Genomic DNA, 114,798 nt, shown 5'->3' with positions numbered 1-114,798 from the left:
CAAACAAGTCTTTTAAAAGAGACGGGGCTTTTTTAGGAAATCACTCTCTCCGCCACAGTTTTTGTGGAATTATTCGCTCATTTCGGCTGGATCCACGTTTCTGGCTCCTGCCCATCATGCAGTGCATTCCTTTCTCATTCCACGTTTCTTCCTCACTCTTGTCATCCTTCTAAGGAGCTAAGAGGAATGTGATGTCCAGACACGGACCAAGATGACACTGTCTAGTATACAACAAACCAAGCCCTTACAGGCTGTAACTTGCAAACTTCCTGAATCCGATGAAAAACAGGCTCAATAGATATCACACACAGATAAAAAAAACTTGAAGTCAATATAGTACAAATATCTGCCTATGAAATAAAAATACGGAAGAAAAAAAAATCTGAAATTTTATTGATTAAATAAATTTTTAAAAATGTTGATTTATCAGTAATTAAATTGACTTTGGGTTTCAGCCCTACTTGAAATTTAACTTGCTTAAATACTTAAATATTTTGAGTTTTAATTATTGGTAGAAAAGTAAATCAATTACCATTTTCCTGAATGAAATGTTAATCTTGTACAAATGTTACACAAAACTAAACACATACAGAAGATGCTGTTTTGAAACTGACATGACAATAGCTTGATGGATTAAATCAAGATGACAGAATATTAATCAGCAACGATTTTGGTAATTTTTTTGGTTCCACCTTCACAAATCTGAGAAATTGCTTCTTTCTGTCTGTTATATCTTTGTAAAAATAATATATTTGTGCCCTAGGATGTTGAACAGACAAACAAATTAAAGTAATACCTGAAAAACTGCGACAGATTTTTTCCCCCCCCAGTATTTAGTGACGTTTTTATTGGCTAAACTATTTATTGATTATTGGAGAAAATAAGTAATAGATTGACTGAGAATAAAAAAAAAGAGAATCATTGGTTGAAGCCACACACTGTTTCCTCCAAAGAAAAGAATTTACAGAACCTGAAAATAAAGGTTGAATGTTATACAGAATAACATTGCTGATACTCATGAAAGAGTTTCCATGACGTGCTGTAAATGTTTATTATATTAAGCCTTCAGCTAGAGTTTTGCCAACAACGTCTGTAGATCTGTGAGGAACTGGCAGTGATCCGCTGAGCTGCACTGATCACAATTTCACTCCGTTTCCCCTTACAAAGGCTTCAAAAATAAACTGCTCAGCTCATCTGCTTGGACAACGATGAAAGATCATATCTGCACCCTGAGCATTTGGTTGTTTTTTTTTGGTGCATCAATAAATCCGGTCATATCTTGTGCAGACAGTCTGTGCCCCTGATAACCAATGTTTACACAAAGCATTCCATATTTTTCCATAGGCTCTTGGAAAAAGAAACAGAAACTAACTTTGTAGTGTGGTAGAGTCACGGCTGACTCTCTTGGTTTTCACCTCTCGGATCACGAAAATCACACCTTCGTACGGCCATTCGGTAAAGCTGCAACCTGATGCATCAAGGTCAAAGTGACGTTGTGCACCAAATAACTTCAGGCTCTTATTCCCGTAACCTTAGACATTTAACAGCTGTTTCTAACATCTAAATTTTAACTTGCAGGATTTCTTCAATTAAAAAACACCTTTGAAATAAGGACGGCTCATTCACATGCTGCATCTTGCACATACAGCAAAAGATAATATGCATGTACAACATGAATCCCTGAACACCCAGCACAATTTCTCAGAGCCCCAGGACACATCTTCAAATTGGTCATTTTGTTCAATCAAGAGTCCCAAATCCAAAAATGGTTCGTATACCGTGATGTGAAACAGAAAAAAGCAGCAAATTCTTACGGAAGCTGGAGCAAGGAACCTAGCATTTTTGTTTCCCGTCACAAATGATAAATAATTTACCTGATTATTAAAAATGTTATTTAAGTTGTTGCCAATTAACTATTGGAGTAACTGTTTCAGCACTAAAACGCAACATTTATTGTAAATGGTTAAGAACATTTGTCTGAAAAAAAATCTCTCCTTTAAGGAAGATCTTTTTAAAAAACCAGCAACAAAGCTTCTCCTAAGAGAAAAAACTCCTTAAAACTGTCTCTCCCAATGTATTTTATAAAATCAGGGAGTGTGAAAATAGATAAAGATGCCTGTGACCAACAGTCCAAAACCCAAGGCTGGAACCATCAAATGTGGCCTCTTCGCTTACAACGTGACTCAGACGATTATTCCTTTATCAAATTAGTCGCTTAATTTTCAATCAGTTTTCAACTAATCAATCAACGGACTAATCTTTGCAGTGGAACCCGATATAAACGTGGGTATTATTACCATGCAAGCCTGAGCCACATGCCAAACTAGAAATCTAAGAAATGACCTCATCTGCTACGTGAAGCTTTACAATCGATACCAAAGCATGTGAACAAAACACACAGGAGCATTATAAAGCAAACTCAGCAACCAGAGACATCAAATATATACTAGCAAGCAAGAGAAAAACAGCAACCCAACAATGCCAAATACAACTTAAAACTCAAGCATACTGTATGCGACAGGTATTCAGATCCTTTGCTTAAGTAAAACTGCTCTTACCACACCGTAAAGATAATCTGTTACAAGAAACAGTCCTGCATTAAAAAGTTAAATAGTATAATCGGGGAAATGTACTTAAAGTATGAATGCTTTGCAGAAAAACGTCCCCTGTGAGTGTTACACTACTATAGATTTAGATAGTTTTTGCTGATGCATCAACGTGTGAGCAGCATTTCACGGTTGCATATGGTCGAGGTGGAGCTATTTTATATAGGGCTGAAAGTAATGATTGTTTTCATTATGGATTAAACCCGCCGATTATTCGGTCAATTCGTTTATTCATTGTCGTGGTTGGTAAAAGTGAGAAATGCCGATCATGACGATTACCCAGAGCCCAGAGCGACGCCTTCACAACGCGTGTTTGTCCAAACCTCATAATTATCCGAAAAAATTAAATAAGAACAAAATTAATCACAGAATTTTTTTTTTTTTTTTTAAACTTGAAAATGATTACATTTGAGAAACTGCAACCATGAAATAAATACTGAACATTTTTCATAATTTTTTTCAGCTTTACTTGTATATGTTGTTGGGTAGTTTAATTTACAATAAAGCATCATAATTTGTAGAGTAACTAAAGCTGACGAATGAATTCAGTGGAGTAAAAAGGCCCGTTACAACATTTCTCTCTGAAATGTGGTGGAGTAAATGTATAGTATATTATATTATAGTATAGTAAGGATAATACCCAGAAAAAGTACATGTACCTCAGATTTGTACTTAAGTACAGTACGTGAGTACCTGTACTTAAGAAGCTACCAAGCTGCAACCGGATTGAAAAGGTCACCACCACCAACAGCAGAAGCAGCCTAACGCTGGCCGTTTTCTCTCTAAATCTGACGCACAAAAACCGGCTGTATGACTGAGCCAGTACAGTGAAACTGTAGGCAGAAGCAGCGAGCACTTCAGCGGCAAATTAGCGATTGGAAACCGGGAGGGGGGGGCGCTCGAAGTGGCCGCTGTCGGACAGAAGAACTGGGAGGAAAACACGCCGGAGAAGTCCGTTTGGCCCGACAGCTAACGGTCGACCGCGCGTTAGCAAGTTTGTGGAGGTCAACTTTTCCAAAATAGACATCGCTAGCAATCGTCCATAAACATCCAAATGTCGTGAAACCACACTTACCCCCTGCCCCCCGCTCGGGTTGTACACTTCTGTCCTTCGGGACCGCGAGTTACTCCGTCCGCCGAACAACGAAAAACATGTTTAGCCCGTTTTAAAAGTTACGGCTACGACGATGCGCTACTCCGTGATCCGAACAAAGATGGCGGCCGGACGTGACATTTTCCAAATGCGTGTAAATTTAAAATGAAAAATAACGGCGTTACTATAGATACATCTCCCTGATAATCGGATTATTTAAAAAAGTATAAAGAAACAATTACCCATATAATCTTACACGACGTTGTACTTGCCAGCTGGTAGCCAATCAGATACAAGCTGGCTCCATTAATGGTACATTGTGGTAATTTTTTTACTGCGAAATTTGTTTATTTATTATTTTTTATTAATACTTGGTGGCAAACTCGTAGGACTTCACTTGGGTTGCGAAAGCAGAAGTAACCCGCTACATCACAAGAATTTTTCAACTTTAAAAATTCCCATTACAATGTTTAATATCCTCAATGTTCTGAGAAGATTAATATGGTGACTCATGTAACGATAGTACAGCTTTGTGTTATGCCCATAATGATTTCAACTTTGCTTCTGAGATTTTTTTTTTTTTAAACCACAAATGGTTAAAATCAGGTGTATAATAAATGCTTCACTGACACGATAGATAGACAATTCATTCAAAATTTAATAATAATTTTTCTGTTTCCCCACATTTTTTTTAACTCAGTGGTTGGATGTGTAATGATGAAATGCACCTTGGGAGTTGTAGTTAATGTTTCTCCTTACTTTGTGCTTGCTTGTACCTTTGAGATTGATCAAAGAACCAAATGTTCTCTAAGACAGTTGTTTATCTTTTGTGCTGAGGATCCAAACAGACGATTTTCATGTCCATCCAAACCCTTCCGAAGAGCCCAAACTGACAGTCACCTGACATTGTATACGCAGAAAAATACGTAGACTTTTATTTCCGGAACCCTGGACGATCAAACAAACTCCTGCCAATTTGTAAGCCTATTTATTTCATTTAACATTAGACAAATACTGTACATAGAGCAGCATTATTTAGCTTTATGGGTCCATTATGTCGTCAATCATCCTGAGTCCTCTGGATGATTACAGCCTATTTCCCTGTCATCTCCACAATGCGGCTTTTAAGGCACACGGTGGTTCAGCTACTTGTCTGGAGTCTCAGCAACAATGAGGAAATCCTCAGGGAAGATGAAGTCGACAATTCAGACGTCAATCCTTGTCATCTTGCAAATTACACGTCTACATTTTAACGGTCGCGTAGCTCTACCATTGACTCGGGGCTGGTGCTAATTATTCCACACCAGCGAGTTGAAACCATGAGTACCATGAGTTGGGATAATAACTCCATCACTGAAGCGATCTGTCCAGCGCGCCATCAGTCGTGGGCGTTTTCTGCTTTGTGGCTCCAGACTGGCTTGCGTTTCTCCAGGAAGGCCCGGATCCCCTCCTGTCCGTCTCTCAGAGCCAGGTTGTCGACCATCACTTTGGAGGCGGTGGCGTAAGCTGCGTCTCGGCCTTGAGCCATTTGTCTTTGGAGGAAACGAAATAGGGTTTGAACACAACAATTTTTCACAAGGAATCCTGATTATTATGGTACGTTGATAGTTCTGGATAACATTTTATCTGTCACTGCCCCACATTTAAAGTCAGTTATCGATTTAGTATAAAATTTGACAGCGGTAACACTTACAATATCTGCCCTAAAACGGTCTCTAATGATTCCAGCCAAATGAAGATGCATAATTCAGCGTTTCTAAACACCCCGTTATCAATTTTAACGATTTTTGATTTTTTGAAAACTCTAACCTTTGGAAAGTGGCTTTGCCGAGGGCGACGACAGGCCGGCTAGCCTGACACACCCGCCGGGCAATGGCCAATGTCTCCTCCTCCAGTCGCTCTTCTGGCACCACCTTACTGACCAAACCGTGAAGCAGAGCCTCATGGGCTGAGATGGGAGTTCCTGTGAACAGCATCTCCATGGCAACCTTGTAAAAAGGGAGGCGAAAAGGTGCGTGTCAATTAGAGCTTGGTACTTGATTTTTTTAGGCTGTTGCCAACATCACCAAAAAATAAACTTGACAGTATGTCAGCTTTGTAACATATTGTATTCATCTACAATTAATAAACATTTTCAGCAAGGCTCACTCGAGTTTGGTTATTATTTGGCAGGTTATTTTACATTTGAACAATTAACTTTATTATCAAAGTTAAGAGGAACAGTAAACACAAGATAACTGGGTCTGTAACTAACAATTATTTCAATTTTTGCTTAATCTAGCTTTATTTGATTATTTTTTGACTACTGATTTAGTTTATAAAATGCCAATCACAGGTTCCCGGAGCAAAAGGTGATGTCTTAAGGTTCCTTCTTTTGTCCAACCAACATTTCAAAACTCAAAGATGTTCAATTTATAACAAATAAATACACAAAAACATAAAAATACGCAAATTCTCACATTTGAGAAGCTGGAACGTAATATTTGGCATTTTTGCTTTATAAAAGATACCAAAGAGGAATCAAAATTGTTGCTGATTAATTTTTCTGTCAATCGACTAATCAATGAATCGATCAATGTTGAAGCTCTAAAGATAACGCATTTTTAATTTTGAACAGTACCAGGAAATTAAGTTATTATATAGAATAATTAAAAACAAGAATATAAAAAACGTACATTACAAGACTTACATAACATAACCTTCAAATTAAAAGGTAAAATGCAGCAAAAAATGATTAATGTGATTCAATTTTTCTTGCATATTCGCCAACATACAATAATTGCCAATACTAGTATTTGTAAGTAGCCACCACTGGCTGATGATATCAGGACCAAATTAAACGCCAGTTCAAATTCCGCCAGAAGAAAGACGAGTGTCCTTGAAGCCCCGAAGCCTTCGGCCCTCACCTTCCTCGGCACAGCTCTGCCGATGGCCACCGCCGGCGTCGAGCAGAACAGACCCACGTTGACACCCGGAGTGGCGAAGGTGGACTTCTCCGTCGCCACGGCAATGTCACAGCTGGCGACGAGCTGGCAACCGGCCGCCGTGGCGACACCGTTCACCATGGCGATCACCGGAACGGGCACGTCCTGTATCAGAGTCATGACCTGAGGCACATGAGCCACTGAGTCACTTGTGTGTGTGGTTAAGCAGCACGGACTGTGTGGGATTTAACTAGCTTGATTAGTTCAGCAGTTCAAATGGATAAATAACAAACAGAAATAAACAAAGTGAAAGAAAATGGCAGTTCTGCCACATGATCAGGCTAGGATCTATGTTTGGTGTTTGTTAACGCAAGCACTATTTGTTTTTGTATGCTCATAGCAACTGATGATGTAATAATTACAATATCACACAGTGATTTGTCAAATGAAGAATAATTTAAATTACCCCTCTAATGACCAGATAAAGTAATAACAATGTAGTAGCATCACCTTATTAAAAATAATTACCGATTATTTATTCATTTATCTATTTTTCATGGGGCATGTAATAACACTGACAGTGCTGAAACAATGGATCGATCCCTCAGTCCAACAGCAGATCACACTTGATAATTGTTTAATTATCTAAGTAATTTATGTATCCAGTGTAAATGATCAAACGTTTCTTTGTTAGAGTTTCTCAAATGTGAGGATTGTTTTTGTTTGATCCACGTCATTTTAAACTGAACGCATTTAGCTTGGACGTCGTTGTTGTGATAGGCTGGTGTCATGTATATAATTCTTTACACTTTACGTTCTAACTGATGAATTGATTAATAAAAATAAAAAAAAGTAGTAACATTAATCAACAATCAAAATAATAGTTGCAGCTGTAAATGATTGTGACTTGTTGTCAGTCAAAATGCATTATATCAGAGGTGAACGGCAGTGGATCAGATCCAGTTTTTGAATAAAAAAAGAGGCTGATATTATGATATGATCAGGCTGCTGGAGGAAAAGAAAGACAGAAGGGGAAGCAGGAGGGCGAAGAGAGGGACAAACTGACCTCTGCACAGGTGTGAAACACCTTTGTGTGATATTCTCTGCCCTGAGCCGACGTCAGCTCCTTCAGGTCGTGTCCGGAGGAAAACACTGGACCTTCGGCTGAAACACACGCGGTAAGACCAACATCTTTCTCCCTCTCTCTCACGCACACATTAAAAAAAAATACCTACCTGATATGATGATAACTCTGAGATCTTCGCTGGCTACATCAGTCACGATGTTCTCTCTGAGGGACTCCAGCATGGACAAGGACAGAGCATTCCTCTTCTTGGGATTGTTCAGTATTATCCTCCTGAAAACAGAGAGGAAGACCTTTCATTCATATATTTCACCTACTGGCAGCGTCTTGCCTTCGGTTCTCGATGATGCAGTGTTTCATGTGATTTTTCATCACAGGCTTTTTGTGTATTTGAGTGACAGTTTCGCTTCGGTTTGTTACAGACATTTCTCCGTTGAACTGCACAGGGGTTGGCAGCCATATTCGCGGTCTGTTCCTCTTGCACTTCCCCGTAAACGCGTCAAACTTACCATTGAATGCTACGGGTGCCGTTTAGGCCCCACGCCTGAGGAATACTATGCATTCATTACCGCAAAGTTTTTGTCAAAAAGATTGAACACGACTTTACAGTTTATCTTGTTTAACCTCTGTCTGGACAGGTCACTTCCTAGCGTGTACTGTATCTCTGATTTAAAACAAAAAACATACAGATGTAGGTGCTGGTCCGTTACCTGATTATTTTCACTTTGGAGGACTTCATTGTTTTAACTCTCCAACACAGATATTATACATTTTGTTTAGAGGTTTATCCAATGGCTGAATTTACTAGATCACATACTCTGCGCACAAAGATTTGATACTTAGCGAAATAAGATCATAAATTAGGACACATTTCCATAGATTAAAACCCTCGACGGGACTTTATATGAAGTAGTACAGGGCACCAACAGCAAATGTTCAGAGGGCCTTGTGGCTCCTGGCTCCTGGCGCTTTGCACCACCCTGTCTCACGCTGTCACTCAGCCGAAAACAACCTTGAGCCTGCCGAGGGCGACGGCGGGAGGTGGCATCCGGTCTGTGACCCCTTTATTACAAAGCCGTGCCTCTCGCTGGAGCAACATTTATGCCGAAATTGACTCTAAGATGCTGAACTTCTGCGTCGGGTGCAACTCAACATGCGAGACGCGTCGTTTGTCGCTCAACGTTTAAGCTAGTTCGCCCTCCGAGGGCTAAATAGCGGCTACGGATGGCAGACCTTACGCCGCCGTGTTGCTGCCTCACTGTGGGCGGCTCCGGCTCGGTGCGAGAGTAAGAACGGGTCCCGGTCAGCGGTGTCGTCGTCCCGCTGAGCCGAAATACACCCACAGCTCTGCCGAGTAAACAACGAGCCATGTTTTCTTTTAAGTTACTGCCCGGTTCAGCCTTCCGGGTCACTCACCGGTCAGACCTACGCAGAGCGTACGCTCGCATCCGGGTGCCAAACGTCACTACGCAGCGACGTTTAGTTCAACGTTGTTTATTATTATCATTATCATTATCATCATTATTATATGGGTAACAGATATTAAAGCTCACTAAACAGACACTGTATCGTTTATTAGTTATTATATTATGAAATCGTTATCATTCGTTAGTTAATTGTTTAATGTGTAAAATCTTATTTTATAAATGAATCCTAATATTTTTATGATCTCAGACAAACGTTGTGCAATAAAAACTACAGTATTCCCGTTCTGAAATGTAATGGAGTAGAAGTATCAAGCTGTTTAACTTGGGAGTGATTAAGCAAAGCTCGTCATACTTTCCACCACTTCTTAATTAATTTTAATTAATTAATTAATTTAATTAATTTTTTTTATTTATTCATGGCATAATTCTCTTTGTTCATACTGTGCGACTATATCAAATTTTGGAAAATTAGTGGTAAAAAAAAAGGAAAAAAAACAGTCCACAACTTTCTATTATATAAATGGATTTATGGGGGAAATCTTTGAGACTGACAAATGAGAATTTACAGACACCAAAATTCTGAAAACCTGCTCGGCAAACTTACGCAATTTTCCTATTTATTCATATTTTCATGTACATACGTGTTCTAGTAATGTAGGTAATCGGGTATGAAAGAAAAACAACAACAACAACAACTTGGGACCAGTCGCTGACTTATTAGAAGAATCTGCTCTTTATTCAGTCGACGCATTTTGACACTGGGCATCCAGGTTCTGAAAGCACGTTGAAATATAGTGAGTGCTTTTATTCTCTAACAACAAAACTGAAAAACACAAGTGAAAAAAAAAAAAGAAAAAAGTACAGTACAGTATTTGATTGATCGCCACCAGAGGACGCTATCACCACTATAAACTACAATGTGCCTTTATTCTATAATACAATTAAGCTTTTTCCCAAAAAATGGTAAAAAAAAAAAAGGCATAATGTTTGTAATAACTATTTTTAAGAAAAGTCTGATCAGACATTCATATATTTGTTAATTCTGTCTCCTCTACACAGTACATAGACTACAATAAACCTACGTTAGGGCTAAAAGTAATATTTTGGTAATTTTTTGATTAATCCATTACTGTGAAAAATGTCTATCACAAGATCCCAGAGCCGAAGGTGACGTCTTCAGATTGCTGTTCCCGCACTGCTGCACTTCCTGGGGTTATGATGACGACGGCTGATTAATCTTTCTAAATGTTGTCACACTACTCAAACGGTGTAACCGTCTCATCGTTTGAGTAGTGGGACTCAAACCGGCACCTGGAGCACACCGGACGTACTGTACGGACCAAGGGAGCAATGCAGTGAATAGGATTTTTTTTTTTTTTTCTTTTAAAAACAAAACTTTCTGCTTTTCTGAGGAGTTAACGAGCCTCAGTGCCTGGAAACGTAGAAAACAAAGGGCGTCACACGCTACAGGTGCGTGTTGCCCTTTGACTGATTGGTGAAAGGGGGAAAAAATGCCCATCACGGTTTCTCAGAGCCTCAGGAGACATTTTCAAAAAGAAATTCTTGTTTTTGTTCCGTCCAAAACGGAAAAAATATTCAAGTTACAGAAGAAGAAAAGCAGCAACTCCTCACACTTTAGAAGCTGGAACCAGTGAATGTTTAATTTAATGTCAGTTTCAGATTTAATGTCAGTTAGTTCTCTGGCTTTTAAATGAGCAATTCATTCCCGACTCACATTAAAGTTAGCCAAGCAATTTCAAAAATCTTTGACAGCAAATTAGTGCTGTACGCCGTACAGGCCGTAAAGCCCTTGTAAGGGAAGTTTGTGATTGGTTGTACAGCTAATAATCATTCACTGGACTTGACTTTGCTTCGAGAAAATATCACCTACGTGTGTTTGTGGGGGACTTTGTTTGGGAGGCTCTATCAGCAAAGAGGAGCATTTACTGGTCCGAGAGTGAGACCGAACTGCAGGGTATCGGCGTTTTCAACAGTTTAATGGGGAAAAGAACCCGATCACGCCGTGCGCGTAACCGTGGAGTAACGGGAGACGAGTCTAGATAAGGCTGGGAACAGAAAGAGAATCAGTCCCGTCAGGGCAGGAGACACACCAACGCCCACAATCCTCCTCCCCACCAGGAGGAGCAGGGCAGCCAGCATGGGGCAGGCCTCATGTCAGGTGACGGCATTCAGGTTCTGGACTCCGTCGGTTGGGGTGAAGAACTGGACTTTAGGCGTGACGAGCCCCGAGTTGTTCCTGCGCAGGCTCCCGCTGCTTCCCGCGCCTTTGCGCATGGAGTTGTTGCGTCTCATGGAGTTGCGCTTCCTCAGCGAGTTCTGGTGCGACAGTTCGCTCTTCTGGAGGGTCTGGATTAAGATGGACGGCTTCTCGTCCAGCTCTCTGGCGCTGTACAGCGGCGTCGCTACCTTCAAAGAACAAAAACGGGAAATGTGTCTGTCCCCTGGCAAATGATGCTTACTTTTTCTAAATGAGTGGGAACGTGCCGCACATTTAGCGTCAGATGAAACAGCAGTCGAAACCAGATAACCACAGAAGCCCAGAAATAATGGGCCCAAAATGAAAAGGTTACGATCTTCAGTCCTTTTGATGCACAAGAGATACTGAGCCAAAGTTACAGGGGCACAAACATGGCAGACTATTTTTTTGGCATGAAAAAGGGAATGTGAAGCCCGTAGCGGGACCTTCTGTGTGGAAAAGACTTTGGAGCCGTAGCTGCAAGCCTGAACCAATTTTATGTCGACAGCTGTCGCAGTGATATGAGGATCCTAAAGTGCTTTGCACAGATTGAATCAGGAGACTCGGAGCTTTCAAACAATGTGTAATTTTGTCAAGGCCGTGTGACGACCGAGTCCGGCACAGGCCGCAGGGCACCGGAGGTAGCGCTAGCATAAGCCAACTCATCCCACGGGCGGGGACGGTGTGTTTTAAAAAGGTTCAGCTGAGTTCAGACAGACACAGAGCTTTCCTGGGCGGAGACAAACCCAGACCAGAGAGTCTGCAGCCATGTTGGCGGCTCTGTGAGCATGTGCTCTGGGCTAAATGCTAACATCAGCACAGCGACGATGCTAACACGCTGATTGTGTAGCAGGATTCATGTTTACTATCTGAAACTGCCATTTTCTTGTTTCTTTTTTTTGTCAACCATCTTAAATTATGCTAATCAGATAAGATATGGAGAGATTTCAGTCTGGACCCGAGTGGTAACAACAGGGGAGGAAAAAGAAAAAGAAAAAAATCAGCGATAGAAGGAAGCATCAGTCCGATTTTATGTAAATATTACCAAGGCTTCAGATCAGATCAGCTGCTTAACCTTTACCTTGACTGTGTTGCCAAACTTGGAGTAGTCCACGGAGTAGACGCCCTCCTCCTCCGTCACAATGGGCACGAAGCGGTGACCCCACTGGATCTCGTCCGACACGTAGGAGGTCCGGGCCTGTGTGGTGATCCCCGTCGTCTCCACCACCCCCTCCAAGATGACGATCACCTCCAGGTCGCTGCACTGCAGCTCCATGGCTGACAGGTCGTACAGCGGGCTGAGAGCGGAGACGGCACGCGTCAGGTAAGGAATCTGTGTGCGCTCGAGTCTTTTTTTTTTTTTTTACAGGTACGGACTACGCATTGTTGCTTATTGCCTTGAGGTGTATGCTCATATGTGTAGAATTGAAACCATGTGTTGAAAGTAGAGGCATGGCTCAGAGGCCCTAGGTCAAAGGTCCTCAGAAGGGGCCTTGCAGTTTGAAAAGAAAGTTTATGCTTTGTGATTGAAATCATATGCGAGTGACAGTTTTTAGGAAAACACCTGCCCTATTTAAGAGTCGGTGACCAAGGCTGGTTTTCAGAGCGGTTCATCGGCTTCACGCCCTCTCACGAGCAGATCTGCAGACGCTCGACTTGACGCCGTGCTTCTTTGTAATAAACCTTTATGTGCGATCAAGACGGTGTCAGCGGAGTCTCCTTCACCCTCCTCACATCATCATCACCATCTAATAAACTACAGCCTCAAGAATACTGAGCAGAAAATCGTCGGACATTCCCACGAGTCACCTCAGATCACAGGGTTTTTATTTTCCCTGTTTTACAGTTGCACTGTTGAGTTGCTCCCTTGTTTCGTTTTTTTTCTTCCTCATGAGCAATAAAAACGCCGGTTGCTGCTTAAAGCTGGCGTCTTGGCTTCATACTGCGTATTTTCAATCCATAGCTTCTGCTTTCTGTTGCCTGATCTACTGTACTCTCTCTGCCCGCCTCTGTCAAACTGCATCTGAGCGGGTACAGAGCATGCGGCGTATTCGTGCTGGAAAAGTGACAGAGTTAAGTAGTGCCTGATTTTCGAGTAGATTTACGCTATTGTCCAGCAGATGGACCTAGTGACACGCTACCCTGCCTGACGTCCAAGCGTCCATTTATTAAAAACACTGTGCTCAGTGGTTTCCAACCTCTCTGGCTTGTGGTCCGATTGCATCCCCTCCAACACAAGCTGTGAGCAGTTAAAAAAAAAAAAAAAAAATCTGAGGAAACCCCTCACCGTTCGGCCTCGGGTTAGACTAGCGAAACCAGATCCACGTCGGAGCAGACCCTGAGCCCCTGTACCTGTTTTTGTCAATGACGTGGCAGATGATGAGCGGAGCCAGGAGGAACAGGCTGTTGCTGGCCACAGCGCTCTCCGTCTGGACGTCGATCTGGTGGATGGGTATCACCTCCCCCTCCGGCGTGGTTGTCTTCCTCACCACCTGCGGCACCAACAACGCTATGTCATTTCACGAGCGACCAATAATGGCGGGAGGGGGGAGGGGACCAATAGTAACTCCCCCTACTTTAACGTTGAACTACGACATAGAAGTGTGTCCCTTGGTTAAAAAACAGGTTTTCAAGCTGTGAGGCGACGCCTTATGGGCGGGGGGTAACAGGGATAGGTGTGTGCAGGTGTTCTAAAAACGACGGGAGGTCAGTTATTGTAACTCCCCCCCACCGACCTGGCCCAGTCAATCCCCGCGGCCACCAGAGGCGCAGCCCACGGCGGCAATTAAGGTGCTTTTCGGAGCCATAGCTCGGCCAGGTCTGGACACGCGGGCATGAAACCCATAGCTTTAGATTCAGTGCGACTCGCACTTCCCTAGGATATCGTTCTCTCCCATGTCCGCTGTGAATAAATACCCATCAATCCGCTTGGAAATCATAGGTCAAAAAAAAAGAAAAAAAGAAAAGGCGCTTCAGAACTTGCCTGAGAATTATCACATTTTTAAGTTTTCTTCACTACCACGTTAGTCCAGTGACGGATGTCTGGACTTCCGTGGGTGCACTGCAAACAGGAGCTGCTAACGGCTAATTCGGCTGCTCTTAATGGCGCCGGATATAGGGTCAAAAAATAAATAAATAAAAAGGACTCAAGTTGTAGTCCACTGTGAAACCTGCTGATTCCATGGCAACATCATACCCCCTTTTTACACCCCCAGAGAGTTATGGGAACTGTAGTCCCCAAACTTAGAAGTAAGGCAAAGAGCAATACCAGTCTTTACAGAAAACGCTAATGCTGCACTATCTGGGTTTTTTGTCGTTACGAAGGCTCAGGATGTCCCACCGACCCGGGGGGGGGCTAGACGGAACTTCCTGAGCCTGAGGATCAGACCTCTGGGCCAGGAGCGAAGTGGTTTAAACACCTGCAGCCTGACGGTGGCGCCTATGATCATGCTCTTCCTGAGATCCCCGATGCGAATCATGAAACACAGGTGGTTGTTCCGGACGGCGATCACGGCGTGACGGCTGAAGATCAACGTCTCCGCCCGGCGGTTCGACTGGGCCGTCTTCATGAAGATGCAGCCTGGAAGGGGGGGAGAAAGACGCATCGGTCACCAAAATGGCAGCCACCGGTGATGGGGATGTTTTCTGTGACTAAGGGCAACTGACACTTTTCATTGAATCATTGAATCATTGAATCTAGTAAAATCCAAAGGGGGGGGGGCTTCATAATCCCCGGGCTCGTTTAAAGGGCGGTTTCGGCGACACTTCCGGGTCTGCGAGTAGGGCAACGGCTGCACGCGTGGACCGGAAGAGTGTCTCACGGGGTCGCTCGGGTCAAACGGCAGGGATGCGAGCGGCAAAGGCGCCAATTCATGGTCACCATCACATCCAGACCATACGGGACAGAATTAACAAATATATGAATGTCTGATCAGACTTTTCTTAAAAATAGTTATTACAAACATTATGCCTTTTTTTTTTACCATTTTTTGGGAAAAAGCTTAATTGTATTATAGAATAAAGGCACATTGTAGTTTATAGTGGTGATAGCGTCCTCTGGTGGCGATCAATCAAATACTGTACTGTACTTTTTCTTTTTTTTTTTTTTCACTTGTGTTTTTCAGTTTTGTTGTATGAGAATAAAAGCACTCACTATATTTCAACGTGCTTTCAGAACCTGGATGCCCAGTGTCAAAACGCGTCGACTGAATAAAGAGCAGATCCTTCTAATAAGTCGGCGACTGATTGTTTTTCTTTCATACCCGATTACCTACATTACCAGAACACGCATGCACATGGGAATGCGTTCACCATCACATCCAGACCAAAAGCCACCGTGTCCTATCTGCCCCCCCCCGCCCCCCCTCTGAGGGAAGCGCAGGCTGAAACTCACCCAGCATGACGGCGTTGATGATCAGTCCCACTATGTTCTGCAGGATGAGGACGGTGATGGCGGTCGGACACTGCTCCGTTATCATGCGCCCCCCGAAGCCGATGGTCACCTGGACCTCGATGGAGAACAGGAAGGCCGAGGTGAACGACCTGGAGGGAGAGAGATTGCGGAGGAGTCAGACGGCCCCCTTGGCTCGTGGCTCGGGTTTAGGGGGGTTTAGGGGGACCCTTCCGAGTTTCCTCCCACCAGTTTCACTCCGCAAGGCAGAGTCTTTGGGATTTTGGCAGATAGGATGGGTTTATTTTTAGAATACGAGAAAAAAAAAAAATCTCCTGCAGTTTGAAATGTTTCTGATGTTTAGCAAATTTCTCTTTAAATCAGTTCATCCCTTTTTTTTTTTTTTCTGGAGGACATTTGCTCCCATTTAAGGCATCGCTTTGTTTGTTTGCTCAGCTCGTCAGTTATGAGAAGAAGCAGAACCGTTTTGCGAAGCGACAAAAAATATAAAAAAATAAAATAAAAACCACCGCAGTTTTACACCGAGCGCACACACACACACACACACACACACACACACACACACACACACACACACACACACACACACACACACACACAGCTCAATCCCATCTCCGATTGTTTGACCTGTTGCATCAGCGCATCTTACTGCGCCTCCAGGTGGAGCTAGTTTCAACCACTTACTATTTGGGGGGGGGGGCTCACCCTGGTGATGTGCAAGTGCCCTGAAACCGTGCTCAAGCCCGGTCAGCTGAGTCAGCGTACCGGTCACTTGCACCCAGTGCTGAGGGAGGGGGGCGCAAAAATGAGGGACGCAAACGCGTGGTTAAGGGTTTCCGAAGGGGAAACCCCCAGCAGGTCCGTGACCGTCTGGACACAGGTCCCGGGGCCACGGAGTCGTCGTTCTCCCCCTACGGACACTGGGCCGTAGCGGATGGAGGGAAGCCCGGCCCAGGTCCGCCGCCGCAGGGCTCTGTGGCAACCGGGCAAAGTAGCCTGGAGGGAGGACTGATTTTTCCCTACGGGGAAAAAAAACCGAAAACTTCCTCTCATAATTAACGCGTGTCGCTCCCTTCCCTCCTCTTCCTCTATCGAGTTTAAAAATGGGGAATGAGGAAGAAGAGGAGGAGGTGGGGTGGGGGGGGGCTGGGAGGTCTGGATCAAGTGAGGATGGATGGAGAGAGGAGAGAGAAAGAATTTTAGTGGCATCAAATCATCGTTAAACACACGGTAACAAATCCGAGCGGCACCCGAAACGCTCCCCCTTTACAGCACGGACCGGGGTCTGGGTCTCCCTTACTTGACTTGGGTGACGCAGTGGGTCCCGTTCCGCTGCTGGTCCAGGTCTCCGTGCGCGAACGCCACCAGCCACCAGCTCATGGCGAACAGCAGCCAACTGCTGACGAACGTGGTGGTGAAGATGACCAGCGTGAAGCGCCATTTCAGGTCGACCAGCGTGGTGAAGACGTCCTGCAGGAATCTGCCCTGCTCGCGGATGTTCTTGTGCGCCAGGTTGCACGCGCCGTTCTTGGCGATGAAGCGCGCCTTGTTCACGCGGTCGCGGAAGACCGGCTTGCGCGGCAAGCGGGACGCGAGCCCCGGCAGACCGAACTCCTCCGGGATGATGCTTTTCCTCGCCAACATCTTCTGCTGCTGCCGCCGCTGCTCCCGGTGGTCAAGGGCGGGGAGAGAGGGGGGGGGGGCGTCAAAGCGACTTCTCACGGTCCCTCTTCAGTGCGTCTTTACGCGCGGGCACAGCATGTCCACCTGCGGGAGAGACGCACACGCTCCTCCGCTGCCGTCGGCGCTCGGGGGGACGGACGGGTCTCGTGAGTTATCACAGCGCGCCGCCTCTGCTCAGCTCCTCCTGGGGCTGGGACGGGCTCCTCTCCCCCCGTTTGACGTAGACCAGCTTACGGAGTCCAGAACCCGGTCAGACCAGGGGGTGCTGCTGCCTTCACGGGCCGTTCGGGGACCGTCGGAAATCGCGGAAGCACACGTCGATCGCGCGCAGCCGAATCAAAGCGACCCGCAAAAGTCCTCGAAATACACGAGTCGCGTCTCAGCCAATGCGCGTCCCTTTCGAGCACCGTCCCCCCTGCGCTCACCCACTGGTTAACCCGTTACGCTTCTCCATCCTCCGCCGTCCCTCGAAGATTTCAAAGAGGTTTTCCAGGCAGGAACAGGTAGAGGCTCCTTCTCCCGACCGGGGCCAAGAGGGAAAAATCTGGATTATTGCGGTTTATTGGGCTGTTGTGTCACTCGAGTTGGGGGAAAAAAAAAAGAAAAGAAAAAACGGAAGTCCATCATCGCCCGGTCCTCATTTCCGAGTTTCAACAGGACGCGTGTAGTCCTTCACCAATGGTCCCGTGGCGGAGCCAGCAAACAGCAGCTTTTTGCTTTTCAATCCGCGGCAGGAAAAAACTGCAGCCAGGACGAAAACCGGACTAGAAGGACTGGAGCTGTGATGATTAGTCTGCCCCCCCCCACCCCCCATCCCCTCTCTCTCAGGGACCGACAGTTTTATAAGTTAGACCAGATAAGCTACAGGAATGGACTCCAGGCAGGATGAATGTCCATAAGCTTCAATATTAACGGTTTTCAACAAATTAACGATAATTAGAGGGAAGGAAGGAAAAAACAGAGCAGAGGTGAAATGAAGAACAGCTTCCAATTTTAATGTTTTAGAACAAAAATAAATCCCATCTTTAAAAAAGTAAACGTTACGACACATTTTCACGTTTACGCGTATGATGGAATATTCATCCGAAACTTTCTAAAAAAAAAAAAAAAAAAAGGTTTTCTCTTACACGTGGACTTGATAGAAAAGCGACGTGTCATAAACCCTTTCGATTCTCCATCGGGTTCATATTTAGCCACTGAAGACTTGAGACACCAGGGGGCGCCATTTAGCAATATATCGTGCGTCGGACGGTGAGTTGGTGAGTTGTCACGCACTGCAGGTTTAAGAAAGAAAGAGAAGCCTCCACTTCACTCAGAACCATTTTATTATCATTTCAAGTGTTAAGAAAAAAAAAAAAGAAAAAAAAAAAGAAGCACACATAATAATACTTTGCTATAAGTTTAAAAATTCTTACAAGCTACTAAATACAGAATCGCCACTTATACATTTAGACTTTTAAAAATGACCGAAACTTGACCTGTGTTTCTGAAAATTAGATTTTTTTTTAAAGTAAGATGTGAATTCATGAGGACAAAAAAAAAAAAAAATCTGTCTGCATAGCTCTGATCGTGTGTGTAGATGGAAATTAACCCACATTTCCAACCACGTGTTTGGTTTAAAATATGAAACTTTACGTCTCTTTACATTTGTTTGTTTTTCCCAAAACTAAAAAATTGGAAAGTCGATGTTGGGGGAAAAAAAAAAAAAAGAAAGCACTTCTAACAGTGTACATAAAGTTACATAGAGAACACAGAGCTCCTTTAGAAATAACTGCTACTGAAATATCAACACGTCAACACGGAAACATGCGTCCTGCCTTTCATTGAAGTAGTAAAATCTGTCCTCCTCCTGTCCTACAACAGTATAAAAAGAAAATTTGTCTTTCCACCCTTTTTTTTTTTCCTTTTCACCTGTCGTCTATTTTTGCAAACCGACACCCTCTCATGGACAAATGTGGCTCGGGGTGTGTGAAACGGAGAATTTACAAGGTGGCAGCCGGCAGGTTCAGGCCGGTGAATGCACAGACGAAAGCACAGAAGCTGCAGTGGAAACACACAAGTCCACGCACACGCACACACACACACACACACACACACACACACACACACACACACACACACACACACACACACACGAACTAAACTAAACAAAAGATTTATTAAATGTACTTTTAGCCAAGGGCAGGAAAAAAAAAAGGGGGGGGGGGGTGAATGAGGATGAAAGAAAGATGAAGAACCCTCAGTCAGTAACAGAGGAGGAGATGGAGAAGGAGAAGTTGGAGAAACTGCAGAGACTGATGTAAAAAAAAAAAAAAAAATAGAACAGCGAACAGGAGAAAGACGTCAATAGAGAGAAAAATGAAAAACAAACTCCTGGTACAGCCTGTAGTGTGCTTCCATGATTGTGATCAACGAGTGGCTCAAGTGCTACGATTAATCCCTATCAGCTCCTTGTGTGTGTAGTTTATGACTAACAAGGAGTTGTGTAAGATTGGAAATAAACCCACTGAGCTGGAAAACTGAGAGTTTGACATGTTAAAGGGAAATTAAAAAAAAAAAAAAAAGATGCAGGCAGAAATCTTGGCAAAAGAATCTTTTTGGCAATCAGTCTGTACAGTACATAGTCATTGTAAAATGTCACTGAAGAGCAAAGTAAGTATAATCGATACACAATAATACAAAGGGACAATAGCACCGCTCCCAGAGAGATGGAACAAATGAGTCTGGAAAAAAAAAACTGAGAAACATACTGAGACAGTTTGTATCAACACACTGAACTGTAACTGTAAACTGTGAATTTGTAAGTGAAACGAGTGCAAATATAATATTACATAATAGTCCGGCTCATAACCTCCTCATAAAACGAAGGGAAGTGTTTTTACACTTCAATTTTTTTTTTTTTTTTTTTTGCTTTCTACGCATTAAACAAGCGAAATATAACATGTTGATAAGTTTGCTTTACAGATGCCGCTGTGTGGCTATTGTTACCGTTGGAGGGAGTCAGGCTAGCTGCCGCCCCCCCCCCCGTTTCCAGTCTTTATGCTAAGCTAAGCTAACCAGCTGCTGGCTGTGGCTTCATATTCCAACATACAGATGCAAAAGTGGCATAAATTTTCCTCCACCAGATGACGAATAAGCGGTATTAGCAAAAATTTCAAACTATTCCTTTAAAGGAATAATCACGTCGGCCTTCATGTTTATGAGCGTCTCGCAGTGATAATCCCCAAATCCCCAAATCCCCAAATCCCAGCCCGTTATGGAAGTAAAAACCCTGTTAACTGTTTGCCTGGAGACATTTACAACATTTGGATGAGAATTAATACTCTCTCAGGTGAATCTTCAATAAAAACAATACAACAACAAAAAAAAAAAAAAAAGGCTAGTTAACTGAAAAAAAAAACAAAAAACAAAAAAAAGGTAAAAGTGTGTCCGCATAAAACCTGTGTAAACTACAAGTCCCATGGAGCACTGGAGAATCATCACTATTTGGATTCTTTGAGGGTGGCAGGCTGCACAAGTGGCAAGCTGCAAATACCACAATCTGTTTACTCCCGCAGCTTTGAGTTCTCGTACGCATCTTATGCGTCATGATGCAGACGAACGTCACTATTCAAGCGGTATGACTCGGTTTTTGAATTTCCTGCCTCCAAGAAACAAGAGAGAGCCCATCAGCTGTCCCACTGACCCCCCATGTTATTTTAGCTCTGAGACTCTTGAGCCAAAACACAAATGTGGGGACTTTTTTTTTGTTTTTGTTTTTTAAAAAGGTCATTTTGGACTTTATCTACACAAACGACACGACTACATCTTCAGCATAGTCTTGTTTCTGTGATCCGACCTATAGTTTTGGTGCCTTCGCCGTACAAGGCAAACCTGGCAAACGTCTGGGCAAACAGTTACCTATTCGCGCATCCAGCAGACATGGGAGCAAACATTTGCATTCACCATGAGCTGAGCTGAAAAACACCCGGCTCTTTAGCCGCTAAGCGCTCCACTATGTTCGCCAGCTAGTAGGCTGACTGACGGCCCAGTTTTGTGGGCTGGAAAACCAAAACAAAGCTAAAAGTGGCTTAAAAAAAAAAAAAAAAAAAAAAGTAAGTAGACCTGTGGGTGAATTATATTACATAGTGACTCACTGGTTACATGGTTAAAATTATTGACTGAGGCAGCTTTTAAGTCGCAAGCTTCAAGTCTGAGCTCTGAAGAAATCTCTCAAGGTGTCGGGAGCTCACGCTGGGTGTCTATTGTCCCCGCGGATAACAAGTTCAGCAAAGCATGACCACAGACAGACAGCAGGTTCACCGGCTCCGTACCGAGCCGTGAGACACCCTACAGTGTTTGTACTAGTGTAGGCACAGATATACAACCGACAGGACAAAGTATCAACCCTACTTTGGAGAATAAAGATGGTAGTGTGCCAGAAACAAGACCCACCTTTTACCAAATCAAAACATGTCTACTCACAAAATATTAGGTATTTTTGAAATGAGAAGTTACAGTAGGTGTTAGGTTTTGTTTGTTTTTTTTAAGATGTTTTTTTCTTCAGTGATTTTTTTTTGATTAACTTAAATTTACAGATGTAAAATATAATAAATGCCGAATCACAAAGATTGAGTGACTTGTTCAGTTAACCCTGTGGACTCAAAAGTTGTAAACTGTAGGAGCACGACGTTCCCTCGCAGCTTATCCCGATTTATTCCGGCACCGAAATGTAGCTTACCAGCAACCCTGTGCAAAAAACGCGGCGATCAATTGACATTACGAAACGTGGTTTTGGTATTAAAAATCAACCATTTTTCCTGCTTGAACATGAATTTGAAATTTGAATTTCATTTTGTTTCTGGCACACTTCCGCCCTCTTCCCAGCGAAGTCGGCAAAGATGCGATGCTCCCTTCGTTTCTCTGATCGTGACAGTTTTGCTGTTGCGTCAAAGATGGCTGCTGCGGATGTTCCAGTGCAATCTTTGCCATACTGACGTCATGTTTGATCGTAAACTGCGAAAGGACGTAAAGGTCAAGTCTCGTGTCGGAAATCCCAAGTAGGAAAGCGGACTTTGCGAGGCCCGATGTCTCCTCGTTGGTTTGAAGAAATGCTCCAAAAAACAGGCGGGAAAAAAAGATGTCCGCAAATCCACGGAAGCAGAGTTCCTCTGCCGGACTTGTTCAGAAGTAGGCGCTATCAGTCGATGAAACACTTCAGGATAACAGGAAGCGCCGGCAGAGTCACCCTTGGCTATCGCCAGCTTGGATTTGGGCACGGTGGCTTCAAGTCGTAGGCAAAGGGACGTCAGCCCGTCCTTCCCCGAACCTCCGGCGCCACGTGAACGCGGCACCGGACTCAGCCCGATGCAGCAAAACCGTTTCATCATAATCTCTGCCGAGCACAGCAGTAATATCAGCTCTATCAGTATTACCTCCAAAGGCGGAACCTAACATCCGAATGTAGCACGTACCACACCAGGGTCTAAAATATCAAGGTTTAAAATCCTTTACAGCGAGAGAGACTTCGCGTTGCGCTGATGCATGCAGCGCAACGCGCGGAAACACTGGCCAAAGCCAACATTCCACAATTTTAAAGGGATTTATAAGAACACGTTTCTCCCTTCCTTGTTATTGCATAATACAGGTGGTAAATAGATACAGGTGGTGCATAATTGAATTTTTTTTTTTTTTTTTTTTTTAATATATACAGACAAGATATCTAAAGAATTCTGAAGATCTTTTCGGGACCTTAAGGTTCAGCTCAGTCTAAAACTATTCAATTAACAACTCGGCTGTATAAATGACCTGAAGCGAAATCCCATCAAATCAACCATCAAGCCCCATCATTTCTATTTTAATGCACTGGATAAGGCTACGTTTTTCCCCCGTATTTTTGACAAAACTCCCCTGAAAAGACCAAAACCAACAATGCAGCACCATCCTGACCAGGAATGGAAGGTAATTATTCCCAGTCCTAGATCACAGCAAAGATCCGATCTGTTAAAGGGTCGGTTCACACAGATTATTAACCAAAAAAAATGTCTCACTAACCTGTAGCGGTATCTATCCATGCAGATAGTTTTGGTTTTATTTGCCCGGGTTTTCAGATTTTCTAAGCTTTCAGCCCCACGCTGCCAACGCAATGCAAGTGGCATCTCATTTATGGTGGTCAGGGCGCTAAAAAAAGTCGCAGTTACAAAATTCAACAGCGACAGAGACGATGTCTACGCTGCTGAGACTAAATCCGCAGACCTCACCGTGGACAGTTTCCACAGAGACCATTTCTTCGGGTGATAGACGTTCCGATGAAAACTGTTCACAGGGAGGCTCGATCATGATAAATGTAACTTTCAGATGCTGTTATTTTTATTCACCTGCACTGCATTGGGGTGATGCTGGAAATCTCAAAACCTGGACAAATAAAAAAAAAAATTTCCCATTTCTTGTAAAACCCGATCTAGTCATTAGCGTTCTAAGAACACAATTTTTTATTCATTTTTTTAATCTTTCATATTTCCACTGTAACTTCGAGCTTTTGCTAAATTCCTACAGTGTCATTGCGAATTTCGGATAAACCAACTGATGGACTCGACCATCAGTTTATCGGCCGTATCATAAATGGTGTGTAGACGTGACATGTCTCGAAAGGGGCAGTATTCAACCGACTGACTGAATGGTTCAAGTGCCGGCCTGTTAAAACAAACTGACTGGTGACTGATGGTGTTTTCTGGGTCCGTTTTCCCGTCCACTGAAAACACAGATACGCTTCTTGCAAAAGAAGCGGCGTATTATTGGCTTCACTGGAGTGAAGTGTCACAGACGTCTGTCCACCTCATCAAAAAAAAAAAAAAAAATAGTAATAATAGATCAAAGTTTGAAAAAAAAAATCAAATAAAAAGGAGTAGAGTAGATCAACCAACTGATCCGAATGCTGACAGTTTGTGTGTCTACATGTCGGCTTTGACGAACGAAGCGAACATCCCGTCCTCCTGCTCCAAAAGAGTCTCAGGTTTGTCATACTCCAAAATGTTGCCCCGCTTCATCACAATGACCAGATCAGCTGTCAGGATGGTGTGGACACGGTGCTGGAGACACAGAAGAGGGACACAAAACACAAAGACAATTTAGGTTGTGGTAAAACGGTAAAGACAGTGATGACAGAGATGCTCCCTGGCCCACACATTTACGTCGCTGATCATTGATACCACTACTTTCCAACAGGTTTCAGTTCCAACGCTATAGCCTTCAACTAGCCCTTTCGACCAACTGGTTGGTCGGAATTTCCATGTCAGTCTTGACAGTTTCGGTAGAGCTTTATGGAAACCAAATGAACACGATTGGTAGCAACCTTGGGCATTTCGTAAGGGGCACCCCAGGAAAACTGGTCTAATGTGAAAGCCAATGTCTCCAAATCGAATTAGGTTTTGAAAGTCCCCTTAACTCTCGCGACATTGTCAAAGCGAGATAATGTCATGATTTCTGCTCCATCATATTATTTTGTCACCTGCCACGAGTTTGTTTGTCTTTGAATACGAGTGTTTCTACCACAGGAACTTTCCCAGGGGCCCGAAACCTTTTTGAGAACCCTTACGTGTGGAATTTCTGACCAACTGGAAGGACACTCGGGGGTAAAATACAAGGCTAAATCTCCTGGTATACATGGGACGACCTTGGGATACCCCCCCCCTTCAGATTACTGAAGAAAATTATATCTGAGTGTGTTTTTGCTTGCAGCACAACCTTAACATTAAACAAGTGGCATTTATGTTGAATAGAAGGGTACTTGGACATGCTCTAATATAATCCTGCAAGCACTTTAGGACATTTTAAATTCAATTAACGCAATAAATAATGTCACCGCACGGTAGGCTGTGGCCAAATGGCAATGAATGTACATGAATTACCTATAGTAGAGCATGCAGTATTTTTTTTTTCGGTACCAACCAGGCTCTCAATGGCAGTAAGGCTGCAGCAGACCCAGACCCAGACCCAGACTCAGACTCAGACTCAAGCTCTGACTCAGCCAGGAAGAGTAGAAAAAAAAACAAAAAAAAAAGGTGGAAAATTGGAAAGGGGAGAAAAGACAGAAGAGAGTCGAGCTGAGCCACAGTGGTCTGTGCTGAACCGGGTCTACTTGTGAGTCCTCACTAGCACACTGAAGAGGGTCTCCTCCTGTGCTAGCAGGTTGGGACCCGAGTCACTCTCCACCAAGATCCCCGAGGAGAAGACCAACACCTGCTCGGCGTCCAAGATAGAGGACACACGGTGCTGGTGGCAGGACAAAGGCACGGGGAGGAGAGACAGTGGAAAGGGTAGAAAAAAAAATCATAGATAAGAGGAAATGGGAGAGATGGATGGAGTAAAGTGTGGAAGGACAGAGAGTTGAGAGCACAGAAAAAGCGGAAGAATAGGAGGAAATAAGGGTAAAAGAGAAAGGAAATGCAGAGAAATGGGAAGTATAACAAAGAAAAGAAAAAAGATGGAGAAGAAGAAAGCACATGCCAGATGAAATGAGAGAAAAGAAGGAGAGGGAAATTATTGAAGGAAAAATGAAGATGAATATGGAAAGGTGAAGAGGTGGGTGAAAGAAAGAGGAATGGTCAAGAAGGGTAGAATAAGACAGTGGGAGGAAAGAAAGCAAACAAACAGGACAAGATAGTATCACAGAAGTCAGAAAAAAGGAAAGCAGATGTGTGAAATAAGTGGCCAAGTGGACTGACTTTACACTAAAGACACTAATTGCTTTTTGAATATTATATATATGTTACATATGGAAAAATAGCAAGGTAAAGAAAGAGGAGAAGGATGCCTACGGCAGCCTGAAGGAGAATATTTCGAGATAGATGCACAAAGAGCTCAAAGCAAAAGAGCCATTTATCTGTATCCATCAGCACAGAACAAGCCTAGAGCCTCAGATAGCTGCAGTCGTAATTCGTATCCCCTCTGTCACATTTATGCAAACAAAACCAACGGGAGAACAGACTGAAGGACTTACTGCGATTGTAACGACTGTTCTGTCTGCAAATGCTGTCATCACAACTTTTTGTAAGATATTCTCCTGCAAGGACAGAAAGAGAAAAACAGCATTGACATTATTTAAAAGGTAATAATAATGAAATGGTGTCATTTGTGGCGCTGTGGTTCTCAGTAGGAGAGGTAGGGCAATAATGATATTGGTTTCAGGTAGATGTAAGTTTCCAAACGAGGCTCAGTGGCTGTATAAAAATGTACTGAGTCAAACCATGTTTAAAACGTCATGTTATATCATGTATTAGGTATTTAATTTATGACAAAGATGTGAATATGTACTTTAAACAATTCTTGTCTATTTGTTATTTGCAGGTTTCCATGTGTTTCTGGTGATAAGTGATATTTCAGATGGGTAATTTCTTTACAATAACGATGAACTTTCTTTTTGACACCAGAAGCTTATTTCAGTGTAATTCTATAAACGGAGAATGTTGTAAATAAGAGGCACTTGGATTGCCCGGTTCACAAGAGACATCAGTTTCCTCCTAATTAAGCCAATTAGCAAAGATTTTTCACACTAACGTGTTCGTCTTTGCACACTACATAACAGAGTCACAGAATAAATGAGTCAACAGGGTCACAGAGTAACAGTCACAGAGTAACAGTCACAGAATAAAAGAGTCACAGAATAAAAGAGTCACAGAATAAAAGAGTCAACAGAGTCACAGAGAAAAAGAGTCACTGAGAAAAAGAGTCACAAACAAAAAAGAGTCACAGAGTAACAGAGTCACAGAGTAACAGTCACAGAGAAAAAGAGTCACAGAGTAACAGAATCACAGAGTCCAACATGATGACATAATGTCTCGCATGTACAATGGTGGCAGGATAAAAAAATGAATTAAGGAGGAAGCTTCTCCAGGTGCCTGTAAGTACTATGGTCTCAAACAACTGAGAACCGTACATTATCTGATATGACACACAAACATACACACCGTTGCCATGTCTATAGATGCTGTGGCTTCATCCATGATGAGGATGCTGCTCTTTCTGACAAAAGCTCTGGCCAGACAGAAGAGCTGCCTCTGACCGACGCTGAAGTTCTCGCCGCCTTCTGTCACGACGGCATCTGGACACAAACAGAACCTCATAAAACAGCAGACACACGGTTAAACAGCAAACTACTCATCACCTCTTCATGCTAACCGATGTACGCTGCAGGGCTTCAAAACTGTTGGTGCAGTAAAACTAATCTTATCTTCAGCTGGGGACTTTTATTTGAGTACCTAGGCCTCCGGGCAGAGCCTTCACCATGTTCTTCAGCTGGGCGATCTCTAGCGCCTCCCAGAGTCGGTCGTCAGTGCACGTCCTCTCTGGGTCAAGGTTAAACCTGCGACAAGGGGACACAACTTACACTGGGTTTGTGTGTTTTTAAACGACAGCGTGTCAAGATGATGCTGAGCAGGTGCTTCTGCTCTCAGCTTGTGGTTAACAGTATAAACACTTTTTGTGCAACAGGAATAAAGTTGAGCGGTGTCTAAAGCATGAGTCACGGTTGGTTAGGGTTAGAGTTACTGTATACTGAGAAAGGTGGAGTATTAGAGCTGACATTTTCATTTAATGTATTCATCCCTGATTTGGTGCACCATGCTAAAGCTTTTTAAAAAACTATTTTTTTTAGATTTTTTAAAAATAACTCACAGGCAGGAAGGAGTGTAAACCTTACGACTGCGTTAACGCACTTGAACGACTGGTGGCCACAAATCCCGCAGGAGCGCAAACCCTCGCGTGTCCTTGCATCGAATTATCATCTGCGGTGATATTCGTCGGCGGCTCAGCAGTCGTCCTTTGAGTTTCCGCCTTAAAGGACCCCACATCAAACACGCCTACGGCGAAGTTACGCACCGAGCCGGACAGAAAAGCAGGGTGCTGCGTTTTCTTTACCACTGCAGCGAAGCTAATGAGGAGCAGGAAGGATCTGCTGGTAACTTCGGAGCATCTGCGTACACTGCTCCCATGTCGCACTGCTGCTCAACTGCTGACTGTGTTATTTGATCAATATATTATATGTGTATAGTCTGTTTAATGGCCTCAGTTCTCTGCTGTTCTAATTCTTGATTCTTAATTATTTTCTAGTAAAGCTACTACTCATAAACCTTGCTGTACTGTATCCAGTAGACGCGTCTGAGTTTACCTTATCTTTTAGTCCTGTACCAGGGCTTAGGATCAGATCCCTTCCGAAGGATCCCAAGCGGAGCAGCATTTCAACAGCGGGGCGCATTTTAAATGTCACCGACAAAATATCGGGATTAAGTCTAGCAGCTACATTTTGTGCGAGCTGCAGCTGGGAAATTATTTCTTGGCGACGCTCTGAGTACATCCAATTCCAATAATCTAAACAGGATGAAGCAAAAATACAGATGACCTTCAGTAGATCAATACAAAATAGGCAAATATTTTAAGAGATTAAGAGAGAGCGAGTTGGAGAAAACATGATTTAACATCTCCAGTCATTTGTTTACCATCAGAGTTTTTGGGTGCAGGGTTGACAGCTGCGGACAGTCTTGGGAGAGGCCAAGACTGTGCTGAAAACTAACCAAATAAAACAATTCTGATTTATTGTTGCTGAGCTGGAGTAAGTTTCGACCCACCGAGTGCTGAATATCTAAGAGATAGGTGATTAAATGATGCAAGTTGCCTTCTTGACTTCTTATCTAATTCTGGCTCTCTCAGTGAGATTTTGGGAAATAGCTGCACAAATAATCGTGATGGTACAAATCTGCAAAGCGTTATTACTGAATGTGTGTGTGGCAGAGTCAGAGTGAGTCAAACAGTGTTAATACAGAACAGCAACATCCAGGTAAAAACTTTAATTTAACAGGCTATGGTTTAAACCATGTTTCTATATCAGCTGGTTAAAAAAAAAAAAAAAAAAGTAGCACATTTACAGTGGTTATATTAATGCAGAAAAATGCTTCTAACACTGAGCATAACTGCATGACACTTTTATTTTGCAAAGCTGTCAAGTGCGGTTGCAAGGAACAATTAAAAAGAAAGGTAGATGCTCAGGATTTTATCGTTTGTCTTATTATTATACAAACATTATTCAAGGTTTTTCCACGGAAAAACCTCAAAAGAATCTTCACATCCAGCGGATGTGGAGTGTTTTGCCTGGAAAAAAAAAAAAACTGGAACTGCCGGGTGACTAATCGATGCACTGCTGATGCATCCGTTTGTCATCACAAGCTTCTTGGACTCCGTCACATGTTTGTTGTTCTCGCTGACCTTCGACACCGAGAGGAACCAGATCTCCAGACCTCACGTGACGATACCCGGAGGAAGGCTGGGGTTATTAAAAAGGGATTTACAGTGAAGCCGTGTTTGTGTACCTTATCGATCCGCTGAACAACACGGGATCCTGGAGGATGATGGAGAGTCGGGACCTGAGGGTCTGCAGAGGAAGCCTGCAGATGTCGATCCCGTCGATGACGATCTTCCCTGCGAAAAAGGAGCAAACGTATGCTCACGTCTCCAGAGCTTTCCAACAGCAGCAGCAGCAGCGGCAGCATGCATACAGGAAGGTAGCATGTCACCAGGCTAATCACTGAAATAATAACACTGCCCTAGTTTTGGTGCTTTTGGCTTGAGGTTTGAACTTTATTGCCTTCCCAACAAAAAAAATGTGTGTTATAATATTGTGCTATTTAATTTGCTTGTTGAAATACTGAAATTATCCCTTCAACTTCTTTACTTGTTCTAAAGGTCTTGCATAAATATTTTTGGTTCCGTTGATTTAGATGTACGAAATCGAGGCTGCTCCAGCCAGGTCAGTCGGGAGAGCCATCACCCGGGCAGCTGCTCTGGTTTTATTTCACGGCTTTATAAGGAAATGCCGCTGACACAAAATGTCTTAATTTACAGTTAAATGAACCGTCTGCCCAGCTGCGTGCGTGCGTGCGTGTGTGAAAAATGAAAAACGACTGTGTAATCTCATCCTCGTCCGAACAATCTGCCTAGAAGCGGTCATCATCGTCCAGAGTACAAACAGAGTGATACGATTACGACTCGCTTTCAAAACCCAACAAATAAATTTTTTTTTAAAAAAAGACAGTTTTAAGACTGTATGGCTGCCGTCTTGAAGAAGTATGACCCAGAGCCTGAAAAGAGAGTGGGCCGTGTGTTTCTCTGATAGAGGGGTTTACTTCAGGTTCTCCTGTCAGGAATTTAAAAGGGAAACAAGACACACGGAGAACAAAGAGACCTTCGGATCCCCACTTAGACCGACCTGCACAAGTGTTTAAAAAGACCTGAAACGCGAGGAGGAACGGTTAAATAAACACTCTTTTTCAATATAAACATACAGTACGAGAAAAGAGGCTGGATGGTGGACATTAAGGGATGACGCAGAACATCTTTTGAGGGCAGTCTAATTTACCTCCACTAGTGCTTTACTTGGGGAAAAAAAAAAAAACAAAACAAACAAAACACAAAAACGTATGTTATCAATGTTCATTTTGGTCTCTGCGATTAAATCCCCTCAACCTCTTTAAAAAGGTTGATATTTCTAACACTGGTCGATGATTTATAACCTAAAAATAAGCTGAGATAGTTTTACTTCATTTCCTCCTGTTTTTAACAAACAAACAGGAGGAGATATACAGTATAAAGCATTTGTTGGGGACTATTTTCAGCGGCGGATTAATCCACGTTTGGTGCTCTAGTGAGCATTTGCGGCAGCAGGACATTGTGTGTGGGACAGAGTCAAAATAAACTGCAGTGTGTGTGTGTGTGTGTGTGTGTGTGTGTGTGTGTTCATGGTAATGAAGGAACATGTCTCCCAGTGCAACAGTGTGAGCTCACTGCTGTGCTCTTAATGGGTTTTGGACAATAATGGAGCTCTATGCCTCAGAGGAATAAGATGAACCAGGCTTCGATACACACACACACACACACACACACACAGTACTTAGTATGTTTTTTCGCTTCAGCCTTTTCATTGGATTTGCTGACAATAAGAAAGCCTGCAGTCCCTTGTCAGATTTTTCCATATGTCTAACATTTGCAAGCAGTGATGATCCCCCCTCTCGGATTACTTCCTTTGAATAGAGGCTTTCAGAGGAACGATGATGTTAAACTTTCCATTATTTCACCATTAAAAAAAAAAAGAAAAGCTCAGAGAAAAGTCAGAAAAAACAAACAATCTGCGCAGCACCAATATCTTTTTTTCCTCTTATTATTTTCTATTTATTATCTTGTGACTCCAAGGATTTATCTCCCAACCCCAGGGGGGGTATCCTGAACCCATGCTGGGAACCACTGTAGTAGACCCTGAGGGTATGTAGCTGTGACATGGTTTGTGCTGTCTTTACCCCCCCCGTCTCAATAGCAGTTGCAGCCTCTGGACCAGTTTAATGAGCGTGGGTACTTTCAAAGGTCGATAAGACTTTCGAGAAAAAGATGACGGGAAGGAAAAAAGCAAAAACAACAACAAAAAATGTTCTCATGTACAGCCAGGTTGGAGCAAGTTGTACCGACCTCAAGGCGCCAAGGCCCCCACCCCAAGCAAAAGCACAGAGTCACCACTGGGGGATAAACATTTCACTCTAATGTTTCTCAAGGTATTGCTGCGAAACTAAACACTCTGTAGATCTAGCAGATGAATGGGCCACGGTCGTAATGTGCTTCGGTGAGTATTGGGAACGTAGAGGAAGCAGGTTTAGACTGTCAGAGTTTGCAAGCTGAGCAGGTTTATGATTAGTACTTTGGACTGTAAACTCAAAGGGTGATTATCTGCTCCGTTAAAAGGGGCCACATGCAGCAGGAATAAACAATACAAGCATTGTTAAAGCCATCATGATACCTGGGGTATAACGGAGTATAACTATAAATAATTCCATCTCATCCAATTGGTACTGTTAGTCCTAGTGTTTCTAAATATAAAAACAGTTTCCCTCCCGACTGATTCCTGAACTCTGGGGGATCCAAGCACCCAACACAGCTCGGGAGCATTGCCGAATAGGGCTTCGATGTCTGTTACCCCCCCCCTGTTCAGTTGTGAAGCCATGAACTCTCTCTGCCGGGGCAATAAAGACCACTGTAAGGAATGAAGTCGATTGTTTAGATCAGGTTTTAATTAGCTGATCGTATTAGTTTCTCTCTGTGAAACGGCCTAAACCTGAATTGTGTAATTGCTGAGGTAAACTGAAGTCAGGCTGTTCACGGTAAGCCACAACATGTCTGCTCTCTGGAATCCACTCCTCACGCCAGCTCGGTGATCTGGTGCCTCTCAGAGGTAATACGATAAAAGACTGCCCCCTCAGCAGAATAACACGAACCCAGCAGCAGGGGCATGTGTACTGCCTGGCATGTGTATCCTCATCCACCCTACAAACAAAACAGGGACCCACTCGTAAAAATATTGCTCCATAGCGCTACCACGGCTACTACTAGTACTAGTAGTGGTAGTACTAGTAGTAAACTGCACAGGGTCCCGTTATTGCTGTGTCTGAAGATCTTTGCAAATATAATAAAATCCCAAATAATAGCTCAGTGTTACTCGTAAAAACCGAACAGCTGCGCTTGCCTGCAGAGAAAAATGCAAAAAAAAAAAAAAACTACGAGTCCACCAGTTGCTCTGTAGCAGTTTTTTAACTATCACGTCATGATCTACTAAATCTTTTTCGGCTGTGCAAGTACCCTCCTGTCTAACAGGGATCTAGTTTTAAAGTACATCCTCTTTATCATGCTGGTAGATCAGAGGAAAAACGGGCCAAGAAAGAAGATGACGAAAGAAAAAAACCAAAAGAGGGGATCAACAGAGTTGTGATGCTTTTTTTGAGTAAAGTAGAATTGAGGGTCAAGAGCTACTCAAGGCAACGAACGTGGCGCAATCCCTTCGGCAATGTTCCCAACAATAAGAATCCTTGACTTTAATGAGACTCAAACACACCAAGACCAGGGAGAGGCGAGCTCTCTCTCGCTCTCTCTCGCTCCGTTAACAGCGTGACGGGAGACGCACCCACCTTCGAAAATGTCCACCATGTTGAAAAAGGCCAGCGACAGGGAGGACTTGCCGCTGCCTGTGCGACCGCAGATTCCCACCTAACAGGAAGAGGAGAGACGGTCAACAAGCTTCGCTGTGGCACCGCGGTGAGACATGAGGCACCTGTGTGATAACAGGATGGCAGGTACATGCTGTGCGTGGACGGAGTTTGCTCAGCTCGGTGTCAGTTCACGGTTTAATGGAGCCATGCTGTGACTTCAAAGGAAAAGTCCACATGTAAACAAAATCCACAGTCTTCTCGCATTAGCTTTTGACCTCCCAGACTGTCCTTGTTAATGTTAATAATATTAACTATCAAAAAAATAGTTACGTGAGAAATGAAGTTTATCTGAATGTAGACACTGTACATGACAATTTATCATTAAAAAACCCCACATTTCTCAAAGATACAAAAACATTTCACACATGCTTTCTATCTGCTTCTAATCCTTGCTATACATGTAAAGTGTTGCAATTTGGCAGCACCTTGTTTTTTGTTTTTTTTAATTCGGTAAGGCGTTTATTTTTTCCCTGTTATTGTTGTTGACTTTCAGCCTTTTAGTTCAGTAAGCACAGCACAAAACGAAACGAGGCCACGGCGGTGGATTTCAGGGGAGCGGCGGCGACGGACTCCTCCGCGCAAAACAAAAAGCGGGAGACCAAAAAAATGACCCGGAAGTGGAAGCGAACAGCGGAGGGAACCCATTTTTGGCACCATTGTCCCCCGTGGCGCCGAGGGGAATGTGTCAAGTGAAGTAAGTCGAGGGCATTTCGGAGAGGAGATGGAGGTGGTCAGCTGAACAAACAGTGACGCGCTTTTAGCAAGAGACTTTTGTAGGTGAATGAAATGACTCAAAATCCTACACAAAACAAAATCCTTTCACAAAACGATCTCTTTCAGCTGTCTGGCGCAGCTTTAAGGTTATTTATATAAATTCAACAACCATCCCCCTTTAATCATCCCGCTACTGTCGTGTCATCATCGGTAAATTCGTCACTGCCCCCTCCGTCCCTCCCCCGGGTCTCCGGAGAACGCTCCCTCGAGCCTATGGACAAACATCACCGCTCTGTCATTTCAGTGTGACGCGAGGCCCCTTGTTCCTCAGCAGCCGCGTGTGAATTACCTGCTCTCTATCTATAGCGGCTTCGACACACATGGATCGGACCGGCTGTTGCATACGCGCCGCCCGTTCATGACATGGGCGAATTTTCTCCGTGTGTCGCTTGAGGAGAAAGCTCCGCAACGTTTGCGTGAAACAGGAGATTAATGTCTCAGATGTGTCGAGCCAAAGGCATCGGTTCAACAGTTTTTCAGCTAACGAAAGACTGATTTATTGGGCCATTATTAGTTGTTGTTAAACGATTAACATATTTGACAACAACTAGGCCTGTGTATGGACAGATAATGAATGATAATATGGTAAAATACAGATGAATTATGTGTCTTCATAGGAGAAGTTATAATTTTATAAATACTGTACATTAATAAACCCTTTAAAATGTTCACATATCTGCTTACAAAGCCATTTATAAAATGTTTATTTTTTATGGCACTTCTGAATGCTACACACTAGGGGTTAAAGTAACGTGTTACCGGTGAAAGTATTAGGTGGGTCATTGTCGTGCGTTTCAGTGGAAAGTTTCAGTCTCAAATTTTAACAAATAAGAGATGAAAGTAGATACTTGAAGAAAAGGTTAAAATACTGACTAGCAGCACAAATAATCAATATTGAGGTCTGTACCGATCCACCCCACAGTGATGGCCGCAACCCCGCTCCACCCCCGTCACAGCATCATGTTAATTACCTTCTGGCCCGGTTTGATGTAGGCGTTGACGTGTTTCAGCACCGGTTTGAGCATGGGATCGTAGCGCACACACAGGTCCTGGATCTTGATCTCACCGTCCTGGGGCCAGTTCTCGGGCACCTGAGAGTTGTCTGGAGGGAGAGGGAAAACAGGGGGGGGGGGGGGTTTATTTCTCTCCGTCTCATTTTCCCCTCTCACTTACCCTGAAAGACGCCGGGACAGAAAAACACTGGAAAATGTTGTCTGCTGCGTACGACCGCTGCGAAACGAAAAACAGACCACTAACTGCTCGCCAGTTGTCTATGTTACAGTCCTGCCCGGCGTAAACAGGAGTATATGAACCATATGGACCACGTCATAACACTGCAGATATACGGTGGTAGAGTTTTTCCGTTACAGCGCTGCTCAAATCCCCTACTGACATCACGACTATACAGTAAAAATGGCATTGTCCTGCTGCAGGCTGTCTAATCTGTTCCTCCCCAACTTTAGAGGATTTTAAACTTTGATTAATTCGCTGGTAGCCTCCATGATGTCAGAGAGGAAATATCCTTCTGTTCTTTGTCACTCAGGGGTTTGGGGATTGCTTTATGATTTCATGGCGCTGATCCGTGGCGCTGCACCTGGTCTCCGACGACCAGGTGCAGCACCACGGATCCCTTCGGGGAGGGACCGGACCACGGTGTGCACCCTTATCCCCATTTCCGCGGTTCATTGTGTTGAGACGACGACGACACGCAGGAGACAGAGTTAGGTGCAATGCGGCCAGGCGGAGGCCGGGAAGATTTTCGAGCATACTTATCCCCTTAACCCCTTAGTATGGGTCAGGCTCCAAACTCCCCGGACCCCTACGCTTCCCATAATGCATTTCAGTGGTTTCCTTTTTTGGACTCTCCCCTGCCTGGAAAACGCCACCGTCCCAACTTTCTACGACTTAACAAAACGGCACCATGCGGTACCAACTGCCTGCGAGGCTGAGAAGCGCTCCCTGTTATGTGGTGCTTACACGGCGCATGATTCATGTTACTACACTGAAAAAACTAAACCACGCAGATAAGAAAAATGCCATTGTCCTGCTGCAGGCTGTCTGATCTGTTCCTCCCCAACTTTAGAGGATTTTAAAGTTTGATTAATTCGCTGGTAGCTTCCATGATGTCAGAGAGGAAATATCCCTCTGTTCTTTGTCACTCAGGGGTTTGGGGATTGCTTTATGGTTTCATGGGTCATTTGCTGTAAAGGAGTCACTGAGAGAAATATATATGAGAGACTTACTGGAAAACTTATCAGTAACTCCACGTTCCTCCTTTTGTTATATTTTAAATCGAATTTGGGAAGAAAAATGGCCATCCTCTTTTTTCTTTTTCGGTTTCTCTTCGCTCCTTCACCGTTTTTGTTTCTTCCAGCCATCTTTCAAGCTTAGGAATTGTTTTTATTATTTATCCCGAAATAGCTGCTCTTTCTTGTTGAAGGGTCCTTTGGCAAAATTCCCCACAGTGTTTTCCTTTTATGTTCAAGGTTTGAAAAGGTTTGAAAAGGTTTGGTTTAGTTTGGTTAGGTTAGATTTGGCTTGGTTAGATATTAGTAATCTGAATGGCACTACCCTGATTAAATAAAAGTTAAATAATGAAAAGTCTATGATTTACTCTCTGTCCTGCCAGGAAAAGATTCCAGCAGCATTTGTATTTCACCATGGCAACCGCACATCCCATAAACCCAAAACACGGCTTCTGGACCGTTAAGCAAAAGATGAAACTGTTACAAAGGTTTCTACAGACGCACACACACGCACACGTCCACACAGACAGACACACACACGTCCACACAGACAGACACACACACGTCCACACACACGTCCACACAGACAGACACACACACACACACACACGTCCACACACAGACGCACACGCGCACACACACACACACAGACGCACACACACACACACACACACACACGTCCACACATAGACGCACACGCGCGCGAAAGCACTCATTCACATCACACAGACACAGTGTACAGTCACAACAAGAGCTGGTTTATCATTGGACCAGGTCATTCTATTCCCCGCTGTAAATCAGGAACCGTTAACACATCTCCATTTCTTTCTACTTGAAAAACAAAATCATACTGAGATCTGGTGTGTGTATAATTTGTGAAATTGAATGTCTAAATGTGCGTGCAAGGTGACTCTTAATTTGTTTACTTACTTTATCCCGTTATACAGCAGATGTTTTAGTGTTTCGGGCTTGTGTTTGTTTTTTTTTTAGTTTTTTTCTTTTTAACTGATGCTAGTGGAGGGCTATCGCGGTTTTAGCAGATTAGAAAAAGTACCTTAAAACAATGTGAAAAATTAGATTTGAAAAAGCTGGAATGCAGCAGTGAGATACTTCCCAACGTTTTGGCCCCGTTTTGCTGTTTGAAAAATCAAATCTGTCAAGTGAATAAATAAGCACCACAGATGTGGTTCTCGTCTTGGGCTTATCAGGGCTGAGAGGCATAATTTCATGTGTTTCGAAGCTGGACTGGGTCTGCCTGAGACGTCATCGGGATTTAAGGCTAGATACATGTGGACGTCATTTGTAAGACTCGGTTACCCATAGATCCCTCATAGTCCTCCGACTCTGTGCTGAGGAAGCTGTTGACCTTCTTCACAGCCGACATCTGGACCTCCAGGTCTGCCAGGTTCCTCACAACCCAGTTCAGGTAGTTGGTGACCTACACAGAAGTGAGGGCAGAACACCAGCTCAAAGTAATACCTCAGTTCCTGATCATTTAATTTAACACTCACTTATTTAGGAATACTGTATGTATCATGTAGGTATAATATCAAGCATAAGCCTAACATAAATTGGAACAACACACGTTACATTTTGATGAGGGTCCCCTCTTTAAGACAGGAACCCCACTTTTAGCTAATAACGCAGGACCCACCTTAAGGACCTTATTAATTTAGTTGATTTTGTGATTTCTTGCCCAGGAATTTGCCGCAGGAGCCGCGAAGACATACCGGCTTGTTTGCTGGGACCCAATCTTACGAGTGTTTACAGGATACACCACTAGGCTGCACTGCCACATTACATAGCAACTAATGCATTTCGAGGTGCAAGCTTGTTTACTCAGCTTGCTACAAAAAACCCGCACAGTGATAAAGTGACACGGTCAGTAATTCTTCTCTCTGCATCTTGTATTGCAGCAGACACAAATTTTAACATTAATAAAATACCATCTGTCCTAAAAACCAAAAAAGTTCAGATTTGATTGTAAAGTCCTTTAAAATGACAGAAAGACTTCTTGCAGTGAATCAGCAGTGGAGAGGCGCCAGCGGTGAGATATTTATAATGCAATGAGAAAAGGCAGACACAGGTGTCGGGATAAGTAAAGTTACGTGCGGTAAAACCACAGCAGGAAACTCACAGTGAGGGCGTAGGTGAGTCCGAGGCCGACCAGGCCGACAGAGGACAGATCATAACTTAAACTCCATATAGAGGCTCCCGCTGCTGTCAGCACTATCACTGCTCCAAGGTAGTCCTGCACAAAGAAGAAGAAGAATCATAATAACAATAAGAATAACAATAATAATAATAATAATGATAATAATGCACTGTATTTATGCAGCACTTTTTTCTGTATAAAAGATAAAAGTGCTGTTTAAACATGGCACTTTTCTATAAGTGCTTCACAAAAGGATAAAAACAGAATAAAATAATTAAATTAAATGAAATAAATTAAAATTCACACATAAGTGAAAGTTTATTTACAAAAAAAGAATGTTTTAAGAAGAGATTTAAAAGCAGTGGTAGATCTAGAAAAACCTAATCTCAGCAGGCAAGTCATTCCGGAGTTCGGGAGCCCGGACTGCAAAAGCACGATGGCCCTTGGCCACCAATCAGGCTCCGGGAACAACCAGAATGCCACTATGAGCCGATCTAAGACGGCGACCAGGCTCATATCTGTTTAGTAGATCCCTCATATACTTAGGGGCCTGGTTGTGTGACGCCTTGAAAAGGTAACAATAACATTTTTGAAAAATCAAATGAGAAAATTAAAAGGATCCGATTGGAGGGAAGCCTGGGTAATGCCTGTGTAGAGGGCATTTCAGATGGGAAAAAAATAAAGGCATGGATGACCCTGTATAAATCCTCAAGGGATAAGAAGGATCTCATTTTTTTGATTAACTTAAGTTGAAAGAAACAGCATTGAATCATTTATTTATGTGGTCATCAAATAAAGGCCAGAATCAAATAAAAACACCCAAATTTCTTGCAGCTGGCTTTATGTTATTTGATGGGGCTGCCAGGTTGCAGACTATCTGACTGAAACAATGAAAGACAATTTCTGTTTTTTTCTTCATTGAGGTTGAGGAAGTTCTGAGTCAGAAAGGCAGTTTTGGTTACGCCGCTATCAGTGGTGGACTATAACGGGACATATAATTATGTTTACTAATGACCTGACCTAAGGTCAGCATATAAATGGAGAATAACAACAGACCCAAGACTGACCCTTGAGGAACTCCACGAGTGAAATGGGAAACTGAAGACTGGGATTTTCCAACAACAGAAAATGGTTCTGTTAGACAGATGTGAGCGTAACAATTTGAGAGCAGACCCTTTTAGATCCACCCAAGTTTCAAGACGCTTTAAAGAGGATGGAGTGGTCTATCGTGTCAAAGACTGCACTCAGCTCTGGAGAGTTTTCACCTTTATCTGGAGCAAGGAGTAAGTCATTTGAAAACTTAAAGGCGGCCGTTGCAGTACTATGTAGAGCTCTGAAACCAGACCGAAAGTTACCCATATATGCAATCAGCTGACAGGCAATAACTCCCTCCGACAACTAAGATAAGGAAGACATTTTTGGAATAGCTCGGTACTTGCTGATGGGCAGAGAGTCAAGATTAGGTTTCTTTACCAGGGGTTGTACAGTTGCATGTTTGCATGTTGAGAAGGGAAAACACCAGCGTCCGAGGAGTGATTAATAATTGATAAGATTCAGGGCCTGACAGTGGGCAATATGTCTTTGAGGCTTCCAAGAAATGAATGAAACATAACAACGTCACCATACACTGTCTCTGTCCATCCAAACTAAAACATAAAGCGACTCCCTGAATACGACGATATGAAAGAGGACTTTCCTAAAATTGCGTCTCACCGTTCGGACCTCCAGCCAGCGGTTGGCGGCAGACAGAAACAGGTAGGCTGTGTTATTGGTGTCAGTCAGCTCCAGCATGCGCTGTTTAAAACGAGCCTCGTGTCTGAAACGAAAACATTTACACATACGTTAGGTACACAACACATCCCTCCGTTCTTCTATGAATATATTCACCAAAGGAAACAGACAGAGAGAAACTTAAAAACTCACAAATTGTATATCGTATGAAATGGAGTTATAAGCACAGTAAGAATAAAAGCGCTGGTAATGGGTAAGAAGGAAAAAATGACAATTGCTATTCAGTCTGTTGAATCTCAAGGTTTTATCATCGCCCGAGTTCAGTGGTAAATCACTGCCATCTAAAGCAGGCTTGGTTTGGAGGGAGACCAGTGGATAGAGATAATGGGAACTGTCCCATGATTGCCAAGAATCTGTCTCAACACCAGATTCGCTGTTTCTGTTTCTCTGTGTGTGTGTGTGTGTGTGCGCGCGCACGATATGAGCTTGCATACGTGTGTGAGTCTCTCAGTGTTTGTATATTTGTGTGTGTGTGTGTGTGTGTGTGTGTGTGAGGAAGAGGAAGTCCTCAGGGAAGAGGGGAGAAAAAAAGCGTGAGAGCTGTTTAATGTTGGATTATACCAACGATGGGAAAGAGGGTGAAGACAGAAATACAGGAAGATACTGAGCTAGAACTAAGGCTTCTTCACTACAGTTATAAGTAAAACTACAACTCCTAACACTAATATTAATGCTATTGGCTCTACAACAGCTACTATTACAACCACTACTGAGAGAAGCACTGCTAACATCATTAGAATATCATTAACACTGAATGCTTATCTATTACTACAATTGTAGTCGTGACACTGTGGCTACTACTGCTGCTGCTAACACTTAGAAATATACATAAAACGTATTATTATTGTTTTTATTATGGACTGCGCTCATGCAAAGTGCTTTGCAACGTGCCTCGGGAGCAACTGTGGTTCAGTGCCTTGCACACAGACAGCGAGATGCGGACAGGGGAAGCCAGGGATTGAACCCCCCAACCCTGCGATAAATGGAGGCAGTTCATAGCTGTGTTTTGGCTACACAGATCTCTTCATACAGTCACACTGTATAAAGAGATGGGTGTATCACTTGAGTTAACAACAACTATGCTTGTTACTCTAGGTGCAAAAAACAAAAACAAAACCAAAAAAACCCCCAAAAAAACACCCTCGAGTCAAAAGCCGATAAGAGTAATTTATCAAAACCCCCGATCAACAAGCATAAACTGTTTGTCTCCCATTCACTGCTGGTATGCATCATAGCCATAGCATGCTTGTTAGACTAACAGGAAATAGCTACGAGAACGCTGAAATAAAAAAAATAAAAGGAAATGAAATGAATGAAACTGTTTGGCCGAATTTTCCACATATCTTAAAAATGAGCGAGTTCTTGTGGACTTTCTGGCCGACTTTCCAGGGGGCCCTCCTCCCTCTACCAGCTGTACCCTTCCCCAACGGTGAGTCCACATCGGCAGCAAGAGGGAAGGGAAGAGAGGATGAAGGAGTGACAGTGACTGAATACTACGTTCTTCACTCTTTCTCAACGTCGCTCAGTGTTGTTTATTTTTGGATGGATTGTAAACTTGTTTCCAGACAGATACTGTGAATTTATAGGGTGACTTTGCCGTCGTAAACATCGCTATTGGTGTTCTCAAAACAATATTTGGTAATATTAAAAAGAAAAAAATACATTCTAATCCCGTTTGAAATTCATTTTTTTTAAAAATATTTCTGTTTTTTATTTTTTAGTAATGTAAGAGAATCAGTAAGAGTATTGATTAAGTACTGCACCAATAAGGCACATCAATAAGAGTAGTAGTTTCAATAAAATCCTAACAACACTCATCCCTAGTTGTACCTGAACGCTCTTATTGTGGTGAGACCTTCGGCGGTCTCAGAGAAGTGGCAGAGCAGAGGAAGCTGTGTGGAGTCATCGAGGTCCTGGAGGTCCCTGAGAGGGAGAGGGAGAGAGATTATATCCAATTCCTTCATTATTTTTGGTTCATACAGGAGGAAAAATACACTGATTTTCTGGTGGGTTTAAACGGATTTTTACCCAGTTTTAATTTGCCCGTACTGTAAATACAAAAAAGTTTCCTGTTCCTGCAGCAAAGATGACACTGTTCACTGCATCTAACCAAATCCCTCGATTTGTTTATATACGAAAACCACATAAAAAACTGCACCGTGGACTCACTTGGAGGCCACCCGGAAGTACTTCTGGATGAAGTAGAAGGCGATGGCCAGGGGGACCAAGGCGATCAGAAAAAAAGGAGTGATGGAGGATATGACCCCGATGGCTGACAAGCAGAGCAATGTGGATCTTGTCAAAGACTCCAGTGTAGGAGGAATGTGCTACAGGGCAGAGGCAACGACGAAAGAGAGCGTCATGTTTGCGTTTCTTCCTTTTCGTTCACAGATAACAGTACCACAACACAACTATAACACAACTGCACCCTAGCAAATGTTTGCAAAATATTGAAAAGAAAAAACTATAATTAGACAATAACGTGGGTTATTCATAGAGCCTCTATACCTTGTCATGTAAGCGATCTTTCATTCACCTATTTACCTGGTCAATGATGTTAGTATCGGCTGAGAATCTGTTGAGGATCTGCCCCAGGGGGGTTATGTCGAAGAACCTGAGGGAAGAGGTACCTGCATCAAATACTGTAATGCCAAAAGCAAACATTTGGGATGATTCTTCCAGCTCAGACATTTAAACAAAAGGTTACTCAGCAAACTTTCTGAGCCAAAAAAAATAAATAAATAAAGGAGGGGAGACAGTCAGAGAGAGAGAGAGAGATCACACTGATGGAGATTTTGTTGCACTTAGCTCGCTGTAGTTAGTTCCTAAAGCAGAAAAAACCTACAGAGAGACAAAGCTCGGCAGGCACAGAGACGAGGGACGAGCACGGCGGAAATCGCTCACAGGAAACAGCGGATCAGCATTTGGGATCCAAGCAGCAGATCAATACTGAGCTTGCAGCTGCTTCTGCTGCCGAACCTGCCACGTTCCGTGCGCGCTGGTGTACCTGATGGGAGCGTGGATGATCTTGTTGAGCAGGTTGTGGTGCAGGTTGGTGGCCGCAGTAAGACCCAGAAACTCCACGGTGAGAGAGGTGATGAGGCATAAGGTGATTCCAGCTGCACACAGGATAATAAACACTGGCAGGTGGTACGAGCCTTGCTGTGGACACACACACACACACAATGTAAAACCAATAGCAACATTTCAGAAATGCAGAGCTACTGCATATATTATTAGTAGTAATAAAAACTAGATAATTACTTCCTGCTTCTCAAATAATTGCCTTTTTCTACATTTTAACATTTAAAATACAGCTGAATTTCTCATTTCTTGTTTGTATCACTTCTCATTTAATTTGTGTTTTTCGAGGATTCAAGGAATTTACTCTCATGTGCATTTAAACTGCCACAAGTGCATTTTCACGTGATGAAAAAACTTGTGCCCTCGCTGCGCTACCACAGTACTGACACGCTGCTCACACAGTGTTACATAAATACAGTTTTATACAGTAGCTGTAATATTTAACTTGGTGTATTTTCACGTTATCACATTCAAATTTTACTTCATTTCATTTTCTTTATTATTTTTCCACATTTCAACATAAGGATTGTACCAAATGTAGACAAATTCTCTGTACGGTATCCTTTTAATTTGATAGTATACGGAACATAATGCAACCCCGTAGTGTTTTGGGGGAGTAGTAGAAATCAATCTTGCGTGTTTAGAGCCGATGGGGGTTGGCGAGAGCAGGCACAGTATGTGAAACACACCCCGTGAAAATTTTGCATAAATATAACAAGGGGGAAGGTTTCTATTATCTACAACAGGGATACAGAATATTAAATAACCCTATCGGGCTATCGCCAGACTAGTCTGGCAACGTGATTTAAGCATTGATTTCAGCCTGGATTAGATGTTTGTCCCTATATTTTCCTTTTGTGGAGTATGTGGTAAAACCCAAACCCCTTCCGGGATAGCCCTGTCTCTGGTATGTGATTAATTTATGTCAGTGGTATTTGGTGAACCCCTAACACTCACGTGGATGTCCGACGTATAATACTACGACTGCAGGGAAAAACCCCACCGCGTACGTCTTGTTCCCTCGTATTTTTAATCTCGCATATGGGAATCAGCCTTCAGAAAACACATGTTATAAAAACCCCATGGGGGGGGGGCCATACCGTACCCCAGGCTGTGTGGCGTTCTTGCTCATACTGTCAGCCTGGCCGGTTGCGTTGGACACGGCTCCAGCGGACGCATTTTGATTGGTTTTGGAAGACGTCCAGAAGGCCAACCAGTAGTCAATGGCAACAATGACAGAGTGTTTGAGGAGTTTAGAGGACACCATGAGGAAGACCATGAAGAAACCACCAGAGGACAGGTAACACCAGCAGACCTGAGATAAAGGAGCAGTAGATGGATGGATGGATGGATGGATGGAAGACCTCAGTTTTACTTTTACAGAATATTTTTAGAGGCCGAGCTGTTCTGTACGTAGATGTCACTGCCAACACGACAATGATTGATTACTTAATTAATTATACAAAAAAATCAACCAACGGATAAGCCAAATTCTGATTATTACACGAAATAAAAATGTAAAAAACAAAGTTTTACCTCCTCAAATATAAAGATTTGCTTGCCTTTTTCAATTTCTTTTTTATATTTGTGAATTTTCACTGTTGTTCAGACAAAACCAAGCAAATTCAAGACGCAGCTTTGGCTTCATAATTTGTGTTTCCTTGTTTTGGGCAAAGAACCAAAGCACCAGCTTTCTGGGTTATGTAAAGTAATATCATTCCACTGAAAAGGCAAGAGGCAACAGTAGCTATTATTAGTCTTGCTACTCAAAGACCAAACTTGTGCAACTGACCAGCAAGGTTAGCTCTTTCCTTGATGACAGCAAATTGCACTTTAGTGCAAAGAAATGAATTATTATTTTCAGAACAAGTCTGCCCGCAGGAAACAGTCCAAAATATTGATGTTATTTGTTATTATTGTGTGTCATATTGTGTGCCAAAAAGATGTGGGCTACCTTCCACGGGATTTTTGATCGTCTGTTGGTGGTCGTGGACATGTTGTCATCATCTTCCTCCTCCTCTTCTTCCTCTGATGAGATGAAAATCAGATTAACAGCAAAGTCATTCAGGCGAACAACGCTACAGAAACTTTCCCGGTTCAACTTTTCATCAACTACCAAAACACGGTTTGATAAAATAGTACAGCAAAGGCAGCTGAGAGTGTTGAAGCGACATTACCGCCACAGAGATTCGTTTCTTGGTAATGGATGGAAGTATAGGACATGTAAAACTGGAAAAGTGTTTCCTCCTGGAAACTTTTTTTTCCAAGTCCATCTTTTTAGTTGGGTGTGATTATGTGTGGTCATGTTTTTCGCATTTGACAAGGAAACACTGACAATAGGAGACAAAATTTAAAGAGAACTGTAGGAGACTGAAAATAAATCTACTACCTTCATCCTCATCATCTATTTGGTTCTTGGCCTCTCTGGAGTAGAAAGCTCTCCTCAGTGTTTTCCTCTCTAGCGTTGTTTGGCTGTCCTGCTGTATGTCCTAGAAACAGAGACACGATGGTTCAGAAGAGAAACATTACATTAGAAATGTGGGTAACAGACTGGTTGTCCACAGTCACCAGCTATTTATGTCCTAAGGTGAAACCATGTCACATCACCTTCTCCAGCTCCTGGTCTTGTCTGTTCATCAGGGTTTTCCAGTGATCATAAAGCTCAACATCATGAGTCTGAATGTCTTTCAGGGTTCCCTCCCTCAGGATAGAGCCGTCCTTCATTGCTATGATCTGGACAGGACACACGCCCACAAAAAACAAACACGCAGTAAACACTAAAATAACGTGATAGATCACAGTCGTGAACGGGATGCTAAAGCACCACTTGTGTGTCAGAAAGGTAGAAAATAAAATCATAGTATTGAATATCATAGTAATCAGTTCAAACCTAAGCTAAACCCAAGATCTATCTTTCGAATGTTTGGATTGAATCGATCTTTTGGAGTTTGGATTGAGAAGTTTCTATGGATGTGTTGATGGTTTATTTGCTTTTAAAACTTGTCAACACCGAATCTGAAATTAACTGACTCAAGCTGCCAGAGCAATGTTCTTTGTGAAGAAACAAACTAAAGCTTTTTTTTTTTTTTTACAGACCTATGAGATATATCATTCACAGATTGTGAGGGTCCCGTTCTTCCGATTAATCCGAAAAGCATCGTCAGTTTGAGGTTCTTACCCAGTCTGCATGAATGAGGTACTGCAGTTTGTGGGTGACCAGGACTACAGTCCGTTTATCATCCTGCAGAAACTTGAGGATTCCTTCCTGCATCAGGTGATCGCTGAGGTGGATGTCCAACGCTGAGAATGGATCGTCCTGCGAGAGACGAGAGAGACAAGGATGTAAAGAAAGCGCGAAATCCGGCGGCTCTTTCTTAGGGGGATTGGAACAAGTCATCCTGTAAGAAAAACAGGGGACTCGTGGCTACCAGACCTTTTTTTTTTTTTTAAGTCAGTCTACAATATTGTACTTCTCTCAGTTGTCCAGTCATCCCCGCCAATCAATCTCTCCATCGCACTATCAACATCAAAATCGCCTCTCACCCCAACCAACGTCGTGAGAAACCTGGGTGTCATGTTTGACGAGCAGCTATCCCTCTCCGACCAAGTTGCGTCGGCCTCCCGGTGGTGCCGCTTTGCTCTATACAACATGAGAAACGACTGTTTCTCGTCTGTGGTTTCAAATTTCCTCAGTCCAGGGGCGTTCCTCTCTATCGTCAAGGATCTCTTGAGGACCCATCTCTTCCCTAGAGCACCCGCTCTAACCAACACCTCATACACCCTAACTTCTTTGCCCGCTCTGCTTGCACGTTTGTCTTTTTGAACAGGTCCGGCCCTTAGCACTTACTTCCAGGTCTCCTACCTGTACTGACGCTTTGGTGCCGTCCCTCACTTGTAAGCTGCTTTGAATAGAAGCGCCTGCCGAATGAGTAAATGTAAATGTTATCATCCCAGTTTTGATTCAAAGTAAATTATACATATTTTTGGACTCAGCTGGGATAGAAACTTCCAGCTGAACTAGATAAATGTTTAATGGAAAAAAATTGTTAGTCATGTTGGATCCTAAATGAATTCCTGGAATATCACATAATTTTGTCATGTGTATTCCTGACAGTGAAGTCAGAAATTTGGTATATTTTCTAGGGAAGTTTCTTCATTCTAATTATAGTACATATAATTGTTATACTCATTACTCGTCACATTCGGTCAACCTGGAATGGAAGCCAATCTGCAGACCCTAGAATAGATTTTTTGCACACCAACAAGTCTTAGTGACTGGTGTATTAGATAAAAAAAACCTGCACATTTTTTAGTCCCTGGATCTTTATCTGGGAAATTTCGTAAAGCAAGGGGGGGGGGTTTGTTACTGTCTACATTAACTACACAGAAAACATGGTGGATAAATATTTTTGAACCACGGAAAATCTCTGGAGAGTAGGTTTGCAATACGTTAAGTTTGCAAGCAGAGCTACAGTACCAAGTGCACCCTGTGTACCAAGTAAGTAAAAAATAATCTCCGTGTCTCTGTATTACTCGTTCTACACTGCTGTTGTTTATATTCATGTTATCCGATGATGTTGACTTTTTCGTGAACACTACAGTCAGTTCCTCTGGATAACACTTGTCTGCCAAATGTTATAAATCTGTTTTTTGTTCCATTGATGTCCGTCTTACTGGGTGGGTGCTACGGTGTGTTTTTTCTATAGCACGTCAATGGAGATTGTGTTATGATTATTTTATGTATTTCACGATGACTGGACATGACGTACGTGTTCCAGTCCTTAGATCGCACGTGGAAAAAGCACGAGCAGCTGCACTTTCACAGTGAAATAATGTTAATTAAAGAAAACATTCCATCCTTATTGTACATTGCAGTTTAACTAATGACACTTTTTTTTTTTTTTTTTTTTAAACCACTCTAGACATTACAAAGTGTGATGATTGTATAAAAGAATGCCTCTGGCAGCTTTTAATGTGGAATGTATGCTTCATAACCACTTCAAACTTTGTGATGGCAACAGGAAATTATGCAGCTACTCTGAAAGATAAACACATGACAGCACAGCGCAGAGAGAACCGAGTACGAGACAGACCCCTCCTCATCCCAACGGCCAACGTGCACTTCATGTTGTATCGTACAGCACTGCGTGACGCGATCAGGCATAAGGAAATGTAGGGTGAGGATGTGCCTGAGACTAATCCGGTGAAGAAGAGGGTGTTGCTTTCCAGAGGACATTTATCTAATGCAACAAAACTGCGGTGCATTAAAAACTGTTCAGAAATTAACTGACGGATGACAGAAATCAGAAAACTGCCCGCAGTATAAAAACACACACAGAACGTGAGCTGTTGCGAATGCATCAGAGAGAAGGAAGTGTAGCCCACCAGGAAGACGATGTTGGTGTTCTGGTAGAGAGCTCTGGCCACACAGATTCGCTGTCTCTGACCCCCACTCAGGTTGATGCCCTGAACCACCACCATGCGTAGTGAGAGACAGAAAAACACAGATGCAGTACCAAACACAAGTAAAAAATGTCAATGAAGGATCACAAAGGTTCTTTCTATTTTTAGCAATAGATTAAACACACATACCCTCTCTCCAATCTCAGTCTGGTCTCCAAAAGGCAACAGGTCAATGTCTGGCTGCAGAGAGCAAGCATCAATCACTTCTTTGTACCTTAGAGACACAAAATCGCCACCACCATCACTGACAAACCTGAGGTCAGAAAAGATCTCAGTGTCTTCCTACTGAAAACATCTTGTCGTTTGCATGCTGGTTCTTCATCACCAAGACGAACATCACGTAGCACTAATGCCAAACGGGGTTTTTTTTTTTTAATTTATTTTTTTTTTACCTCTGTTTACTGAAAGGGCTGCCAAAGGTGATGTTGTCCTCCACTGTGGCGTTGAGCAGCCAGGACTTCTGGGCAGCGTAGGCCACGGAGTGTCTGTTCTTGCTGGATGCATCATGGAAAACAGAGGCAAGCAGATGCAAAGTAAGAACTATAAGTCCTGTAACTCATAAAGCTAATGAGCAGGAGCACTGATTTACTATCACTGGTCAGTTTCATGACCGTTACAGACCAAGGTAGTTCATTTAATCAATATGCCTCCTTTACTGTGACAGATTTCACTGCGGCTACAGCTAAAAACAGCCGAATTTGTGAATGAACCTTTGATTTTGAAACACACATCTCATTTTGTGTGAAGGAGGCGTTTTTTTTAATATTCATTTTTACAATGACAAGAACTGTTTCTAGGAAACAACTGATGATGAAAAAGACAATTGGAAAACACATCAAAAAGGCAAATCTGAATGAGATTTTACAGTCAAAAGCAGAGATTTGTATTTTCTAGACTAAAAACTTTCCACCACCTCACAAATGTTGTCGCCAGCGGTCTATATTATTTTTAACACGTTTTTATGTGCTGTATCTGTCTGTTCTTTACGCGGTTCAACACAAGTTAATACTTTCTCATCACGTCTTTTTTATCTTTCAGCGTTTCCACAAAACACATACATCCCATACATACATGAATATTTCAGGAGTCAGACTTGACCTTTTACTAATTCAACAGCAGTTTCTGCTGGCGGCTACCACTTACACCTCTTGCATTATTATCTTTGAAGAAAACTGTGCCAAAAGAACGGTTTAGGAGTAAAAGCTAACATCAGATCAGTCCTCCTGTTCCAATCAGCTTTATGAATGCGGCACCCAAACGTCAAAAATAAAAAGGTGGAGGAGGGGGAGGATTATGTTTCGAACGCTGTCAAACTCCACCGCAACTTGAAAAAGATTTTGTCAGATGTGAGAGATGAATATGGATCATGGATGGGGTTAATGATGAGCTGAAGATGACCGACAACACCAACACTACCACCACCAGCTAATGCAACACACACAAATTAATTACACCAGTGAGGACAACAGCAGCAGCTGAGGCACTCTGCTGGGAGTCTGATCTGAGAACAGCCCTGTTGAGGTTTTTTTTTCCCATCCCTCAAAAACAAATAGTTTAAGACAGTTTGGAAGATTTTGTCGCTGACGGTATTTTACTATGTTAAACTTGTCCATAACCGTTTGTATTCAGTTGGAACATACTTGATGACACTGCTGTTTTATCCAGAATTTCTTGTCTGATCCTGTGTCGCTTAGTTGAGACATGTAATAACAGCCTGTTGACATTATCATTAAAAGGACTGTTGCACATTTGAGCTAATTATTACAAGCATACAGTATATTGTGATACAAATTTGTGCACGTAGATGCAATAGAATACAATGAAAACTCATTTCTGGAACTGTACTGTCACATAGTCAAACACAGAGGAGAAATTTAGACATGGCTAAAAAGACATTCTCTGAGTGTATTTACTATTGTATAGAAATAGCTGCATATATGATTTATGTATATATTTGGGCCCCCAGTCCAAATTTACTGAGGCCGCAAAGAATGAAAAACACTTATGTGAGGATCACAAATGAGTAAAGAAACAAACCGATAACCTACAAATCTCAATATAGATACTGAGAGTGTATAAATATATATATATTTTTTAAATCTGTATTAGCAGAGCGTGTTTGAGTTTCTTTGTTTGTTTGTCTCAGTTGGAGCAACGACTCCCAGCATTAACAGCACAAACCACTCCAGGATCAAAAAAACAATGATCGTCTCAAATGGAGAGGGAGCAACGAGGTGAGCAGAAGGTCAAGTACACTCTGAAGGCCGATGCAGTTGTTTCTGAACACATACGCGTCAACGTGACGCTGCTTTGGCAGAAAGATTTTTTTTTTCTGACTGGGAGACGTCTGGACCCAGCAGGTTGGAGAACTGTCCGGGTCACGTGACCGAGGAAAAATACCAATAACGGCTCCAGCTGCGCAGCTTCTCACTGACCAACACTAGAAGACTAGTTGAGCTCTGCAGCTTCGGGGTATGTGCAAGTGTTTACAAGATCCATAGATAAACAGACACACAAGTATACTGTATGAACTAAAAACTCTAAAAAAGTTGCTGTTTAAATTGCCTGCTCTTTTCCTTTTTGTGCTGTAATTTTTGCATTTTGAGCTGAGAGTTGAAATATAAAAGGTTTGATATGACATTTATATTTTGTATTATTATCATATAGCCCAAATAAAATTGATTGGAGGGCAAAACATCACTATGTACACTTAAAAAAAAAAACAAGAAAAACATCACTGTGGTATAACAATGCAGTAAACTGCACTGTGAAAAATACATCGAAACAAAAACAATAAACAGAAACAGATGCAGGTGAGGTGTATGTGTTCATGAACAACACAGCCTGAGTAACTGCACGAAATCCCCTTTGAGTGCAGCGTGGAACAGTACTTTCTTCTGAGGGAGGTGGCGTCAATATGAAAGATGGAGTTAAAAAAAAAAAATGAGAGCAAAAGGAAGAAAAAGGCGAACGAGGGGAAGAACGTCTACCTCCTGATGTCTTCGTCAGACTCCTCTGCCTCTGACCAACTGTCAAAATCACGTCAGTGTGTTAGAGGGAGTCCGCTGCATTCAGCTGTGTGTATATTTGCGTTCGTGAAATATGTAATAAAAGACGAGAGGGCAGCGGAGAGAGAGAGAGAGAGAGAGAGAGAGAGAGAGAGAGAGAGAGAGAGAGAGCGAGAGATACGAGCAACAACAAAGTTCTTTCCTGTTTAAAGAGACACAGGGAGCATGGAAACAGAAAAAAAAAAAAGAAGAGAGGGCAGAAGACAGACAGAGAAAGAAACAAAGAAAAAAAAAAATGGAAGAGACAGAAATGTTTTCATGCCAGACCCCAGACAATGAAGACATGATGTTAGCCTGCCAACTGCTAATCAAATGAACCTTCCCACCCGGAGAAGAAGAGCCACGTGAGTGATGCCGTCATTGTCTGTCTACGATAATTAGGTTTCGTGGCTTCTTCGACAATGATGTCCAGATCTTATGAGCCCGAGGGTGTGTGTTTGTGTGTGTGTGTAATGGCGATGTGCCTGGGTTAAAGGATTATGTATATTCAGTAGGTCTTTTTGCGTAAACAGCTCTCAGACCTCTCTTTTCAGCTGCCTGAAGGGTCCTAATAAGCACTGATCTGGTGATTTGTAGGTAACAAATTATGCATTTAGATCGAAAGTGGACAAAAGTTGGCTGAAAAGTTTTGGAGAAGTCAAGCTTTAGCCAATAAGGAGTTATAAACAGTATTAAAATGACTGTCTTTCAAAGTAAAGTAGATCTACATTTTCTACAAATATAGTCACCAAAATAAAATAACAGGTTACTGTAAGAGTCCTGAGGCTAACAAGTACCCTGTTTGTTTGTTTTGTTTTGGTTTGTTTTGTTGCGTTTTGGTTTTTTTTGCCAAAGCCATGAAATGGCTGAACACAACATAACACAATTTTGGTGTTACACAAAATCTGTTACACAAAATTATGTTTTGTTTTCTTATTTTCCTCTGTTCTTCCTTTTCTCTTGGTAAATACCAAATACCTTCACCTCCTCAGTCGTCCGAAAGCTCTTTAAAATGAAAACACGCTACAAATTATAAAAGAAGCTGCTTTTGTAACTCTGGATGACTTCTATGACCTGTCCTTCGACACTGTGTTTGCCCACGGTCTTATTATGGATAATATATGAGATGATATGAATGATATATGACGTACTGTAGATGTTGAGGTTGTCACGTAGTGGCGACGCTGACCGATAGGTCGCTGTGCCCGGACTCGTGTAAACTTCTGGCCGTGTCCCTGACTACGGAGGCCTAAACAGGTCAGAAGCGTCACTGGTGAACGCGGCGAATGAGTTTCAATGTTTCTCCAAGCTGAGGTTTTGAGGACGTTTCATCGTTTTGCTTGATGCATTTAGTTCGACAGTAGCTGTAGAGAACCGCAGGTGAACTCGCGGACATCAGCTTCCGAAACTTACAGATCTCTCTCGAGCTTTAATTTTGTACTTCACCATTGGCATTTTAAGGTAATTAAGCTTGATATAAACAACTCTGGATGAGATGAGTCGGGTAAAATGCTAAAACATAAATGTGAATGTTTACAACAGGGTGAACTGTGTAAATGATTACGTTTTACAAATAGGAGACCGGAGAGAAAGTACCTTATGTTGCCCTCGTGGACCATCTCACAATCAGGCAGCCTGATATGGCAAGAAGGCAGGAATTAAAGAAACAGAAACCAGACACACACACACACACACACACACAGATGCTGTCATGTGAACAGAGGCACAGATATGCGCACACACACAGCAAAGGTTAGTGTGCAGCCCTGATGCTGATCTGCATGTTCAGTCTACAAACAAAGTTGGGTTTCTTTTTTTTTAAGAAATGAACAAACAGAAAGGTTGGCACGAATTCCAGACTTCTCGTAAAATGAAAATGCAACCGAAGCTGGACGCACAGAAAGAAAGCAAAACATTTCTTAGCCCAGAGGTTTCTAAAGCGCAGATAAATATTACCCCTTACAGCGCCGAGTTCCCGATCCGGGGAATATTCCGTTCGGTTCTCAGGCATTCATGATCCTCACAAATTCTTGAGAGATAAATGGTTAAACCTCAAATTCAAAAGTAAGTTACACACTCTGCTAACAAGCTGGCTAACACTATCATTGACAAAATATTAGAGTAGGACGTAGTGGCTAATGGAAGCATCGACAGATCTCTTTAGTGTGCGTCAAAACCAATGTTTTTTCCTCCTTACAGATCCCTGAAATGCCCTAAAACTGTGCGACCGGCATCTAGGACTTGCTACTGTTGTTTTCTGACACAGTAGTAATCATCAGCAGTATAATACACTGGTAACTTCCTGTAACAATGGGGGCGGGTGTGCGTCCCATATTGAGTCACCCCACTTGCGATGCTCACATGTCGAAGGGTTAGCGGGTAACCTACAAGTTTGGGTGTCTCACTGTGTTATATGTCCCTCGTGCCCCCTGCGAAAGCAGGACATTGAGTAGCTCGACAGACTCATCTCAATCCCCTGACAGAGAACCAGGGCTATGCAAATAACCAAAGGTTGTTTTTATAATAATCATCATTAAAACGCTGCAGCAGATGTCGGTTTAGATGCTTCATTGTTATCGTAAGAGGTCTGATGTTTCATTAGCGTGAGATCCAGTGAAAACCACCACGTATTGAAGTTTTGTCTTTTTTAAAAAAGGTGGTAAAACGGTTCTGAAGGGAGGCACCTATGACGGTCACAGTTGCAACTTACATATCAGTGATGTGAGAGGATTAGGTAGAGCTGCTAGTGACTTCTAATAACAATTACAATTGGTTTTTCCTTGAGCACAAGTCAGAGTTATGGGGAATTAAATGCCTACTAATAAGTCAAATTTAATAATATAGATATTATTGTATCCTGATTCGATTTGAGGCTAAATAAAAATGTCTATTGAGGCAACAAAATGCAATCAGAAGTGATAGTAGCAGGCCTTTTCGAAGGCTCATTGCACTCAGGCTGAGTCACTGTGAGAATATTGTCATAGCTTCTCCGCGCTGCTGAGTCAATGTTTTCCAGAGCATTGAATCGATGACTGTAGGTGATTTGAGAGTAAATCTGTTAAATTCGTCTGTCGCAATAGAAACAGACAAACACCGAGGCTGACACCGACACCGTCATGGTAATTTCATAATAAAAGCCTCTTTGGTATAATTCAATATCTCCACATCTTAGCTATTGAACGGCAGTTAAGGTTAATCGAGTGAGAACATAATCCTTTAAAATGGCAAGAAGTATGACCTTTACTGAATTTCCCATCCATCCATTTCACAAATGAAAACCTTTTTCAGAGGAATTTAATTGATTCAATAACCCTAGGATTTAATTTTATTATAAGAGCAGAAAATTAAATCATACTGGAAAACGGTTCCTGGACACTTGACGGTAATGGTTAGATGATTCTTGTCGGTATTTCTCAACCCTGCGTCTTTCATTCTGTGCATGAGCAGGATAAAATTAATTTACATCTAAGTAACATCACAACATACACAGTTATTTCCAAGCCACGCCCTCTATCTACCGATCAATCCAAAATACAGAAAGGATTTACTGAATGTAATCGGATGTGTAATGCATGAAATTAAGTGTATCTTTGAACACACAAAAGTAAAAACTAAAACGATTTGCATGCTGTTATGTTGTTGTATCATTCCGTTTTTATTTACAACCGGAAAAACAATATTTTAGTTTGCAGGGACCTGTCGATACCTTGGTAGAGACATTTTCTTTGACTGTTTCTAAAAACCTTAGAAATTTAAATGAATATAGGTCACTAAAACCTCACAGACGGGCCTACCATGTATAATCACGACCTTTTATTTCCTAATCTCGCGAGGTAAAATTCAAAATTACCTTGGAGTGAAAATCTGCTGTTTCTTCCAATATCATCAGTAGGCTTACAACCTGTTTTGGGCCCCAAATGACCACGATGTGTGATACTGTCTGTGCAGTGCCGCCATATTGTCTTACTTGCTCCAGTAGACTCTTCCGTCGATGGTTTGCATCTCGCCAAGCATTGCCAGCAGCAGGGAAGATTTCCCACAACCCACCTGGCCCACAATCATAGTCAGCTCACCTGAACAAACAGAGAAGCTCGAGAGGGTTAGTTCCATTTCTAGTGAAGTTTTATTTTGTTCTCAGTTGCAATTCTATCGTCATTTGTAAATACTTCTGTCCATGCTTTCGCAAAAGAGGGAAAAACGCAGCCGTGTCATACTCAAATTCACATGACAACTTGAGGAATGCAGACGAGGTCGTGAGAATTCTCAGACCCAAAAGTGGGGGTCACGGGTCAGACAAGGCCGAGTAACCCCGCAACACAACAATACAAGCCTTCATCTCTCTGATTAATAAAAAAATGCAAGTGAAGAAACTTAAATCCTTCTTCCACTTCCCACACATGAGCTGAGCTCAAACAGAGCCCTGATGTTGGTTTTTTTTTAAAAACAAAACAAAAAACAAAACAAAAACAAACAAACGCACACACCCAGCACTCAGCCGTGAAGGAGGATTTATTACAGGACTGACGCGTTGGACCGCATTAGATTAAGCTAGGCGCCAACTGAGTGCACAAATCCTTGAGATTCTATCCGTCCAGTGACTTCATTCATTAATTATCCCCTAAATCTGACCCATCAGCCTAAAGTCAACCCTAAACTCAAATCTGCTCCGAATCTAACTTCATTCAAAAAAACCCAAGTCCTGACACCAAAATCGTCCCTGGAAGAAGTGAGGACCTGCCAAAATGTCCTCACTTCTACAAGACATCGTTGTTCTGAAAAACTCAACTTGATTCACACAAAAGATAGAAGAAAAACACACACACACACACACACACACACACACACACACACACACACACACACACACACACACACACACACACACACACACACACACACACACACACACACACACACACACACACACTACAGTTACTCCAAATAACTTTACACCAGCACTTGGCAGAACAACAGATGCTGTTTGTCTCAGTAGTGGCATGACTGGGATAGCTAGCAAGTCACTTCCCAGGGGACGGTACAAGTGTGTGTGATATACTACACGGTCCATCTGCTGGCAGCCTCCTGAAAGTTACCCGGTCTCCTGGAACTCGGGATTTCAGCGACTTGCCTGCAGCATTACCGCAACGCACGCACAGCAGGTCTGCGTGTTTCATTCACGTTTCACCGTTGATCTCGTTGACCCTGAGGAATTTCAGGTTTTAGCCCACTGAGAGACGGGGGACCGAACAGAGAAACATCAGCTCCAAATCTACGGCCACTTGTAACCTGACAAAACTAGTTTTGAAAAAAACTGAAATAAAAAAAATAATAAAATAAATAAAAAAACTTAAAAAAAGGTACACGGTCTGCACAGAACAACTTTATGGGCAGCAGGAGTCTTCTGATTAAGGAAATAACACTCCAATCAAAAGCATTACAGAAAGGGCTTTCCTGTGACATTACACGCACTCTGGCAACCACACGGGAGTTCCTTAACACTTTGGGCGACACCAGAAGAGATGGTTGATGAAGATGATTGTGCTTCTAAAAGTACAACCCTCAGCTGTCTGAGCAGAACCAAACAGCAGGGCCCGTTGGTTACGATCTAATCCAGCTATTGACCTTATCCTTATTCTAAAAACAACGCTATTTCCATTAAGTTCTTCACACGACGTCAGAATTTTTCTCCAGTACACAGCCTCAAACCTGGTTTTTTTGACTGTTGCTATTGCGCAAATTTCGTAAAAAAAAAAAAAAAAATTTTTAAACCCCACCTCTTTGAGGTAAGACTCCGGCGGCATTAGCATTAAAGCTAAAGTTAACATTAACGCTGTTGGCTTTGGTAATTAAAATTAAAACCTATACCTGTAACTGACTAAGCCAAAAATGAACAGTTTTTACTGTCACAATCACCAACTTCCAGAAACACGTCTACTTCAACAGAATTCACATCTGCTTAAAAAATTGGCAGCAGAAATTTGCCATTATTTGCATGTGTTCGCTTCAAATTCTCTGGATCTCCTGGCAGTTTTACTGGATTAGATGGTAGCCCTCGTTTTTCTTTTCTTTTTTTTCAAAATTCTGATTAAATTCTCAATCCAAGCTCGGCTGAAGCTCAAGTCACTGTCTGGTGGAGTGGTTGGTCCTACCTGTCGGGATGCGGATGTTGATGTCCGACAGTGTCGACAGGTTGCTTCCCCAGGTGAAGAATCCATTGCTCACCTAGGCAAAAAGCATAAAATAGACAGATGAGGAGAAATTCAGTGAGAGAAAAATGTCTCGCTAAAGCACAGAGGCTTTCCACAAGATAAAGATGAAAAAAAAGTAAAGTAGTAGACTAATGCTGCAGATTCATTTATTCTTTACAGTGCACGTCTCACAGTAAATTGTTATTGTGCAACATATGACTACGTGCTATTTTCCTGTCATGTCGTGGACCCACCAGAGCTAAGCACATGACCCGTCTTTATGTCCTGCCCCAGAGTTTAAGAAACCCTAACAGTGAGCTCATTGCATTAGACGCCGCCGAGATGACCGGCACGACACAAAAAAAGGGGACCACACGCTGTGCTCTTGGTGCGAGCGACTCCGGACCAAAGGTCGTCAGCGCGATGCATTTCTCAGGTCCGGAGAGAGACCATTTCGTCGACAAGCGAAACGTCATTAAGCAAGAATGGACAGTTGCTGTGGTCCAGTTCTTTCTTTCTCTGAGGACCCACCAAAGCCCTGATCCGTGCTCACTTCTGTATTCATGAGAGGGTCAGTAATCATAATATAATCACCGGGCTAAGGATAAAGTCACAAATTCAAACGGCCTTACAGCACAGAACACACTTCATCGTTAGGCCCTTGATTGGGATAATGAAATAAAATCTGAAATGACCTTTGATTTTCTTCAAAGTTTTATCTACTAAGGATAGGAAAAAAAAAAAAAAAAAACCCCGGCTGCCAGCCAAACACATTTTTTGAGCGTCGGGGATCTGAAGTTCAAGTTCAGTTGGATTTCTTCAAGCGTAACGCTGCAGTCAAACTGCTGTCAGATCAGTTTAAAAAAAAAAAAAAAAAAAAAAAAGGAGAGAGAGGAAAGAATGAATCAACTGTTATCTCCTTCGACAGCCAAGAGGAGGTAAACAAATCTAAACTTTGATCACTGACCTTCAACATCTGATCAGATATCTTTGCCAACTTAGTAAATATTTTGTCTCAAACATGGACAATAGCTTGGGATCTTCCTGCCATATGGAATTTTCGAACTGAAGACAGTGATAGTTGATGATAGTTAACGATGCAGCATTGGAGGCATAATTTCACGTATGCAGCAAAATCCCTCCCCTTTTTTATTTATGAGATGATTTATTTTTTCGTTTTGTTTTTTTTCTCTTCCTTCCTTCACTCTCTTTAGCCTTAATTTTATTTTTATTTGTTCGCAGATGAGTTACAGTATACGACACTTATATGCAGGCACATACGCACGCAGGAATAGAATATTTTTTAATCATCATCTTCATTCCCTTCTTTTTAATGTCAAAAACAGGAGGGTGATGCTGTGTAATATGCATCTTTTGTGTCTTTTGTTCCTAGTAAAAATCTAAATTTTAAAAAACAAAAATACTTAATACTTAATCTGTAGCTCCGGGTGTTGGTGCAAATAAAAGTTGTTTTGTGCCCTAGCTTTTGGTGAGTTTCTTTACTAGTAAGATCACAAAGGGGGAAGTCAGGAATTCCAGTGCCATCTACACTGTGCAACGTTCTGCATATGATAAACGTGTTGGCTACAGATGGAAGTGAGAACCATCTATATGAGTCCGTTCGCTGCATTTAAAAAGGTCCCCGGGAAAAGATATCACAGTCCAAAAGCAGTCAAACGTGTAACCGGACTTCGTATCTCATCCCTTTCTAGTGGTCGTCCCGCTTCCTGCTAGGACTGTTTACTTTCCTCCCATCTGCAGCATTTATTTGTTTATTTTAGCTTTACTTTATCTGACAATCCTCCCCCCGGCCTTGACTGCACTGTTCCCTTCCCCTGTGACACGGATCCCAAAAGACGTAAGCAAATAAGTACGAGGAACCTAGTTTGTAGAGATTTAGACCATTGAGGATAAGAGGAGGTGACGTAGCATTGAAACTAGTCAGGTATCTCATCGGATGTTTCAGGTACATCTTAAAATTTAGAATTAAAAATTTTCTCTGAGAACAAATACCCAATATGAATATTACAATATTGACTCGATTGTTATTTTAGTCTGAATTCCTTATATTGAGGGATTAAATTACTAAACCTCTCCAATAAAGCATCACACTTCTTCCCATATCTACCCATCAGGAAAACAAACATGTCGAAAATAACAAACTGGTTTTGTAGCTGCAGAGACAAAAAAAAATAATTTCTAAAAAAAAAGGGAGGATGGGGTAGAAAAAGGGGGAGAGAGATCAGATGCTATCGAAAAGGAAAGAAGGGGAGGGAAGGAGAAAGTAAGAAAAAGAGGGAATATGTGAAACATGAAATAAGGAAATGTGGGTTCACCGCACTTTAAGCAAAGAAAGATTATTTAATGTTAGAGGCAGGAAGCCAGAGGAAGTGGTCCTGAACAGTTGTCTTTAGAAGCTACGTTTTATGTTACGCAAGATAAAGGGATCATTTCAAAAATTGCTGGCCTTGTGTTAACAACCAAGAACCGCAACATCCTCAGGCTGAGTCCTGCCGGGGGCCTTTGCGTCATGTGTTTTCTCTCCCGTCAGCTCTCCACTGAGGGCTTAAAGTGCCCCAAAAATACTTATACCGCAACATACGTTTAGATGCTCGGTCAATAACCAGTGCTAAATCTGTACACAAGGACATCTCATTCAGTGCCTGTGAACTTTTTCCCCACAGCTTGAAATGAAAAATAGATAACACATCAAACGAGCCCTTGGTCTATGGCATTAAAACATTATCTGCAACTCCACGACCAGCAGAAAAAACCTGTCGCATCAGCTACGACGTGCAGGTGTCACGTTTGGGTGTCCACACACTTATGTCCATGTGATTATAAGAAGTCAGCAAAGACTTCGTATGGAAAAGTCACAGTGTATTCTCCCGCTCTCTCCCTCTCCCTCTTTTTAATTAACAGAGCGCTCGCTGGTGGGCAACGTCACTCCGCAGGGATGAGACAGGAAGAGCAGCCTTCGCAGAGGGGCTGAGAAAAATGCTGGACAAATTCACAAGGCCCTTTGAGGGGCAATGAGTTCTCGTGTGAATCCTACACTTCCTGAGTCCGCGCGCGCACGCTCGCAGACGCGCGGTAACACACGCCGGCAAAACCCCCACACTGGAGATATGAAACAGCTGCTGATAGAGTTGTGTGAATTACCGAACCAGAGAGCAGCTCCTACGTGTTTACAAATGTGAGCGTTAATGACCACTTGATGTAAGACGTTTTGTAATAAATACAGAACTGTACCCTCACATCAATCAAGATCCAAGTTGTTTAATAACACTTTGCTTTGTAAATCTCTTATTACCCCTCGTTCAAAACACATCTGAAAATACAACTGTCAGACTTCTATTAAGGCTGACGTATAACAGATAAACTAATTTTCGTGTCAGCATGACTTGGCCAGCCGACTGGTAGTTAACGCTCTTTATCACGGGTTGTTTTGATTATATTGTCCAAACTGTAGGTGTGCGGTTTGTCACACAAAGCCATGCCGCTCTGTCTGGGGGGGGGAAAAAAAAAAAAAAACGGGTTTTAAAATGCCACTTGAAACGCAACCACGTTTGGTGAAATTTGTTTTGGTTTTTTTATAATTTGAGAGACTATGGTGCAAGAAGTTTGTATTTTCAATGGTCTAGCGTCGTTCACTGTAAACTACAGCTGTCATTGTCTTCTTACATCACAACTTTTGAGTGTGTGGGAACATCAAATCTGGGTTAGAAATCGATTCTGCTCTTTTAAAAAAGAAAGCCGCTATTCTTTGTTTAAAATCGGTAACAAAACCAAAACGACGAGTCCCATTTATATCGTGCTTTAACAGTCTCAGGATTTGGGTAAATGGTAACCCCATTCCTCGGTGCCTAAACTTATCCATCCCCCAAGGTCTCCTTACACGTTATCACTAAGCGGGGGACTGTGAAAGTGCCAGGCAGCAGCGTGGAAGGCCGAGTTCACCGCTCCTGGGTGTGCCGCCTTTAACCACCTCGGACGCCGCTCAGGAAAGCCTCTAGAGCTTAGATCAGTCTGACATCAAGACAAACTGAGACACGTTACTTTTACAGAGCTGGCTCTGCCTCTCAAGTCCATGTCCCTGAAGACCGGTCAGCTGCCTCTGACACCAAAACTTGAAAAGGCAGAATTTGCACCATAAAGAAATACAGTCGTTAATTCTGTGGGCCCTCTCCCCATGGCTGCTGACAGGACCACAGTCATTTCTGGGGCAAGTCCAGTGACACTTATCAAGATACTGAAGACTAAAAAGTCTTACATCTTTTAAACTGTTAACCATGGACACTGTTAGCTATGTCCTTGGTGTCCTTCAGACCTTTTTTTTTTTTTTTTTTTGGTCCTTTCCCCTCCTTGAGTCATTCCCCAGGACGTGAACTTTGACCCTGACCTTTACAGCCACATCCTCCGTCTCTGTGGGTCTCATCTGTCGCCTGGTCGGCTGCTCGTAGTTGTCCATCTGGTAGCGCATTGGCTGTTTCCTGTTGATGGCTTTGGTCTTGAGGGGGATATCGAAAGGACAAGGGAGGGATGGGAGTGAGGGGGAAAAAAGAGAGATTTGAAGTTAGCATTAACTAATAAACTTGAGACTTTCCTGCATCCGCTTTAGTTCCTTGGGGAGAAGAAGTAGTGCAGGGGTTCTCCCTGATGTGACCCTTGAGGATGTTGCCCCAAAGGATTCAAATCCGCTGCAACCACATTATCCCGTTGTTATTATCCAGACACACCACACATACGAACATACTGTACATCAGGGTCTTTTGCACTTCAAGTGAGGCTGAAGTTGACTCCAGTACGCAACATTATGGACACTTGCACCAACATCACCAAAAATCGCCGTACGTTTCAAGACTAAAAAGCCCCCGCTGGTCGCGCCGCGTGGCAGCGTGTCCTCCGACGCCCGAGGCATACATCGGAGGACGTAGACAGAATAAGGCAGCCGGGACGTGAGGGAGCAAATGCAATAAAATCTGCTGCTCTTCCTTGAGAACTGATCCACGTCAACGCTGGAAAATAGAACAGTGGTGTATCCTGATGAGGCGCCGAACACCAATCTGCAGTGATGCGAGTGTCGATGCGTTGCGCGGTTTGTTCCATCCAACGCTTTTTTGATGCCATGCAGCAATGGCATCGAAAAAAAGTGTTGGATGGAACAAACAGCATGCCTTCGATTTTGCTACGGCTAAAGTTTAACCAGTTGTAGTGGGAATAAATATTCTTTAAAAAAATAAAAAATTTATATTATATGGCTCAATTGTGGAACGACTGTGGAGGAAAGATAAGGGGGCCACTAAAGACATTATGATTCATCCCTTAAGCACCTCGAATGTCTGTGTACAAATTTCATAAACATCTGTCCGTTACTATCCATGTGGAAATTTCCATTTGACAGGGAAGCTTGTCGAAAGCTCAGTGAGTCAACAAAAATCGATCCTCTGGGGACCATGACTACCGATGTCACGTTTTATGACAATCCGGCCTGCAGTTGTCAAGGTGTAACTTGCTCCAAACCAAAGCCTTGAATGCAACGACAAACTGACTGACCAGCGCGGACATCACTGGGCATTACCACGTCAACGCGTGTCCGATTTATTAAACCCCCACAGTGATTCGACCTGCAGCATATCCAGAACATGAAAGCTTCTACATTTGCTTTTTATAACCCCCCCACCGCCGCACAAATCTCTAATAGCTCTTTGAAGAAGTCTTCTCATTTACGGGAAGCAGTGCTTTTACAGTTACATTTGATTTTAGGGATGAATGGATCAACGGGGTAGTTGGCACAAGTACCGATAGCTGAGCAGAGGATACATTAGGTTATAGAAACTACAACAGAAAGAAAAAAAAAAAGAATTCATGTTACTTGCTGCACTGTTTGACTGATTTGGCAAGCTAATGGAAAGTACAGTCAAATAACACAACAGCAGTGGCCACTTAGCTCCTTAACTTAGCTGAATTTTTTTTAAATTAAAGTCTTGCCATTGCGATTTTGAGTCTGGAATGGTTTGATTTAAAAAAAAAAAAAAAAAAAAAAAAGGGACATAATGCCGCTGCTACAAAACGGATGCACATGGGGCTTTCAGAGTAAGTAGAAGCAATAAAAGCATTAAAACCAGAAAGAACGAAAAACTGTTACTGTTCGCATTTAAGTATTTTTTTTGTATATTGCCCTGATGAGAGTACAGTTGAATTCAGTTACTGAATAATGAATTTAACATTATTCCATTATAAAAATGGATACGTTGCGTTTTGCCCTTATGCCTCACAATCCTATTTGAAAACCATTATGGCCTCTAAAGAGTTCTTTGAGTCACTCGGCTCTGTGGTCCCACTGTCCATTTTAGACACAAACAGTGATAATCCCACTGCAACATAATAGTCACCATGTGACTCAGTTGACTGAAACCTCAGACGGCCACAAGATTAGAGTCTGGGCTGCAGTTCAGTGGGAGGTGAGGTTCTCTAAGACCCCCTATAACCTTCAAAACTCTTAAACAATTAGTGCTGAGGAAATAACAGGATCTGAGTAAATAAACACTTATAAATGTCAAAAATCGATTTTCATCAGACTATAAACTCTACGCTCACAGCCTCAAAGGAAAAAAGGAACAAATAGTTGTCTGACCAACTTGTAAAACATTTGTTTTATGATTTTTTTTTTCTTGTCTCTTATGTCTTTCTGTCTTCAGTTGGCCATCAAAAGCGCCAGTCTATCAAAAGGCATTTTTAAGTCTCAAATCTTAGATACAAACCTCTGTAGACATTTTAAGTAAAACTGACAGGACTTCCTTTTTCTTATTTCGATGTGCCGTGGAGCGAATGTGTGCAGCGTCATCTGGCGCACCTCACTGACCCAAACCCTGTCCGTGAGGAAACACTGGCTGTTAAACACGATTTCTTGCCACCCTCGGTGTGCTTTGTCGATGCCGACCGTTTTAAATACAGGATAAATGTTTGGATTTTACACAGGTCGAAGGTCTTCGTTAGCCAGAAGTCATTTAACGTGGTGCCTGTGAACCGCATGTGCCTCAGACCTAAATTGAGAGCAGTGAAAGCTCTGCAGCAGGTTCAACTACTGACATTAGGTTCAAGAAATATCATATCATATGTTTGCTGCTTTTTGACGTCTTTTCTACGGAGAATGTTTGCCCCTAGTGAACGCACCAGACACCGGTTAAACCAATGGTCCCACTGCTCGTCGCCGAGTAAGAAGTTTCAGCGAGGACGATATTAGATTCCCTCTTGTAGCCCACAGGGAGCTGAAACTTAACAATACAGTCAAGGAAAATTTCCCCTTTCAGCAACATCGGTCTTATTGATGAATCACTGGTTACATTTCAATCACCAAGTTGGTTGCGGAGACACAGCAACCGATGCTAAACACAGCATTTCAATGGAGCCCTTTTAGAAAATCGGCATGATCGATCACACAGGCTTTGAAAAAGTCACAAGTTTAACCATTTTGTGTGAAACATTTACACGGAAATGAACTACATTTGGGTAAGTTAGTGCGCAAAGCATCCAGGTTATATACCCATACATCTTCAACTTTCTCTGCCCACACTTTCACATGTACACCATCGTAGTTTAACAAATCAAATCAAAGAAAGATCAAGGTAGGTTCCCCTTAATTTTGACCGACTACCTGGTCTATCATCTGTCTAAACAACCAAATATGTGGTTTAATAATTTGCCGACACGTGCTCATGATTGTTTTAGCACTGTGTCCAGCATTATTAGCAATGCCAGAATAACAAAACACAATCCAGGCTGAGGGTGGTGTTTGTGTAGATGTAATGGTCTTGTAAAGTCTCAGCTAAATTCGCTATAAAATGAAAACTGATGAGCCACTCGCCCAATAAATGGCCAATTATCAGTTCTGTCGATTGATCTGGTGTCATTGAGACTCACCGCCCCCAGGTGTTTTTTTCCAGCTTCCATGCAGACAGACATGTCCCCATTTCTCCAGCTGTCGTCTCCAATTTCGTCACTCTGGAGAAACTCACCAAGCTTCTGGACACTATAAGAACACGCACGCACGGACACAGGCACACACACACACACACACACACACACACACACACAATCCATGAATAAGTGTAGTTGTGACGGTACCAACAGCAGTAATCTCTCAGGAGTTTAGAGTTTCACTTGACGGCTGTCAGGTTTCTTCCATGTTCCTTTAATTAGATTTGCCACGGAACGACATCCAGTTTGTGACACAGCATCTCCAGTTTGTCTTCCTTGTTTAGTCAGATCCATACCCCCCCCCTTTCGCTCAGTCAAAACAACCTCACCAGTAAGAGTCAGAGTCAGTCTCTTTACGATGAGAACGAATACCACATAAAGCACGGCAGGAAATAACAATATGACACACGCTCACCTGACCAGAGCCTTCACGGCAAATCTGACAACAGTGGAGAGAAGGAAGAGAGGGGTGACCAGGATGTGGAACAACGCCAGAGCTGCGAAGGCCTCAGAAGGACTGGGACCAGTTTTGTTGATGAAGTGGTGCATCACAAACGTCTGCAAGACAGGATTTAAATTTTACCAGCCCGCTCTCATGTCCGATAACCCTCCTTGATACTGTCAAAATCCCATTATGGTTGAAGAAAGGGAGAGTGAAGAGAGCGTTTGAAGGAGTTACAGATTCACAAATGATTGTCTTCCCTCTTACAGAGGTGTCTCACTACAAGTGTGCAAAAAGTGTCTTACCGCAAGAACGGCAGCAATGGGAATAGCAGCATTCATGAAAACTGCACAGGGGGAGAAAACTGGTTTTATTGCAGTGCTTTAAGCACGGCAGCAATGTCATTTAGAGGATTCACAACATACCTGAAAGTTGGAAAGCAGTTCAACGGCTAATTTAACTCAATTTTAACTTGATTTAAGATGATTTTAAGCAAAAACCATACTGTAATGATCAAGTATTTCCCACACAAAAAAAAAAAAAATGAAGCTTTTGAGCTAATTTGTGTTGACCAATACTGAATATCTGCCTGGAGCTTCATACACGACAGAATCATTCTGTAGTAACCAATTTACAAGTCCCATCTTTTCAAGTTTGAACCAGCGAGATTGAGAGTGAGGAGCGCATGTTCTGCAATCATAAAGAAATTCAACATAATTTAAACTCATGTCATCGATTTTTTGTTTTCGTCTCACTGGACATGGATGTGTAGAAAGCGAAGGTCTTGAGGCTGGTGAGCTCTTTGCCTCTGGTCTCCTCCACGCTGTCGCAGAAGATGTTCTCCCAGGCGTACAGCTTCAGCAGCTTTATGCCCTTTAAGATCTCTGTGGTCTTTTTCAGACGATCCGTAGAATGTTCCTGAAAGAGACAACGGAGGATGGAAAGTGACGTGTTAAAAACCGATAACCGTATGCAGCTGACATTACAGGACAAGAACGTCGCCGGCTGCTGTAAAATAAATAAGATTTACGCCATGAAGTTCTGTGAAAAATGTTTCGAAAAATCTGCAGGAAATGTGTTGTATTTCAAAACAACGTTAGTACACTGCTTACTAGTGTGTTTTTCTGTGTGTCAGCCAGCTTTGTGGCTATGAGGTATTGGATCGGAGCCAGCAGGACTATGACAGACGCTCCAACTAGGGCGCTGAAGCCCAATAAATAGTACAGCAGGATCACTCCCATCACAATCTGCAAAGAGAACAGAAAATGAGAAACAAGCCTTGACGGAAACATCACTGTGTTAGACTTATAAAAAAAAAAAAAAAACGACATGCAGTACAGCCAGTAACGTACCAAGGTCTGGTTTCTCCTACCTGCACGGGCATGGCCCACAGGTTGGGGCAGAGGAATAGAAACCACATCAGCTGGTTGGTCTCTATGGCCACCAAGTTGTTGATCTGCCCCAGCGTCATCTCCCCCATCGACATGTTGGAGGTGGACAGACGCAGGATTTTGTTGTAAATCATCGCCTAAATAATGGAGCAGATACGAAAATACGATAAAAATGCCACTGAATGTTAGACTGGATTTTTAGGCCCGGGTGTCATTTGAGATTTATTGACAATAGTGCCACTATGATGGCAGAGTTTTTGGTACCAATAACAAAAGAAGGTGAACGTTAAATGCCGTCTGAAAACAAGCAGCTGCACACGAAATCCGAGGGAATTTAATATATTCTAAAATTGGAGAATAATCAAATAAGAGGACACATCCAAGCAAGATTTTGGCACTGAATGCAGAAATCAGCTGGGTGGTTTTCACGTTTCCTGCTGCGCCACGTGTCATGCGATAAGGCCTCTATGCAGCTGAAAACTTGCTGCTCCCTCTGCATTTAAAAGCGATCGGCCGTCAGGTCAGGCGGATGACGTTTGTATGAGAGTGACATTAAGTCGCTGCAGCTGTGACGCAACCCCGATCCCTCACGCGGAACTTTTCAAAGCAACACCTCGGGTATGAAAACAAAACATCTCGACTTCATTTCCCCTGACGTTTCCCTCACCAGCAGGGCTCCCCGCAGGTTGATGCCGGTTTCTATGGTGACGTAGTACGAGGCCTGCAAGAAGGTCCTCTGCAAGATTAGAGCCAGGAAGAGGAGAACAGCCAGGACTGAAGTGTTCTGCAGCAGCTTAGAGGAAGACATGAAGTAGACACCAAAATAGGTCTCCTACAAGCAAACACACAGAAAAATACATCAAAGTTAAAAACACATTAAGTTCTTCTTCGCAGGTTGCACACGGTAGGTCACAGTGACGTGTCATTTGACCACCGTAACATGAGCTTGCTTTAGAATTGTCACATCCCTCGACTCTTCCATGCGCAGATTCAACACAACCAGCGGTTGGTGCATCAACGAGTGCAAATCCCTGTTTTTAAAACACCGAATGGAGGCGCACATTACATCCAAAACCTGCTGGGTGACGTGTAAATATATCCACCCCTGTCATCTTTTCACTTCAGCCCTACTGAGGAACACACTTCTTCCAATATTTCCTTTTTTTACACTCAGGTACAAGGAGTTAGTTTTAGTGTCAAGATTTGACGGCAAAAATACCTCATCATACGACGGTATTTGTCACCGAGTCGATGAATCTGAGAAATCAGGGCGATACATTTTCACTGACTGAACTTTCTGTCTTGGACATTTTGACAGACGCTGGAAAATCTTTCTTGCTTTGGTCAAATACAGTCGATTATATTCAAAAACATAAATGAAATGTAATAAAAAATCTTTGAATAATGGCAACAGATAAATTGAGCTTGTACCACGCGCTGTGTATAAACAGATTAGCATATAATGTCTACGTTATATAACACAGAGGAAACACATCCGTGGGCTGTCGGCATTCATGTCGGCTGATGAGTGACAAACCGTTCATACTGTGGTAGCCATCTTTCACAACGAGGAACTGACCCTTTACCGCGCGGTGTTACTCAGTTAGAATTTGGCAGGAGAGGCTACGCTCTTCTGGGGAGCGTTCAAAGAATCCGAGCCGTTGCGGCACGAATATGACTGGATGTTTTCTAGCCGGTGGCCGAGCAAATGCTGAATGAGCCACTGACGGCGAAGTGTGAATGAAGCGGCCGGTGTTAATCGGCTATTTTAGGGCCGACTTCGATGTTCCGCCTGAACTACCGCAACGCTCCGTTTGATATTGGGCCACTGTAGGACCGTTCTATAGAAGCATTGGATTTTTTTGGTATGATTTTTTTGCATCAATGTGAACTTGAACTTGATTTTTTAGGCATTTAAGTTTGCAGGATTGACTGGATTAGCTGAATAAAGACACTCAGGTTTGGTTATTTTATCCGTTAACAGTTTCTGAATTGACTTTCCAAAAAAAAAAAAAAAATGATGTATCAACATGAAATAAAAAACACATGCACTGTGATGGGAGGATTTTAATCTATACAGCCCGATCCTACCACACTGTGTATCAAAGTGTGTTAAGCTTTATACATGAACATATTACATATATGAATAAAACAAGACGACATCACAAACACACACTGCAGAATCTAAAAGCTCAGCCTGATGCTCGGCAGTCCTCCCCTCTGTATTAAACAGAGACAAAGTGTGAGGTGAGTGGGGAATTTTCCATGTCACTCAGAAATGCAGCGGCGCTCTGCTCTCCGTCTCCGCTGCCCACTGCGCCCGCTTTCACGGGCAGGCACGGACCTGACGACGGCTCACATTCAACATCAACTGTAACAACATCCAGCCAAATGGACCGAGGGAAGATATATACCGTCAACACCAGAGCATCTGTTCTGCCTCTCCTACCAGCTCTGCCCGCGGCGTGACCTTTGGAGGAGGCTGGCACGGATTTAAGAGGAGTCGATGTTTGTGATCGGCTCTGCCAGCGTCTCTCCTCTTGCCAAATGGACCGTCTGTGAAAGTGTCTGCTTTCTCTCCGTCCGTCACGCTCTCTTTCTCGTGCTGTCACGGGCAGTTTGTAGTACGGCAGCGTGATAGCCGCAGTGTTGGTCCAGATGGTACTGATTTATGAATACTGGTGCAAATCCTGAAATATCCGGAATGATGAAGTGCAAAGTCCATACTTTGTGTAGGTATTCAATGTAGCGCCAAAACAATTACTCGATTAAATAAGTATCTGTCTATATTAAATCGGGGGGAAAAAAAAAATTTTAAACCAACATTGATCATCCATTGATCATAAAGTGCTGTTTGCTTTTCCCATGTTCAATGAAGTGAGGATGTGCTGCTTTTCTCTGGTGGTGTATCGCTGTGAATTGAATAAGTTTGGGTTTGGACAACAAACATTTTTAGTCATTAGTCACATTTTCTGACATTTTATAAGCTAAACGTTTAATGAGCAATCGTCAAAAAAAAAAAAAAAAAAGAAGGTAATCTTTAGCTGCAGCCCTAATTCAACGTTTTACACTTTGAATACTACATGACAAGGACATTGTTTGCATAACATCGCCGTCCTGTGAAATCCATGTATCACCGAAACCGTTAACCTTTCATGAGCGAAGAGAAAGCAGACCTGCTTTCAGCTTCCAGTGGGGTTTTTTTTAGATGCTTTATTTAGATTAAGGAGAGGGAGAATTCCCTCAACACGTAAAATCACTTTTAATCCTTCAGTTTATCTGAAAAATTCAAAATGATCAATTCTGGAGATACATGATTTTCATTCAACAGCGACGTTACCCTTGGAGCAAACTGAGCAAACGATGCTGTTTGCAAATACAGCAAATACTCTTAGTTTTGCCAAAGAAAAGTCGGCATTACGCGAGCGTTAATTGAAGTCATGGTAACTAACAATAACTGACATGAGCATTTGTGCCATGGACCATTACGTTTCTATTCAATTTACTTTAAACTATTCAAAACATTAGGAAACCTCCTACTGTCCCACATTTTCTAATGTTACGTCTACAAAATCCTGCTTTGGCTTTCCTGGGCTGCTCTGTTTAGGAGGAGTAATTTGAGTTTTAAACCTGAGAGCACGTTCTGGAAAACCTTTGAACATTTTGGGAATTAAACTAATTCCTCAAACGTGAGGACATTTTTTTGGAAAGCGGGGACATTTCGGAAGGTGAGAATATTTTGGCCCGTTAGAGGGTTAAGGTTAAACCTAAGTTTAGTGGGGGTGAGGGTGAGGGTGGAGGTCGGCATTAGGGTCCTCGTGCAGGTAAAACCACAAACCCGCGTGTGTGTGTGTGTTTGTGACTGCGCGTATGCGTAACGTCATTTCGGCACCTGCGCTTTGTGACATTAGAGGCATATTCTCATGCCAGATACAGCGTCTTTCACACACTTTGACATGCAGTCACATACACAGACACACACGCACTGGTGGTGACATGATGACTGCGACCAACGCCTTTGGTAACATCACACTGTGTGGAGTGAGTCATTCATTGGTTGGCTGGACCACCCAACATCGCTAACAGGCAGAAACACATCTGTGTCTGTGTGTGTGTGTGTGTGTGTGTGTGTGTGTGTGTGTGTGTGTGTGTGTGTGTGTGTGTGTGTCTGAAGTGTGGACAACCCATGATGTTGCACTAATTTGCACCCATCCTTTGATTAAATTATCCTACGTAAACACTTAATCCAGACTTTGGTCCCGTTGACGGCTTTAGTGACATCAGGCGTGCCAAATTAATTTCTCTAAAGGGGAAAGAATGACGTTTACCTTTTCGCACTGTCGTCTGTGTTCATCATTCAGATTTTTCAAATGCGACACTCTTATGGCATTAAGTCCTCATCAACTTCTGCAGCAGCTTTTGTGACAAAGCCGTTATCTCACATCCGTCAGGGCCGCAGGGGAACTCCAGCAGTGAGCGGCCCCGCTATTATTTATCCCTGCATAAACTACTGCGTATACTGTAGCCACGCGTAGAAGCTCGGTGCAAATAATGCAGGAAACAGCCTACTTCCAGCCTTTCGTTCGTCTTCATTGTTGAGTAAAATGTCGGCCATTTGTTGTTTTCTGTCTTATAAACGCCGGACTGTGACGTCACTGACGAATTCCAGGTCACAAATAAAAGCCGGCCACGTCAACAAGTCCCCCTTTGCACTGGGAGCTGCTCTCTAACAGCTTTTGAGTCTTCGCTCTAGGTGTCACGTTTGAATATTAACTCAGAGTTTAGGAGACGGACCAGGGATAAAAACCCCAAACCCGTTAAACTTGACAGAAGCCAGTTTAAGATCCAGAAGGTCAGCCTGCAAATACATACACCCACCTTGATCTTGTCTGATGTGGCGTCGTCATCGTCAGCCTTCAGGTACTTTACAATGCCAGAGATGCAGAGAGGCCCGGCGAAGCCCAGCAGATCCGCCAGGTAGCGGAAGGTGCTGCTGAGCAGGATGGGACGTCCAAACGCTCGATACATGGAACGCCAGATTGACGGGGCTCGATCCGGATCCTCCGCTGTCTGTGTGGAGAGAGTGATGAGGAGATGGAGGGATGAAAAAAATCACATAAGTTTGTGTTTTTTCTTGTGTAGGTAAACAGTAGGAAAACCCACGCTAATAGTCATAACATACAGCTGGAACACTGCATCAGAGTTAAGGCAGGTCAAGGCCTCCGTCTGCTCACCCTCTGATCCTCGTAGGCATCTTTGAGCTGCAGGTAGTTGGTGAGGGCTCTCATGGCGATGGGCAGCTTGCCGATCCTCTTCAGCTCTATAGGTCTTTTATGGGCTCCCATGATGAGAGGATTCATCCACCAATACGTCGCCTAAAAACGTGCCAAGAATTAGCAGCATTTTCTGTGCTCTGTTGCGCAGTGGTGCTCCAGTAACATTTGTCAAAGCAAATATTAATTAAGAGACATAAACGTTAAAAAGATGCTATATCCAAGTTTTTGCTATCGTTACGTAGCCAACATTAGCGCTAAAGGCTGTTTACTTACCAAGAGCTTGTAAACGTTGCGTTCACAAGACGAGAGTTCAGAATACGCCCTATGGGCAACGCTACTTCTTCGTCCTCTCACACTGGACTGAGGGCAGACTGGACGCTACAGTGACTCGCTATTGCAAAGTAGTGATACGCGACGGGACGGGCCAGGGCTAGCTGGTTAGCATGCTAACTTCAGTAGAAGAAAAGGAGTGATAGAAATAGAAGCAAGACAGGAGTTATCATTGGCGTCGCTTTCCACCGCCGGAGACAGCCCTTGGCGAGTAAAGGAATGAAGTTTGATGTCGAACTCTACTGCTAACGTTGGCTATGTAGCGATAGCAAAAAAGCATACATATAGCACCTTTAAGTTTGGCTGTTACATGATATTAAGAAGTGAGCTGAAACTGAGGCACTTTGATGTCTAACTTGTTACTCGAGGTGTAAATATTTGAACTGGTTACAGTTTTTAGGGACTTGGATTTTTACCTTGTCGGTATCAAAAATTGTGCAAATCTACACTGTTGAAAATTCAACAATATGGCAGTGTGTTTGCGTCTACCTTGGAGAGCAGGTTGACAAATGGCTGCAGAAAGCGAACCCCCAAATCCTGTAAATCCTCTGGCGGCTTCACCTTCTGAGGATTGGCAAAGAACACATATTTCTACAGGGAGACACAAGAAGACATAAGGAGAATTAACACATGGATCGTCAGCAATGTATATCTCATGTCTAACCACCAAAACATCTCAAAAAACAAGTTTCCCCATCACCAATGGCAGATGTGTGGGTATCTTCTTGTGTAACTTACTTCCTGGATTTGACACACTGAAGGTTATTCAGTTACCGATAGTGAATGGAAACATGATTACTCACCCTGACCCTTATGACGTTGATCTCCACAGCCATTAGTAGTCCATACAGGACCACTAACAGGGCTGTTATACAGAACCTCAGGTGCTGTGGTCCAACATTGTACTCTGCATACTTCCAGAGCTTAATGGACTTTGTGATGAACGCCAACACCCAGTAAATGAAAAGGACTGAGGGAAAAAAATAAAAGTTATATAGTTTAATATTAATGATGCATTACTGCAATGTAACTTATGTTGTGGTAGCATTTCTTCCATTTCTCTGATGCAAAACTTCTATGATGCAAAACTTAATAGTAATATTGTAATTTGATTGTTTAACACCTAAAAAAATCCTGCAATTCCTTTGTAAATACTCCACTTGGTATCTCCCCTGGTAATGCCAGGGATTAAAAATGGAACTCCCCTGATTTTGCACATCAAAGTCTGTTAAGAGTTGTTGCCGAATACTAAAACATACAGTGGGTGAAAAAAGTCGAACGCATGTGGCCCCTGAGGGAGTTGTGCGAAATCTGACAAACCGCCTCGAGTGATTACAGTGCCCCCAGGGTTGAGACTTACCAAGCAGCAGTTTGGGAAAGTTGGATGTCTCTATGTTGTGGTAGTAAACCACTGATGTTGTTGCTGCTATGAAACCCATGAATGCTGGCATGTAGAGATGGAGGTGATTGGTTCCCATCATCCTACAGTGAGAGGCAAAACAAAATAAAATTAATGTGGAAAATTACTGACATTTCTTTGAAACAATACCAATTACTTTTTTCTTTTTTGCCATTCAAGTTTTTTTTTTTGTTTGTTTTTTAAATCAAGTTTTCCAATTTCCAAGAGATAACAATCATAAAGAAACACAAGACAACATATTAAAACAAGTCAGGCAACAAAACATACAACAAACTAATCTAAGAAAAATAAGCAAATCCAATAAAATAAGAAAGACACAAAAAACTGCCATAAAGTATAAATAGAATACAATACAATAAATACAACATAAATTGGGTAGCAAATCTTTGTTATAAAAAATTATTTAAAAAATAAAATTATATAAAAAAAATTTTATTTTTAATTTTGCCTAAGACAACAGAAACAAAAACAGTATTTTGTGTGATAAGGTATTTGAAAAAACACCCTTCTGAGGTCTCACTTGTTGGAGACGATGCCCTCCGCAAACTCGCAGACATGGACGAACAGCAGCGAGAAGGTGAGGATCCACCTCAGGTTGTGGCCGGGGAAATGGAGCCATGTGTTATGATGGATCTGGACCTTGGAGCTTTGACTGCCCCAACCTGAAAAACAAAAGACAGAGACAGAAACAGACAGACAGAGAGAGAAGAAGAATATTATAATGAGTCTGAACTTGACATAGTTGAGAAATGCAACCTGTATGGAACTGGGAGGGAAAGGAAGACCAACAAGAAGAGATGGCGGTACAATCATTGGGTTATAAACTGGGTCATGTGCTACATGGGATTATGAAGGACTACCTTTTCACCACCATCCACATTTACTTTCCAAATGATGCTATAGCATTTTACACTGATTTACATTCACGTCAGCACAGTGTGAAAATCAGACTGCAGAAAGAAAATGGCTTGAATTGTATAAATCATCACATTAAGCATCATATCCACTTTAAACGGTCAAACCTTAATTACTTCTACCATTTCTTCTAAATTCAAAGACACAATACAATACTTTGACTTTACATTAAATCTGCATTTTGTGTCTCTCTGAAATGACCATAACTGAAAATATGAACCCGTTTAACTCCACACATAACTTATTACAGATATTTAAATACATCAGCAAACTTAATTGCTTTATTGTCTCATTTAAATCCATCTATTAGAAGACCTGTCAGTGTGAGAGTGATCAAAAATTCATCTCCGGTATTTTTTATTTTTGGTACATTGAGGTAAAATATCAAAACTTTGTTTTGAAATACATTTTAAAAAAAAAGGTAGAAATGTCAGAAAAAAAACATGTTTAAAATCTCAAGGAAACTATGGTAGATATTGAAAAATGAGTAGTAACATGATATAGTACACATGATTTGTAATGAAATGCAAAAAACACCAGTTTGTTTCTTTAAATTATGGTGACTTTCATTTCAAAACTTACACCAGTTCAGAGTTATGGGCTTTGACAGGGCGGAAAATCCTCAGAAATGAAAATATTCTGACCATTGGGAAACTAGAAACTCTCAATAGAAACCAAGGACATGCCCTAATTATAACAACAGTAAAATGTCTTCAGGCATGAAAGTAGTTAAATGTGTTGCATTAGAACCAATTCAGACATAGACAGCCAGTGTCAGAAGCACCGCTCAATGATACAATAACACAATTAGGGTTGCAACTGATGATTATTTTCATTATCAATTGAGCTGTCAGTTATCTTCTTGATTAATCGATTAATTGTTTGGTCTAAAAAAAAAAAAAAAACATCAGAAAACAGTGAAAAATGTCCCTCAACGTGGCCTGAATCATTTGACAAGTTAGAACCATCGAATATTTGGCATTTTTGCTTCAAAATCGACTTAAATTATTTATCTATTATCAAAACCAAATGGTTAATCGACTAATCACTGCAGCTCTAAATACACTATATAAAATCAAAATCTTGATGCTTCAGCAACTCTATAGTAAATGTCAGTCTAACATGAATACACTTGATGAAAGTATCTGTGTCAATTTAATCTAACTTTATTTTATTGGCAAAAAAAAAAAAAAAAAAAAAAAAGGTTGATACTGTGGAAATTCAGTCATACAGGGTTTTACTCTACTTGTGCCGATAGTGTTTCTTATTACGTTTGTTCCTGGTCTTAACTGAATGGTCCGTAGCCAATTGGAGGCTCAGGGGACTGAGACCATAAAAAAAACAGAACCAGGAAGCCTCAATTAGTGAGTCCTTGGGGAGCAGGCTGAGGGCTTCTGGTCAGACCCATTCCCATAAACTACTGAACACACACACACACACACACACACACACACACACATTATGACACACACCAAATAACCAACCATGCGTTCATTATAAATTAGTCTCAATATAATACAACAATAATAGAGCAGGAAGGAAGTATTTTTTGAGTACTCCAGAATCTGCTAACCCAACCATTTTATTTTTTCAATTTTCTTTTTTATATTCAGTTTGACTGTTTTTACTGCAGTTTAGTTTATTGTTTGTTTTACTATTTCCTGCAGCAACAGTCCAGTCCCCACTGGATCATTGAACAGTCACTAACATTTCCACTAACACATCTGCTGCCCCCCCAGATTTCGTGATTAACTTCTATGTGACAGAGCTGTTTTTCTACTGATCACTGGAATCCCAAATCAAATTCATTTACATTCAGATTTCAATATTTGCGAGAAACTGCGTTAGACCAACTAACACAGAGGGCCGAAGGGAAAGCGGAAATCCCGGGTTCTGTCCCAGAAGTAAGAGAAGCCCATTCAAAATCCCACTGACATTTTTAACGACACTGATAACTAAAAATCCAGCCTTGGAACAGAGTCTCTCTCAACAGCATGTCATGTGTTTACATTTTTTCAATAGGGATCCATTGTGGGCAAAGCTGAAAAATGAGTCAAGAGTTTTATGGTGACATTGGATTTTAAAATCGTTTATGAATCAATACGATGAAGTTTCTTAATCTGTCATGTGTGTGTGAAAAAGACATTCACATTCGGCTATTTTATCCATAAACAATCTCTTAATCGTTAAGATATGTATTTAAATTGTGATTTAAAATATTCTTCTTCAGCTCTATAGGTCTTTTATGGGCTCCCATGATGAGAGGATTCATCCACCAATACGTCGCCTAAAAACGTGCCAAGAATTAGCAGCATTTTCTGTGCTCTGTTGCGCAGTGGTGCTCCAGTAACATTTGTCAAAGCAAATATTAATTAAGAGACAAACATTAAAAAGGTGCTATATCCATACCGCAGTAGAGGACTTTAGCAACATGGCCTACTCCTGTCGTCTCTATAGCCATCTCTTTTCAAGCCCTCTTATCCTACACAGGGTCACACGGGGCTGGAGTCAATCCCAGCAGGCACAGGGCGGGAGCCGGGGCCGGGTCGCCCCGGTCCCATAATCACTTTTCATTAAATACAATACAGTACAAATGATACAATCGGAGCAAAGATCAGAGTGTCTGCTCCAGCAATCCTCACCGGATTGGTTCTGTCCTGACAGCTGCGCTGACTGCTGAGACTTTCCAGCAGAAAAGGTGAAGCCTTAAGAGGCTTAAACAGGAAACAGACATCTGTCAGAATACGCACGTCGCACACTGTGCACACTCGTGACTTTTCCCGCAGAGGCGCAGGAACTCTTGTGTACTTAATCTAGATTATTTTAATAAGAAAATGGGGGGAGTATTAATGCTGCGTTCATGGCACGCAAGACAACGTGATAATTCAACTTGGTTCAAAAGATTGACCAGTGTCCTCTTATCTGGACTCATCTGAGTGTTTCAACCACTGAGAATAAAAATTCATTTGTCAGTTGATTCATTGATAAGCTACTTAGTCAATAGAACGCCAGAAATAAACAAATGCCCATCACCTAACCACATCTTCAAGTGAGTGAGCAATTTCAAAAAGAATTCACTGCCATGAAGCAGAGAAAAGCCGCGAATCTTCACATGTGAGAAGCTCGACCCCGATAATGACAGATGTAATCGAACCGCCTACCGATGAAGAGGATGGGGAAGGTGATGAAGAGCAGGAAGACGTGGGGAACCAGGTTGAGAGCGTCCACGAAGCAGCCATTGTTCAGCACGCCCTCGTCCACGCTGTAGGCATTGATATCGTCGTCGTTGCCGCAAAACGACAAGGCCATGCCACCACCGGGGCTGCGCCACACAAGCCTCGAGTCAGTCTGTGGAAACATGATTGGTTCTTTATTGATGATAACAGGTGAATATAAACCGTACTGTGTTTTACATGATCTAATGTTTTCTTTTTTGTGATCCTTCAACGATTGTTGGCCGGTCTGGGTCACTGGCAGTGCTTTGGCTTGACCCTTGGAGAACGGCCGTGACATTTTCGTGGCATGTCACACGTTCAAGTGCACGCACTCACTCACACAGACATACAGATGCACGTCAGCGTCAAGCATGAGAGCTATTTCAGGGCCACTGCCCAGCTACATGCCCCCCCCCCCACAAACAATGATACCATGTTCTTAAAGGTTCTTAAAATACGGCTCCATATTAAAAAACACTGTTGTGTAGTTTTAATTAATTAAAAATAAATGTCATTTACTACATTCTACTGTATTAGCTTGTTCAGAGCTGCGTGTGTCAACATTGTATTGACTAAACGATTAACTGATTAATCGATAATGAAAATAATCGTTAGCTGCAGCCCTAAACCCGTCGGTGACTGTCAAAAACTCAGAAGTCACAGAGTTCACTGCCAACTGCGCCTTTCTGCGTCACATGAGATTTACTGTAACTCGCTTAAAAGAAGTTATTTTATAAAGGCAGGAAATGTGGGAATTTTTGGTTTAGATTTCCCATATTTGTTGCCTTATTCAAATATTTCCTGTGAGTAGGATTTTATCACTTACTACGGGCAAACATCATGGCTCCATTCCAGGCCAAAAACAAAGATGGCCACCAGAACGGCTGCCTCCGACGGCCATCTTTGTTTGGGTCAAGAGATGTCCGCCGAAAGTTGGTGCCGACACTGGGAATTAATAAATCACTCTATTAAGCCCTGCGGGCTAAGGGTGGGGGGCGGCGAACGGGTTTACGGTGTTAGGGGGGTGGGGGTTGGGTTGAGATGTTTCTACCGAAGGTCTGGCGCTTCTTCTCCGACGCGAAGACGTGGCACCGTCGGAATCCCCTAAAAGACGCCGGACCTGAAGCTGGCGACCCGTCGCTGTGCCCCACAACGAGAAAATGACCCAATATCTACCCGTCAATGACAAAACGGTGTCACTTCAAATTATGTCCGATATTTGTATGCATTGTTTTTCCCAAGTTAATGCCCATTCAACGGTGATTTACTGACGGCCTGGACCATAATGAAAAAGTAATTTCGTTGTGGAAACTATGAAAAAAAGAAATGGAAAAAAACAAACAACAAATGTCGAGTTTGTTGTTTGTTTGTTTTTTTAAGAAAAGAAGAAGAAGAAGAGGAAGAAGCTAATGTAGTTAAATTTAACCTTCAGCTTTTCCTAAAAACAACACCTGCATCAGACACACGCTGCCCCATTCACCAAGCCGGATCATTTCACAGGGCTCGACATGGCTCCTGCTGAGATAAGAAAGCTACTTTGCACAGCAGCGAAGTTAAAGCGAGTCACTGTAATTCGGGACGGTTCGCGACGAAACGCCACACGATGTTAAAAACCCGCCGGAGTCTCTTACCTCGGAGAAGAGTAACGATCCTCACTGGCACCGTGTCATGCCCGATGCCGGGGTTTTTGTTTGGGTTGTTTTCTTCTGACAAAAAAAAGAAAGAAAGATAGGAAAAAATTAAGAAAACAGACAGAGGGAAGGAAGAAGAGGAAAAGACACGATTTACGCTGAGAGGGGGAGAAAAAAAAAAGTTGATTATTTTTAGCCCCGTAAGCGCATCAGCTGCTCCGCATACTGCTTGCCTGGCTCTGCCACAGCTGTCAAGCTGCTCCCGATACGACGCAACGCTTCCGGAGGCATCCTTCAAATTAAAAGACGCAAGCGCCACCATTGAAAAGTGAACGCCACTCGAGTCTTTTTACTCACAGACTAGGAGTAATACGTAAGAAAGAATCTAGACTATCTGTTTTCTCTGCTAGTACTCCGAAATACCCATAGGTCTCCGGGAAATATACAAACAATTCAAACGGAGTATGCTTTTATTTGCCATGTGCACGGGCAGATTAACTGTGCTCCTCACATAAGTCTAGTTAGAAGCTGGTTAAACGCAACTTTATATAAGTTCACTGTATGAGTATCATCTGAAATATTAAAAAGGTATCAAGAGTAAATTTTTGACACTCGGTCCCTTCACAAGACTAGGTACAAATCTACCAATCCCATCAAAACCATTTCTTTTTTTAGTTGACATTAATTAACTCATCAAAAGACCATAAGGCTAATTGCCCCACAGGGATTCTGAGGGCTTCCGGGCCCCTGAGGGTCATGGTATTTGGCCGATTTGTCCATTGGGTTATCCAGCCCTGGCTGTTTCTGACCTGCTGTGATACAGGTCAGAAACAGCCAGTGATGCACATCCTGGGTTGTTGGATTTTCGCCTCTACTGTATCTTCATCAATTTCCCCAGAGAAAAGTAAAGTTTTTTGTTTTTTTTTATTTGTTTGTTTGTTAACCCCCCCGGTAATGAAAAGTTGTTTTTTTATTTTGAAGGTATCATCTTCGCAAATTCCGGCGTAGGTTTACGTAACTTCAGCGAACTTGATGCAACGGTCGCTCCTATCAGATTTCCAAACTTGAACCGGTTCAGAAGTGAGACGGGGGGGTTTTTATTATGGGCTCCTCCAACAGCACAACTCGCATGTCAGTTACGCACCGTCTTCAAAACCTGCAACCGAAGCGATATCGCCTCACCTGGTTACAGTTTCGGCACACAGTCCCCTGCGGGACCCAAAAACCTTTCACCGGCAGGTCTCGGGAACTTGGATTCCAGCCTCTGCAAGCACCGCAGAAACCAGGTTGTTGCCTTTGTTTGGACAAAACATCTGACAACTGGAGAATCAGTTTCCAATCAGTTCTGCTTGGGTGAAGAGAACAGAAATCTTTTTTCTCTCTCTCTCTCTCTCTCTCTCTCAGGATTAAAAAAATACACTGGCAAATAAATTAAATGACAGTAACGTGAGAGATTAAAAACAAAATCCAAACCTCTGGCTGTTAGATTGTCAATATTTTACAAAACATTACTGCGGGAAAGCTGTTAAATGTTGAAAATGCCCCAATTTCCAAGTGAATATATTTAGTAATGAATGTTTTTTTTATATACTATATAAAATAGATGATTAGATTTCCCAACAGCGCTTTTACGGAGGCATATGTAATATCATTTACAATGATCTGTTTCTCGACGCAGGGAGCAGCTCGCTGTGAAATCCTCCACAACACGGAACCCCTCCGGATCCGAGCGACGGACGCGGGATTCACGTGCGAAACCCGCGCTGGGAAAGGCATCGAAAGGCGCCGCGGAGAGGGGACCTTGGGTCCGGTCTGCAGCGCTCACTGGGGGGCGAACGCTGTCCCGTTGCCGTCGGTCGTTCGTGCAGGATGCGGAATGCGGCGCAGCAAAATGTAATTCTCGCACACCGAAACGATGACGCAATAGCAGTCGACCCGGTGCCTTTCGCGCATCCTAGCAATGTGATTCAGTCACACACACACACACGCACCCTCAGACGAACAAAACTCCATTCAAATATCTATCAATTTAAAGTTTTCACGCGATTAGACAGACATGAATATGGACAAAAACGTGAATTAATGATTGTTTCTAAATCACTCGGGTCCACTCTTATATTCGGCAAGAATGAAAAGAAATTAAGAAGATATCTCCCATTAAACGTCAAACTTTTTGAACCGTCCCGCCTGTAATTCCCTCAACCCCCCCTGCCGCTAAAAGCACCCAAATCCACCGTGAGCAGCGAGGGAGACTGGCGTGAATCAAGCTCATATTTTGCTGAAATATACGTGCTTGGTGGATTATGTGGATGCCGAAATTAATATATGTCTTCTCTTGATTCATATTTTACATTGAGTCGTAGTTTTATCCCATACTCTTTTACAGGGAGTTAAGCAGGCTTTAAATTTTAGGATTGCACAACTGAGTCTGGTGAAGGCTAAATGTCTTTCCACGTTAAGAGAGGATGCTGTCGCCCGGCTGCCAATGTCGGAGGGGATGAAATAGGGAAAGCCTTCCCACGCACTTACCCGGCTTCTGACGCAGGTCTGCGGGCTCGGGTAGAGGCGCCCTTTCCCGAACCTCGACCCCCGCGTGTGTCTCACGGTATTTACGGTTTATACTGAAGGCGCGGGGACAGGAAATGCCTGCGCATCACATTTACGGTCGCGTCCGCTCAGACACGGCACTGTGGCACGGCAGAGACACACACACACACACACACACACACACACACACATTCCCAGATATGGTGGCCGGCTTTTTCCGCCGAAACATGTCATAATGCACGATGACAACACGGGCAAATGTAGGTCAAATTAAAGCCGAATAAGCGCCAAAGAGCTGACTTTTTTTTCCCCCGTAACTGATCTAGTTGTGAAATATAATTTAAATTAGCTTTGTTTAAAAAAAAACAAAAAATGACATTAACACCTGTCAGTCTCGGTTCACCTCAGCCGCATTTTATTTTGAAATGTGTCACGTTCAGCTGCAGCACAAGACAGGAAGAGGGCGCTGTTCTCCCCCAGACCCCTCGAAACTTTCAAAAGGAGCAATGGAGGCTTTTCTGCGGAGTTTGCATCCGGCCGGAGGCGGCGGGACGGAAGGAGCGAAGGGCCAATGGAAAAGCCCCGTTCAGCGCAGGACGCATTTAAAAAGGCGAAGAATACACATGTAGTAATTCTGGCACAAGAGCATGTGCGAGATTAGACATCTTCCGAGCCCGGATGTGCCCTTTAAGATCTGTCAACTAGGCCTGAAGCTTCTTCCAGGTGTAATAATGACAAATATGCATTATTCTGCTAAAGCCAGACCAGAAATCATAAGTTGGGGGGGGGGGGTTGTTTTGTTGTTTCACATTATTGATAATGATGAATTATAAAAGGGACCGATCAGAAAGCATCCACATTTTTTTTTTTTTTTTTTTCCCAGTTCTCAGGCTCAGGAACTCTGTGCATGAACACCACAAACCTATTCCCTCATTTCGCGTTTGGGTGATGGTGGTCGGGGAGCACCGTCTAAACCGGACAACAGCGTCAATATTAGGCCGTTCTGCAAACATGGACTCCTGGATCACATGTTTCCTTTCAATATGCAACACTTTGCTTTTTTTTCTACGGTTCCTGGCAAATAACCTGCACATTCGTTAAGAGTTGGAAAAGACTTTCGTAATGAACCTTAAACTGCGAGCAAATTAAAGGAAAAACCTGAGTAAATGAGTCGAGAAATAAAACAGACGCTTTGTAGGTGCCTCCGCAAGGGGGCGTGGGGGGGGTCGCCGAAGGGTTTGATGAGTAGGTTGCGTCGATAATGTGAATCGTATGGTCTCAGCAGTCACCAGATCTCAAGCTAACCGAGCGCCTGTGGGTGATTTGGAGCCAACGGTTCGGACCAGCTGAGTATCCCTTGAAAATTGGCGTCCATGTTGGACAACTCTGCGGTGCCAAGGGTCTGTTCCAGTGGGGAGCAGGCGCCCCCCCTCACGCAGAACGTGAAGAAACGTGTGGCAGTGGACGTGGGCGATACAGGCTTACTGGCATTACTGGGACGTGTTGCATAAAGGTTTTGGGTGTCAAATGGGGAGCCCGGGACTTCATTTGCTGCCATCTCCCAGCTGAGAGGTGACAGCCTGGGGGGGCAGCAGGCGAACTACAGAGGGACGCCGAGGTGGAGGGATTCATACGTGTGTGTGTGTGTGTGTGTGTGTGTGTGTGTGTGTGTGAAGAGTGGAAGAAAGGGTGAGTGGGAGGTCTTGTGATCAAGGAGATCAAGAGACATCGGTCTTCATGGCTGTATGAGTGTTTTTACATCGCTGCTAGGGACAGCGTGAGGAGATTCCCATCAGCCAGTGTTTCCCAAGAAACTGTCAAGGGAAGAACTTGACCTCTGACCCCTACACACACACACACACATGCGCACACACGCACGCAAAGCGCCATACCCCATAGCCCCTTAATCTCCCCCAGGGTCTGAAAAACACTCACGCACACACCCTCTCTTCCCCTGTTTTTACATGCACAGACACACACACACACTCACATACGGTAGGAGAAAAGTCCGACAGCTGTTCCACTTTTCCCTTTGACCCCTCATGTCACCCGAGGAGGAAGAAGCACTTGTGATGCGTCGTCACAGGAAGACCCACAGTGACACCCGGGGAGATGGATGACGGAGAGAGGCTTGAGATTAAATCGTTTCGGTGACTAAGTGAAGTAACAGTAAAGAGCTGTGGCTCGACGCTGACACGAACGAACGGGACTGACGACACAACAGTGACTATTTTCTGAGATGGGCCAGAGGTTCTAATTAGATTAACGCACGTTAAAACCTGACCTATGTATCAGCACTTCTGATATCATGAGTGCTTGTTTAACTGTGTTTTTTTTTTTTTTTTTTTTTGCTGTGTTTATGTGTCCTGCATCCATGTGATGTTTGTTTGTGTGTGTGTGTGGGTGTGTGTGTGTGTGTGTGTGCGCTTATACTCTACAGCGTGAGAAAGCTCTCTCCTGAGGGAAGTGTTTGACCCCCAGAACAGGAAGTGGGGACCACCCCCCCCCACACACACACACACACACTCCCCACCCCCCAGAACACACGCACGTCTGTACTTGGACCCTTGTGAGGACCTCTATTGTCATCGAGAGTCCTCTGGCCCGTAACATCCCAGTGCTGTGCGTAACGCGGACCCCTGGCTGAGCTCTAACCTACACCTAATTCAAAGCCTAACATCAAGTCTAAACCCCCAAACAGCCCTTCGGACACGTGAGAACCGGCCAATATCTTCTCATTCTCCGAGCAAGTCCTCACTTTTCAAAAATATCCGTGTTTACAAAGTGTTCTCACGTTACAAAAACATCCTCACTTTCCAAAGATCGACTTAGTTTTGGAAAAAATTACGAGCCTCAACGTTGACGCACTCCTTTGATTTGTTATGTATTGAACTCTGCATATAGCCTCATATGGCACCGCAAAGTGGACGTACTTCCAGGAATGTCTACAAAATAATGGAAATAAAAAAAATTAACTTTCCAAAAAATTTTTCTCACTTTCCCAAAATTTCCTCACTTCCTGAAAATATCTTTGCTTTTTCAAAAATTGCCCTTACTTTTCTTAACTGCCTTCTCTTTCCAAAACTGATCTGGGGTCTGTCTTGTGAAGACACTTTCAATTTTCGGAGAAGAATAAATGATTTCCATCAGATTTGTGATTTTCCCTAAAATACGATAATTTTCCAAAATATGTCTTTGATTTCCAAAAATGTCCTCATTCTCCAAAAACTCCCTCGCTTTCCAAAATACCCTCACCTGTCAAAAAAAAAGTCCTCACTCCACACTCTCCTAAAACTTTCTTTTTTCTAAAACGCTCACTTTTTATAAATGTTTTTAACCTTCCAAAAATGCCCACAATTGCCAGAATCGCTCCACTTTCCAAAAAAGTGTCCACCCTTTCAAAAATGTCCCAGTTTTCCAAAACACATTCTCTAATCCAAAACTGTCTTCATTTACCAAAAATGTTCTTACTTTGCCAAACAGTCTCACTCTCCAAAAATGTCCTCACTCTCTAGGTCTGAAACTGGAAGTGGTCCTCACAGAGATAGAAGTAAAAGAGCGCACACACACACACACACACACACACACACACACGGATTAGTTATTAGTCTGTACTGCCACCTTTTGGGGACTTGCGGACGCTGATTACCAGCTGTGGCAGTGGGGCCGGTATAGCTTTCACCTTGTTAGTTTGTGTTTCTGTGTGTGTGTGTGTGTGTGTGTTTGGTTGGTCCCCGAGGCACCACCACATAGGGGGTTCGAGTACTTTGGCAGGCGTTCGGTCCGTCTCTGGACAGATCTTGTCACCACGATACAGTCACGAAACTTCACGGGCGGGTGGTTGAGATCAAAATGGAGGCCCGAGTTCAAAGACGGTTGTGATCCGAGCGCTGGGCGCTCTGTTACCGCTTGCGCGGCGTCAAAGCAGTCGATCAAACTTGATGCTGAAACGTTAATAAACTCAGGGGCGACTGGGCGAGATTCAGTCGTCATCCTTTGAAGTTTTCATCACGTCCTCCGCCAGCCCAGAGGTGGCGGAGCCTTGTTTTCTCTGACACCGGAGGGGGAATCGGGGAAGACAGCGGAGGCGGCAGGAGACGTCGATCACGCGCTCAAAACTTTTTTGCTCTTTACTGAACAGCAGCCAGCCGTTGCGGTCCGTAATGAAAGGATGCCAGTCTGAGCCCGATGCGACTCCTGCGCATGAAAGGAAATTAGCTCCATTTTTTAATCATCGCCACGAACAGATGTGACAGAGGCGGGCCTGATCAGAGGGGAGGAAAGAGCGGAAAAACAAAGCCGTCTGACAGCTGCAATGCTGCTGGGGTTAACGTCAACTCAAACTTTTCTGAATACCAGGGATGTAGTTGAAGGTAAACCCACGGATGACCTTCCTACCTCCTGGTGGAGTTGAAGTTAATACCTTTTAATGATGCACAGACGGGTGAAAAGCCAAAGGAAAAACCTACATAAAGCGTCTAGGGAAGGCGTGGGGCCACCAGAGCAGCTTTAATTCTCCTTGGCATTGATTCTACAAGTCTCCGACGGTGTTCCAGCCCACTACGGGCAGGGATGGAAAACCGTTCTCCCAACCGCTATTTCCTCCGCGCGGTGTCTTGAAGGACGGTGGCGGTGGAGAGCGCCGTCTAACGCGCCAGCCCAAAGACTCCCGCGGGCGCTGAGCTGGGCTGAGAACCGGTGACTGCGAGGGCCGCAGCCTGCGAGTCACGTCATTCTCATGCTCATCGTGTCGCGCTGATGCAGGAGCTTCGCGGTCATCAAATCCGCGCCGGCGACCACAGTTTCAAAACCCAGGTTTCGTGAACCTGGAAGTCCACAGAACGCGTCGTGGTGAAATGTACAAAATTAGTGTAAGTGACATGAAGGTAATCTAATAGACATAAAACAATGCTTTTCTTAGTTATTTCTATGCTAACGACAGAAGGTCGTGAGTCGGCCTTCTCTCTTGTCTGCATAATGGCATTACAAGCGCATAGAGTCACACGTCTGATATGCATCAATCAAAACCAATTGGGGTTGTCGCAATTCATTTGCGTCAAAAAAAAACACAATTGTTTTTCCTCTCAGGAGCTTGTTGTACAAATCCTCCATCAAATCTTGCTTAATTCTAAGCTGTCTCTCTCCAGCCGTCAACTTCTCCCCCTGCATCCCTCCATCCTTCTGTCCCGGTCCCAAAAAGGCGTGCGGGCACCCAAACATTAAACGCTAGACGTCTTGTAAAGCCACGGGCACCCACGGGCGAATGTGAGCACCGACAGTGAAATGATACAGCGAGGGTGACCACATAGGTCAGAGGAGGGCTTAAACTGTGGCCCACCCCCGGGGTCCATCGCTATATCAAAGGTCCCTGGTGTCCATATACTTTTGGCCACTATGATAGTGGTCCAACATTTCTTAGAACCCCTCTGGGGCCTGAAATGACTTTACCTGTGCACAGTGACACGGGAAAGCGGCCTCACAAGGGAAATGCCTTTCAATTTTTGTCATTCATTTCATTTTTTATTTGTATTTTCTTTGGATCGAGGTCCGAGGCCGGGCTCGCAGGGGGTCTAGAGAGGGCTGGGGAATCGGACGTGAGCGCAACGACCTGTGTCGCGACAGCTTGTCAGCCACCGTTAATGTTGGACACAGACCGGTCCGTTCCGGTTGTCTTCACCAACTCTCTGCCTCACACCTGCCTCACAAATGCAAACCCGAAGCACCAGATACGCGTTTCAGACGTGTAGAGGACGGCTCCTTTTCTGTGTGTGTGTGTGTGTGTGTGTTTTTGTTTTTGACTACTACTTACTCCTTTGGAGTAGGACTAAGCAGTGAGTAGTATGTTCCTTTTGAGTTTGCATGTGGGTGGGAGATGTGTATGGTAGCTTATGTAAAAATCCAGGGTGATCAGTATAGTTAGTATATGCTATAGAACGCCTTCCAGTACATCTGTGCCTACCGAAAGCTTCACCCTTGATGGCAGTGTCGAGCACGTTCTCTCCCCCTCTTGTGTGGCCTGTCCAGGTGGAGCACACTTTGGGCCACTAGGGGGCGTCCCTGCCTTGAGTATGTCGAGCGGGGAAAGCAGCGGCGCAGGGCCCAGCTTCAAGTGCATCTGCGGCTGTGCTCTCAGACTCAAGGACCCCTCCGCCGGAGGTATCTCTCACTGTTCAGCCATGCTGTCCGTCACCGCCTGCCAGTGCCCGTGATGCTCACAACGCCGTTCCTTCTTTTATTCATTTGGCAAATGAAACGCACCAACGATTTTTCTTCCCGGGACGGGGCTACCAGACGCTGGGGATCTTGTGGAGGAAATGTAGAAGCTCTCACGAGCTGGATATAGGATGAATGTCTAGTGGGTTACAGTAACTGGAGGTAGAGGCACAGGATTATACTGTAGAACCTGAAGAGTGTCGTAGATTGATTTATTGCTGATCGTGCCTACCCTCAATTTACATTATAATGGAACAATGTCCTGTTTGGATTCACCGAATATGAAAGGACCTCTTGCTCCCTTCTTGCTTCTTCCGTAAAGCCTTCAACTGGTCTTGTGGTTAGAACATATACATGACTTCAGCACAAACACTTCTCATTTCCCATTTTTCCTGTTCATATATGGTAATTGTGTCGTGCTGCTTCAGGCCCAGAGAGGCCTTGAACGAGGAAACGAACACTGTTACCATTTTTTCCGCCTGAGGAGCGCCACGAAACACCTTCCTTTTTGATTTATGGCTTCAGTGTGTTTATCCTGCACAACTCAAAGGACGGGTCACAGGTTAAAGCAGCATCCACATATACTGTAATATAATACGTGAAGTTTATTTCAATGGGAAACATCAGCTGAGCACGCTTCTCGGTTTTCAGCAAAACTGTCTCGCCGCAGCCTTGGTGCAAATAAAAAAAAAAATTCAGACAGGACGTTCTGCGTTCGCAGGAGCACGCGGTGTTCAGGTCAGCCTCCATCAAGGACGGAGGGGTGCTGGGAGCAGCGATTAGAGAGCTTTGTACTCATATCCAAGCTGTATTCACAGTCAGAGCCAGAGAACCGCCAAAAAAACAAAAGAAAAGAGGACAATCACTTCTTGGAAACAACATTTCGTCCTTTAATTGTGACTGTCCTGGCCCGATGTCCCCCCAGCTGTGATTCAATTGGACACAAGCAGTGGGAGTGACTGTATATTTATTGTAGATCGGATCTAAACAATAACCTCAGCCTGACTTGATAACTGCAATACAATAAAATGCAACTTTATCGTCTGCCACAGACCCTTTGCAGAACTTTAGAGACGACAGAAATATGTAAAAATAACCTTGAAATATTATCAATACGAACCATGGGGGGCTCTTCAGCAATAGCATCAGTAATAAAAGTGAAATGTTTAAAATTCCGGTTGCGTTTGAAATAAAGGACTTGGAAATATTCTTTTTCTTGCCAGAGGCATCTTACGGCCCCTCACGAGGGCGGCAATTCAAACTAACGAAACATGCAGGCGGTGGGTGAGGTCTCTATTCTGGGTTTGGTGTTCAGTCCTGATGGTGTACAAATCCTCCCCACAACACGGAGGCATTTTCTGATCTGGTGCCCCTGTGACAAATCACAGTTTGAAAATAAATCTATCCTGTGACGTGACGACGCTATGGCCTGTGGTTTGGTCAGATTTAGGTACAAAAACGACTTCGTTTGGGTCCAGTGAAAGATCGTGGTTCTGCCTAAAACACTGTAAGCACTTTCGGTGAGGTTAGTGGAGTCATGTTTACAATAACTAACACAAGGTTAAGGTTAGGGAGGAAGGTTTTCTAAGGATTTTTAATGGCGGCGTGAACCACTCACGCTAGAGTGTTCTTGTATTTGCGACCCAAATACCCAGAGCAGGATGTTAAAGTGCAGGATAGCAGAGCTTTCTACCAGGGCCTACTTGACGGTACTCGGGGTAATAGCAGAGTCGTGTGTTTCTGGGGTACAACTGTACATCCCTGCAGCGTGGCGCGAAGTTAAGTCGCTGGGGGCCGGAAGAAAAACAAGATTTCCAGGGGGCGTTAAGTTACTCTTCTAAAAGTCTGTAGCCATGCCAGCAGCTCAGTGAGGCTGCACTCATGAATGCTAATGCCAGCATGCTAACATGCTCACAATGACAGTTAGCAGGTGTAATGTTTGTCATGGTCTCTGCTTTAGTTTAGCATCTGTTAGCTTGCTAATTAGCGCCACACAGTGTACGGCTGAGGCTGAAGAGACTGTCGTTAGTTTTTGCGGGTATTTGGTCAAAGTACTGGACAAACTTACATTTTGACAAGTGGAAAAAGTCAGGGACTCACCAAAGCTGTTACAGTTCATCCCGAGGGGGACACAAATGTCTGAACCAAATCTCGAGGGGAACCCATCCAATAGATGTTGAGATATTTCGCTCTAAGCCACGAACGTCCACCTCGTGGCGGCGCTAGGGGCCACCAGAGTCAGTAGGATTCGTCCTCTGGGGATCATGAATGCCTGTGATACAACCCGCCCAGTACCTGCTGCGATATTTCAGCTGGCAAGCCAACATTACCATCCTCGCCCTCAGCGTGGCTCGAAATAAAATGAGTACTGTCACCAAAACTGAAGGGTTTTGTCATTAAGTATTTTTTAAACCATCAAAAACTTCATCCTGTTGTATATTTATCAACACGGCAGTGATTTTCAGGTCCTGTTCGGCATTGCTAATTGTTCCGATGCACCTCTATTGCACACGTCAGCGAATTATATTATTCAGTCATAGATCCTAAATTCAGTGACACAAAGGGATAGTAGCTAAATCAGGTCACACCTGGCCTGTTCGGGCCAGAGATGTTTTTTTTTTTATACCCAACATTCCCGCCGTATTTATGGAGCCTGTAACGACCTTGGGTGCACAAGATAAGGTAAAAAAAAATAATATATCTATGTATCTCTCAGAATTCTAGACGCACTAAATCCGGATGGCAGGATTTGAATGTTAATACCAGAGAACTAACCCCGTTGGTTATGTGATGAATTACTTTGATGCAGTATGACAGGTATTGGGTCCCAAGGTCTCTGTGCGTTCCCTATCATAAAATAACTATAATGCAGAATTTAAATCTACTCTCTTTCTCTTCTCGCGCCTGATCGTGAACTATTATGCGATTCCATTCTGAATGGTACTTGAGATTGTCTGGAACAACAAACCAAAGGATTAGTCTCATACCTATGTGCATTATTAAAGCTTCTCTCAAGTGCCTCATTGCTAGTAATAGATGGAGATAACCTTGATTCTGAATCGGCAGCATTTTTCCCGGTAGCCGACAGACATTATTCTTATTAATACCAGGGAGACTTTGCAGGCTCTACATTCCCCAGTTTGTTCCTTTTGTTTAGAGGAGAGCTTTTTGATAGAGAGAACCATCCTTTATTGACCACCTCAGCAGAGGGGGCTCGTGGAGTGTGCTGGATTGGTGCGAGTCGGTGCTATTGAAATGCTAATGGTTCAACGGGGAAGTTGCTGTGTCATGCGACGTTCTCTACCTGGGACTGTCGGTCTGAACTCTTTGTGTGGGATTTTACCGTCTTATCTCTCCCGCACACGCTCCTGTTTACTTTAGATTCTCGTACATCTGAGCATATGCAGGTAAAAGTGTGTTTGTGTGTCTGCGAGTGTCTTTGTGAACACATCTTAATATTTTTATAATAGACTTATATTTTTTTTAAGGCGCAGACAAATGGATAAAATACTAGATTTTGCTCAGATGTTTGTTCAGCTGTGACGAAGACGGTTCAGATGTTGTTCAGTTTCCGTGACACCTGAGCAAGGTCTGTCTCATGTCCATTAGTCCCGACCCTCTGTACGTTTGTGAGGTTAAGTATCTGCACGTCTGGCGGGGACCTCTTTGGGATCATTTAGGACGTCCAGTGTGGGTCGAACGTCTGGGTATTTGGCCGTGACACCTCGTGGATGTTGGATGGATGTAGAACACATTTTAACACGAGGACATCAAGCCACTTTTGGGCTTCCGGATATGAAGGATGGGATCAAAAAGTGGAGGCCTCCTTTAGACGCTCACCGATGTCAAAAACTGGTGAAAAATCCGGGTTTTTGTCCAAAGCAAAGCTCCTGTAGATACAGCGAACCGCTGGTAGACAGATGATATGACCAGGTCCTGAGAAGCAGGGGGTCAAATCAATGACACAACAGTTCGAGGATTACTTACCAGGTAATCTGAAGAGTTACCGAATTGACCTGGTTATCACAAGTTGCGTATGTTGAGGTGAGAGGAGGGAAGATACGAGCCGCAACGGCCACGGTCACCTTTTACACCGGGTGTCACTTTCTTGCGTTAAAGATGTGCGCATTTTAACAATACTATCAGCTGGAAAATACCAGCAGTCAGCAGCTTCAATCCACCCACGTCAGTTTTTCAGCCTTCAAACGCTGACGTAGGTCCAACCCCCGTGTCGGCTCTCGAAGTCTATTATTAAATAAATTTCCCATTATTTTAATGCTCCAGTCTAATCTCGGCCTCTGCGAGACAAAAAGACACCGCATGCCTTTTATCAGCATAAATTATTCAGTGCATCCCGTGACAGGTGGAGCAGAGGGACAACAAATACGTACAAACCTGTCATCCATCTTGTTAAATATGAACAAATTGGCCTTTGTTTACGAGCGGCGTAGGACCTTGGGCCAGACTCGCGGGGATGTGCTGCTTCCTCCGGCAGAATACTAAACCAGGATTTTGGGTGTGTGAACGTGGACGCACAGGTGGCGGATTATCATGGAAACAACACTGGCAACATCTGCTAAAAACAATCCCCGTAGAGCAAGTCACAGTCATGAAGGCAAGCATATCAGCAGCAATATGCGCGCACGCACGCACACACACACACACACACAACCACACACACACACACACACACACAACCACACACACGCACTGTACATGTACAGTACATGCCCTAAGAAAGGTTATATACGGTACAGGCCATCAGCCTCGGTTCACACACACACACACACACACACACACACACACACACACACACACAGACACACACTAGTCTTGCTGGCAGTAATCAGGGTGCAGTGTGTTTTTCTCAGTGGTGTAATTCATCAAAGTGACGGCTGCCAATGAGTCTCAGACAGCCAGACAGCCACAGCTAATCAATCATCAATCTACGAGCCCTTTGTCTCACAGCCCTCTGCAGCCTCCATATTTTCAAGACACACACACACACACACACACGCGCAGGCTTAAACACTTCTATTCGCATGGCCACGATTTTTAGTTCCTGGCAATGTCTAGGTCAGGGTGTAGAGCCAGGGACTAACATGGCCTGTGTTAGGGATTCCAGTCCCCCTGATTAGGACGTCTTCAGTGAGCAGCCAATCAAGCAGCGGTCATCCTGTTTATCGAGGAAACTGCGGTTTTGACAGGCAGGGTTTTTTTTGGAAGTCCCACGAGCCTCAGGTAATGTTCTTGAAAGGTAATGCGTCTTTAAAGGAACAAGTCGCCGTCCTGGGAGAACTGTGGACTTGCTCTCTTCCTCAGTGCGAGATGAGAACGCGAGATTGGACCTGGATCCGGGGCGTCATATCTTAAGCTTAGCATGGAGACCGGAAGCAGGCAGAAACACCTCGCCTCTACCAAAGCACCTCTAGCAACACCTCTAAAAATGTCTCGTCTACGCAGTGTATCCTGTTTGTTACACCACTGCACACTCAGAAGTGTTTTTTCAGGGGGAGTTACTGAATAGCTAGCCTGTCAGTAACTTCTGCCCAACAACTTTACATTTTTCTTCGGTGCAAATTGTACGACAACAGTCAAGTCAACAAGCAGATAAGATGTTCTTATTTCTAAGATAAGATTTAATTTCTACTACAGAACATAAGCATTTATTGAAACAAGGTATTTCTCAAGTTTAGTAGTAGGCAGTAGAGTTAAAACAGAGCTCAAACCTGGCAACCGTGGCATAAGGAGAGGACTTTGGGGATTCTGGAGGCCGTCACTGTGCTGTGCTTTGACATTCGCTACTCCTTAAACTGCGAGGCGTTATTTTTACACGCTAGATACAGTATTTGCCAAATCTGCTGAGCGGATTGGCAGAAAGGTTTTGTAGAGACATTCATGGTTCCCAGACGATGAATCCAAGTGACGCTGCCTGTACTGCCCCTGTCAGGTTGACAGTCTTGGTTTTGAGTTAAATATCTTGACAACTACTTGGTGGACTGCCTGGACATTTGCTACAGATAGTCAAGGTCCCTGGAGGATATACTCGAATGGCTTTTGCGATCCCCTGCATTTTAATTTTTAGGCCAAAATTTCGGTTCGTCCAGTTCTTTGGTTTATGACCAAATGCATTTTTTTTTCTGTCTATTCTCAGAAAAGTTTTGCGACACATTGCGACCATCGCTGGACACTGAAACCCTCCACCGAAACCCAGGGCACCACTGTTAGCTCTGCTACACTCATGCTATCACGACGACGACTGCTTACACTCTCCCTGCTACTAGCCACCAGTCATCCCCAGCGATACCGGACTGCATTCGGTTACGGTGCGAATTTAAAAAGTGCCGCTAGCAGCAGTACTCCTTCTCAACGGTCGGCAGCGCTCTAAGGATACATTCTGCGGTGGAGGGCATTTAAAGTGCGGGGCAATTAATCTCTCCCAGCACACTGGCAGTGTCGTTAACAAACCCCGTATTGATGTAAGTGAGATATTCTATTTGTTCCTTAATGGACTTGAGGAATCACTCAATTTGTTTCTTCCATAATTGCCGAGAAGATGAACCCGGTTCTGTATGATTCTCTCCGATCAATACTCACTTCACAGACGGTGACATTTTCACAGTCATTTCGTGTTCCTGCCCGTTCACAGACAGGAACATGAAATGTTGCACCGGCACATTTAGCTGGTCGAGGCTTCAACTAATACAGTATATCCGCCTGCCTCTGCAGTCAGTTGTGAGTAAAATTAAAACTCTTGTCTGTATTTGAAGGGTAGTTGGAGGTGTTCTTTTATCAGTGGCCGGTACGCTGGAACAGTGCCTCCTCTTCCTTCCCACGAAACACAAAACACTGTTATTCCGTCCCTTCGGAGGCTTCATTACAGAGACTAGGAGAGAAAAAGGTTTCTACACAGAGAGAAATGAAGTGTGCGGAGTGGGTGTACTGCAGAGAAACAGCTTCGTTACAGGTTGCACATGCTATTCAATTTACATCCCACCGCCTTTTATTATATCTGGCTTTTTTCATTTTCTCTCTCCTTCTGACACGTAGCAGGGCTAGATCGATGGGCTGCATCGTGGTCCGATGATGTATAGGAGCAATACTTAGCCTTCAATACAAGGCAGGCGGTGTCATGATGGAGGTCGTTCTTGTTTTTCACTCCTCGTCTGCGGTGAAACCAGACTTCCCCCACCTTCACAGGATGTTAACACACCTAAGAGATATTCATCAGTCCGGCTCTCAGTGGAGAGAGTTTCCGCCACGTACACATTAACACAGGGTGACTTGAAAATGCATCTTTTGCTCCCCTCGCATTTAGTCTTCGGTCCTCATTTTCCGAGCCGAGCCCTGAGCCTTCTCATACCACTACGTGTCTCACTTCTCGGTCTGGCTGGAGAAAGCCCAGCCGTCCAAAACACAAATGAAAGTTTATCAGTTGTTCACAGTGCCCCACGGTCACCTGTTCCAGCCGCTCCGCGATACTCCTTTTATGACGTATGTTTACGACCCTATGTTTCCTTCCAACGATGACTGCACACGTACGAAACAGCGATTAAATCGCGGGGGTCAGTGCGGCGGCCTGGTGATTACAGTCCGCTGTGGCCTGACGGGCAGCATTTATGACCCTCAGCCAAATCACTGTTTTCTACTCGTGCGGTTGTTTCACAGCAGACACCGAAAATAAAGAAAAAGTCCTGACCTGTGACCTGTGTTCTTCGCCGAGATTACAGATCAAAACGTCAGAGGCGACGGAATAGAGCTTTACCTCACTATGAGACTATCTGGCCGTAGTCGTCAGTGGTCTGCGATGACGGGAGGCCGTACCCCTGTAAGCCCATCGCTCGTCCGTGCAAGCAGCTTACCGTCGCCCGTAGTTACGCTTTTTGGGCCCTGAACCTAACCAAACTATGACGGGTCAATAACGTCAACCGCGTGTTTATCACTGTTGACCACGGCGGCGTAGGGTCCGGCCCGCCCGCCCGCCGGCACGCTCCCATGGGTCGTATCCGAGGCCGGGGGGGGGGGCAACCAACCTATACGGTCAGGTTGGGCGGCTCGTTGGGCGTGAAGGAGGGGTACGACAACTGGAGACGCTGCGGCTGCGGCTGCGTCTTAAGGACGCCTAATAGCCGCACATATTTCATCTGCTGTCTTCTGTAACGCAGTAGTCAGTGAGAGAGCTGGACGCCGCCGCCCGGAGTCCCCCGTGTGTGACTGAAGCATGCGCTCGTCGCATTCACCTGTCGGTGTGATCGATTGTTTGACCCTGAGGAAGGAGGTCTCGGTGTGTTGTTCCAGTTTCTAAACATGTAGCCGCAATAACAAAGGCTTCCTTTTTTTTTTACACACTTTTGGGCTTTTTGGTCAAATTTACACACACTGAATGGCTTCACACTGACACTCAGCGTCTTTGAAGTTTTCATCCTTCATAAACTCTATTTTGAAACATTGAATGTAGCTATGGTGCTGATCACACCACAGTATTTTCATGCCTTGGCTAGAAATTGCTCCATTTGAATGCCGCGTCAGGCTGGCAGTGCTCTCCGTAATGTAAACAGTTCATTTAGATGATGAGAATTTTTATTGGCTGAGAAACACAGCTAATGTTTATTGCACATTTAAAATGGAGAGTAAACTGAATTTTAGACTGGCAGTTCTGACTGAGCAGAATGTTATGGGTGAAAGTGTGCGCGCGCGTGTGCGTGTGTGTGTGCGTGTGTGTGTGTGTGTGTGTGTGTGTGTGTGTGTGTGTGTGTGTGTGTGTGTGTTTTCGCTCTTCACTGTCCTTCAACAGTTCAACAATCTAATTTACATACTCATAAATCTTTCACGTCTGACATCTCTATCATTCAAATGATCATGCACACACACACACACACACAGGTGCGCGCGCGCACACACACACACACCTGTGGGCATTGTAATAATGAGGTGTTTGAATACCTCTTTCAGCTCAGACAAAAATAGCCCCCGTTCCCATGGATGGATGGAAGAATGGGCGAACGCGTCAGTGGGTCGTCACAGTTGCTGTTTGCTTTTTCCTGCCGTCGGCCACTGCTGGTTTCTTTTAACCGTGACCGTGATCCTCCCTTAACTTTGTTCAAATGTTTATTACTGTAGCCATGGTGACGAAGGATTCCGGGTCATTTCAGACTCAGACCGCGAGGGAAACGTGGCGAAATCTTAGTCGTCACCTCGTTCGTCGGTCCAGCACAATGGTTCTAGGCAGCTTTAGTAAAGTCCAGACTGACAGTCGTTACTTGGTGTTCCAGGTGTCAGGATGGCCGAGTGGTCTAAGGTGTCAGGCTCAAGATTAAAGGGTTCTCTGGTCTCTAAACGGTGGCTCCCTTAAGCTACGTTTCATTCACAGTTTTTTTCAGCCGTGCGTTGCCCTGCGTCCATAAACATCACAATCAAATTTCAGTCCCATGATGGCATTTTTAACCTCTTGAAACCACAGATTTCCCCTTAAATTTCCAGATTTCTCCTTAAAGTTACAGTAAAACACTCTGTGAGTTAGTACTATCTCTATCTTCTGTAATGTGATGTATTTCTAATTTAAAGCGAATAGGCAGGGCACAGCTATAAGGGGGGCTTTGAATCAGAACCTTCAGATTTGATTGGATCGCTTTGGTGCCAACTTGTTCTCCCGACCACGTTGCAGTGACAAATGCAAATGCTGCCTGGATTACGTGGGGAAGAGCCATATAGTAGGCGAGAAGGCTCAGCGATGTCGGTTAGACAGAAGTATACGTCAAAAGATTTGCATCATCCAACATAAGCCAACCTAAGCTCCTGTTAATACCAGACCAAATGAGGCTGCAGCGACAAAAACTCTGAGAGTATTGAGTCGGGTTGCATTTTATCACATATGAATTCAACCAGAACGGTTTATTTTCTCTTCTAAAAAGTCACAGTTGAAGGTGAAGAAAAAAAAGGGACTTTCTGCTTTGTGCGGCAACGTCCTTTTCACCGGACTGTCTGCGTGCGCTTTTTCGAACGCCAGGTCAAGATGCAGCGGCGCTGCTTAGAATGGGATGTGCTCAACTCCCTGTGCATCACTTCAACAAACTTCAATTCGACATCAAAAAGTGCTTGAACTTAAGGGCGTTGGTTGCTCAGACGTTTTTTGTGGATGTGACTGTGGAACAAATTTGTTCTGTGTAGTTTTCTGCCTCGGTGCCGTGATGGTGACGGTGAGAAGCAGAGCGACAGGCAGTTAGCAGGAATGCGTTAGACCATGGACAACTGAGCAGACATGCCGGCATGTGGGAAGGGGACCTGACACACGGAGTCAAAGGTCAATACCAGGCTTTGAGTGAGGGCAGATGGGCTTAACGCTGCGTTCGTGAGCGAGAGAGACAAAAAGACCACTGAAGAAACAAGGGGACAGGAAAGCAAAGTTCAAAAGAGGTTTGCCCTTGAAAAGAGGCTTGAATTTTCTCTACTAGTAGAGATAATGATGTGTGAGTCTTAAAGTTCTGAACTTTCCCTAGATAACCATGGACCATCTTCCTGCAGAACTGAACCCATAAGCCAGACATTTTGTAAAATATCAGTATTAACTCGCTTGAATCTCCCCTAGTGGTGAAATCTGTGGTCGTCATCAGTCCGAAATGGTTGTCTAGTTTGAATCGAGTGAGTCGGGATAATCAATGTGACTCCAAATCCCCCCAGGCTGTATCACTTTGGGCCAGACTGACTGTGGTTACCTCTGGCTCCCAGTTGTCAGGTTGGCTGAGTGGTCTAGGGGCACCAGACCCTGGTCTCCAAGTGGAGACATGGGTTCAGACTCCACTCCTGCCATAGGTTTTCACCCCAGGATTCATCGCCTCTCATGTGACTTCAATACAAAGTTAAAAATGTTTTGCTTTTTCCCTTTTTTTTTTTTTTTTGAACTGTTTGTTGTATCACAATCAACAACCTTTTATTCATTTTTATTAATTGTGGTTGTCTAAGAAAAATCTAAATCTAACGTGAACTGGAATCCTTTTCTTAACAGGACTAAGCGTTTACAACCGTGACAACAGCACTGTGGGGCGGTGCTCGCCGCTAAATGCTAACATAAGGATGCTGCTGTTAAGCAGATATATTTACCATGAAACCATTGTTTTGTGTTAGCACGCCGACATTTGCTAATTACCAATGAACGTCAAAGCGCAGCTAACTGTTTTGCGGGTGGTCATGAACCAAAGTATCGGACAAATGGCAAATTTGACCTGCAGTTGGCGCTGGATGAAAAGACAGAGGAGCACCAAAGTAGTCAGGGTTCACCCTCTGAGAAACCATGAATGTCCGTACCACGTTTTGTGCCAATCCATCCAACAGATGTTGACATATTTCACGGAATAAGCGATAGCTTCGACCTAGTGGTGGCACCAGAGGAAAAGTCAGGGGCATGTCCAAAGAAGTCAGGACTCGTCCTCTGGGCACCAAGAACGCCTGTACAAAATGTCAGGGCAGTAGTTGTTGGGATATTTCGGTCTGGACCGAAATGGTGGACCGACCGACATTGCCACGTTGCAGGCGTGGCTCAAAATACTGAAAAATATCAACTCCTGACCACTGTTGTCGGTGTTTTTCTTCAAAACCCCGTAATGGCTGAACTCTGTGGACACCTCCGCCTCCTTGTTGTGTCTTTGCTTCTCCGTCTACTCTCACCGTATCGCTCGCTATCAAAGCACACAAGCGCGGGAGAATTGCGGTGAGACCTTCGCTCGTCGGTCGCAAATGGCGGTCCGTCTAGTTCCCCGACCTCACCATAACCGCGTGACCGCGTGACGGCTAACCTCGGTCGTGCCGTAGTTGCTCTTCGCGAGGTTAGAAAGTGGGAATTTCTGCAGAAACGTCTTTTATTGACGCACTTGTTTGGTGATGAGGTCGGTGAGCCCGATCTGGGGCAGAGACTGCAAACAAGCTTGGGTCCACATGAGGGAACATGGGAGGCAGTGCATATGATGGTGTGTGTCTCTGAGTCCCGACCCAGGTCTAAATAATGTTTACTGTCAGGCTTCAGGGTGTCTCTGAAACACATAAAAGAGTGTGTACGCAGGAGTGTGTGTGTCAGTATTTGCATGTTCTTTGTTTGAGGAGACAGTGTAAACAAACACACACACACACACACACACACACACACACACACACACACACACACACAGCCCGGTAATTCCAATGCTATGTTTAACAGCTCATTTAGTCAACCACTCAACCCTACAAACCAGAAAAACACTGTTAGTCAAGCAGACATCCATATGATCAGCAAGCAGCACGCTTTGCTCGCGCACACACACCACACACACACACACACACACACACACACACACACACATACACACACAAGGCAGACAATTACCCAGTCAGATGAACACACTGACAGTTTTGTCAGCCAGCTAGTGATTTAGGGACTTAATGACTCTGTCAGTACAACATGACTGACACATGGTGGCACTCACACCCTCACCGTGCATCTCTGTGTGTGTGTGTGTGTTTTTATAGACATGTTTCCCATTCACAACCAGCCAAGGATTCATGTGCAGCTGGTATCCATAACTACATCTCCCATGATTCTTGGCCACGGCTGTGCTGCGGTCGTTGAGCGTTCGTATTGGTTCAAGGGACAAGAGGCTTACGCTTCACCGTCTGCAAAGGCAGTAGAGACTCATTTAGTGTGTAATAAGGTCAGAAACCCTCGTTTTAAAACAGCGTTGGAAGAAAAAAAATTTAAGGAGAAGAAGCTTGTTTAATTAAGATTAGTGGAGCAAAGCCTGACGCTTTAAACGCTCACTCTCTTCATTCCCAAGTTCAAATCCATTTTTTAACTTCAGTAACCACCATGCGGGGCAGGAATCTTCCAGGGGGCCCTGGGGCAAAGATTTGTTGTTGGGCCCCTATGGACCCCCACTCTGCGTGGCAGTTTTCTTACTTCCCCAGGAGCCAAGAAACCAAACCGCACTCTAGAGCCGAAATGAGTAGTTAATCAGTTAATTAGTCATTTATGAGGAAGCTACAAATTGTTTGTTTTTTTTGAGCAAAAATGCCAAAAACTCACTGGTACCAGCTTCTAAAATGTGAATATTTGTCAGTTTCACAGTTTACTATGATGGTATACACCAAGAAATCAATCAGAACATGTTAACTTGCCCTTAAGGGAATAATGATGGGAATTTTTCACTATCTTCCGACATTTTATACGCTGAACAATCAATCAGTTATTAGACAAAATAACTGTCAGACTTACTTACTGGCATCACAAAGCAGAGCAAGCGATAAACAGACACAAACACATTCATCTCCGACTCTCTCACACACACACACACACACACACACACACACACACACACACACACACACACACACACACACACACACACACACACACACACACACACACACACACACAGGTTCAGGTCGTTGTGATCTGCGTGACAGAGAGTCAGTCTACTCTCGGACTGGTCCAATCAGAGCAGAGATGGATGACACTGTCTGATACTGCTATGTAGGGGACAAAGCATGGCTCTATGGAAAGGGCAAAAAAAAAAAAAAAAAAAAACTATGCAAGAGCATTTTAAAACTAATCCATCAAAAATGCAATCAAATGTAAAGCAGAAATCCTATTAAGCATTCAGAGGAAATCAACACAGAAACGACTAAATGGACAATACATAGAAAAAGTAGAAAAATAGAACATAATAAGATATTACTAGCCCTTAGTTAATTGGGCAAGTAATATATTATTATTTCCTACTTTATTTTACATTATTATTTTATATTATACTGTATTAAATTGTTTTAACCCTTGTTTATTGTTGTTTTGCCCTTTTCATGGGATTTGTTGACAATAATAAGATAAAAAATATCACAAAACTGTGTGTGTGTGTGTGTGTGTGTGTGTGTGTGTGTCTGTGTGCATTTATCAAACCTCCAACTTCATTCTCTCCTCACGTCGCTTGACCTTTCTACACCTAAGCTCCTCAAAAACGCACACACACACACACAGACACAGACACACACACACACGCCCACACCGGCTGCTTGTTCCACCCTCACTTTTCAGCCATACCGGGCGACTTGCACCGCCTCAAGTGGCTCTGGTGCACCGATGCCCGCTGCAACATTCAGGAGACTTGTGAAACAAAAGGTTAGGCCCCCTGAATGGCCCAGTGTCAAGGATTACTTCGGAGACAAATTCTCCAGCAACAAAGCCTCCATTGTGCCCCCACCCAAGCCCTTGAATTAGCAGCGGGGGGGGGGGGGCTGCACGCTTAACCGGGCTTGACAGCGCGACCACTCTCCCAGACCGCTCTGAAGATTTACTCCGATTGCTTCGACCTCAAATGTCTGAAAAAATTAAAGTGTAAAATGAGAAAGAAAATGGAAAGATAACATGAAAAAATAAATCCAATTGATGTCTCCGGGGAGTCTAAATAGATTATTTGGAACAGAAATTAAACCCGTCCATCATCTCTTTAAAAGCAGGCCTCAATCTAAAGTATGGATTAGTCTGCAGCATGTGCAACATCTGTCAGAAAATGCAGTGGTTTCTTGGGGGGATTCTGTTTCCTCCATGTTTTTTTGGGGGGGGGGGTTTGAGGGAAATATTGGCTGGTTTTTCGGTTAAAGTTAATGTTGTCTGTGTTGATCAGTCTGTTTTCTGATATATATATATATATATATTTTTTTTTTAAAGGACGTTTTTCATTTTCTTCAATGGCCTTCGTTTTAAACCCGTGGGACCGAGTTTAAAACTTCCAGTGTCAAGTCATGACGAATGAAGCGAACGTCTTCCTATTGAAAATTTCAAAATAAAATCATTTCCACAAAGCCTGGCTTTGACAAAAAGTGCACAGATGTTTCGAAATGCAGAATCTCAAGGGGAATCTGTGATGATTTGCGGTCACCGTTACCGGGAAATTGAACTACTGCCCATTGATAATTTAAGAACTTAAATAATAACAACGGATGGAAATTTGATTTGTATATTATTTATCAAGCAATTCATAAAAATAACACACACACAAAAAAGCAAACTACAGAACAGAAACTCTGCAAAAAATCTAGTTTTAAGACTTTGATTTTTGTTCTGTTTTAGGTTTATATTGAGCTAATTTCTTGGTCATCTGTTGTAAAGTTGTGCTTCATCACATCAGCCCCCCCCCCCCAGTATCAAGTAATTAACACACAGAAAACCTCCAGTGAGGTTGTACTATTCCATCATAGGAGGCCTGTAAAGCTGCAACAACAATTATGTTCTTTATCAATACATCTGACAATTACTTTCTTCAATAGCTGATCGCTTGTTCAGTGTATAAAATGTTAGAAAATAGTGAAAATTGCGCATCATCATTTCTTGAAGCTCAAGTTAACATATTCTGATTGCTTTTTTTTTTGTTTGTTTGTTTTTTTTCACCCCTTACCAACAGTCAAAGACCCAACATGTTGAGTTCGCTATCACAGAAAACTGGGACACATTCACAATTAAAAAGCTGGTACCGAAAACTCTTGGCATTTGTGCTTAAAAAAAAAAAAAAAAAAGGGCTGATATGATCAATCAATTACCAACAGTTTCTGGCAATTAATTTTCTATAAATCGTCTAATCAATTAATCAACTCATCATTTCAGCTCTACAGTATTGTTTGGTCTCTGGGTGCCCGGGGAAATGATAAAAAATCTTTAGCAAAGTGATCTCCCCATTTTCAGTCCATCCAACACTGCTTTTTTTTTTTTTTTTTTTGGTTTGGCTTTCCTTGTTTTGTATCGCCCCCCTCCCCTTAGTGTTTTTATTTTGAAAGAAAACCAAAGATACTTCCTGTGCCATTCTGGGTAACTCCATCTGACTTGACTGAACTGTAGGATCCCACAGACGGGAGGGGGGGTAGTTAGTATTGGGAGGAGGAGGAGTAGGAGGAGGAGGAAGAAAAACGCTCATCCCCTGTTCTCCCCAGTCCTGTTGCGTATCGCGCCGTTTGCGGCGGAGCTCCCGGCTGCAGGACCCGAGTGGCTGTGTGCGCTTCGTATTCTCACTGGACACAGGAAGAAAAGAAACCAAAAAAAAAAAAAAACCCCCCCCCCTACACACACACACACACACTCCTGCCAATAGCAAAAAAAAAAAAAACCAAAAACCAAAGTGTGTGTCTGTGCGCGTTGGCCTCCGCCGCGAAGTGCACCTGAGCCGGGGCATGTAGTTGACCGGGCTCCTCTGGGCGTGGGCGGGACGAAGGAAGCCGCTCGCCTGCTCGGTTGTCGTGGGAATATTTGTTGAGCTAAACTTCGGCGGCGGCGGCGGCGGCTGCGGCTGAACCGCACGTTCACCACGCTCCGGTTCGCCTCGTCCAGACCCGGTTCCTCACGTCAGGATGTAAATCTGGATGAACTTTTTTTTTTTTTTTTTTTTTTTTTTGGTTCTGTTTTCTGTTTGGTTTTTTTTGAAGCACCGGGGGACGACGACACGCACACACGCAGAGAGAGAGGACGACTTTTTTAAAGCTTCTAACTTTTGATATCTTTTGGGGAATGTAGTAAGAAGCCAATTCAGAGGTAAGCAGCATGTTTGCCCCCATTTTTTTTTTTTTTTTTTGCGTGTCTTTACCGCCACTGTCACCAATATTTGTCTGTCTTAGACCAAGTTTCACCCCCCTCCCCAAAAAAAAGGCTCCCTCTACGGGGATCTTAAAGGTTTGTAAGGCACACGTGATTATCAACGCGTTGTCCCGATAAGTTCCCATCTCCCTCGTTAAAGGGAGTACGTCACACCGAACTCCGCTTATGAAACTTCAAATTTAACCATTTGTTGATCCCTGGTAAATGGCACAAGCGCCATTGAACGTAAACTGTGCTGTTTTTACACGTAGCATGTCGGTGTTAGATATTCGGCAAAAAGGCTGCTGCCCCCCCCCCCGAGCAACGAGTCACGGTAACACAAACTTGAATTAAATCAGTTGATCTAATTCCAGTAACAAGCAGCAATCGACGATAGCGGAGGACGAGTGTTAAGTAAGACCGGTTGGTCAGAGAGCGGTTGATTTGAAAACTTAGAATGAGACAGCTTTTGTTGGTCGACGTTTCTTAAGTAAACCGAATTGAAGACGGGACTGCGGTGATTCGATAGAGGGGTTCAAACCCGCGTTGCACGCTCTAGTTTTTGCTGACAGGTGAGGTAACGTTAAATTTCCGTCTTTTTTCGACCGAGTCTGGCGCGACGGTCCGCGCGTATGGCAGACGACGGAACGCGTCGAGACCGATCGGTGCTCGGAGCAACGCCTGGAGCCTCAGCTGGCGAGGCGAGCCGGTCCCGCTGAGCGAGAGACGCGGCTTCGGTGACGTGCTCCAGACCGGGCCGACTCCATCCAGCCTTGACCTCCCATACTGGCACCTACGACATCTGCGCAAAACCATTATCTCTGATCGATTCTCCTCATTAAGTCCACGCCAGTGCCAGAGAAGATAATGGGGATAATGGGGATGTTGGGGAAGGATTTCAAAGCTCCGAGCCCTGGGGGATTGTAGCTCAACATCAGTTAGGTATCTATGGTATATAGTGATACAACACCCCCAATGTTGTATTCATTAGGTGTACTGTGGTAGAAGCAGATGTTTTCTTTTTGAAGGCAGTATTGATCAGAAGTGCTTAAACCATTACAGCAGCAGCCAGATAACGATTGTACTCAGTCAGATCTTTGGCTCCAAAGGTCATTAAAGCACTTTGACCCCCACATCTCATGCGTGGAACTGCGAGTCCCTGAAAACACCATCCGCTTCAGAGCATGGCTGTGCATGATGGGAGGGTAATTGCCCATGGTGTCAGATAATGGACCGGAATGGCCTCCGCACCGCACTTGAGCTCCGAGACCGTAAAACCGTTGGAAGCGGCAGCGGCACCGCTCTGTTCAGACTCAGGCCAGTTGATGTTATGACTCAACCCAAATGCTCCAGCCTCAGCCCAGCGTGCGGTTTCAAGGCCGCGCCGGCAGTTTCGCTGTCACGTTCGATCGGCCGCAGTCACCGGCGGGACGTTTGGAAGCGCGAGTCAATGCCGGACGCCTTTGCCGTTCCTTGCGTGCGAGCGGGGGCCCCGGATTGGGGGAAAAAAGTGGCCGAGAGAATTGCAAAAAGCCACCAAACTTCCAGTGTCCGTAGGGGTGATTAAGAAAACGTGGCCCCAAGACTCATTGATGTTTCCAGTTCGATTACTGTTTTCAAGGAAATAGCAGCCTTTTAATGTGTTCTTAAAGCCATCAGTAGTTGAAAATAAGCTCTTCAGTAAAACCTTTTTTGCTGGAAGTCGGGCTGTTCCGTTGAAAGCTCCGGCACATGCCTCCACACACAGCACGATACAAACAGTCGCCTCTTTTTGTGAGCCGTCCGTTTTTTTAAAATGAGTTTTTCTGAGCAGCTGAGCTTATGTCGAACAGCCTCAGGGCCAGAATGTACAGTGACTTACATTATCTGCTGACTTGGAAGTGGAGCGTGGAGCGTGGAGTCCTCAGGGGTTTGTACAGATATGTCTTGGGGGTGAGGGGAGTTTCAACCGGCTGCTCGTTGGGCAGATCCAGCAAGACGGCCGGATTGCAACTTTGTGATATGCAAGGAAGGAACTCGAAGGAGGGGAAAAACAAAAGGCAGTGGCCTCTTTATTTAATATGCATGTACTCATATCACGTTCATGATCCTAGGAAGGTCGGCAGGTTGACGAAACAATAAGAGCTCAGGGCGTCCTGATATTGGCTTTATCTTCTCTGTGTGTGTGTTTTTTAGTTGTTTTTTTTTTAACAGGACTTTACTATGATCTGAAGGCACAGTCAGACCAGATTTGGTAGGATGAAATTATACCCGCATGTTGTGGCAAAAAAAAAAAAAAAACCCAGACTGGACTGGACATAATGCGGGTAGGGTTGCGGGTACAAGTTGCTGGAGCTAACTTTGGCGTCCTTTCTCTCCTGGTCCCTGAAGCAAAGACTAGGTCGTTTTGATAGAAGAAATAACACAGATAACCAGGGCCGCAACAAAAGACTCTTTTCACCAACGATTCAATCTGTTGATGACTTTCTCCATCAGTCGTTTAGTCTATTTAGACGTTTGAAAACAATTGTGTTTGTCATAGGTAAGGGTGATGTTTCAGTTTGCTTGTTATGTTTCGACTGACAGTCCGAAACCCCCAAAATATTCAGTTAACGTGTCACATATGACCAAGAAAAACAGCAGATCTTCACATCTGAGGATCTGGAACAGGAGAATATTCGGCATTTTTACTTGGAAAAATTACTGTCACTCTTTTTAATTATTGATTATTGATAATTATTATTGATTTTTGAAAGAGGTGCTGACTAATTTCCCTTGACTAATCGATGTGATGGACCTACTCATTGCATCCCTACAAGTGACCCATTCTCACAAATGAAAAGTGTAATTCACGAACCCTAAGGTAGAGATTTGTAAAATCCTAAACGGTAGTTTAGCATTTAGCATTGTAGCCACAGTAGCCCCTGTTCAGTAACAGTTGCGTAGCCTTGCTTTAAGGCCCAGCAAGAGCTGCATTTAAAAGGAGGACATTTCATGGCAAAATTTGAACCGGTGAACTTTGACCCGCGACTTTGCGCTGAGAGATGGCAAACGTTGTTGACAGTGCCGACCTTCGAGGGAACGACGACGCCAGGAAAACACAGGACGCTATCGTAGCTTATTAGCTGTGTCGCATGGTTCTGTAGCCAAGTATTGTGGTTGTTTTTTTTTTTAAGGAAGGAAAGATGAAAAAATGAACACTTAAAGCTTAACCTCTGTTTCCCTTTGACTTTTGCTAGAGCTAGCCGGAGCTCGCACCACATCCCCAAAAGGCATTGCTGAAGGGGGTCGCTTGCGTGTAGCTTGTCCCTTACCCAGGAAAGCTGCGGCTCTACGGCTCCACCCACCACCGAGCCATTGAGATTTGTTCAACCTCGGAGAAAAATGTTTTTGTTCCCCAACCTCCAGTCGGCCAGAGGGGAGGGAGAAGTGTTGTCAAGCCCGTGGGCTGAACTGTACATTAACGGGGCCTGCACAGTCAGATGATCGAAAAAACCGGTTTGAGTGGAATGCAGGCGGTTGCTCGAGTGTCTCCGCTACTGTCACAGTCGCGTGGCCGTGAAACCAAAGAGCGCTGGAGAGTCTGGCCTCGCGAATCCGAAGAAACCTTAGGAATAATAAGCTGGCGGCGAAAATTAGCAGTGGGGAGAACGCACACAACCCAGAAAACCGTAACCTCACATTGCCGACGTGTGACGGCGTACTGGGGGGGTTGCCTTGGTGACGAATCTGGCGAGTTCTGCTGGTCAGCCTGCACCTCTTACTGGTCAGAAGTTTGAAACGGTGCATAATTCAGTTTTGTTTGGAGCAGGGACGGGTGACCAATTTACCAGTCATATGGTGGTTACGTAATCTTAGGTTGTTTTTTCTAAAAGTGTTTCCAAAAGGAACGATTCTTAGCAAGCTGTAATTATGAACCAGCAAAATTGGTTAACAAAAGTTTGGGCTTTTTTTTTTTTTTGTAACGCACATCAGTGGAACAAGTGAAAGCAGCAATACTTCAATGTGAAAATCCTCTGTTCCAAGTAAAAGTCCTGCATTCACACAAACAACCTTGTGCACATAAGCTTAAAAAATAAAATAGTTTTTCAGGACTTGAGAGGCTCTCCTGTCACAGCTTTATCTCCTGTCACAGCTTTATCCCCTGTCACAGCTTCATCATATTTTAATAGTGTACGGAGATCTCACGTAAATCCGGGCATGTGTGCAAGTGGCATGAAAAAGTTTGGGCGCCCCGGGTCAAAATCTCTGTTATCCTGGATAAGTTAAGTGAGTAGAAGATGAACTGATCTCCAAGAGGCAAAAAGTTAAAGGTGAAACATTCTTATCAACATTTTGAGCGAGATCAGTGTATTATTTTTGTTTTTTTTTCACATTTAGAGTGAAAAAAGGGAAAGAAGCATCATACAAAAGTTTGGACAGCCCAAGAGGTTTGAGCTCCCAGATGATTTTTTTTACCAAGGTCCCAGACCTTAATTAGCTTGTTAGGGCCGTGGCTTGTTCGCAGTCATCGCTAGGAAAGGCCAAATAACGCAGATTTCAAAGCGTTATAAATACTCTGACTCCTCAAGCCCTGGCCCAACAATCAGCAGCCGAGGGCCCCTCTAAGCAGCTGCCTAGCTGCACTCTGAAAGTTAAAGTAATTGATGCCCACCAGGCAGGAAAAGGCTATAAGAAGGTAGCAATGCGTTTGGATTTCAGTTTGAAATCCAATTCAGAAATGGCAGTTAACAGGAACGGCGGAGGTCAAGCTGAGGTCCGGAAGACCACGGAAACTTTCGGAGAGAACTGCTCGTAGGAATCGCTGGGTATGCAGGGGGCTATAATCGATAACACTCCATCCAACTGTATTCAATAAGTTGATCGTGTTTGTATTTAAAATCAAAGAAACTAGTCAGTGTGTTGGTCGTAGTTTAGTAAAAAGTACAGCATTTCCCTCAGAAACGTAGAGCATAACTTGCAAATACTCGAGTAAAATACAAGTAGCTCAGAACTGTACTTAAGTATAGTACTTGAGTGGAACACAAGTTAATTCTTTGAAAATCAGCTTTATTTTATTTGTGATTTTTGCCTATTTGTGCCTAAATCTAGCTGACGTGAAATGAGAAATTCAGCTTTTTAGTTGTCGTATTTAAAATTTGAAAATCGAGCAATGAAAAATTTTTTAAAGTGGCGTTTCACAGACAGAACGTCGCGTTGAAGTGTGAAAACAGCGCTTATGCATGAAGGGTTTGGAGCTCTTGGAGCTCAAGCTTTGAGTACAACAGGCTGTTCCTGCGGCTGTAAGACACAGCGCTGGCTAGGTCTAATCTATGATCATAGGCTTTGAAATTGAAAACTGTTTTCTAACAGATGGACGTCATGCTTCCCCTACTGACCGTCTGCCAACTCCACACAGTTGGCTCAGACTTTGTGTGTGTGTTTAGCCGCTCTGTTGATGTGGTGACTAAAAAACTTTTTTTTTTATATTTTTAGTTTGGGCAGTTGAGTCGATGCAGAGCTCTTTGTAGTGTTTTTTGGCTGCTTGTCTTATTCATTTTGACATTTTTACAGCTTTTAGATGGATGGAGAGTCTAGAAAATGGCAGCAAAACCCTTACAGATGGAGTCTGGTGTATGTTGTTTGACAATGGCCTTGGCGGACGCCTTGTGCGCTACTGAGAGTGTTTTCCAGTTTTACTTTTTGTTCTTTTTAATTGAGTTTTTTTTTTTTTTAGTAGGTAATTCTAAATAGAAGCAGAGTCTATTAGTAAGACCTATCTCTACTGTAACCATGTGGTTGTTTCTAGCCCAGATCTACTGTAGCTGCTGCGTTGAAACACCAAAATAAGTATCTTCGCTCTTTTGGGGGGAAAAAAACCATGTCTAAACCACAAAAGCCTAAAATTAAATTATGCTTCATAAACTTGGCAGCGAGACCCGAGTGAAGACCGAGAGAGGGAAAACTTCTTAAACGTTTGTTCTGCTTTCTCCATGCGGTAATGATTTAACACAGGAAGGGGACCACCAGTCGTCAGAGGTCAGAGGTCAGAGAGGTGGGGGTCAACGGCAGCGAGAGCATGACATTCACACACATCGATTAATCACTGGAGTCACTTGTAGAGCAGCAAGAATGCAGAACTTTTGCTGGTTCATGCTTCTTAAAAATGCGAGTAATTGAGGCTTTCCTCCGTTTTCTTTCATTTCAAGTGTAATGTCTTTGGTTTCTGGACTGCTGACCAGACAAAAACCAAGAAATTAAAGACGTCGCTTTCAGCTCTGGGGAGTTCTGATGAACATTTTTCATAAACTTCTGACATTTTAAAGACAGAATAATTACTGATTTTAATGGAGAAAATAATAATCAGACGATTGGATACTAAGAATAATTGTTAACTGCAGCCTTAGTTGGGAGGGGAGTGTTTTCTTCAGTGGTACCAAGCTGCATCTGGTTAGTTTTTTGCAGCAACTGGAACATCAGTGAAGCCATGTGGGCAAAACCCTGGTATTCTCCAACGATTTGCCGCCTGGTAACCACGTCAGAAACTTTTTTTTAACTTAGGAAAAACATATTGCTGTTATCACGTGGAGCCTCTTCAAGTGATCATCCACCGGATTCTTCTTCTCTTTTCTTGATTTTCGGTGACACCTTTGATATATGCTCAGTGCTGGGGTGTTTTTCTCACACTCCCTTTACAATATAATGAGGACGCTCACTCATGCAGACTGTTGGTAATAAATAGAAAACTGTACCAATCCTGTAGAAACAGAGCTGGATCTTTCCTCTTCCTCATCGGGTCTTTTCATCTTGTAGTGTTTTTTGTTTTTTTTTGTCTCTGTAGTTTATTAAAACAATCCCGCTTCTTCCTTAAACATCAAAAACGTTTTTTTTTTTTTGTGCTATAGAGGACTTTTTTTTCCCCAAGGATACAGGTCTCTGAGTGTAGGTGTTCACACTAGCAGATGTAGAAGCTTTCATGAATGAGATACAGTCATCGTTGTACAGTATTACACCTGCAAAACAGACATTTATTTAGGTGAAAAAAGATGCAAATTCAATGTCAGCTCGGCAGCCATTGACATGTCAAATAATGCCTCCTTAAAGTCCTTACATAGTCAATCTCCCGCTGTCGGTTTTCTTTCATGTCCTCTTAAAGTTTTGGAACTACTTCCAGGCAGCATTTAAAAGTTTTTTTTTTTTCTTTTTTTTAAAGTCTTAAATTTCGATTTCTGTGACCAGAAATGGCTGCATGACTTCCAGACAGGTTTGGAAAAACATCAGGACATTTTGGTTATGACAGAATGACAGAAAACTATACCCAGTGATCCAATCTACAACCATAGATTGGTTGCCTTAAGTGCATTTCAAACCCCGCAGTTCACTCCAAGAGGCTAAATAGGCCGGTTTAGTGTTTCTGCCTGTGGTCTTGCAAATGTGTGTCTGGAGCAGTTGATTGAGCCTGGTGTTTATGCAGACGAGCTCTGCTGTGTTGTGTTTGTCCAGCTGTTAATGTGTTGGTCTCGTCGTGCTGCCGTCGCCTGGGAGGCCCAGAGTGAAGAGCTGTGATTTAAGAAGCCTTTCTGGCTCATTACTGACCTGTGCTCCTTTGAAGCAGAAAACGACTGTGTCGATTCCCCGAGGAATCAAAACAAGCACAATTGTTTTTTGTTTTTTTCCCCCGAGACCTTTGCATAAAGTTTCCCATCCTTCCCATGTTGCCATGCTAGAAAACCTTTGCGTTTTGGGTCGTAATTGACAGCGTGTTCTTTTTTTTGTTTTTGTTTTTGAGGTTCAATTCACGATGAACGGCATCATGTGGTGTCTCCAGCGTTGGAGCTCGTGTGTGTGTGTTTGTGTGTGTGTGTGTGTGTGTGTGTGTGTGTGTGTGTGTGTTTGTGTGTGAGTGAAAGGAGGAATTGGTTCTTCAGACCTGCTGTCTGGCCCCGTCGGGAATCAAATGTGTTTATAGTCGTTCTGAACAGCCACACTAGAAAGTTGGAGTGAAGAGGTGGCATTGACAGAGAAGGGGAAGACGTGATTTTTTTTTTTTTTTTTTTTTTAAACTGGGATAATGGTGCCTGTTTTCAGAAAGTCTCTCCAGGAAAGACATTTGCAGGGTTGCGCTCAGAAGCTATCCGACCGTCCAACACAAGGTTCAGGCAGAGTATGAATCCCGCTTAGGAGTTGGCTGGAAAGCGGCATTTGCATTTACAAGCTGACGTCAGAATTAGTCTTTTTTTTTTTTTCCCCCAGCGGTGCATGATTGCATCATTCTGGCATTTTTTACTAAGTCCACACTGTCAAATGCCTCCACAACAAGACGTTTGGAGGGGAGAAATAACAAAAATACAATCCCTGAAAAGAAAAGGAAAAACACAACAGAACGAAACAAAACCAGAAAAAAAACCCCCCGAGTTAATTGCATGTCTTGAACTGTACATGAACCCCCGCTGCCCTCGTGCAAATTTGTACTGTGAATGGGTGTGAACTCCAGAGCGGAGCCGTGACAAGTGTTTTTTTTATTTTTTATTTTGTCACTCGATCGCTTTGACAAGTACCATGGTGATAAATTCATTTGTGTGCTCGAGAAGAAACGCGTCAAACCGAATCTGATTT

General features: G+C 43.4%; 4 protein-coding genes across 12 annotated transcripts in view; 1 reads left to right on the top strand and 3 right to left on the bottom strand.

Moving 5' to 3' along the window:
* Positions 1-4,339: 4,339 nt before the first annotated feature.
* On the bottom strand, positions 4,340-9,186 carry echdc3 (enoyl CoA hydratase domain containing 3). Of its 3 annotated transcripts, none has more exons than XM_040150508.1 (6): positions 9,124-9,186; positions 7,859-7,980; positions 7,690-7,787; positions 6,606-6,806; positions 5,509-5,687; positions 4,340-5,231 (listed from the first exon to the last, which is right to left on the bottom strand). In XM_040150508.1, exons 1-6 carry the CDS (start codon positions 9,153-9,155, stop codon positions 5,078-5,080), a joined length of 786 nt encoding a protein of 261 aa, XP_040006442.1. In that variant the 5' UTR covers positions 9,156-9,186; the 3' UTR covers positions 4,340-5,077. The 3 variants fall into 3 exon arrangements, with proteins under 3 accessions (XP_040006442.1, XP_040006431.1, XP_040006449.1); XM_040150497.1 differs by lacking the exon at positions 9,124-9,186 and adding an exon at positions 8,941-9,116; XM_040150515.1 differs by lacking the exon at positions 9,124-9,186 and adding an exon at positions 8,418-8,932.
* Positions 9,187-9,821: 635 nt separating this feature from the next.
* On the bottom strand, positions 9,822-17,480 carry kcnj8 (potassium inwardly rectifying channel subfamily J member 8). Its single transcript, XM_040150424.1, has 6 exons — positions 17,103-17,480; positions 15,785-15,933; positions 14,811-14,971; positions 13,744-13,883; positions 12,473-12,689; positions 9,822-11,561 (listed from the first exon to the last, which is right to left on the bottom strand). Exons 1-6 carry the CDS (start codon positions 17,444-17,446, stop codon positions 11,310-11,312), a joined length of 1,263 nt encoding a protein of 420 aa, XP_040006358.1. The 5' UTR covers positions 17,447-17,480; the 3' UTR covers positions 9,822-11,309.
* Positions 17,481-24,338: 6,858 nt separating this feature from the next.
* abcc9 (ATP-binding cassette, sub-family C (CFTR/MRP), member 9) lies at positions 24,339-83,512 on the bottom strand. Of its 7 annotated transcripts, none has more exons than XM_040148134.1 (41): positions 83,415-83,512; positions 80,886-80,960; positions 79,201-79,387; positions 75,645-75,786; positions 75,065-75,189; positions 74,508-74,674; positions 74,194-74,295; positions 73,333-73,473; positions 72,977-73,168; positions 68,766-68,930; positions 68,080-68,235; positions 67,820-67,954; positions 67,463-67,625; positions 67,013-67,053; positions 66,681-66,823; positions 66,209-66,317; positions 62,688-62,795; positions 58,247-58,319; positions 56,065-56,170; positions 49,443-49,544; positions 49,180-49,264; positions 48,973-49,053; positions 46,766-46,903; positions 46,195-46,320; positions 45,977-46,076; positions 45,542-45,615; positions 44,693-44,902; positions 43,511-43,665; positions 43,048-43,117; positions 42,673-42,830; positions 42,334-42,426; positions 40,426-40,528; positions 38,695-38,808; positions 37,875-37,995; positions 35,283-35,413; positions 33,457-33,535; positions 29,824-29,932; positions 27,721-27,824; positions 27,430-27,563; positions 26,463-26,525; positions 24,415-24,552 (listed from the first exon to the last, which is right to left on the bottom strand). In XM_040148134.1, exons 3-41 carry the CDS (start codon positions 79,346-79,348, stop codon positions 24,415-24,417), a joined length of 4,704 nt encoding a protein of 1,567 aa, XP_040004068.1. In that variant the 5' UTR covers positions 79,349-79,387; positions 80,886-80,960; positions 83,415-83,512. The 7 variants fall into 7 exon arrangements, with proteins under 7 accessions (XP_040004107.1, XP_040004068.1, XP_040004077.1 ...); XM_040148143.1 differs by lacking the exon at positions 83,415-83,512 and adding an exon at positions 81,112-81,137; XM_040148173.1 differs by lacking the exon at positions 83,415-83,512 and having other exon boundaries at positions 24,339-24,552; positions 80,886-81,132.
* Positions 83,513-106,081: 22,569 nt separating this feature from the next.
* Positions 106,082-114,798, top strand: part of plxnb2a.1 (plexin b2a, tandem duplicate 1) — a 173,719-nt gene continuing 165,002 nt past the window's right edge. The window contains exon 1 of the mRNA XM_040140381.1: positions 106,082-106,182. The gene's annotated coding sequence lies outside the window, so the exon portion shown is untranslated. The remainder of the gene's footprint in view (positions 106,183-114,798) is intronic.

This window comes from Xiphias gladius, chromosome 2 (assembly GCF_016859285.1).
Source record: "Xiphias gladius isolate SHS-SW01 ecotype Sanya breed wild chromosome 2, ASM1685928v1, whole genome shotgun sequence".
Taxonomy (NCBI): domain Eukaryota; kingdom Metazoa; phylum Chordata; class Actinopteri; order Istiophoriformes; family Xiphiidae; genus Xiphias; species Xiphias gladius.
Note: the sequence above shows the minus strand (reverse complement) of the source record. Positions and strands in the feature narration are given on the sequence as shown.

Coding starts and splice junctions, on each gene's coding strand:
- echdc3 (XM_040150497.1), bottom strand. CDS start 9,077: ATGGCTCGTTGTTTACTCGGCAGAGCTGTGGGTGTATTTCGGCTCAGC. Junction 7,981..8,940: donor CAGCAACACGGCGGCGTAAG/GTCTGCCATCCG, acceptor CTCTGTTTTCAG/GAGGATAATACTGAACAATC. Junction 5,232..5,508: donor GGCAAAGCCACTTTCCAAAG/GTTAGAGTTTTC, acceptor TTTCCTCCAAAG/ACAAATGGCTCAAGGCCGAG.
- kcnj8 (XM_040150424.1), bottom strand. CDS start 17,446: ATGTTGGCGAGGAAAAGCATCATCCCGGAGGAGTTCGGTCTGCCGGGG. Junction 12,690..13,743: donor CACGTCATTGACAAAAACAG/GTACAGGGGCTC, acceptor CTCCGCTCTCAG/CCCGCTGTACGACCTGTCAG. Junction 11,562..12,472: donor AGTTTGGCAACACAGTCAAG/GTAAAGGTTAAG, acceptor TGTTCTTTGAAG/GTAGCGACGCCGCTGTACAG.
- abcc9 (XM_040148134.1), bottom strand. CDS start 79,348: ATGGCCTTGTCGTTTTGCGGCAACGACGACGATATCAATGCCTACAGC. Junction 43,118..43,510: donor ATCATCCACGCTCCCATCAG/GTACACCAGCGC, acceptor CTCTTCCCTCAG/GTTCTTCGACATAACCCCCC. Junction 42,427..42,672: donor TACTTCCGGGTGGCCTCCAA/GTGAGTCCACGG, acceptor TCTCCCTCTCAG/GGACCTCCAGGACCTCGATG.